The sequence below is a fragment of the Megascapheus bottae genome, chromosome 15 (assembly GCF_031878675.1).
Source record: "Megascapheus bottae isolate mThoBot1 chromosome 15, mThoBot2.hap1, whole genome shotgun sequence".
Taxonomy (NCBI): Eukaryota; Metazoa; Chordata; class Mammalia; order Rodentia; family Geomyidae; genus Megascapheus; species Megascapheus bottae.
The window spans coordinates 16079277-16223455 of NC_143523.1; the positions used below are offsets into that span (position 1 = coordinate 16079277).

General features: G+C 40.3%; 1 protein-coding gene across 5 annotated transcripts; it reads left to right on the forward strand.

Annotated features, from left to right (window-relative positions):
• Window positions 1-35746: 35746 nt before the first annotated feature.
• Xpnpep1 (X-prolyl aminopeptidase 1) lies at window positions 35747-82611 on the forward strand. Of its 5 annotated transcripts, none has more exons than XM_090345926.1 (21): window positions 35747-35910; window positions 42460-42536; window positions 49170-49294; window positions 59334-59397; window positions 60511-60615; window positions 61909-62001; window positions 62252-62395; window positions 63987-64082; window positions 65858-65939; window positions 67404-67614; window positions 68224-68313; window positions 68844-68894; window positions 70574-70632; window positions 70736-70813; window positions 73379-73450; window positions 73933-73993; window positions 75489-75558; window positions 76450-76623; window positions 77292-77368; window positions 78347-78445; window positions 82077-82611. In XM_090345926.1, exons 1-21 carry the CDS (start codon window positions 35879-35881, stop codon window positions 82203-82205), a joined length of 1989 nt encoding a protein of 662 aa, XP_090202052.1. In that variant the 5' UTR covers window positions 35747-35878; the 3' UTR covers window positions 82206-82611. The 5 variants fall into 5 exon arrangements, with proteins under 5 accessions (XP_090202052.1, XP_090202051.1, XP_090202055.1 ...); XM_090345925.1 differs by having other exon boundaries at window positions 35748-35910; window positions 42460-42548; XM_090345929.1 differs by lacking the exon at window positions 35747-35910 and adding an exon at window positions 35917-36008 and having other exon boundaries at window positions 42460-42548.
• The last annotated feature ends 61568 nt before the right edge of the window (window positions 82612-144179 follow it).

The window sequence follows — 144179 nt, forward strand, 5'->3', positions numbered from 1 at the left end:
GTCTTAGGTAACCTTTGTAGAATTTGTCTGTTGCCAATTCTACAGTGATAATCCTTCACTTTCAAAGTTCCAGGTACTTTCTACTCATAATTTAAATCCTTATTTATTTCTCACTTTTGCCAAGTAAGGAAACTGTCTCAGAGAAAGGAGAAATTTACCTAATTTCTTAGTGGCTAGAAAATAACAATTAGGAATTAAGCCCAGGATTATTTGATCCTGAATCCCTTTCATATTTGCTAGTAATTTTTATTGTATAAAATAAATTATTTTAAATGGGTAATTATTATTGTTATTATCACAGCAGTATCTTCTGCTTTCAGCTTTCATGGACTAGAAAAAAAATCTTTTGGGGGCTTTTGGGAGGACTGCTAAGTTTATATGATATTGTGTGTTTGTATGTGTGTATATATGTGTGTATGTGTATGTGTGTTTGTGTGTGTGTAGTCTTTAGGCCATTCAAAAAACGTCCAAATGCAATTTGTCATCACTATAATTTACTTTTGTTATAAAACTTCCCAGAAGTGCTAGAATGAGAAGTACCTTTATAATACTTTGTAAAGTAAGATGCTAGCTGCTGTATTAGAAATGAATTCCTGCAAGTCTATTTTCCTATACATGGAGAGGGCATTTAAAAATTATTTTGTTAAGGGCCGGGAGTTTGATCTAGTGATAGGGTGCTTACCTAGCATGCTTGAAGACCTGGCTTTATTCCTCAGCACCACATACACAGGAAAAAAAAAAAGCTGGAAGGGGTGCTGTGGCTCAAGTGGTAGAGCTCTAGCTTTGAGAAAGCCCAGGGACAGGCCCTGAGTTCAAGACCCAGGACTGGAAAAAAATTAATTTTTTAACTGGGTGCCAGTGGCTCACGCCTGTAATTCTAGCTACTCAGGAGACCGAGATTGAGGATTGTGGTTCAAAGCCAGCCTGGGCACTAAAGTCCGTGAGACTCTTATCTTCAATTAACCACCAGAAAACTGGAAGTGGCTCTGTGGCTCGAGAGGTAGAGCGCTAGCCTTGAGCTATAGAGTTCAGGGACAGTGCCTAGGCTCAGAGTTCAATTCTCATGACCAACAAAACAAAAAATTATTTTGTTTTGGAGTGTGTGTGTGTGTGTGTGTGTGTGTGTGTGTGTGTGTACATGTGAATTGTTTGGGTTTGGGAAGAGGAACTTTTGGATGAAAGGGCAACTTCCCACACACTCTGTGCAAGCTGCTTTGTATATTCTGAATTTTGTACAAGGAGTATTATGTATTCATCATTTCAAAACAAACCCAAAACTCCTCAGATATCTGAAACCTCCAGAAATGGATGACTAATAGAATTACAAAATAATTAGAATACGTTTGATCTCATCCTTCTTTTTTCCCCTTTGTGACCTGCGCGGGTGAGAACTTGGCCCAGGTTTGACAGTAGTCTTCAGGTTTACCCACCAGGAGCCTCCTTTTCACTGACCACCCCTGTGGATGCCTGGGGGTGGGGTCCTGCACTGTCCCCATGCCCCCTGCCTGGAGCAGCTCTTTCTTTCTTTTTTTTTTTTTTTGCCAGTTGTGGGGCTTGAGCTCAGGGCTTGAGCACTGTCCTCGGACTTTTCTCAAGGCTAGAGCTCTACCACTTGAGCCACAGCACCACTTCCAGCTTTTTTCTATGTATGTGGTATTGAGGAATCGAACCCCGGGCCTTTGTGCACGCTAGGCAAGCACTCTACCACTAGGCCAAACTCTGGGCCCTGGAGCATCTCTAGGTGCCCCAATTTAAAAGCAAAACTTTCCTAGCATTAGAGAAGACCTGGTTGGAGTAAGTGGTCTATGATTAGGACTCTGGATTCGTGTAGTTCTTATTCTAATGGAATTCTTAAGTTTGGCTTCAGTTCAGAATCACTTGGGTCGTGGGGGTGGTGGCTTAGATGAGCATCTTTCTGCAGAATATGTCAGAATCTGCATTTGAACAGATGTCCTGTGGATTCTGATGCGCCAGGAACCACTCTGAGAACGAACAATAGTTCAGACAGTGATCCTTTCTAGACAGAGGATGATGACTAACTTTTAGGCCTGAGCTTTTCCTGAAAAATGAAAGGAAAAAATAAAATAAAGAGCTCCTCAGATCAGTAATAGTCAAAACTCTCACAGAACACCTCCCTTCCCCCACCACATCAGAGGTCAAACAGGATGTGTCTCAGATGGAGTCTGCTAATGGAAACAGGATCTGGAGAGAAATAGTAATTTTTCCTTTTCACTCTGAACCTCTGTCCGACCAGTTCCGGAAACAGCCCTGATTAGAGCATAATTGATTTGGACTGGGCAAGCAGAGGAGCCAGGCCTGCACTCGCCTTGCCTTCCCACACCGAGCAAGCTGTGCAACATCATCCGCTTCTTTCCTGTATTAAAAACAATATGAGTTGCCATGGGCTGGTTTTCTAACAACATTTACAACTTAAGAAGGATTATAGAGTAATGGCGGTGCCAATCATATTGTAGGTGAACCACAGGGGGGCTTTTCCCTCCAGCCCACAAAGACTGCAAACATTTTCATTTCATAAGCACTGCTTCTTTACTCACAGAGGACGTGGGGTCTTTTGCTGGTCAGGAAATGATTATGTATTATTTTCAAAGCCAAATCAGTTATTCCAGTTTAAGCAGGATTTCTAAACATTGCTATTTTTCTGTTTTGTTTTCTTCCCATAGTATACATCATAAAGTGACTATAATTCAAATTTATCAGAGAGTAAAATGACAAATCAAATCAACAACAACAACAACAACAAACACCTTCATCCTACCAGAAAGCTGGGAGGAAATGAGCTTGGAGAAGGATTCCAATGTGTTACACTCCTTATTTTTTTGCAGTTCTTTGCTCTTTCTGCCCTAATTGCTGTCAAAACCTCTCTGAGCTTAAAACAAAAACAAACCCAAAAAACTGGTCACCAGCAAACCGAGTCATAACTACTACTTTGAAACATCTCTCAGATCGACAGCTCCAATCCTTATTCCCTGATTGTATTGTTTCCCAAAATTAGATCTCACAAGCTAGTTATTTGGAGAAGCCAGAGTGCGGTGCTAATTGTACTAGGCTCATATTATCTGCAAGTTTATAGGAAATCATAGATATCTTGTCATGAAGCCAAAGATCTTGTCATGAAACATTCAGATGTAGAAGATACTAATTTCTTCACTCCAAATGGCTTAGTTTCTCTTGTTTTCAACACAGACCTGGAACTGGTTTCATTCAGCTTTATAACTATAGTAAGTATTTGCCACATGAGTATTCACCTACAGTTCCCGCACTCAGAAGGTGTAGGTTGAGCCAGCTTTAGCTATGTAGCAAGCATGAGGACAGTGTGGTAGTTAGTTTCAGACCATCTTGGGCTATGCACAGCAAGATATTGTCTCCAAAACAAAATAAAACAAAGCACAAAAACTTCATGTTTTACAACTTTTATTTAAATTTTTATAGTATAGAAAAGCAGAGAATAATTCTTAAAATTTTAAACATATCCATATTGAAATACGGAGATCAGGTCTGGCCAGTGCCATCTTGGCCAAAGGTAGACGGGGTAGGGTCTTTATGGTGGGGGAAGGTGAAGTCCCCAACCTCCCAGGTGATGGGTGTGCCTGAATCCCTGGAGAAAGGGACAGGAGCTTGGATGATAGGTTACTAAACCTGTCAGTCCAGTGCCTGGGACTGGGAATTTCCTGTGACCCTCACACTATTTAGATCTGGACCAGCTCAGGTGCCATTACACCAGGCCACATGTCTCTGAATTTGTGTCCTGTCTCCTGTCTCCTGTCTCTTCTCCAGTCACCATGGCATCCCAATTCAGCTCTCCATTGAAGCAGAATTGGTTTGTTGGTATTGTTTTTGTTCTTTCTTTCCTCCCCAGCTTTCTTGGCTCAATTTCCCCACAGTATTAAGTGTATCTGCAGGCTGCTGGTCTTTGAGATGGGAGTCCACCATGCAGTAGCCGGCTCTTGAATAAAGACTCCAACATTCAACCTCTCAAAATGTGACTTTTTTGGTTTCTCACCTTATAACAATAAATAGCCTTTCCCAGCCCTTATTCCCAGATTATTTTGAAGTGAATCCACAATATCATCACTTCATCTGTAAATATCCCTTATATAACTACAAAAGACAAACATTAGAAAAAATCAACAAAATACCATTATCATGGCATTTAAAAATAAACCCAATCATGTATAGAATTTTAAGCAGAAGTCTTCTGTATAAGCCTGCTGACAAATATCTAACAATTCCTACAATGTTATGGAATTGTATGATTCTCTCCTCCCTCCCCTTCTCACTATCCCCTTCAAAGGAAGTGATGCCAAAACATCAAATGCATGTGGTTCTTTCAAGGACTTGGGACTGAACTCACGTGTCAAAACCTCCCTGGCCGTGGAGTCTGGGTTGGCTTCTCTAGCATTGTTGACTTTGGTCTGGATGTTTATCCATTCATTTTTCAGACCTCCAGTCGCTTGTTTATCTTGGCCATCCCTTTACAGCCTGAGACTTCCCACACCCTGCCATCTGGCTCCCTCTCTGGTTTCATTCCCACAGCCTCAGCTCTGAGCAGAAAACCTCAGCGGAAGTTCAGATCTAGCAAAAGGTCCTGAGGGCCAGGCCCATACTTCTGTACCCAAGTCCTCCTGTTGGAGAGGATGAACAAAAAGGAATTTGGGGGAGAATCTTCCACGTTTCATTACCCTAAGAAGACAGTTCTGTTTGCTGTCAATCAACACTCAGGTTGATAATCCATATTGCAGTGTCTTGGTGAATGTCATTCCAATGTTATAATCTCAGAAAGAAGATGCAACAGGAACAAGTGTCAGAACTATACCTGGAATTTCCTTTTCTTCCTCCCTCCTCCATTTTCCCTTCCCTTCTTCCCTTCTTTATTTTCTCTTCTCTTCTCTCCTCTCCCTCCTTTCTTTCTTTCTTTCTTTCTTTCTTTCTTTCTTTCTTTCTTTCTTTCTTTCTTTCTTTCTTTTTTCAAATCCTATCACTGAACTATCAGCATGTTTCCTTGGACCTGTAAATTGCCTTCATCAAAATGGCAAATGTTTGTTAGCTATGGAGATTTCAGGTCTGTTTAGATTTTGATAGTAAAGAAGATTTTAAGTTAATCCTAAAGCAAACTGAAGCAACTAGACAAGTTTGCTCATCATGGCCTAAACAGGCCTTCACTTTTTAGCTCTCTTGCTCCCTGACTTGTCAAACAAACTCATCTTTGAAAGCTGTACTTATCACTCAGGGCAGAGTTGCCTTCTGTAAGAACACCATCCTCTCCCTCTCCATTTCCACCATGGTATCTATTATTCCCTGAGATCCTACCATGAGCAGCACACTGTGACAAGCCCTTAGTGTAGCATGTCATTTACTCTTTACCCATAGTTGTAGGAGAATAATAAGAGATTTGGTAAAAACTCAAGGTCACAGGGACCTTGTAAATGATGGTGTTTAGCTGTATGGGCCTTAATGTCTCCCCCTCCAATCTCTAAACTATATGGCCTTAAAAATCATATTTTACCTTGTAATATAAATGACATATATGTGTATTTTAAAAAATCTTCTCCCTGAGATAGTTGATGGGAGGTAGTGAGCCTGGTATCTGGCATATAGAAATATTTGATAAGTGTTAACCATTTCTGTTGTTATCAGTAATCATTCATGATGTGACCCAGAACAGTTTCACCTCCATATTGGGTGAGATCCTAAACACAGAAGCACAAGAGTCTGCCTTGCTTGCTGAAGATTGAATTGAACAAAAATATGAGATACAGTTGCGAGTTGTTTGTTATACCTGGAATTCAGATTTGACTTGAGCATCCTTTCTTTTACCCAGCAGCACTAGCGGAGGGGCTTAGCAAACAAGAATGAGCACAGCTCGATGGAGCAAGCGCAAAGCCTCCTACAAAGGCATATGGTGCTCATTAGTGGTCATGCTGTATTCTGAGCAGGGAGGATCCAGGGTGCTGGGAAAACAGAGGGCTTTACAGAGAGGGTGGGGCTTCACAGAGAGGCAGAAATCCCCAATCTTACAGAACAGACATTTCAAAGGCCTCTAGATTGTAGAAAGGACCCATGCAACCAGCAAACTGAGCTACTAGCTTCTAAAAAGTATTTAGTATGGAAATAGTTTCACAGATAGATCTGGAAGAAAGAAGTGATAGCCCTTTAAGTTGGTTTTGAAAGTGCACAGAACAGTAAACTATCCACAACATTAAGCCAGACATGCCCAATCAGCACAGTTCCTGAAAGCCTAGTGGCTTTGGTACCCTTTGTGTCCTGTAGAGGGGAGATGAGTAAGGACAGGTCCAACTTGGGAGGCCCTCTAAATCCTAGAGAAAGATGAGGCGTGCTGGAGAGGAAGGGTAGTCTGAAATTTGTTGTGGAAAAGAAAACGCTGCAGTCTCAAGAAATGCCTGGTCATCAGAAAAGGTGCTGCTCTGATACACTCGTATTGCTATAAGAATGTGAAGTCACAGATGTCTGCAGGTTGTACTACATGGGACAGGGGTTTATACTGGCAGGTACTGTAAATATGGAAAATAACATCATTGCATCCCTTACTTTATATGACAATTCTTATTTTATAGAAGAGGATACAGAGGCGCAGGGGGTTCAACTCATTTCTGCCAGCAAATGTCAGAGCCTGGATTCAGATTTAGATTGACCAGGACTAGAGGTATAGTTAAACAAGCAGAATGCTGGGGGTATACGTTAGTAGTGTGTCCAAGGTTCTGTAGTCAATCCCCAGAAATGTAAAAACTATAATAAATAATAAATACAAATAGATTATAATAAATAACAAAATTGGTAGGATTCAAATCCTATTTTTCTCTTCTCTATTACTGATTAGAGTCAGTTTTCTGCTAGTCAGTTTTTAATAAAAAGACACTTCTCTTTGCCTCTGTTTAAGGGATGATGGTTACATTCTCATCCTGGTGATGAATTTCTTCTGGCATTTGGAGTCATACTGGGTACCCAGGCCCTCTTTACAGCATTGGGATATGTCGTTCAGCCTTCCATCCTGGTGTCTTGGTATTGTAATCTGCACCCCTCATCATCTTTTGCTGGAGTACTAGGTTCCAAGTCCCCTGAGAGGGTTACTTTTGATCTAGGTTAGTGGTTCTCAGGGCCTCCTCTATCTGTCTGTTTGGTGTCTCTATCAAAGAAAAGACAGGAACAAAATACATCTAGTTAAAAGAACTTTCCAGGTGCAGGGGACAAAATCTAGACATTTTATGGGGCAGGGCAAGAGGGTTACTAGCCTGTGCACAAGTCCAGAAGGAGCCCAGATAGGACAGAGAAGAGGGACAGACACTTCTAAACATAATGAGTCAAAGGTTGAAGTTGATAGGCTATAAAAACGATCTAATTCATCAGAACATGTTTTTCCAGCAGCAATGGGTTAGAGCTGTGAAGCCTCCTGCAGAGATTTGTGACCTCATCCTTCCTCCCCCACTCTCTCCAACTATAGCTGTAGGGTTTTCTCTTATGCCCTAACATATGGTTTGCAGCAGGAAGTGGGAAATCCCACGAACAGTCCTGGCTCAGGTTTCAGACTCCAGAGAGCCTCAGGTGAGCTACAAGGAATGGCCTTTGTTTCATATAAAAACAGAGTTGCAAAGAGACTTAGTGAACCCTTGGTTTGGAATGAGGTAATTAGTTCTCCAGAAACTCCCATCAGTTTCCTGGGCAACAAAATCAATGTGTTGTTGATAGAAAAAACAGGAATTATAAATTGGCTAAAACTGCAGAGTTTCTATTTTTTTTAAATGGAGACGTTTCTCCCTTACCAACCCAAAATATAAAACAAAACAAAACAAAAATTCCAAGCAACACATACACACACACACACACACACACACATTAAATTTAACTCTCCCTTTTTACACTTTGACTTGCTCTCACTCCTTTTAAACATTTTAAGTTTAGTGCTGTGTAAATATTATTATAATTGAGAAGATGAGAAAAAAAAGTAGATCAAATACATATAGCCAGGCCCCAATGGCTCACACCTGTAATCCTAGCTTCTTAGGAGGTTGAGATCTAAGGACTGTGATTCAAAGCCAGCCAGAGCAGGACAGTCCATGAGACCCAAATCTCCAGTTAACCACCAGAAAACCAGAAGTGGCACTGTGACTCCAAGTGGTAGAATGCTTCTGTTGAGCCAAAAAAGCTCAGCGATAGTGCCAGACCCTGAGTTCAAGCCACATGATGAATGAAAACAAACCAAACACACATGTCTGGTTGCGTATGGTGGTATGCCTGTACTCCTAGCACTTGTGAGGCTGAGGCAGGGGGAGCATGAGTTCTAGATCAGCTTGCGATGGATACACAGTGAGATGCTGTATCAAAAAGACTATGAAAAACTAAAGTCACCCTGCCTGATTATATTCAGAGTGAGAATGTTTGGATAATTTCAAGACAATACTTTTATTGAATGGGAAGGGACAGTGGGGCCTTATGGACTAGAATTCCTGGAGGGTGTCAGGGGAAGGAATCAGAATGGGAGTTTAGTTTATCAAAAGCATTTTGGATTAAAAAAAAGTCTGAGAAACTGCTTTAGATTGCTTTGGCTTTTTTCCATTTGTAAATTAAGTTTGGCTACAGATGTCTCATTATTTTAAGCATCACTGTGAAAGAAAACAAATCTGCCCATTAAATTATGATACAATGTCTTAAGACATCAGTTATAGGGTACAACCTAATTTCAATCACAAAGATAAATTAGAATTTATAGGCTATGGTATTTACCTAGGAAACTGAATCTGTCTCTAACTTAAAATGTGTTTTATATTTCCCTTTAAATGAAGAGAGTGGTGAGGATTGAGTTGGTTTGTGCAAAGTGCTCAGAAACATTCCTGAGCACACAATAAAGTCTCAATTAGCCATTGTGATTCACTGTATAATCCACAAATATTTGCTTGGTTGAAGTGTGAAGGTTTTCCTGCCGAGGTAACCAGCATGTTAACACCCACACATGGCAAACTATGATTTTTCGAGAAATAAAAAAGCAGGCTGAATTGAGAAGATAGTAGCAGATTATTTCTCTCTGCCCTAGTCTCTAGGTGATTTCTTCAAGTACAGCCTTCTCCAACAGAAAAACACCAGGCTGGCCTGAGATTGCTTGTGTGGTGGAAAGCATTTTTGCATTCATATGACGTTCTTAAGCATCATTTCTGCCAAGTTTTTTGTTGCTCTAAGCACTTTTTGGAGTCTCCCCAGCCATAGGAGGATTCTGACCTCAGGAAGATGCCAAGCAGGGCTTGATGCAAACAATCCATGCTGTGTAGGAGCCAGATGGCTCCCCACAGCAAACACTTCTTTCATTCACAAAAAGAAACAAGCTGATTTCACTATTTCAGGCCCAATGAACGGAAAAGTGAACAATCTCATCCTGATGGGCAGGCACATCTTGATGCAACTCAAAGTTGCCAGTAGACAAACATAGGTGCAAATGAGAATTCCTCAAGCAATTGCTGGTTAAATGAAGATTGCTCAGACACCCCCCGCCCCCCCCCCCACACACAAGGGCAAAGCTCCAAGTCCACATACGTTTTCCAGTCTCTTGGAAATCATTGCATTTTGCTGTTGTCTTTAGCCTTCTGCTATCTCTAGTTTTCTCCTGAGGTTATTCAAGAAAGAGACATTTGGATGATTAGAATATCATCTAGCTGGCATATATTTAAAGGTACATGACTTTTTACACTCCATCAAGCTTAATAAATAGTAATAATAATAATAATAACTGAGTGGGAGTTGGCAAACTGGGGCTTACAATGCGTGGATTTAGAATTGGTAAAAAGCTCTGGACAGAGGTGTGATCTAAGTTGTATTCTTCCTTTTTGGAATAACTCAGCATCATTTCTTACCACTGCCTGGCTCATAGATTTCCAATCAATAGACTCCTAGCTCTAAGTTTCCATGATTAAGGAACTTAGTTGATTCTTTTAGCATAAGTAAATGTCACATGAAGATTAATTTCAAATACATGAGCATTGTCCAGGCTCTGTTCAATGTTTGGTCATATACTAGTCCAGATATTCCTGTGATTATATTCTGTAGAAACAATAGTGTTAATTAGTTGACTTCAAAGGAGAACAGAATGTCTTGCATGAAATATGTGGGCCCTATCCAATTAGTTGAAGTCTCCAGAAGCAGAGATTTGTGTTAAGATTATAACATTTAGAGGGAGACTGGGGGGAGGGAAAGGAGAAAAACATGGGAGAAGTAACAATGTTTGACAAGAAATGTACCCATTACCTTATTATGTAACTGTATTCCCCCCATACATTACCCTGACAATAAAATCAAATTTAAAAGAAAAGATGATAACATTTTGCCTGAATTGAAATCTTGTTGGTGCAGTCCTGCAATACTGCAATACCCGCTCTTCTCTGAATTTCCAATCTGACTGCCCTATGGATTTCAGATCTAGCACCTTTCTTGGGCATATAGGACAATTAAAAATTAAATTCTCTCTCTCTCTCTCTCTCTCTCTCTCTCTCTCTCTCTCTCTCTCTCTCTCTCTCTCTCTCTCTCTTTTCTGAACCATTTTCACTGACTTACCTTGCACTTGACCTTTCTACTGGACCTTCTTGGCTTTTGTCTGAGTTTTCCATACTTGCCTCACCCCTCGACTAGACAGCTCTCTCATGTCAGCTTTGTGTTTTTCTCTTATTTGACCATGCTTTAAACTTTCATTTTGGCCCCAGCTGCTGTTTATTTACTGAATCAAACTTCTTTTGATCTGTCTCCAACACTGAGGACTCACAGGTTGACCCGGAGGGACCTGGACAGGTGTGGCGGGCAGAGCTCAGCTAAACCAAGAAGGACTGCCTACTCACATGCGCGTCGCCTCTAGGGCTTCTGCCTTTTGTGCTTCCACGGTTTGCAGAACTTTTGCCCTGTGTATTTGTACTCAGAAACTACATTCCTTACACAGTGTTCCCATAATTTAATGAAGGGTTAAAACCCAGCTGGATTCATTTCCATCTTCTGGGTGTTGTATTTCTTATCCATGTCTCAGGAGACATGTGGTTAGAGCAATGCATGTTTGTTAATTAAAAGGGAGTGTGTGTGTAATCATGCCTTTTCTTACTCACATAGTTGTGTGTGTGTGTGTGTGTGTGTGTGTGTGTGTACACAAATGTAAAGTTATTTCACAGTAATTGTTTGCAAAGCTCTTAGAGATCTCTGGAAGGAAGTTGCTTGGCCACTGCCAAGAATTATTAGAAATACAGGATTACTATATTGTTGGCCTATCCCTAAGACTCTTATCATATAATGAGTGTTTGTCTTTACAAGGGACACTTCATAGAAAGTCTACGGCATACTAGGACTTCAGTGCCTTGCATGTCTGGCAAAATCTGAAGTGTTCTATAGATAGTCTCCCAGTTTGTGGTGTGTTTAAACCATTTAGGTATTTCTCTCTGCCTTGTGCTCTAGTGGAATCAGGCTGAGCTCATGTTATACAATACCCCAGGCTCGTTTTGCAATGAGCAACTTCTAAGAAGGAGGCAGCAGGGGTACAAAGCCACCTGGCCTTTGCCAGCCCCTCTGTGCTCTGCCAGTGCACCTGCAGAGAGCTCCCAGCTCTTGGTCTGGAAAAGAGATTGCTTATTATGTTTCATTGTATGAGATGACATGGTGCCTTTCCAGGACAGACTGGACCAGGAAAAAAAAAAACAAAAACAAAAAAAACTCTGCTTTGTTTCTAGGCCAGGTTTCATGCAATTCCTCCTGGGCTTAAGGATCACCGAATTGCTGCCTCATTGAACCCCTCTCTCGTTTTCACTTAACCTGTTTTGAGAAATTTAATCAACTCAGACAGAGACATGAAATATTCATAGGAAGCATCTAGTGATCAACATCATAAGAGCTTGCGGGGTTAAATCAGGGAAGAATCATGTGTTGGTTTTATGCTTCTGTAGAGCTTGTCTTATTTTATGTTAAACTCATTGGGGGTGTTAAATCAGATTGAAGTTTTACCACTGTATCTTCACTGTAACAAAAACATTAAACCTTCTCTCATTGTCTGCTAGAGTAACATGGGTTATCAACGTCTTGCTGATAAGACTGAAAACTCACTTTAAATTGGTTTAGCTGGGCATGAAAATGTATTGAAGCAACTCTGTTAAAAAAAAGCCTTGCTGGTGGGTGGCTCACATCTGTAATCCTAGCTACTCAGGAAGCTGAGATCTGAGGATCAAGGTTCAAAGCCAGCCTGGGAACAAAAGGACCTGAAACTCTTAAATCCAATTAACCTCTAGAAAACAGGAAGTGGTGCTTGGTTCAAGGGTAGGATGGTATCCTTGAGCTGAAGAGCTCAGGGATAATGCCCAGGCCTAGTTCAAGCCCCACGACACACACACACACACACACACACACACACACACACACACACAGCCTAAGGCCAGACTGGCTTCAGGAGTGGCTGGCTTCATGGCTCAAATGAGATCCTCAAGACTTGGTTTCTTTCCATCTCCAGACTTTGCCTTCTGTTCGATTGGCTTCATTATAAACTTTCATGTCGTAGGCGCCAACAGTTCCAGACTCCCCCTTGTGGTGGCAAGGTGGCTGCAATAGTTTCTGGCTCCATTTGAATGAACTTTGATGCAATGAAAATCAAAGATACTTCAAGTTCAGGGAGGAAAAGTTTACGGTGGGTTCTGGTTTCAGATGCTTCAGTTCATGGTCCCTTGGTCCTGCTGCTTTGGGCTGCTGGCAACACAGTATAGTATGGTGGGAGTGTAGAGCGGAAGAGCTGTTCACCTCATGGCAGCCAGGAAGCAAAGCAGGAGACTGGGTCCTAATATCCCATTCAAAGGCCTGTCTCCAATGACCAAGCCTCTTCTCTTGAAGATTCTGTTATCTCCCAATAGTACCATAGTAGCAATGAAGCCTTTAACATGAGGACCTGTGGGACATTTTCAAGATCTAAACTATAGTAGCAAGTATTCCCCTCCTCTCCCAATAAAGGTGCCAGATAAGAGATAGTTTAAGATTGATGGAGCATGTAGTTTTTATTGCAACTACTCAACTCTGCTGTTATAGTGCAAAAGTAGCTAAAGATTAGACATAAATTAACAACACAGAAGCATTCTGATAAAACATTATTCATAAAAGCAGTAGGCTAGATTTGGTCTCTAGTTTTCTGACCTTTGGAAAGACTGCTTACCCAGAAACTAATCTTCTAGCTTTCCTTGCAATTGAGAGTAGCCATATGACTGGATTCTTGCCAATTGTGGAAGTTACAGAAAGACTTTTTCTGGGTCAAAATGATTAGATATATCCTTTCACACCTACTTTAACTTCTGAAGATGAGTGCATATAATGATCAAATTGTGCAGGTAAAAGAATATGATTCCCAAATCAATTCTGTGTAGACTGGAGCCATCCAATTACTATGTACAACTGCTTTTGATTGTTATGCAATTGGGAAACAAAATTTCTGTTGTGTCTGAGTCATTAAATATTTTGTACTTATTTTAGCAGCTTTTCTCCCTTAAATTAGTGCAGAAATTATGTATGTAGCTGTAAAATGCTTCTTAAAATTTTTGCCTGTCATAATTCGAAAGTCCAACCAAGTAGAGCCCCAAGCTCTTAAAAATGCCCTTATGAAGAGACAGAATTTTGTTGTGCATTTGAGTTGGGTCCCTTGTTTATAACAAGCGAAAAATATGACCTATGGCACCTTTAATCACATTATAGGAAAAAAGGAAACAAAAAGAGTACTTAAAATTAGAAAAGCCTGTTGATTCTGAACCCCAAACGGAGATTAAAGTGAACACACACACAGACACGCACGCACGCGCGCGCGCGCGCACACACACACACACACACACACACACGGAGAAAAGATCATTAACAATTCTAAGTTAGATATAAGAGTTCAACTCTCCAACAAAGATTAGAAAAACGGTGTAGATGTTCTGCTCAAATATGTTTTTCAGATGGCCTAAAGGGAGCTGCCATGAAGAAAGCCATGAAGACAAGAAGCAAATAACTGAGGCTCTTAGAACTCTCTGTAGGAGAGAACTTGGGTGTGGTTGCTGGCAATTAGAATTTACTGGAAGCTAGTAAATGAGATGGTTATTGTTTTTGAGGGACTTGCATTAGGCTCAGTGAAGTAGTTATTGATTGGCTAAGCCTTATCTTTCAGTCCTAAACTTATATGAGCAAGCCTTACCTATAAAGACTGTACAATCTTCAAGGAAGAGACTACAGAAATGGCTTAAATGGCAAGGGACAATGTACCCTAGGAGTGCAGTAAAAAGTCCTAAAGAAAAACAGATAAGGAATTCTTCCTGAAGATCAGAGGTTATTGAGGGACTAACACTTTTCCAGTGCCCACTTCAGAATAGTCTATCACGTTGTTAAGCAGACTGTGTTCTTCCTCTGTGTGTGTGTGTGTGTGTGTGTGTGTGTGTGTGCACAGTGACAGTGCTGGGGCACTCAAGACCTGAACAATGTCTTTGAGCTCTTTTTACTCAAGTCTAGTGCTCTATCACTTGAGCCATAGCTCTACTTCCAGGTTTACCTTTGCTGGTTAATTGGAGATAAGAGTCATAGGCTTTCCTGCTTGGACTGGCTTTGAACTGCTCTCTTCAGATCTCAGCCTCCTGAATAGCTAGGATTATAGGTGTGCCACCAGTGCCAAGCCTTTATTATCATTATTACTATTGTCAGTCGTGGGGCTTGAACTCTGGACCTGGGAACTGTCCCTGAACTCTTCAGTTCAAGGTTAGTGCTCTACTACTTTGAGCAACTGCACCACTCTGTTTTCTGGTGGTTAATTAGAGATAAGTCTCACCCACTTTTGTGCCTGGCTTTGAGTCATGATCCTCAGATCTCAGTCTACTGAGTAGCTAGGATTACAGGTATGAGCCACCAGAGCCCAGCTTTTATTAATTTTTTAATGAATGGGACTCTTATTGCTGTTATTAAGTTTTTATTCTACCATGGTACAAAGTGTGTTAAGAGGGGCAGATAACCGGTCTTTTAGCTAATTAACTCCTGGACCAATGAGGAATCATATTTAAACTGACAAGATGACATTGTGCTCTCAAGCATCCTGAACCTCAGAGCTGGGTGTAGTAACTAGAGCTTAGGGTTGTGTTTTTTTGAGTATAGTTTCTGTGTGTGTTGCAGGGTGGTAATGAAGTATTAGTGTCCAGAAGAGCTGACTGTACTAGCCTGGTATCTGTGTACTAAAAATTCATTCATTGAAGACTCATATTCTCTTCTGGAAACACAGTTTCTGGGAGTAGAGGAAGTTACTACCATGAGTGAGCTATGGCTTTAACATAGACCAACATGTTTACATTCTTCCACAATGTCAAGAGTTTTTTCAATATCAATAGAGGCACAAGATGCCTCATTTCATTGGTTTTATCTTGCTGAGTGTTGCTGGTAGTTGTAGCAATGGCAATCATAGTACATTCTTTATTCTATTTTACCCTTAATCACTATAGCACACAGCAAGTTCATGTTAATCATTGAAGTATTCTCTTATTCAGCTTTTTAAGATTCTCATGCCTAGCTACTCAGGAGCCTGAGATCTGAGGACTGTGGTTCAAAGCCAGCTGGGGCACTATGGAACTAAAGTCTGTGAGACTCTTATCTCCAATTAACCACTAGAAAACTGGGAGTGTCACTGTGGCTCAAGGGGTGGGGTGGAAGCCTTGAACTGAAGAGCTCAGGGAGAGGGCCCAGGCCCAGAATCCAAGCCCCACCACCACCACCACCGAAACAACAAAAAAAAGATTCTTACCCATATAAAGAAAATTCTTTTCCTATGATGTCCACTTTCAATCTATCCTTAGCATTTCTTCTAAAAAAATCAAGTGGCTAGGGCCAGGAGTTTGGCCTAGTGGTAGAGTGCTTGCCTAGCATGCACAAAGACCTGGGTTCAATTCCTCCGTGCCACATACATAGAAAAAAGCAGGAAGTGGTGCTGAGGCTCAAGTGGCAGAGCACTAGCCTTGAGAAAGTCCAAAGACAGTGCTCAGACCCTGAGCTCAAGCCCAGGACTGGCAAAAAAAATAAAAATCAAGTGGCTAAAGTTGCGGCTTTGCTTCTATGTTCTCTGGTTCACTGGTCTGTGTGTGCTGAAGTTGTTATGATAAAACCAGCACTAGCTGCTTTTACACAATCATGGCCTATGCGGCGTATTCTAATCTCATGCAGCTTGCCAAAGCATTTGTCACAAATATATTCCTTTTTTTTTCCCTGAGAAATTCTGGTGCCCTGCAATTTCCCCTTTCCTTCCCATTTCCAGTGACATTTTAAATTACCCTAATAAAATTTCACTACTGATTCTAGATTGCGATTCTAACTAAAACCTTTTTTTTTTTCACCTAATACAGCATTATTAAAATCTTTTTGGTTTTTTTTCTCCTTTTTTTTTAGGAGATAAACCAAGACTTTTCCTTTGCCTCAAACAGAGTAGCTTCTACCTACTTCTGATGTCACAACACCAAATTATGTCTGGAGAAATTCTTCCTCTAACATGAATTCTAGTCCTAACTAGTGATACCATTAAACGATTGAAAGTGCTTGTCTTTATAAGTACATGATAGAATAAATCTGCCATTTTAGTTTTAGGAACAAGCCCCAGTAAGGTCATGATATGTGGTTGTACATTAAGGAAGCCTATTTTACATTGTAGTCCATGTTATTGGTAATGTGGTATAGTCTATAATCTATACAACCATTTGTTTCAGACCTATCTCAAGGACCACCCCACTACCCAACTGCCATTTCCCTCACTGGCCTAATTCCTCTGGCCTGGGAGAAAAGCATTTGCTCATTTGTTTTGGGAGAGTTATGCATTACTATCCAATCTGATATATTCAAATTGGAAACATCATGCTGTAGACACGTGATCCAGAGACTTTGCTTCTTTTGGGGAGCTTATATGGGACAAGAAGTGGCAAACAATTCTCAGAAAGGGGACTTTTATGAGTAGAGTAAGTATCTCAAAATACGACATAGCCAAGGGCCAGGGACAGAAAAAATGCATTGCCAAAATGCATGTAGAAATAGAGTCTAAAATAATGTCAGTCAAATTATAGACGAACCATTGGTGGGCTGTGAACTCAGTATACTGGGTCATATTTTGGGAAGAAAAAAAATGAATCATAAGAGGCTCAATGGTTAGAGCACTTGCTTAGCAAGCTCAAGGACCAGAGTTCAAACCTCATATCCCCCCCCCCCCCAAATAGATACGTTTTTTTCCAATGTAACAGCAATACTCACAAAACACTATATTGGAAGTGAACTTTACAACTTTGGAGGGGAGGGAAGTTGGGGGGAAGAGATAGTGGGAGAAAATGAGGGAGTGGGTAACACTGTTCCACAAGAAATGTACTCGTTACCTTACTTACATAACTGTAACCCCTGTGTACATCACCTTTACAAGAAAAAAGGGAAACATAAAAATGAAGGCTGGTTTTGTAGCTCAGTCATATAGCACTTGCTTAGCATGTATGAAGGTCCAAGTTTGATCTCCAATTATAGCACTGCAAAAAAAAGAAAGAAAAGGGATTAGAAAATACAAATATGCATATCACTTATTAAAAGTAAATGCTTACTTGTGAAATTGTGTTTTAATTACCCATATGCTTTCCGGTTAGTATCTAAAAGGTGGATTGTAATACAAGTTTTAAGTCAAATCAAAGTCACCCTAAGCAGTGCCTGTCACTCCTATCCACCAGCCACAGGCTTGATGCAGGAACACTGGGGTTCCTGTGAGGACTCCTCAAGGCCTTCATGTCCAGCTGCTCCTGTAATCCTCCCTTTCTGTGTGGAAACTTTGTTTCCAGTTTGACTCTTGCTCAGGTCTCAGACATTCTCCCTCTCAGTTCCATGCCCACTTCTGTGAACTCCAGTCTTGCTCCATTCCCAGTGTGGCTAGCAAGAGAGAGTTGGGAAAATTAAGGCAATTTGAATTTTCTAGATCAGCCTTCTCTTGTTCCACTTCCTGGTGTGTGTAACCTCTCTTTGGTTCCTTAGCCTCCTTTGAGCCTTGTTAGGCCATTGGTTAGAGTCTCCAGTCTGTAGATGAAGAGCTCTACTTAGTATTGCTCATCTGAGTCCAGTATTCAAATGGCATAAGATCCCAGAGAATCTCTTCCTGAAGAGAAACCTTTGCCTAATTGAAATACTTGGGGCTTCTGCTTAAATTTTTGCTCTGTCTAAGGATATCCCTTAGATCTTGTAAACGCAATTGTCCTAGAGACTGGACAATGTCCCTCACATCTGCCTGTTCCATTACTTACATATTTCCCAAAGGCCATATACTAAAACTTTGGTTGCCAACTGATGACATTATTGGAAGGTGTTGGATGCTTTAGCTGATCAGGCCCTGTTGACCAAGTAGGTTACTCACAGCATGGCCTGGGTGTATTTTGTCCCTGGCCCCATCTTCCTTTTTCTCTTCTGCTTCCTGGCTGCCATGAGGTAAATAACTCTACTTGGCCACGCCATCCATACTGTGATATTCTGCTTTACTGCAGGCTCAGAAACAATGGAGCTAAATGACAACGGACCCAAACATACATGAAGGTTCTGATTCTCTTTCAGGTCGTGTGGTTGGTGTGATGTTGAAGAATTAGAAATCCTACAAGTTCATGGACAAGCGATCAAAATTTTTAAGTCTTTGTTTTCTCCTCTGTGAAATGAGGATGGTGTTATCTGTATGGGCACTTGTGAGGTTAAAAAAAAAGCAGATATGGGAACACATATACCTAACAAGCCCTTAAAAATACTAACACTATGTGGGTGTGACTTATTTTTCCTTCTGGGGTACTAGGTATTGAACTCAGGGCCTTGCACTTTCTAGGCAGGTGCTCTATTCTTTAAGCCATGCCTCTAGACTCTTCTTGCACTATTTTGAAGTAGAGTCTCTCTTTATGCTCAAGCTGGCCTGGACTTTGATTCTCATACTTCTGATTCCCCATATTGCTGGGATGACAGGTGCTGGCCACTGCACCCAGACATTGTACTTTCATGTTCTGGGATAAAAAAAAAGCAGGCAATACTGCAGCCAGCCACTGAGAGAGACTCCCAGGTGGGCTTGGAACCTCCATCCCAGGATCCTTGACTTCCAATTATCTAAGATAACTTGCTGGAGCCACCATGCCCAGCTAGGAAGCTGCATTTTATTGGAAGGTTGCATGTTATATCCTCATGTAAGTAGTCTTACAAGGTTCTTTCTGACAAGTAATGGCAGCCATGTGTATCAGCCAGCTGGAAAGAAAAGAAGCAGAATTTATAGTTTGTTGGCCTTTCAGGCTAAAAACGTTACAATTTTGGAAGCATCTACAAATCTAGATTTGTATTATTTTCAAAATAGAATATTATTTTTACATTAAACCCTTTAAAAATATATCCAAATTATATTTGCTTAAAATATCTTTGTATGATTTGAGAGAGATTTAGATTGGGAAAAACACCCTTTGTGGAGGGAGATGGATGGCTCTGGATGTCCTGAGCAGCTTCTTGTTCCTGTATTGACTTGGCCTCTGGATCTGCTCAGCATTCACTCTGGAATTTTTAAAATGTCATAACAGTGTGTTTTCGAAACCATATGCTCATGTATCTCTCCCCCTCCACCCCCAAGTGGGTCATATTGTCAAGATGTTTTATCTACTGCCATATATCTTGCACATGACGAATCCATTTCCCCAAACAAACCATAACACATGTGCATGCTGTCCAATTACATTTTTGAATTCTGACATCTCTTCAACAACCCTCTGGATTGGTAGGTGTCGGGCATAATTGAGGACAAATTTTTTGCAAGAATGAAGAGAATTTTCTTCCTGATGAGTCCCCTCTGGAGAAAGTGATATCAGAAACATGTAAAACTTAGCCCTGTTGGAGAAAGCCCCAGATATTCTCTAGGGTAGCAGAGATTCAGCAGGACTGCTCTGTAAGTATCCCTATCTTTAGTGGGGAGGGTGATAGGAAGGTTACTATGTAATTAGATTTGGCATTATCATAATACATCTGGCACCAACAGAGTTTCTTTTTTTCCAAAGTGCTTGCCTATTTATGATCTCATTTTGCCCTCACAGGAGCAGGAGGTAAGGGAGCTGGTTAGAGTAAGTCAACCTAAGTTTCTCCTGCTTTGTGGTAGGGAGCTCTCTTCCCTGTTCTCAAGTTCAGTTTCCCTATCTGTAAAGTGGTATTGCAATTACTGCTGGTTCTTCAGGGTTGTTTCAAGGCAAATGGGGACAAGAGATATTGTGGAAAATACAAAAACCAAAACCCAAACCAAACAAATAAATAAACTAGCCAGAAATGGGATGTAACGTTAACATTTACAAAACATCCTGAAAAGTTGTACAGATGAAAGGAACCTAAGAAATTACACAGTACACTTGGCACCGGTGGTCGTAATCCTATCTACTCTGGAAGTTGAGATCTAGAGAATCACAGTTTGAATCTAGCGTGGGTACAAAGATTTGAAAGACTCCATTTCCAAAACAACCAGCAAAAAGCCAGGCTTGCGATGTGGCTCAAGTGGCAGATTGCCAGCTGAGCAAGCCTAAGGACTTGAGTTCAAACTGCAGGGCTGCCAAAAAGGAAATAACAAATTAAAGATATTCTTGACCTTGATCTTTATTTTACAAAGACATACAGATGACTCACAGATATAAACAGTGTACATTACTTTTGTAGGCTCTGATTTTTGGTCTCTCATTTCTTTTCTTTTTTCTTTCTTTCTTTTTTTTAATGGGTTATGGGGCTTGAACTCTGGGCTTAGGCAGTGTCCCTGAGCTCTTCAGCTCAAGGCTACCTCCCTACCCCTTGAGCCACAGCCCCACTTCCTGTTTTCTAGTGATTAATTGGAGATAAGAGTATGACGGTCTTTAGTACCCATGCTGGCTTTGAACCACGATCCTCAGATCTCAGCCTTCTGAGTAGCTAGAATTACAGGCATGAGCCACCGTGCCTGGCTTGGTCTCTCATTTCTAGAGATACTTAACCACAGATCAACTGCCATTGCTGGCACTGATACATTCTGCCCCAGTCAAGAAATTATATCAGAATACAAGTAAGAAAGAAGTTCTTATCAGAACAATCTTGATTATATTAAAAGATGAAAACACAATTTACAATTTTTGTTTTCTCTTTTATTGGTACTAGCTTTTATTGTTTGCTAGCTGAGACATGCCCTTTTTCGTTTTAGCTGTTTTTCAAATAGGGTCTCATTCTTTATGTCCTGGCTGGCCTGGACTAAAGTTTTCTTAACTTGTTTGGTGAGATGACATTGTGCTAGTTTTATTGCTTGAGCTTACTTTGAATTATGATACTTCTGTTCTGCCCACTGAGTAGCAGGGATTGCATGTTTGAGCCATCATACTTGGCCTTAAAATTCTTATATATATGTAAAAACTTATATGATCTCCACTGACTTAAAAATGAAACTTATTGACTTATGAAACACAAGACTATCCAGGAGTAGGTGTTTCAGGATTAGCTGCACCCAGAGACTCAGGCATTTTTTCTGGACTTAGACTATCTATCTGTTTCTAGGTTCTGCTTTTTTTTTTTTGTTATTGCCTTTGTTAGACTGCATCTCTTTATGAATGACAAATAGCATCTGGCGGTCTTAGGCTTGTATCCTCAAAGCTTAGCACCTTCTATGAAAACAAAGCCATCTTTTCCTAATGGTTTCAATGTTATTCCTGGGATTAAGACACCCTGAGCTGACTTGAAATCACTGCTTCCTGTCTATGGGTCAGCCATTGCTATTGAGGCAATGGAATGTGTATTCTCTGTCCTACCTTCTTTCCAGAGGCATGGAGAGATGGGGTCAGTCTTGTCTGAATTATGAGTGGGTATAGGGTACCCCCCAAGAAAACAAATCTATTTTCCCATCTAAATTGTTTTCATAACCATTATAACATAACTTGTTTCTGTGACATGAATCATTTTCATAATAGTTTAAATTGGCAAAATGAATAGATAGTCACTACAGCAAACATGATGCTTAGACAATTATTAATACATATGTACTTTGAACACACATTCCCAGTGGCTGTGGTTTACTCGTCTATTAGAACAGCATGGATGGAAACTTTTCGTCTAATTCAACTCTCTTACCTTAAAGGTTTTTATTGTTGCTTCATAAGTTTGTTTTGGGAAGTATGAATGGAAGTTAGACTTGTAATTTTGACACCTCATTAGCGGTTTTTCTGAATGGAAGGGCCAACATAAGGGCTCTTCTCACAAGTTTCCCAAGAGAGTGCCCTTCGGAAGGGGTGGAGACCGGCGCTACCCAGACAGCATCTGAACTCTTGCAGTGGAAAATAAAACCTTCCAAATTGTAATACCTTTACTTTCCCTATGTTCTCATGACCCAGAGGTGATAGAAGGAAGTGTCTTTTATCACCTGGATTTAGAGAAAAGAAAACTGAAATAGAATGAGGATCATGTGTCGGTGGCAGATTTAGCTACCACCTCCATGGTGGCATGATTGATAAGCAGGCCCTCACCAGGCTTGGGAGCGTGAACCACACAAGGCACCCTATATTTCTAGTCAGGGCTTAAGGGAAAGCCTGGTGATGTGACCCACATGAAGGGTGTCTTCCAGACCAGCTTCTTCTCTTTTAACCTCTGCATGTCAGACATTGCATCAGAGAAAATCCCAGGGAAAGTGTTTCTAAGCCTTGGCAGAGGGAGGGTTCTCAGGAAATTTACAGTTACTGCCTGGGGTAACCTATCCCTACCACCTTCCAGCATTCTTGCTCCCTGTGGCCTGTTGCACTGAAATCATCTTCTTACCCTTGACCTCAGACCTGCACTGTGGTTCCATGAGCCTCTTCTGAGGTACGAGAGGATTATAACAGGAAGGCCCTCAGGGGAACGTCATTACTTGGCCTGGTTAAAATCTGCTCCCTGCTAGACTCTAAGTACTGATTTCTGCAGCTGGGGAGCAATTAACTTCTTCCTGGAATCTACACTCCACCCTACACCTTGAAAATGGAGTACAATGATTCTAAGGGCTTCAGGCCTTGTTTTCTACCTCTGTATCCATTGAGCCCCCAAGTGATATTTGCAGTTCATTTTCATATGCTTTTCTCAGCTAGCTGAACTTTTCAAAGAGACAGCTGTTTCTTCAACTTTGTACATAGCTTGGGGAATCTAAACTGTATGGAGGAGAAAGTCTTGAGCATTATGGACTGTGTGTGTTATATGAACATTCATTCCTCTGTTGAATGTACTGGAGACTGCGCTAAATCCTGAGAATGGAGAAAAGAAGTGGCATACAGCCTGCTATGGAGGAGCTTGTGGTTGTGGAAGGCTGACACAGACAGCGCTTAGCATGTTTGGGAAGGCGGGGAAGGCTTCTTTAGGGAAAAAAACATTGCACTAAAACTCTATAGCTGAGCAGAAATTAGTCAAATGAAGTTAGGGCAAAAGTGGCTCATTCTAAGAGATTAGGCTGTGGAAAGGTCCCAAGGCACAAAGGAAGGTGAAATCAGAGTCCAGAGAGGGAACATAGAGTAGGTGGAGGGTTGAAGTGACTCTTGCCTAACATAGCAGCTCCAGGTTTGCCATAGTTTCAATGAGTGTTCCCTCAAAGATCCAAGTGCAATCAGTTCCCAGGCTGGCAGAATTTGGGAGATTCTGTGGACCTTTAACCTAGGGTGCCTAGTGGGAAGGTCTTATGGCACTGAAGATGTGTTCTAATAGGGACTATGGGGTGACATCTGTCCTGAAGTGCTGCCCTCACCAGAGGCCCAAAGCCATATGGCCTCTCAGTCTTGGACTTGAACCTCCAAATCCCAGCCCCCTTTTATTTGCTAGTCTGTTCCAGGTATTTTGTCACAGTAATGGAAAGCTGACTAGTACAAATTTCAGACTTTACATTTTCTTCCTAGTTTTATTTAATCTTACATATTTAAGGTATACAAAGTATAAATGTCATATTTTATATTAGATCATTAGATTTTAGATTTATTCCTTCTTCATATTGGTAACCAACGTTTTTTGACCTATATCTCTTCATTTCCTCCTCACCTCACACCCCAGTAACCACTAATTTATCCAGTTTCTATATACTTGACATCTTTTTAGGTACCACATAGAAGAAAGATTATACTCTTTCTTTCTTTCTTTCTTTCTTTCTTTCTTTCTTTCTTTCTTTCTTTCTTTCTTTCTTTCTTTTTTGCCAGCCCTGGGGCTTGAACTCAGAGCAGTATTTTTTTTTCTGTGCTTGGCTTATTTCACTTAGCATAGTAGCCTCCAAGTTCATTCATATTGCTGAAAATGAAAAAATCTCCCTTTTAAAGGCTACAATCCTTTTAGGTTGTTTGTGCTTGACAGGGTCCTCTGAACTGATGATCGCAGTGTAAGACAAAAATTTTCTATAGAGATTTAAAAATCTATTATTCTCTCTTACTTCTTTATATCATATGATTCCAATCCTACCTAACTTCAAAGAAAGGAAGGAAGACCTGGTTGGTGATAGGTCACACAACAGCAGCTTTCTGTTTTGCTTTCTCTGTGTAAGAGAAGCCTCTCTGCCTATAGCTGCTGGAAGCCCTCTTTGTGCCAAAGAGCTGGGAGAAGCCATGGGGACAGGTTGTTTTTACAGCTGCGCTGCACTATAACCCCAGAGCTGTCCATTCCACATCTCACACACTCAGCTCTCTGGCAAAGAGGGAAAGGATGTAAATCCTGCCCTCCCACATGTGTGAGAGAGAGCTTACAGGACTCCAGGCCTCACCCAGGGGCCTCAGAGGCTCTATGAAGTAGGGAACCAAAACTGCAGGAAAGGTGACTCTTTAGCATAACAGCAAGGCCTGCAGTTGGGGCAAAGCTGGCTGATGTCTGCAGGTGTGCCTTGCTTTCTACAATGGGAGCATTGACAGAACCTTAGACGGATGGGACTACGGGTTGGTCAGGACCATCCCCTTCTTTAATGAGGAGGAAACTGCTCTTCTAAAGTCAGTGGACAAGATACTCTCTAAAGAATAGTTTTGACAGGATATGATTTTCTGAAGATGCATAGATGTCAGATTTTTTTCCCCCAGTGCATGTAGGAACATCATTGTTTCTGAGCTTCAGACCGTGCGAAGCCCTTGGTGCTCTTTCCTTAGATTTTAGAAGTGCCTTCAGAGTCAGGTATCCTTTCCACTTTACATGTGGGGAAAAGTTGGCAAAGCTCTCGGGGCTGGTAAGGAGTAAAACAGGTATTCTAACTTCAGGTATGTGGGGTTACAGTGAAATGCCTTTCAATGTTTGTTTCAACGGATCACCCACAAGGACAAAGACAAAACCCCGAATGGGCAGCTGGTTTGGCATATCTCATGAGTGTAGAGGACGGGCTGGCAGCGAACCTGCTTTTGAGTAGTGTTTTGTTCCATAGAGCCTGTTGCTCTGGGATCTACTATAGCCTATAGGTTCCCAAGGCTCAGACCATTGATTAGCAGCTGATGTTCCTCTACTGATAGCAGTAGCTGCCACAGCTGGGGGGGGGGAAGAAGGGGGGAGAGAGAGTGAAAGAGAGAGAGGGGGGGAGAGAGGGAGAGGGAGAGAAGGAGAGAAGGAGAGAAGGCACTTTGTGGAGACAAGGCCCTCCTCACTTTTCTGCTTCCCTGAGAAGACTAACAAGCCTGGGAAAATCTGTTAACCAGCACACACACACACACACACACACACACACACACACACACACACACACACCTCTTTTAACAAGGCCATGAAAAGTGGAAGTATTTCTGCAGAGAATAAAGGCTCCAGATGAACGTGAACCAAGCAATGTGTGGGCAGAGATAAGAAGGAGGGAATGAGACAGAATGAGGGAACAGATGATGCTAAACCAAAGGAAAGACATATACTTACAACCTGACATACTTAAAAGTAACTCTGCTGTAATTCCACTACTTGTCATTTACCCAATTGTCCAGAAACAAGGGCATACTAAATCCACTAGCACAATGATATTCATTGCAGCACTATTTACCATAGCAAAGATATGGAACCAACGTAGATGTCCCTCAGTTGATGAGATCAACAAGTTGTGGTATTTGTACACAATGGAATTCTATGCTGCTGTCAGAAAGAATGACATTGCCCCCATTTGTTAGGAAATGGAAGGACTTAGAAAAAAATCATATTAAGTGAAGTAAGCCAGACTCAAAGGAACACAGGCTCAATGGTTTCCCTCATTTGTCATAACCAGTAGAAACCTTGGGCTCTCCTAGCAGAGATTTACAATAGAACAAAAATCTAGAGACATAAGGCCAAATAGTATGACACTAAATATAAGGATCTCCAGGATAAAGAAACAAAAGCCATATAATGAGCGTTTGTTGTCCTTAATGTACTGTGTTATCTCTTATCTCTTTTGCTATTCCTTGGTTATATCATATTTTTACAATATTTCACCTTGTTATCTGATATATTTTATATGTGCTTAATTGGTTATTTGAAATTGGATAGGGAAGGGGGGAAAATAAAAGAGCGGGGGGAGGGGGGAGGGAAATTGGGAACCATGTCATGAAAAAGGGTATCAATGTATGTGAAGTAATGCACCTTCTATCTGGTGAATATAATGTAACCTTTCTATTAATTACAAAAATAAATAAATAAAAAGGAAAAAAAAAGTAACTCTGCTGTACAGTACCTCTAAAACAATAAAGTAATGTGAAAAAAAAAAGAAGTCACCAATCCTTCACATATGTCCCACTTACCTGGATTAGGGATCCCAAATTCATATATTTTCAGGAACTAGGCAGGCAACTGGCTCTTATGAGAGCAAACTTCAGGGTCCCACAAGAATTTCTTTAATCCTTTGAATGACTAGTGCCTAATGGCCTAGCAACTCTTAATAACTTCCACTGGGCTCCATCTCTTAAAGGTCCTACCAACTCTTAACACCACCAAATCCCAACACGTGAATCTTTGGCAAGCCAAACACATTCAAATCATAATGGGAACTTTAAAAATCATCTTAAAATTCCCTGTGAAAAAAGTACACGTACGGGCTGATATCGTACTCAACTACCCTGGAATCGCCTAATTCTACATGTCACTTTTTATGACCATGGATGCAGCCTCTGCTCTTGAAATGACCATCACTCTGGTGCTCATTAAGCCCAGCTGGCTGAGAGACTTAGCGAGAGCTAATAAGAAGATTCACGTTTCAGTCTTCTTTTGTAATCAACTTGTAGCCTGGGTTGCATGAATCTCTTGGTTTGATTGGTGTATCCATGTCTATAAAATGAGTTAATTCGTGCAAAAGACCTTGGGAATCCTTCTGGCTCTAAAATTCCCTATTGATGATTGCTTTAATGTACATGGTCGAATCACCTGATTTTGTTTGTAGCTCAGATGTTTAGAGTGGACACTTGGTGTCATAGGCTTAACCTGCCCTTGGAAACCAATCTTATTTAAAAGAGTGAAGAGATCTTTGAAGAGTAGTTTTTCCAGTAGATTCTCTAAAAGGAGAGGCTAAATAAAGGTTCACTGTAAAATTGAAGCCCACCACACTTCCCCAATGGGAAAAAAAATTCAGAATTTCACTTATGATTGGAGTAGAGTTGATAGAGGAATCTAGGATGAACACATTAGTGACTGAATGTAAGAATGGGTGATACTATGCTCATTAACAAAATAATTATGTCTCGTAATGTTATTAACATTTTCGTTAGTAACTATAAGGGTGCAGAGGAACTCCTGCCTCTTGTAGATGGAATGGACAATCACATTAAAAACTTTTTTTTTTTTAGCCAAGAGCTGATAGTTCACACCTGTAACCCTAGCTACTTAGGAGGTCCTTATTAGGAGGTCAGCTTGAGGCCAGCCAATGCAAAAAGCTTGTGAGGCCCCATTTCAATCAATAGCTGGATTCAGTGATGTTTCTCTATCATCCCAGATAGACAGGAAGTTATAGAAAGATCCATAAGACAAGCCTGAGGGAAATCCCATTTCAGTTAGAAAATGCTGAGTAAGGTGGGGGTGAGCATGTCATCCCCACTGCAGGAACCCAAGTGTAAGCCCAGCCAAAATGTAAGAATCTTATTTCCAAAGAAAACAACAACAACAGTAAAAAGAGTTGGAGGCATGGCGCAAATGGAGGAGACATCAAATATTAACAAAAAGAAAAACAAAGCAAAACAAAACAAAAAACCCAAATAAAATCACTTGATCCATTTTTCAAAATATTAAACATATATGACCCAGTAATGCCACCTCCAGGTATAGATAAAAAAAAAACACCTGCCTACAAAAAGCTTTACCTACAATGCTCATAGCAGCATTGTTCACAATAGCCAAAAGGTAGGAACAACTTAACCAGTTGAGTAGATAAATAAAAGGGAGCACGTCTATTTTAAGTGTTTTCTACAACAAAGGCAATGAAGTTGTGTTACACATTATGTGGCTACAAATGGCTCCTGAAAATCCCATGCTAAGTGAAAGATGCCAGTCCTAGAGGCTGGCATATTGTAGAATTTCACTCTCATGAAACAGAGGCAACTGCATAGAAGCAGGGAGCAGATTCATGGTTGCTGAAGGATGGGAAGGATGGGGAAAATGAGGAATTATGTTAAAGGATATGAGTTTTCTCTCAGGGGTGACAAAATTGTCTGAAAATTGACTGTGGTGATGGTTATGCAACTCTGTGAATAGACTAAAAACCACCGAGGGAAAGTTTTGGTTAACAATAAGAAAGTGATTTTCCTTCTTGGATGTGGTGCTAAGCACGAAATTGTGTTTCTGAGCTCTTTTTTTTTTAAATTTTTATGCAGTGTTTTGAAGCTTGGATCGCCTGTTAGTCTGTTTTTCAGCTTTGTTTATTTGTTGGCTCGTTTGAGTTGGTAATGAGGAGGCCCTGTGGCCAGCAACACTCTTGATGTCAGGACAGACAGCACTGCCCAAGGTCTGCCAAGCCCCAGTGACCTGCCCTAGGTCTTGAAAAATCCAAATTGCAAAATAGGAAGAGTAGAGGATTTACTAGTTGGTGCTAAGTTTGGGGGAATTCTATGTTTTAAAGGTCAAAGGTGACAGCATTCTGGCAAGCAGTAGTTTAATTCAATTGCAAGGGCAATTTCAGTGCAGTTGAAATCCAGGCCATGCTTTGTCAGATTCTCAGGAAGGAGCGGGGTCACAAATCAGATGTTGACAGGAATCTGGCAGGTAACACATAAGAGTCTGCTTGTTAAATGGAACAGCTCTGGCTCTTTATAAGTTGTTTGTAGCCACATGGAAGCAGGAACCAGTGGGGCCAAATAAACCTTCTGATTTTTCAAAGGAGGATAAAATTTATTTATTTTGATGTTGGTACTGGGATTTGAACTCAGGACCTGGGCACTATCCCTTAGTTTTGTAGGTTTTTTTTTTCTTCTTCTTTTGGCTGAAGTTTGGCATTCTATCACTTGAGCCACTGGTTCACGTGAACTTGTTAGAAGTTGATTGGAGATAAAAGTTTCGCAGAATTTTCTGCCCAGCTTGATTTTCAACCATGATTCTTAGATCTCAGCCTCCTGAGGCGCTAGGGTTACAGGCCTGAGCCACCAGGTGCTTAGCTGAAGATAAGGACTTTTAAATAGTTAGGTCTTCCTTTTAAAATGTTGACAAAAATTGAAGTGGAAAAAAAAGTGGAGTGATTATGAGAAATCATATATCTGATCTGTGCCTACAATATATAAGGAATGTTTATGACTCAATAATAGTAATCCAATTTAAGATGGGGAAAGGATCTGAAAGGACATATTTTCCTATGGAGAAATACAATCCATTAACCAACACATGAAATGTTATTCAATATTATTAATGTCTGGGAAATGGAAATCAGATTCATAATAAGAGACTACTTGCTACCCAGGAAGATGGGTGGAATCAAAAGGAGAGGTAGTAACAAGTGTTGATGAGGAGAGAAGAAATCAACTCACACGGAGAGCTGGTGAGACTATTATTTTGCAAAACAGTGCAGCAGCACCTCAAGGGTTAAATATGGATTGAGCCTGTGGCTCCATGTTTTGCCTTCTAGGTATCAGCTTCAGATAAGTGAAACCACATGTTCCCATAAAAATGTGTACATGAAGGTTCGCTATCGGAGTCATTCATTGTATCCAAAAATGTGAGTCCATTCCACGTGTCCATTGAATGATGCAAGATAATTAGTTAGCATAGTTGGAAGTAAAATGGAATTAAAAAAAGAATACTTGCTACCACACAGCAAAGCTTTGAAAATGCTATATTAAGTGAGAGAAGCCAATGGAAAACACCATAGGTTATATGATACCATTTATATGAAATGCCCAGAAGAGGCCGATCTGTCTAGGCCAAGTAGATTAGCAGTTGGCCTACAGTAGGGAGGGTGGTGGAGGGGGAATAAAGTGATTATAAAGGGTATGGATTTCTTTTTGAGGTGAAGAAAATGGTCTAAAATTGATTGTGATGGTTGCACATATCTGAGAAAAATAATAAAACCATTGAGTTACATGCTGTCAATTGGCCAATTGTATGGTATGTGAATTATTTCTCCCTAAAACAGTTACAAAAGAATACAATGGGGACCACACAGAACATGTCATCCACTGCCAAGTTCAAGTTCTCTGCATAGAAGGTCTGGAAAGGCTTCTTCAAGATGCCTCCCCACCCACCCAGAGGACATAAGAGACAGAGTACATTGCTTGTTCTGAAGTTCACTTGATGTCAGAAGCAAGGCCAGAACTTGTCTCTTGACCTTGACCTCAAGGCCTTGCAAACTTGATTCAAAGCCTATTTTTCAAGACAGAACCAGGAAGGGATTGTGAGAAGCCAGCATAATGAACAGCTGGATACACTTTCTTTTCTTTCCCACAATTTGCAAAGGTCCCTAGAAACCTTCTTGAGGAGAACAATATGGTTCCAAAAAAAAAAAAAAAAGATTCTCCTTAAAGTAGGAAAGAGGCATAACACTTCCTGGAGTCTTTTTTTTTTTTTTGCTCCAATAGCATGGGAGGGACTGTGTGTTCCAGAGAACACTTACTCTATGTGTCTGTGAGTCCCTTACACTTAGATCATCAATATGTTGTTTGTGCAAGAATCATTTGATGTCCAAGAAACCCTGTGGGCCTCTTAAGGATTTAAAAAAAAATTCTTTTTTTTAAATGTGATCCAGAGGACTGAACTTTGCCAAGAGCAAATGGAACTTCGATATCAAAAGGTCTGAGTTCAGTTTTCACTGAATACAAAGGGTGAGTAGATCCTGAAGTGAGCCAAATGCATTCTCCCACCCTTAATTTACAGTACTTTTTGTTGGCAGGCTCCATGATTCTGAAAGTTGGCTTTCTTCTCTCATTCCTCTCAAGGGTGTAACCACAACCCTATCTTTTAGTTAACTTTACAAAAATTAAAGCCATATTAGAACAATTTATGAGAACTTCACTCATCACTGCTCTTATAACTATCAATATTATTAGAATAAATTGAAATGCTTGAGCAGGTTAAAACTCTCCTCTGTAGCTGTAATTTTGTTTGATCATATACAATAATTTATTTTATTTTCTTTTTTCATTCTTCTCATGTGGGAATCTACTGAAAGGATGTGGTACAGTCCCTTTCCCAATAAATGAACCACTAGTTACCAACTTGAATACTGGAGGATTGGTTACAGCACAGATTCTCTCATTCCCTTGGAAGGAGACAGGGTCAAAGAAATGGATAATGTCCTTTTTTCCTCCTTTCTTCCCTCCTTCCCTTCTGTTCCTCCTCTCTTCTTCCTCTTCCTCTCTCTCATCTTTCCTTTCTTTCAACAAGTCTTTCAATATAGCTGGCTTTGGTCTCATGATTCATGATTCACCTGCCTCCATCTCTTGAGTGCTGTGATTACTGGCATAGCCTGCTATAATTGGCCATTTTTTTCTTTTCTTATGGTTTTGTATAATAAGTTTTCTGGGTTTAGTCTCTAGCACAGGAGGAAGGGAAAAAGGAAAGAGAGAAGAAAGAAGGAAGGAAGGAAGGAAAGAAGGAAGGAAGGAATCCAATTTCACCCATTCACCTCAAGACAAACACTGCTAAGATATTTTTTTGGATCACTTTCCTTTCATTCTTAACCTACATATATCAGTATATGTGTAAATCTGTATGTACATTATTATAATAATTTACCTTTTCCATTCATTAGTTCATAATTATCTACATTAATGAAGTTATAATTACTCACATATAACATTCAATTGTACAGATGATTACTCAAATAACTCAGTAAGGAGGTTTTTGTTTGCAAGTGACAGAAAACCCATATCAAACTGACTTAAACACAAAGGGAGGTTGTTGTTGTTGTTTTGGCAGACATTTGAAAAGTCCAGGGAGAGATTTGGGTGACGGCATAGCAAGGCTCGGGTATTGGATAATGTTGTGAGGCCTGCCTCTTACCTCTTGCTTTGCTCTGCTTCTGATGTCTCCGGACCATTCTAGGGCATCTGTGTGCCCTAGAATAAGGCCCTGCTCCAGTGCTTGAAAACATCTCTGCATTGCGCTGGTCCACAGCAGTCTCTAAGCCTCTCACTGTGGCTTTTCCCTGGCTACAGTATTCCCTGGGATCCAAATTTTATCTTGTTACTATAGACTGACAAAGAGGAAAAGAAGAAAAGTTGAGCTCCAAAGAAATAGAATGAGTAAATAATAGTGGTCAAAAAAACCGGATGGCTTAAAAAAACAAGAAACTTAATGTCTCCCGTCCAAGGTCAGTGTCAACTGGGTTAGGAGGGAGAGGGAGAATCTCTTCCATGAGTTGTTTTTTTTTTTTTTTGGTCAGTCATGGAACTTGAACTCAGGGCCTGGGTGTTGTCTCTCAGTTCTTCAGCTCAAGACTACTTTCCTACACCTTGGGCCACAGCACCACTTCTGGTTTTCTGGTGGTTAACTGGACATAAGAGTCTCATGGACTTTATTCTTAGTGCCTGGGCTGGCTGTGAGCCACAAACCTCAGCTCTCAGCTTCCTGAGTAGCTAGGATTACAGGAGTGAGCAACCACGCCTGGCTCTGTGGTTTCTTTTTCTTTTTTTTTCTTCCTTTTTTTGGGGGGGTGGTGGTGGTCATGGGGCTTGAACTTGGCCTGGGCACTGTCACTGAGCTAATCAGTTCAAAGTTACCACCCCACCCCTGGGCCTGGGAGTTGATCCTGAGCTCCTCAGCTCAAGGCTACTGCCCTACCCCTGAGCCAAGCCCCGCTTTCCATTTTCTAGAGGTTAATTGGAGATAATCTCAAGTCCTTGTGTTCTCAGGCTGGCTACAGACCTTGATCTTCAGATTTCAGCCACCTGGCCTGACTTCCATGCTTTGTTTCTATCTTATGCTTTTGTTTTTGTTTTGTTATCGCTCAGATTGCTGCCTTCATGTTCCTATGGCATTTTTCCTGGGTTCAGGGTGTGTCCAAATCTCTTTTTGTCAAAATAAAGGCATTAGTCATATTGGAATAAGAACCTAGCTTGCTTCAATGTGATGTCATTTTAATTAATGACATATGCAAACACCTTGTTTCCAAGTGAGATCACATTCTGAGGCACTAGAGCTTAGGGCTTCAATATATGGATTTGTGGGGATCATAACTCAGCCTAGCATGTTTCCACACATTTAATGTTTCTGCTTACATTAAAAAAAAAAACCCATCCCATCTGAGTGCAAATGCTAAAATCAGCCACCTCCCTCTTTCATCCAGGAAGGTAGAGGGTTGGATGAGGCCACATCAAGGGGCTCTTGTATAATTTCATGTTTTATTTTGTGGGATCAAGGATCCATCCCACTACCTGAATATAGGTCTCAGTTTCACTCCTGAGGAGCTCAAGGACTTGGGCAAAAGACTTGATTTTTGCAAACATCAAAACCAGCAAAAAAAAAAGATAATAGTCCTTTACTAGTTTGTTTTGGGCTATTGTGACTATTTTACATCTTCTAAGATGGGAGGATTTCAGAGTGAGGCGAACCAGTCAGGAGCCCATAATTCAGCTCAACTTCTCTGTGAGGTTCACTCTCAAGAACTTCAAGAGCAGGAATGGGACTTGGTTATCCTGCAAACAGGAATTCACGTCCAGTTCTGGGAACACCAACTGCCTTTCTCTCTCCTAAAGCCAATGACATCGATTCTGAGCCAATTCTTCCTAGGCAACATGATTATGAAATACTTGTTCCCTTTGTCTTTTGGGTACCCCTTTTTTTTTTCTAATCACTTGATCTTTCCCACCATCTTTCACATGTGGGTGGGAACCAGTCATTTTATTTAATCTTTCTCTTTGTGTCACCATCAAGTTGGGGAAATGGAACAGATGTTTTTGCTGTACCACATGATTTCATGGTTTGTTAAAGTGCTTATTGAATATTAACTAGACCTTTGAATTCTTGCAGGTAGAACTCATTTGATACAGGTATATTAGGCCTTTGTTAAGGTCAATGCAGAAGGAGGTGCAGATCACCCTTGAAAACTGCTGCCATTTTCATTTAGTATCAGATTTTGTTCTAAGCATCAGAGGCATAACATTGAACAACAGAGTCACTGTCCCTGATCTGGAGGAGTGTAATTTCTGGTGGTACTCAGTCTGACAGAAAATATAAGAGAACTTACTAAATGTCAGATATTGTTCATCAAACAGAAACAATTTGTGCACTGATGGCTATAGTGTGTGTGTGTGTGTGTGTGTGTGTGTGTGTGTGTGTGCGCGCGCGCACGTTATGGTGGAAAGAAAGGGAACAAAATATAATACACATACTTAAAAAACATCTTGTTAAAGGACGATAAGTGCTTTTGAAAGAGTTAGGAGATTAAGAGTGTCAGAGGGGTTTATAGGAGTGGTTAGGGTCAAGTTTATGGGAAGGTGAGGCCTGAAGGAAAATGATAAAAGGAGGCTGGGTGTTGGGGGGAAGAACAAACTCGGAGGCCCTGGGGCACAGCTTTTTTCTGTACTAGGATCTGAACTCGGGGGAATCTCACTTGCTAGGATAATGGTCTACTCCACCAAGCCTCCTAGCCTTTCTAAGGATAGCAAAGAGCCTAGTTTAGCTGGAGCAGAGCGAGCAAGGTTTTGAGAACAGTGGAAAATGAGGTTAAGGGAGATGAAATAGAACTTGTACGTTTTGTGAAATGAGAAACGGTTTGAAAGGACTGAGTGGAAAAGTGGTAACTTGATCTTAGGCTTCAAAGGGTTGATCTGGCTGCTGGCTTTAGGCTAGGTTGTTCAGGTGAGGCTGTGGCGATGTTCATTAGGCGGGGTGGTTGAATTGGAAAGCTATTCCAGCAGGAATTTGGGGGATAGGAGGTGTGTGTGTGTAGGGGGCGGGGAAATTACTTTTGGTCAAGATCTTCGGTTTTGGAGATGGAGCAGCCATTGATTGAGATGGTGAAGACCTTCCGAGTGCATCTTGGTGGATGGGTGAGGAGCTCAGTCTGGCCATGGCGTCTATTAGCTATCCCAGGACAGTGGGCCGCTGGGCAAATCATTTGGGGACCATCTCAAAGGCCTCCGGGAAAGTATCAAAGACCCCAGTTAGGTTCTTCCAGAAGTGGCCTGTCCCACTCCTCTCAGCCCTCCCGAAGGGACACAGCAGCGAGGAACCGACAGCCTTCCAGAAATGCAGGTGACGCTCCGCACGCACAGCGTCCCCAGCCCGCGCAGGAAGAGTGTGGGCGGGGCCTCATGACTCCGAGGACTGCCCGGAGCCCGTGACCACGCCCCCGAAGGGCGTAGCGTGGCCAGGAGATGGGCGTGGCCGTTGCGTAAACACGCCACAGAAGGGGGCGTGGCCGATCCAGAGCGCACGGCGGCCGGTCTGCTGGTGCACAGCCCTCCTTCCTGCCTTTTTTTTTTTTTCCGGGGCTGATCAGCTGATCTGCGCTTCCCTGACGTGGGCCGGCGCACGTCACCTCCGAATGGCAGCCTCCAGAAAGCCGCCGCGAGTGAGGTGAGGGGACTGATTCTGCCGGGAAGCAGGTGTCCGAGCCAGGCGAGGACGCCAGCTCCAGACGCCCGGGTGGTTCCTGGAGGGCACACACGGAGCGGGTGAGGAGCCGAGGGCCTGCCGCCGTGGGGCGAGGGCCGGAGGTGACCGAGCCAGCCCCCGCTGGCGAGTCAGGGACCCCGCCGTGCAGCCCGGCCAGGATCCGGTTCGTTTTCGGCCAGGCCGGCGCGTCCCCTGGGCCGCCGGAGCCGGTCCAGGCACACGTGTCCAGGGAGGAACCGCAGCGCTCGGCCCGAGGTGCGGTCACCGACCCCGACCCAGACCCCGGCCCCGCTCTCGGCAGCAAGTTGCCCTCTGTTGGACCCTCCCCACGGGTACCGGGACGGCGGGGTGGGGGTGGGTGTGGACTGCTGCCCTCGCCGGCCTTTCTTGACAATCCAATCTGCTAACTTACCACCCCGGAGATTCCTGTCCCTGTAGTTTGCCTTCATGGTTTGCCACCACCACAAAGACAGACAGCTCAGGGCCCTCCCTACCCACATGGAAAGATTTATTGGCGTACCCTTCAGGAACATCCCAGCCAGTAGCTGGCCCTGGCCGGGTCAGGCGAAGGATAACCCCACTGCCTTATGAGTTTATTTTGAGTTGATACACTTACCAGTGGAGAGACCGAGAGAAATGGTCCAAGTTCACAAAGGCTAGAGTTAAAACTGGTGAAGCTTGCAAGCGACACATTTAAGGAGCATGGCAAGGCTTACTTGCTGAATTCAGACCGTGGCGTGTGCTTGTGTCTCCTGAGTGGCTAGATCTCAGGCCTTCCTTTACCTGGACTTGCCCTTGTATACCACAGGTTAGAGGTGAGCAGAGATCTAGACCTACACTGTGGAAGGAGATTTCTCTAAGTTAGATGTTAGGAAGGGAGTCCGGCAAGTGGATAATGATGAGGATGTCTTAGGCTCCAGTCTGGGGGGAAATCTTTAAGGACCACGGTGCCCTTTGCTAGATTTATAGGATCACATTATCTGTGGCAAAAGGGTCTTTGATCATAGATGGTGGGCTGAGGGGACTCCTTTGCCTCAGCTGGCTTCCTGATGTAGAACTTCAGTGCCATAGAAATGAGGGTTTTTTTTTTTTCAAGTTAGGGTCTGGAAACAACTCAAATGGACTTAGGTAAAATGAGATTGGAATAGTTTCCAGTGAAGCTAAAGCACCAGACTTTCTATTTTGTATTCTGACTGATTTTTTTTATTCTTGGCTTTTTACCCAGACAGACATTCTTGTGACATGTAATGAGATTTGTAGGCAGACAGCCCCAGCAAAAATGGTTGGAGTGGTTGGAGAAGTCCTAGATCTGGTTGTCATTGGACTGACTGACTTGATTCTTATTTCTATCCTTGAAGCATCATTATGGCCAGAGGAGTGGATTGATCAAGCCTAGGTCTCAGAACTTGGTGGGTGAGTGACTGATACTCATTCCAACCCCTTGGGACTGAAATGCAGAAAAGATCATCCTCAAAAAGAAAATCAGAGTGCTCAGGAAGAGAGATGGATTTCTTGCCCCCAAAACTATTCTAGGTTACCTTTTTCTTATTGCCTTAAGACAGAATCTCACTCTCCACCGAGGCTGGCCTTCAACTTGCATTTCCAAGTGCTGGTATTATAGACCTGTACCACCAAATTCAGCTTGGTCCTTACTTTGGCCCATCTTGAACACTAGACATATATAATTCTTCTCATGGATTAGGGATATTGGTGTGTGTGTGTGTGGGGGCTGGATACCTAGAATCTTACTGGAGTTCTTTTCAGAGAGGGAGACAAATGTATAATTTTCAGTATCTCATCCACCAGCAAGCAGTATAAAGATTGGTCAGGAAGTAGTTCTTTTACTTTCCTCGTAAGTTGTGGCCATTTTGATTTGGAGAAAGTGTAGGCTGGGAAAGGGAAGAAATTGGAAGACCTGGACTCTAGTCCTAGCATGATCACTAAGTAACAGTGAGCCTTTAAGCAAGGCATTTGATCTTTCTTAGTTTCTTTGCCTAGAGTAGGGAGTTATGTGGTCCCTAAGGTATATTCTCTTAGCTCTCATATTTAATGATAGTTCTCTTTTTACAGATAGCTTGTGATTATTTTTGTCAAAGTAAGTGAAGAGTTCACTGAGAATATGTCTGTCAAAAAACTAAGGGCTGGATGTGTATTGAACTCTACAGAGACCAACGTACAACAAGAACAGGGCGTCTATACTATTAAGTGCTTATGAGTCCTAGGATCTTGGTAGAGAGGTGGAGGTGGTGATGTTCACCTAAAGAGCTTGAGCTCACCTGTCCGATCTGGTTTCGGGTCTGGGGTTTTGCAGGTACCCATATCTGGTCTATAGGAGTTGTTCTTGTTTTCTTCTATAGATGAGTGAACAGGACTGCCTCTGAATAGCTTGCCCCTCAAGTCCTGTACCAGTGCCAGTCATTTGTACACATTACTCAGAGGCAGAGGGGGGCATTGACTTCCTTCATTCACTATTTTATAAACTTACATATGAAGCTATGGGAAACAGAATTGTTTTGTATCCTTATCCAAGAGAGAGAGAGGTATCTTAGTTGAGGTCGTTCATACATGATACAATTCCTTGTTATACAGGGTATTCATTGAGATGTACAACTATTACCACAGACAATTTAGAGCAGTTTCATTACCATCCAAATTTTAGCTTTTTAAAAATTAATTTTTTATTGTGTTTTATTGTTGGGGTGATATTTAGAGGGGTTGCAGTTATATTCATCAGTTAGTGGGTACGTTACTTCTTGAACATTGATACTTACACCTTTTTTTTTTTTGTGGGTCATGGGGCTTGAACTCTGGGCCTGGGCACTGCCCCTGAACTCTTCAGCTCAAGGTTACTGCCCTACCCCTGGAGCCGCAGTGCCACTTCCACTTTTCTAGTGGTTAATTGGAGATAAGAGTCTCAGGGTCTTTAGTGCCAGGGCTGGCTTTGAACTTTATCCTCAGATCTCAGCCTCCTGAGTAGTTGGTATTACAGGCGTGAGCCACTGCGTGCTGGGCCTGGCCTCCCCTTCCCATGTTTTTCTCCCACTTTCCCTTCCTGCCCAATCTTCTTGTTTTTCCCATTCCCTTCCCTATTTCAACTGAACAAATAAACATATATACAGTATACCAGGCACAAAAGTCAGATGCAATAACAATATGAGATAAACCATAAGGGGAAAAAAAGAGAAAAGAAATAACTTTACATCGTACATTAAGAACAACAATCACTAAGGTAAACCTCTTGTTCCATATCCCAGAATTCATTTTGCTTAGCCTCATCCTATATGGCCATATGGCCTTAGCTTTATTTTATATTTTATTTTTTGTTGGTTGTGGGGCTTGAATTCAGGGTCTGGGCACTGTCGCCGATCTCTTTTTGCTCTACCACCTTGAGCCACAGCTCTACTTCCAGCTTTTTTTTTTCTTCTTGTGACAGTATTGGCGTTTTAACTGAGGGCCTTAGGCTTGAGCAACACCTCCATATCATTCCGTTTTTTCCAAATAAATCTTTTACCCATTGGTATGTCTTGTTTTCTATAACCCCCTCTCAGCCCTTAACAGCTACCAATCTTCATCTTATAGATTTACCTATTCTATATATTTCATGCAAATGGAATCATATACATCTAGTCTTCTGGCTTTTGTCTATGTATGTGGTACTGAGGAACTGAATCCCAGGTTTTCAGGCATGCTAGGAAAGCACTCTACCACTAGGCCAAACTCCTGGCCCAGCTTTTTTCTTTTTTAACCTTGGCATAATGTTTTCAAGGTTTACCTATGTTTATATGAATTTTTATTGTCAAATAATATTATAGTGTATGGGTAAACTTTTAATTTATCCATTCAGCAGTTGGATGTTTGGTTTCTTTCTACCTTTTGGCTATTACAGATAATACAGGTATGAACATTTGCATAACCTTTCTTTTTGTGGTGTTGAGTCCCATGAATGTAGTGAAGTGTTCCTTAATTGACTTAACCTCCTTATCCCTATGTATGAATTTTTATGAGGATATATGCTTTTAGTTTTCCTGAGTATATATCTAGGAGTGGAAATGCATGGATTGGAACTAACCTTTTACTCATTTCAGCAACTGTCAGACTGTTTTCTAGAGCCACACACAGCCTCTTGAGTAGCTAGTATTACAGGCATGAGCCACTAGTGCCTGGCTATATCTTGTGTTTTTGTTGAACTCATTTTTCCTGTGTGTGCATGTGTGTGTGTGTGTGTATGTATGTGTGTAGCCTTTAGGATTTTTTGTGTTCAAGACAATATTATTTGCAAATAGTTTCACTTCTTACCAATCCATTTACATGTTGTTACAGTTTCTTCCCTGCTTATCCTAGATAGTATAATGTTCAATAGGAGTGGAAAGATAAGTTATCCCTACCTTGGTCCTGACCATAGGAGAAAGCTGTTAGTCTGTTAACATGAAGGCCTTATATTTGCCAGGCAGTTGCACTTTTCACTTGAACCATGTCCCCAGGTCTTTTTGCTTTCGTTCTTTTTCAGGTGGGGTCTTGCATATTTGTCTGGGACTGGTTTCAGACAGCTGTTTAGTTGGGGTCACTGGCAGGCACTGCTGCCTGGCTACTGACATGGGATATTGAGAACTCTTTTACTTAGACTAGCCTGTGTGCTGTCTGCTGAGTGTGGTGGTGGTAAATACTTTTTTTCTTTTTCCTTGTCTGATGAGAGAATGGTTTTGGTTCTTTCTTCCGTGTATATAATGGCTTTCGTTAATTCTTTCCATAGGTTGAACTAACTTTGCATTGCTGGATACTTTGTAGTCCTGTATGATCCTTTTTATATTATCACTGGTTTCAGTTTGCTTGTATTTTGTTGAAGGGGTTCAGATAGTGGGATATCTGGACTTTTTTTTCCCTTCAGTCCTGGGGATCAAATAGAGGGCCTTATTTTCTACAACAGCCCAGTGTCTTTCCTTTTTTTTTTTTTAATGAAAGAATATGTGTTTTTCCCAGGTAGTTAAATCTTAGTCGGATGAAATTAAAGTAGCAGCCAGACAAGAGCAGGCTTGCAGTGATTGGTAAAATCCAGTCTTCTGGTTCTGGTCCTGTGGTATATTGAGCTAATGTGAACTTCTTTGAACCTACCAACATGTGCAAATGTGGTTAAGATGATTACTTAGTTAAGTGTAAGTCATGGCTGGGTAACATGTAAAACCTATGGTGTAATCTGATCTAATCTACCCTGTTACACAAACATACTTTATTGGCCTCCTTGCTTTTCCTGCACTGCAGGCACACTTCTGCCTTGTACCCTTTGTGCTTACTGGCACATTCTTCTAGAAATGAGGATGCCCCTCTCACTGTTGTTTTGAAGTATGTGTTAAAATGCCAAGTGTTATCTTTTCTATTCTCTAGCCACCCTCTTTCCCTGGCCCTGCTTTCCTTTTTCTCATAGAAAAAGTCGCCTCTAGTCTTCTTCCCTATCCAGTCTCCCTCTCCTGTTTCATCCTATCTACATGTTTTGAAGCCATGTATATTATTAGCTTTGTTCATTGTTATTTCTAGACTAGAGCCTAGGTTATAGAAGATTCTCAATAAATATTTGAGTAAACTTGAAAGAGAATCTTTGGGTCCCTGAAATTGAGGAACTTAGAGCCTGAGTGGTATGCTGGTAAACTGAGCCTTGGAAATTTATCTGATTCAAACAGAGACCTTCATGACTGTGGTCCAGGGTATCAGACTGTCCCAAAATGAGGATAAGGGACTTGTGTGCAGATCTTCTGGCTAAGAAATTAATTAATTATTGAGCAGTGACAGTCATGGTTGTATGTTTCAGGGACACATTTATTCAGATAGGCAGTGTTTACTGAAAACTGACTTCCCTCCTTCCTTCCCTCCTTCCCTCCCTTCCTTCTCTTTCTTCCCTTTTCCCTCTCGCATTCCATCCCTCTCTCTCCTCTTTCTTTTTTCTTTTCCTCTATTATCTCCTCTCCCACCAGTCTCCTTTCTTCTTTGATACAAGGTTTCATTTATCTAGTACAGGCTGGCCCTGTACTCTCACAGTCCTCCTTGTCTCAGGCCCTGGAGTACTAGAACTTCAGATACAGCATACAAAAAGTACATAGAATGAGTTACTCCAGGGAGAGGTGGCAAACATGAGAATTGCTATCACATATGGAAAATATGAAAGAAATTAGGAGGACCTACAATGATACAGTTGATTAGAGAAGAAATAGAAATGAGAATGAAAGAACAGGACACTACAGACTGAAAATAGGTACTTGTGAAACATACAATCACTGAAAAGAAAATCTTTTTAGTCTACCTACAAGGAGATTAGACACAATTGAACACCATTCATAAAGGAGAAACGGGCTGCGGCTCACCTGCCATGCAAGTTGTCTTTAGCCCATCACTGATAATGGGGTGAGAGTTCCTCTGACTCATGGACAAAACTGCTAAGACAAGTTGATGCCTTCTTTGTCTGAGTCTTGCCACGTTTACTGTGGTCAAAGTCTTCAACTTCCTGTTCTTTCTCTTTGTAAGGGCGAATCATCAGGATTTTCAACTGCGGAATTTAAGAATAATTGAACCTAACGAGGTGACGTCCTCAGGAGACACAGGTGTGGAATCAGGTAACAATAATTTTACCTAGAAATGAGACCTGTAAGTAATTTTACCTATAAATCTTGAGATGACAGTCTCAAGATTTTTGACCATCCAGCCCATGAATAAGAAGAAATGGTAAAGGGTTAGCAATTACTAGATAGGGAAATGAACCTTGTCCTTTGGCTCTCTGGATACTTATCTGCTGTTTACGTATGTTCCTTACTTGTCAGAAAATAACATACTTTGTTTTCTTTTTGCAATTTCTGTTTGTATGGAGACAGGTAGTGGTGGTAGGGTAGAGATAGATTAGTTTTTGAAATATGTGATTCTAGTACTTCTAATCTGTCTTTTCTTGGTCCTTATTGGTCATATTGGAAATTAGCATTCGATCTTTCATCAGATTCTGAAATGAGAAAATACATGTTCATGCTTTATAAACTGAATGTTTATTTAGGAAAACCATCTTGCAGTCATCTTTCCTTCCTAGAACTTGTTAGTTTTGTGATTAATTGCTAGAAACCTGAATTCTGAAAAGTGATATATTACCCTCTTTCTGTCCCAGGTAAGTTAGTGCTTTTCTATGGATTATATAAGAGAGCCATCATGTTAACTTCTTGTGGAATGAAAAGTATATAAGAAACCTTTAAAGTGTATAAGAAACCATTAGTAGTCTCTCTTTGGAATAGCAGTGCTATTACTGTATGCAATTTTAGATAATATTCTTTTCTTTAAAAATGTTTATGTCACTGGGCATGGTGGCTTACACCTGTAATCCTAGCTACTCAGGAGGCTGGGATCTGAGGATCTCAGTTCAAAGCCAGCCAGGCACTAAAGACTGTTAGACTCTTATCTCCAATTAACCACTAGAAAACGGGAAGTGGAGCTGTGGCTGAAGGGCAGTAGCCTTAAGCTGATGAGCTCAGGGACAATGCCCAGGCCCAGAGTCTAAGCCCCAAGACCCATCCCCACCCCGGAAGAAAAAAAGTTTATGTGGCTAGCATATTTTGGGCTATAATAGGAAACAGGAGAGGAAAGAATAATAAGCAAGGAAAAAAGAGGAAGTAAGAAAGGGGAAAAAAGGATAGAGTCATTAAATTTAGAGCTCAAAAGAACTTCTCTTTTTCTTAGGGGAAATAGTGTTTCTGGGACTATCTGTTGTCTGAGGCTGTAGATGTCAGCTGGAAACTGGAGCCCATGTGCTTTGATTCTGTTGATCTGAGAATGCTCTAATCTTAAGTCTTCTATAATACATTGATAATGGTGCATAGACTTGAGAATTGGACAGACCTTGGGTCCTGGTTCCTGATAATCCAGCTTGGGCAACTGCTTCACTTCTTTAAATTCCTGTTCCTTTAAATGGGAATAGTAAAATCTCCCCAGGAGGATCATTGTGAGAATTAACCACTAATGTATGTAAAGCCCCCAGCCCCTCCCCCGAGCAATTGATGCTGGCAGAGCATCTGTCCATGTGTTAAGAAGCTGAAATTGGAGTAAATCAGCCCCTTCCATTATAATCAGATGGGTGGGAATTCCAGCTGGCACTTCAGATCTTGGTTCAAATATTTCTTGAGCTCCTAAATGTGTTAGTTGCTGCACACAGTACTTTCACACATATTATCATGTTTAACTGTAGCCACCCAATGAACCAAATAAGGTGTGATTTCATGTGCATGTGGCGGAAAAAGTGTTTGTGATACAGGCTGAGGTTTGGGAACCTATTTCTTAACAGCAGATCTGCATATGCAAAAGCATTTTCAGTGAGTCATTCCCTTTAAGTCACAGTTTAAAAATACCTGGCATAGGCTAATGTTACATCACGGCCTAGGCCTGTTGCTCTTGGCTTTCTAGTTCTCTGTGCACTTGGCTCAGATTTTGGCTGCTTCTAATGTTTCTGAAAAAAATAAGAGAATTTGGAATGAGCAGGTGTTATAATATGACATCATCTAAATTTCTTTCACTGCAGATTTGTTACTCTTTGTTATTTGGGTTTGAAAAGGTCATAAACCCAAAATTGTGACATTCCTTTAGCCCATCTCAATAATCATAGGTATGTGTCAGGTGGAAGTGCCTTTATCCTATCTGGTACAGATGACAAAGAAGAGGCTATATTTGGCCAAGGACACTGGCCAAATGTGATGAGTTTGAAGAGTGAGAAGGAAGGAAAAGGAGAGAGTATGATGGGACAGGTACATTGAGGAAAGATGTAAGTACACCACTACAGTGGACTGTAAAGGTTGATTGTAAGGCCTAGTGTATCAGTCAAGAGAAATATGTGATGAGGCCAGAGGTGGTGATGATGGTCAGAATGGCTGGTATGGAGGCAGGTTACAGTGCCCAGGAAGGCAAAAGATGTCTTTGACCAGGTCCACTTTGCCCTGGATGGTTTTCAGTTTGTAATTGAGGATTTTCCGCTTGCTGTGGGTTATGCTGTCTTTACTGGTGAGATGAATGACTGATAATGACTGACAAGTAATCACTAAAAACACCAAGTTGGTGCCATCAAAATCTTGAAGTCATGTGTGCTTTAGTTAGAGCTACACTCTATAAAGAAATTAATGAACTTGCAATAAAGTATTTTGGCCTCTGTCAGTTGGTGTGTATATTTGCTTTATAACGTTCTGCATGCTTGGTTTGCACTCCAGAGCAATTAAAACAGAAATTCTCTAAGAGTTCTAATGCATTGCCAAGGTTGAACTACTGCTCCAAGGGAAGTCTTCAGTTTTTGCCTGTCTTTTTCTAAAAATATGAACATTGTCTGATTTGGTAGTTTATGTCTGTAAGTCATAAGTCATACCTACTCCATAGGCTGAGGAAGGGCTATCATTTGAACCCAGGAGACAGAGAGTAGCTTGGGCAAAGCTACTCTCAAAAAATACTAAGACGCTGGCTTGCCAGGGGGAAATTAACTTTCTTAGAAATATAATAAAAAAAATAGTCAATCTATTTTGAAGCTTCTTAAAGGTATCAGATATTGACAATATTATGTCAAATAGACTTCATGTTGGATCAAAGGGAGATACTGACATATAAACTAGACTAAACGGAATATAGTTGACTTTTCTTTCTCTAATTGTAAAATTATAGGCTTAGTAGATCAAACAAAAGCAAAAGAATAGTAGATTAAATAATAGTTTTCAGAGGCAGTTGCTATAATGCAAGAAATGTGGACATGATTGAATCATAAGTAGGAGTACAGTCCTGGGCTTGAGCTCAGGGCCTGAGCACTGTCCTTGGACTTTCTCCAGGCTAGAGCTCTATCACTTGAGCCTCAGTACCACTTCCAGCTTTTTCTTACGTATGTGGTACCAAGGACTCGAACCCAGGTCTTTGTGCATGCTAGGCAAGCACTCTACCACTAGGCCAAACTCCCAGCCCATAAGTAGGAGTTTTTAGCACCTCTTTTAGTAGTTCTGTGTTTTTGAAACTCCTTACATAGAGCCCTGAGGTCTGCTCCTGAAGTTGTTCTTGCTGGCAATAATGAAAGAGTCCTACCATCAATATGGTACTTGTTGGGGAATCTATTAGAAATAATCATATAACTGAGATGGAAAAGCCCAGGGTTCTGGAGGTGATAGAGAGGAAGAAACACTAAAACTGTTATAGAACAAATACAGAATCCATATCCAGCCGAGTGTAAGCCTTATCTAGTCAAGATGTCAGTCCTTGAAGATGATCTAACTGTCTCACTGTACCATTATGTATAACATTGTGTATTAGGACATTTTGGTTAAGTGAAATCTTTTTTTAGTCACTAAAAAAAATGAGTTGACAAAATTCAGAACAGTTGGCAAGGATATAGAGCAAAAGGAACTCTTTATTCATTGCTGGAGGAAATGTAATCGTACAGCAACTTTGGAAGAGAGTTTAGCAGTTCTTTACAAAACTAAATAAACTTAACATCAGATCTCACCATAACACTCCTTTGTATTTACTCAAATGCTTTTTTTTCTTTTTTTCTTTCTTTCTTTTTTTTTTTTTTTTTTTTGCCAGTCCTGGGCCTTGAACTCAGGGCCTGAGCACTGTCCTTGGGCTTTCTCAAGGCTAGCACTCTACCACTTGAGTCACAGTTCTACTTCCAGCTTTTTTAAATATATGTGGTACTGAGGAATTGAACCCCGGTCTTTGTGTATGCTAGGCAAATACTCTACCACTAGGCCAAACTCCTGGCCTACTCAAATGCTTTGAAATCTCATATCTACATAAAAACCTTCACATGAATGATAATAACAACTTTATTCATAATTACTCAAACTTGGAGACAACATAGATGTCTTTCACTGGTGAAGGAGTGAGCAAGTCATGGTGCATCTACACATTGGAATATTTTCAGTACTAAAGAGAACTGAGTTATTAAACAAACCATGGAAAGATATGGAGGAATCCTGAATACATATTATCAAGTAAAAGAAAAGTCTTAAATGCATATTACATTCTGAAAAGGCAGCAACTGACCTTTCTTACTGGGTCCTTATTTTAGTCTTTTCAGGATTTTATATAGTAAGTAGCTTATGGGATTTTTAGGGCAGCTAAAATATTCTACATACTACAGTGGTGGATACATGATACATTCATTAAAACTCATATCATAAACAACACTAAGAGTAAGCTATGGACTTTGGATAGCAGTGTAGGTTTATCAGTTGTAACAAATGCACTGCCCTGGTGACAGGGGTTGATGTTGGGAAAAGGTGTGTGTGTGTGTGTGTGCGCGCGCGTGCGCACATGTGTGTGTGTGTGTGTGTGTGTGTGTGTGTGTGTGTATGTGTGCTTTGTGGTAGGGGCTGTGTGGGAACTCTATACTATATGTTCAGTTTTGCTGTGAATCTTTACCCTTAAAGCTATTCATAAATAAGTTGGGAAGCCGGATGTGGTGACATACATATGTAATTCTACTAGTTGGGAGGCCATAATAACAGGACCACTGATTTTAGGCCAGCCTGGGGTGCATAGCAAGACAAACCCAAACCCCAAGAATAAGCAAACAAATTGGAAAACCCCATTATTTTTTATAAGAGTTTTATTCAGTGCATGGGAAATATTAAAATACATGTAATCATCAGTCTGCATTGCTTTTTGTGAAGATATTTTGTTATGTGACCATTGGGCTGCAGATGTTTATTAGAACTGTTAATAGTTACTTTGTTGAATAAAAATCTTTCTGAAGAACCAACTGAAGCGGTTAAACAGTTTGTACCATCAGAAGTAGTTTGCCTGCATCACAGAAATAGTTTCTGGTTCTCACTGGCATGTAGTGCTCTTTTGATTTGGACTACTTAAATGTTTGTAAAAGTTCAAGAATTTCTACTGGGACCACATTTAATGTCTGTAACATTTCTTTTTCATGACTTTTGATTTTTCTGTTCCTGTTTTGTATTTTGTGGAGCTGGTAACTCCAGCTCTGGTTTTATGGCTCTGGTTGGATCTGCTGGGTCCTTTGGACTTCTTGGGACTCAGTTTAAAACCTTGGGTTTAGTCTAACACTTTCCATCCCATATTTTAAGAGAGGAGAACCCAGTGTTGAAGCTCTGGTTCCCCTCTCCTTGAGGGTCACAGCTAGTTTTGCTGTAGTACTATTTATTATAGCAAAAGATAGGACTTTTTTGTCTTTTAGTAGATTGAAATTTCTACCCCAAATTTCTGATTGGTTGCCTAAGAAAACCATTTGTGAGACATGCTTTAATGTGGATATAAGCAGACTTCCACAGAAAAGCACCAGAAGAAAAATACTCTAAATTACCCTAAAGCAGTTCTTCTAGCAACTCCACTTTTACATAAGCATATACAGTCTCTCTGTATCCCCAACCCTCACTTCAGTCAGTCCTGGCTTGAACTCAGGGCCTGAGCACTGCTTCCGGCTTTTTCTATGTATGTGATACCGAGGAATTGAACCTGGGTTGTTGTGCATTCTAGGCAAGCACTGTACCACTAGGCCAAACTCCTGGCCTCTCTGTGTGTTCTTTTGTAATCTTTTGATCACTCATGAGTATTGTCTCAATATCCTTCCCAGTTAGAGACCTATAAAACATTTTTTCTTGTGTTGTAGTAGTGTATGTATTACAGTATATGTATATGTACAGTATATGTAACCAATCATATGTTTTCCTTCAGTTTAAAAAATATAAACAAAGATCAACACTTGTATTCTGGGTATTTATCTCCTCAGAAAAAAGTCTTATAGATGAAATGAGTAACCTTAAGTGAATTTGTGGAAATGAGTCTTAGCTCAGATATTCTTTCCATATGATAGATATTTGGAAGTAGTTTTTTGTTTTTGTTATTTATTTATTTATTTATTTTGGTATCAGGGCTGGAGGCTGTGCCTGAGCTTTTCTCAAGACTAGTGCTTTACCATTTAAGCTATAGCCTCCCAGATTTTTCTGTTTGGGCTGCCTTTGAACCGTGACCCTCAGATCTCAACCTCCTTAGTAGCTAGTATTATAGACATGAGCCATCAGCACCTAGCTGGAAGCAGTATTTCAGAACTCCAATCATGAGTGTTTCTAGAAGCTTTGTGCTTGGTCTGGTGCATTGGTTTGTGACATACCTGGGATGAAGCAGAATGCACTTGTCTCTGTGTCTGGCTTTGAACTTTTTCATTGAATTTCTGGGGTTCGGCTAATTTAGAACAAACTCTTCTGTTGTTGCAGAGAGCAGAATGGCCCCCAAGGTGACTTCGGAGCTGCTTCAGCAGCTGAGACAAGTCATGAGGAACTGCGAGTACGTGGCAGAACCGATCCAGGCCTATATCATCCCTTCAGGAGATGCCCACCAGGTACAGAGGAGAGAGGGGCTGGGGTTCGAACTCACCAGCCTTTCTTCCTTTTCAGTCTTCCTCTGAGCCACCTGTATCCATAGAATTCTAGTTGTTTACTCAGAATTCTAGCTGTCTCTGAGAGATCTGTCTCACTGAATGCCTGTTGCTTTGTTGCCAGCGAATCTGGCCAGTGTTCAGTAAGTTGGGAGAGAATTACTAGACAAATTTAGGGACAAAAGTCTGGGGTGTTTCTGATAGTGATACGCTCCATGCCATTTCCCCTGCCTCCCCCAGTCCTTCCCTCCCTCTCTCCCTCATCTGGATGGTCCCTTCCCTCTGATGTACCTGGGTAGGTCCTCCTGGAGCTCCACCAGCAGTAATTAGGGATGATACGATTGCCACTCTTTATTTAGAACCAACTCAGCAATTTCCCTTTCCTTCTGAAAGCAGCAGTTATCTTAGAAGGGGAGTTACATTTGCAGAGGAAGACTTCTTGCGGTAAGGCTGAAGGGCAGGAGGATAAGCAGGCCTTGTACCCTCTTGTGGGTTCGTCCAGTTGACTTGAGGGCCTATACTGTGTTTATGGCACTGCAGGATTACAAAGGTGAATTTGAGATTGGATTCCTGCTCTCACCGCAGCTAAGGTTTACTGAGAGTCAAAATAATATACAAGGTACTATTCTTCTGTAAAGGCATATATATATGTATGTTTGTTCCAGTACAGATTGCTTATGTGTAGATTACTACCTTAGGTGTTGTAGATGATACAAAGATGAGAATTGTTCCTGGTGGGAGAAAAAAAAAACACTCAGTAGTGGAACTAAGATGTGCAAACATGTATCTGTATTTCTAGGATAACTGCCATTGAGAAGATTTGGGTAGGGGCTGTGGAAGTTTGAGGGCTGGATGGGAGGATACTGGAGAGTGTGGGGGTTGTGTGTGTGTGTGTGAGGGTGTGCTTTGAGCTAAACCTTGAGGGGTATGTAGAGTTTGGATAAACAGTGGTGAGGGGTTGGAGGAGGAGAGAAGGAAGTGGAGGAAGGGGTTCCAGGTAGGAGGCTTGGGAGGAAAGGCAGAGAAACAGGAAGCTTGGAGAGTTTTAAGAAACAGTATGCTGAGTTCCCCCAAACCTGAGCTAAATCCCACTAAAAATAAAATTCAAGCATTAGGCCGTTGTTGAGGCTGATTTGACTGTGCCTGTCTTCTCTCAGTATTGAGCTAGGAGGGTGGTGTCTGCTCCTGGAGCACGTTGTGTGGCTTGCACTTTGTCTGTGGTTGAAGCGTTTTGAAGGTGCTCTTGATCCCAGTGTAAAGACTCTTCAAGGCCTTACTTCACTTACGAACCTTACCATCAGGAGAGTCCTGAAGGTGCAAAAAGATGTAATCTGCCATGTTATTTGAACTAGCCTCTGATATAAGCAGCACAGTTCCTCTGGGAAGGGGAAGAGGCTGGCAAAGCCTCAGGGACATACCAGCCTCTCAGTTATTCTTGCTAAGGATTCTAGACTATCAGAAGTATATGGCTTCCCTCTTGATGAGGAGCACAAAGCCATAGTCCCAGATTTTTCTTGAAAACACAGAAAACATCAAGCATGCCCTGTATAAGTTGTCATTTACTGCAGAAGGCACAATTGTGTCATAGATGTCACAGACCTATATTTGTGTATTCTTGACATCCTTCTGTCTTCACTCTGCTGTTTTCTTTGTAAACTTTAAACTGGCATATCTGTGGTTTTAGCTGTGTCCTTACGTATATGATATTAGTTGTGTTTTCCATACTTGGTGCATCTTTTCTGACTGCTTAGGGCCAGGTACTAGGCAAATGCAGAGGAAGGTGGTTAGCATATAGATAAACTTTGTTGCTTGACATTGAGCCCTCAATCCTCCTACTTTTATTATTATGGGATTATAAGCATGTGCCACCACTCCTAGCTCCTGTTAATTCCAATTTTTAGACATCAGTTCAACTCTCTGGGTTTCACCCTCTCTTCAAAAAGGGATAGTGACATTATTTACCCATAATACTTTTCACAATAATAGCTGCTATTTTTGTCATTACTATTGTGGAAATTAATAACATTGTAGTGATTAAAGAGTAAATAAATCAGTCACAAGTGCTAGCGGAAGTGGAAACTGGTAAATGTTATAGGAAAGTGTTCAACACTGTTCAGTAAAAACATGTGAGGTGTAAGTATAAATTAAATTAATTTTGATAGTATATTTTACTTACCCCAATATATACACAATATTTTAACGTGTCATCAATATTAAAACTACAATAATACTTTGTTATTTTTGCTTTTTTATATTAAGTCTTTAAATATGGTATATATGTATTATGCATTTGTATATAGTAGCACCCATATTTCATTGGAAATATTTTTCCTGTGTTTGTATTTCAATTACGTTTACTGTTGAAAAAGTGGACTCCTACTCCAATTTTCTAAACATATGTAAAAGTTTCCAGTAATGAAATCTTGAGTGTCTGTTTTAAAATTAAAGTGAAATGGTTAATTAGATATATTTCAAGTACTCAGTGGCCTCCCTGGCTGCTGGTGGTGTGCTGGACAGCAGAGGTTTTGCAAGTCATGTACAGAGCATCTGCAGTTGAGGGGATAGTTAAGCTGACAGGCTCAAGGGAGGAAGTAGCATTTAAGGATGTGGGCAGTTAGAATTTGGACTTGAGAGATACAATCCTTTACTAATAAACAGTAAGCCTCCTACTTGTATTACGAAATCTTTCAAATGATGCATTAGAGGTTTCTTTTTTTGTAGATTAGCAAAAATGGATCCCTATTTTCACTTTATTCAGAGCTTTTCTGAGTTTTTATAGGTTCTTAGTTTTTATACATGCTTTTCTTAGTTTTCTAATAAAGTATAAAAATCATATATTGCAGTTTTAGTTTTAAAAATATCCAATATATTTTTAAACTATGAACCATACCATCACTGTCTTACCAGACTGCCAGCACTGTCACATAACTAACCTCAAGCCTCTGCCGCCCCCATGGACAATTCTTGTGTGACTCTGCCTTCTATGCTCCCTGCAGTGTCTTGAAAGCTAGTTAGTACCAGTGATGTTCTCTACATCTTAACTCCCTGCCAGGAATATAATGTGGGACCTGTCAACCATTAGAACAAAGAGTTGCAGACTTGTGCTGTTTTTACATGGATCTTTGGTGAACAAAGTTATTATGTTTTGTATGTATAACTTAATAATGAATCATTAAAAAATGCGAACAGGTGGAATTTGGATGCATGGAGAGAGGCTGGCAGATGGTAGAAGTCCTGGCCAGGCCACTCTGAGTTACTCATGCCTGGCCTGGGGTAGCCATGATCCCCAGAGCAGAAGAGAGTCTTTAACAGGAGAGGGACATAACCTGTAAGAGGGATGTTTAGTATGGATTGAGAAACCTGTTCATAGGCCAGTGCAGGATCCCCAAGTAGGTAAAGAGTACCTTGACTTGGGTACTGGTAATATGATCCAAAAAAGGGAGCTCTAAAAGGAGATGCAGAAGAGCCTGAATTGAGTGTGGACCCTGCAGTTTTGGGGGTATAGGTATTTGTGGTACCATCAACAGAAAGAGATGGGTTTTTGGTGGCAGTCTCTGCTCTGTGGATAGAAGGGGCTTTGATGGGTGACTGTTCAGTGAGATTTGGGGTAATTCTCAGGCTTGTGTGTACGCCTTGTGTGTGACTTTCCTAACACCCTCCTCAGTAATAGAGAGGTTCTGATCTCTGTGGTTTTTAATTTATTTCATTTCAGGCTTGATTCAAGGTTAGTGGATTTTCTTCTAGGGATGGAGAAGGGAGAGTGTTGGAAGTGAAAGGGAATCTTGAGTTCTGTCCTTTGTATACTTTCTAAAGTACAAATACACCCACACACTGTTCCCTGTTAGAGAGAAAATGTACCCCAAATGCGTGATTACACAAGGACTTGGTATTCTCTTGGTGTGCTTCTCTCAGTCATCTGCCACTTTAAGGTTTTCTTCTTTTTAAGCTCAGAATAAGGGTGGTGGTATTAATGAATTTGGCCCCAAGGGGACTTTTAAGTGAGGAATTGCCCCTTCTCTCCTGTAGTAGAGATGGTTTCTTTCATTTACTCCTTTTAGTCAAACACTGTGGGCACTGCTGGCTCCAAACCAGGAGAGTTATTGGTTGGAACCAGAGCTTTGCTCTAGCACTTGCTTTTAGAGATCCAGGTTCTCTTTTTCTCCATTTGAAAGGTCCATGCTCTGTTGCTGGGCTTGGTTTAGTCAAAGGGTCAGTTTTTTTTTCAGACTGACTCTGCCACTGTGACTCTTTGGTGGTGTTTTTGGTTCCTCCTTTTGGAAGACATGAATCAGATGTTTCTAAGCTCTCTGGACCCTTTATCCATTCCTCTTGGAGTCATCTTCCTGTTGTTTTGTTTGATATTTCCTAGAGGCTTTTCAAATCAGTGCTGGGGTAGGGTTTTTGTCCAATTTAGTTATCATAATGCCTGAGGTAGTTAACAGTTAACTTTCAGTGGCATAATTATAAATTACAGAGTTTGTGTGTCTGGGTTTTGGGGGGGATTCCTTTATCAGGAGGAAAAGTGATCCAGGCTGTTTTTGGTGATGACACCATTGTAGCTGGCAGAAAAAAGTATGGCGAGGACATATCCATATTTAACTGCCCTGATCTAGAAATCGCTTCCTATCCACATTCCATTGGTATGAATTAGTCACAGGACCACACCTCGTTGAAGTAAAGAATCCTGGGAAATGAAGTCCTGGTTGGGCAGATACTCTCTAGACTCTTTATAGTAAGTAAGATGCCTGTCTGTGGGCAGTTATATGTTTTCTCTGCATACTTTGACTCAAGTCCAGTTTAGGAGAAAATAAAATACCAAAGGATTACCTTATTTATTGGGACATGAGGAGCTTGTATCTTCATTTATACCCCACTCTTACATGTCCTGTGGATGGTCAGCCCTTGGTTTTGTTTCATTTTTGTGGAGAACTTAGTATGTCTGAAATATGTGCCAGATTTATGGAAGAAGAGGGTAAGGAGGAGGAAAGTCAGCCAGCGTGAGATCTCACTGGCTGCCCTCCTTTTCTGCTCTTCCATCTTCTGGTAGCCATGTTGACCACTCTTTTAAAAACAAACCTAGCTCTGGTCACATTACCATTCTTTCTGACCTGTAGTGTCTCTCAAGAGCTGTGTAGTTTGCTGCCTGCCTTCCCTCTTATTTCTGTATTTCTTCCATCTTTTCCTTCCTTATTTTTCCTTATCTGTCCATGGTATCCTTGCTCAAACCTCTGAGCTTGGCTTGATGGATTTAAGGTCAATCTGAACACCCTTGAATCTACAGCAAATTTGACAGCATGTAACTAGCATAGTTTTGTGCTGTATCATGGGATGACTGTGCTGTTTTGATGGTCAGATTGTCTACTTGGAGAAGATAGGTTTCCTCAAAGTCTAGTTCATTGCCTGATGCTTAGTAATAAATGCAGGTGTCTGTTAGGGTTGGGTAGATGCTCATTGCTTTGTTTCACATCTTAATCCTCCACTGTGGTATCATTATTACCTGGCTACTAAGTAATCTGGGAGCCAGGCTTGACTGTAGGAATGACTCTTGGTTGTGCATGTCACTTGTGTGGTTGATGAGGGTGGAGGTTAATGTGAGACATACTTCATATTCCTTTTCCCTTAGAGTTTATTCCCTTAGAGTACAGATTCCATACACTCAGTATCGCTTCAAAATTAGAAGAGGTTGCTTGGCAGCATAGAAAGAATGGCAGCTTTGAAGTGTTGGGCCTGAGTTCAGATCTTGCCTCTTGCTTTCTCCACAAGAATCGGTTGTAATTTTCCATCTATTCTTGGGAGGTTATTTCCTCTCATATCTGCTCTGGGATTGGGATGGGAGGATATTAATCAGTTATTCATTTCAGGTTACTTGTTACTATCACCCAAGGCCTAGTCAAATGCAGAGGACAGACTTCTGAGAGTTGGAGTGGATCAGAAAGCTGTGAGGGTGAAGGTGTATTTGAGCCAGATGTTGAGGAATGACTAAGGCTTTTTTCTTTTAGTTTATAATATGCTTTATCTGGCTATGCTTTATTTATATTGTTTGAATTAGATGCCAGCCCTAAAATAATAGGTAATTTCTTGCTTCTCCTGAAATACCGAAGCCTGGTAACCCGGGGACTGCTCCCGACATGGCAGGGGTTAGAGTGCAGTTAAGAGCATTCTCTAGTTAGGGGGCTGGTATTCCCACTCTCCCTCCTTCTGCTCTCTGTGGTGTGTTGAGGCATTTGAGATTGAAATCCATATTGTAATCCTTTCATATTTTTTTCCATATTGCTAGTTCCATGTTCCTGCTGAAACAAACTACTATAAATATGGTGCTTCATGCAACACAGAACTATTCCTGTTCTGTTCTGGAGGTTTGAGGCCTATAGTAGGTCAGCAAGGTTCTGTGGCTTCTGGAGGCTCTGGGGAGGATCCATTTTCTTGCCTTTTCCAGCCCCTAGGATGGCCTATATTCATTGTGTTCCGGTTTCTTCTTCCACATTCATAGTGATGGCTAAGATGTTAACAGAGCATAAGGTTAAAAGGTTGATCTCCTCTGCTTGAACGTTCTTTCTGCAGATGTTGGTTCAAGATCAGCTGCTCATCACTTGCATGGTGTACAGTGACAGTGACAACCGCCCTGACTAGGGTGAGGGGTGGAGGGATATGGGAAAGGGAGAAATGTTCACTAAGAAAAAAATCTTTAAAATGTTATACACAGAGTTTCAGAATGCACAAGTGGTTGTCTGTTATCTAGGCATTGCAAGCAGTCTTCTGTGGAGGTAACATTTGATCTGAAATATAATGAAGAACAGGAGATAGCCTGCTATGATGGGAGGGGTGAGCGAGGCAGAAAAGTAAGTACTTGCAAAAGGCTTTGAGGCAGCAATGAAGTCTGGATACCTGAAGAGCAGATGGGAGGGAGTTAAGTGTGTTTGGAATATTGTAACTAAGTGAGCTTTGGAGATTTAATTTGGATTTTATCTCAGGTTTAATAAGAAGCTGTAATAGTTAGCTTTCTTGTCACTGAGACTAAAATCCCTGGGAAACAATTAGGGCGGAAGTATTTATTTTGGTCCATGGTTTTAGAAGGTTCAGTCCGTGTTGCTTGGTGCCCATGCTTTGTTCAGAATATGGTAGTAGAATCATGGGGTAGAGGAGCTTCTTTACCTCATGGCAGACTGGAGTGGGGGGCGGAAAGGGAGAGAGAGAGATATGCAGAGACAGAAAGAGGTACAAAGAGATGCAGAGACAGAAAGAGACAGGGAGATGGATAAAGAAATAGAGAGCTAGAGAGCCAAGAGGGGGAAGAGACCAGTGATCAGTAGAATCATGAACATGAACTACTTCCTCCAACCAGGCCCCACTTCCTCTCCAAATACACCAGGTCCCCATTGGGCAAAGTGTGTGTGTGTGTGTGTGTGTGTGTGTGTGTGTGTGTGTGTGTGTGTGTGTGTTTGTTTGAAATACCTCCACTGTATGTGAGTAGATGGGGCAGTGCACTAGGTAGGAATGATGGAGGCTTGGACTGAATGCTGTTACTAAAGATGGAGAAAAATGGGAGATTATAGAGCAAACACCAACACTTGTATCTCATTGTGCCTCTTTCCTAGCATGCTTATTTTAGGCCTTGTTCTAGCTTTGTGGGTAGAAAAGAGCATGAGCTGCACTCACCGCTTGTCTGGCCTCTGGTTAGTCTGACGGTGTGGAGCTGAGGCTGCTGCCAGCCACGCTCAGTAATGTCTGCTGGCATGTTCCCACTTAGGTCATGTCTGGTTCTTGCCCCAGACCCTGTCTGGAACGTTAAACTACACATTCTGTTAATTCCACCTTCCTTTGGACAAATTCTTCCCTTGCCTTCTGATGAGGAACTTTAGGAAACCTGTGGGTTGCCTGATCCTCCTTCTCGGTCATCCTGGAAGAGAGGAGCTGGGCTTCCTGGAGAGCCCGTGACCCTGAACTGGAGACCCACAGATCAGCGCTTCCTGTCAGATTGTGGGCAGGGGCATGAGTCCAGGGAACCCCGTTATCCTCACCGTGTGTTCTTCATGGAGCACCCTGACGAGTTATTTTTGCTAACGTGGTTGTCCCAGGCCCCAGGGTGCATTCTCACTGTTGAGGAAGAAGAGATGAGTAATCTGTCTTCCATTGTGTGCTGGTACCACTTTCAGATTTCTGGTGAAGTCTTCAAAGATTAACTGCCTCTCACTCCCAATAGTTCTGGAAATGGATGAGACTCCTTTCTTCCCACGGTGGCTTTTTTTCTTTTCTTTCTCTCTCTCTCTGTCTCTCTTTTTTTTTTTTTTTTTTTTTCAAGTTGCACCCTCTGATCATTGGGTTAATCACCAAGCATTCTGCAGTCCATAAACAATGCTGATGGCTGTTTCTTTGTTTCCTTGGAGCCCTGGGTTAACCATTCTTCGTTTTGGGGCTGTGGAGTAGATGACTCACTTTGGAGAGGAGGAAAGGAGGCTGAAGGAGTGCTGGGCTTTGCCTCTGGTAAGGCCAGGACTGGAGTGTGGTCCTCCACAGCTCCCTGGCACGATCTGAGGCTGATTGCAGCTGCCTTGCTGAAAGAAGTGGCCCTGACTCAGCACCCAGCCAGGCTGGAGCATGGGGGCATTTTTCCCCTTTGCACATAGACTGTCCCTAGCATAACCTGGCCTCCAGCCAGAAGCTCTGTTTCCCATGTTAAATGAGCATTTCGTTGTTGTTGTTGTTGTTGTTGACTGTTGTTGTTGAGATGCAGTCTTGTATGGCACTCCAGATCCAAACTCTTGATCCTCCCATGTCAGCCTGCTGAGATGGGATCACAGATGCCTACCACTATGAGCAGACTAACATTCTTAACCCTTCTGGGCCTTTTGACAAGGGCAAAACTGGCTGACCCTGGAAGGAGGGAGGAAGCGCTCAGATGCAGTCAGAGGGAGCCTTGAATCCTGGCTACTGGGCCTGTCAGTGGGCAAGTTACTTAAGATTGTTTGAATCTCAGTTTTCTCACTGTTAGTCGTGAGGATATGTGTACCCGTGTGTCTTCAAATCCTGCTTCCGCTGTTTGCTGTAGGTTAGTTAAACTCTCCATGCTTCTCTGGCTATAACTAGAAGTTGCACAGCTTGGTTTCATGGTGGGCAGGAGAGGCCCTCAGTTTCTCCACTGCTTAAACACCTTCTACTCAGAAGCAAGGAGAGTCTCATTGGATAGGACCTGGTTTTGGATGTTTTCTTTCCATTTTTAAAAAAATGATATTTTTATTATCTTCAAGTAGTTGTGCAAAGGAGTTACTATTGGAGGAATCAGTTTGTGAATACATTGTGTCTTTATGTCATTCCTTTCTTTTGCTGAAGCCCCCTGGGCTGGAGGAAGTGTTTCCTGGGTTCTGCAATGGGAAGGGGCAGGACCTGTGTGGGAGAGACAGGAGGGGGCACCAACAGGCTATTCAGAGACATGCCAATGTCTCTGAAAGAGACTGAAGTTAGAGAATTTTTGGCACGTCCAACAGAATTACAGCTTCACTTTTCAGAAAAATAACAGATGCCTAAATGTCAGAGGCAAGGGAAGGAGAAGGCTATTGGCTGGTTCTGAGTAAGCGTATCTCTGAGCCATTTTTATCTGTTTTTCTTGGTTTGTTCTTCAGATGAGGAAATTGAGGTTAGAGAGGATGCCTCTTTGAAACTTAGTCTTTTGCAGTATATGTTTGTTTGTTGATTTTTTTTTTTAAATTCAAGACAGGGTCTTATGTAGCCCAGACTGGTCTCAGACTTACTATGTAGCCTAGACTGGCTTTGAATTTACAGTTTACTTGCCACTGGCCTCCTCCGTACTGGGATTCTAGGCACACACCACTAATTATTATTTTTATTGTTTTTAATGTTGAGCCTGCTTTTTCAGCTAGCTTCTTAGCTACTAAAGAAGTGTAAACAAATTCCCAGCTTTTATAGTTCCCATTGAGCCTAGCATAGGCTTAGCTAGTGAAGCAGTCCAAGCGTGGTGGTCAGAGGCCTTGTGAACTTTCTTTTCCAGAGTGAGTACATTGCTCCATGTGACTGTCGGCGGGCCTTTGTTTCTGGATTCGATGGCTCTGCTGGTAAGTCACTGAATTCTCTCCGTGTGATTGCCGTGTCTTTGCCTCCCCCAAAATAACCAAGTTTCTTCCAGCCTATGTTATGGAACCAAAAGAAATTGCAAGCCAGGTACAGTACTCCCCATTGTACTCCTACAGGAAGGTAGGGGGTTCTCAAGCTTTTCCAAATTCACCCATTACCACTAGGCTTTCATTTTCCAAGCTTACAAACTTTTATATAACAACCTCTTTTTTTTTTTTTTTTGGTCAGTTGTGGGACTTGAACTCTGGCCTGGGCACCACAGCACCACTATAAAAACATCATTTTTTGACCTCTTTATCAAATATGACATACACAGAGAATATACAGTATCAGTTAAGCTGAATATGCCTGTGTAGCTAGCACCCGCAAAAGGAATGGGACTTTAATAGCAGAGTCTAAATAGCCTTAGAAGTAAAATAACTCTCCAAGTGCTTGACTTTCAGTTTTTCTGTTTTCCTTGTTAAATTTAAATAACAAAGGATAAAGTTGAGCTCCATTAGTATCCTGCCCTAACTTTTCCACAGTTCCACCACCCCTGAGTTTTCCAGTGGTTTCCCCTTCAAGTTCCCGTCTCTGAAACCAGCTGAATGAAGTGGGAGCGCCTTTCCCCCATGTACACTGCTTCCTTTGGCATACATGCTTATGTTGGTTGGCACATTTGGGTTGGTTTTGGCAGACACCTCTGCGGAAAGCCCTGAGACCTGCCAGGCCTGTGGGAACTGAGAGCAGGTACAGGTGGGAGGCCCAGGCTCCCAGCTGGTGTTGGAGAACAGTCACAGCATCTGGGAAAGGTGGAATAGCTCCACTGGGATGTGGCATAGACCTACAATCCTTTGTTCTCCTGGCCTTGACTCCTACTGCTTACATGTCTTTTCTGTGGAGACCAGCATCTAGAAGCCTGAGCCTCATGACTGCTTTCTTCTGACCTTGACACACAGCTGGTTCTTAGTGGCATGTTTCTCTAACCAGGGGATTCCCTCTAGTCATCCATCTTCCCTGCTGGGAGCTGGTACCTCTAGTCTGCCTGGTGCTGTTTTAGGGAAGTTTCAGGGCAGTGGTCAGAAACCTTTCTCTTCTCTTCTCCTGTGCTCCAGGAACGGCCATCATTACAGAAGAGCATGCAGCCATGTGGACTGATGGGCGCTACTTTCTCCAGGCTGCCAAGCAGATGGACAGCAACTGGACACTGATGAAGATGGGTGGGTAGAGGACAGCCTGACAATTCTGGAGCTCCTCCAGGCTGTTAACCTTTTTATGACATCCTCGACCATGGCACTGCATATTACACAAGGAGGTTCCTGGCTCAGAATACTCATTTTGCTCACAGAGAACAGGGCTTTTCAGAACCCACAGACTGAAGTTGTGAAGTCTATTAGTACTGTGGGGGCAGAGTGGCCAATACAAGCTGTCTGTTCAAATTGGAATCTGGTTGCTCTGGGGTGGGGGTTGGACAGGTAGTTCTCTCTTCCAAGCTCCTCTCTGGTTTGCTGTCTGTGACTGCCTACCTTTCCTAGGCATGCTCTCTGTATGGTGAGAATTCTAGATGGTGAGTTTCTCTAGCCAGTGAGTGATCCACCCTTGGGTTTTTTTCCAAATAGCTTTCTGCTGAGAAACAGCATGATTTCATTCTGCAGAAGTTACATTAGAGACCCCAAGAAGAATTTTATTAATAAAGTGGTTTGCTTAAGTAGTTTGAAAAAGACATAGGGAAAAAAAATCAGATAGCAAAACAGACTTGCAGGGAATCATGTGCTCATTTCTTTATAAACCTTTGAACTTTCCTTCTGTGGCTTTGTGGTGGTAGTCACTAGAGAACTGTTGTAGAGTATGTGAACTTTTCCTCTCAACTTACATTTGACCAGTTTAGCAAAAATGTCTGGTTAAAAGAAGTGTGCATCCTAAAGATATTGGCCAGATAGTCAGTCATTGGCTTGATTAAAGAAAAACTGCACTGTAAAAAGTATTCCTATTCGAAGCCTATTTAGTGTCCTGCAACTAGTTTTACAGAAAGAAGAATGAATGGTCTTCTCTCTGTTAGGAAGCCCAGGAGGCCATGTGATAGACTCATATGTACCCCTCCTTCCTTTGGAAAGATTTCTTTGGGACCAAGACCTGTGCTCAGCCTCGTAGTGGGAAGAGGCCTTCTTGGCACTTGGTGGCACACTATTTCCCTGGTTTGTTACATGAGGGACGCCCCCAGTCTTCACCAAATCACCATCTGTGTTCTCTTCAGGGGACCAGTGGTGGGGAGGTGGCAGAATGTTGGTGAAACAATACCATGTACCCGGCACATCTGAGGTGTTTTTTATCAGGAGTCAAAAGACAAATGTTTTTTCTGCTTCTGTGTATCTCAGGCTTTTCTTGCATAGCATTTCGTACTAATTTCGTAGAGGCTAATCTACCTTGAAGAAGGTCTTTAATAATGGCCCTGCTGTCAGGGAGCCCATGAATTGCACTGTTCTGGGAGTTGTTTATTGGCTCTTGTCTCATAGGTCTGAAGGACACACCAACTCAGGAGGACTGGCTGGTGAGTGTGCTTCCTGAAGGATCCAGGGTGGGTGTCGACCCGTTGATCATCCCCACAGGTGAGTGAGTGTGGTCCCTGCAGCTTGGGTAAGGGAGTGGTTTCTAGACTCCTCTCCATTTCCCCCTGTTGGATTGTGGGACGTGGAGCTATTAAAGCTCAGCACAACTTGCTGTCAGTATAGAGAGCAAGGGGAGCTTGTGGGAGAAGTGCCTTTCAGAAGGGGTTGGAAAGGTTACCTACCCTCTGCTTCAGATGAAACAGGAGTTGAGTTAATGGCTGGCCATCCACATGTGTGTGTCTCTCTTCAGATTACTGGAAGAAGATGGCCAAAGTGCTGCGAAGTGCTGGCCACCACCTGGTTCCTGTGAAGGAGAATCTTGTTGACAAAATCTGGATGGACCGTCCTGAGCGGCCCTGCAGGCCCCTCCTCACGCTGGGCTTGGATTACACAGGTGGGAGCTAGGGCTGTGCCACAAGGTTCAGGCTTGCCTCCTGTGCTCTTACCATCCAGATCCTTGGAAGCAGGGTTGAGTCTGAGCCCACAGGGCTCTGCCCCTCCTTGGCCCAGTAGGACATTTGACTAACAGTGGGGCCTTTTGTGCTCTTCTGTTGTCACTGACTTGCTGCTTACTTTGGCTTAGTTTATTGTTGCAAAGCTCTTCTGGGTGGCTTTGGGTGCAAAGCTCTTCTAGGTGGCTTTTGGGTGCTGTTGAGTAGACTGAGCTTTTTACCCCTCAACTACTAACTGCCCCCTACTGTGTCTCCTTATGAAAATGAAAATGGAGAGCCTAAAATTTCTAGAATCCATTTTCTTTTCTATGGCAGCGTTTGTAGGTTTACCTTCCATCTTAGACCTCTGTAGAGGTTTGAGCGTGGATGCTTCCTTGGTCTATATGACAGTGTTGTGAGAGCAGTGTGTTTTGTCAGCATTGGTGAGAGACAAAAGTGTGGGTTTATGCAAACAGTGAAGGTCAGAGGGAGGGAAGTGGGGGCTTCAGGGGAGGGAGACTTGTTAGAGAAATGGAGAGGTGGATGAGGGATGTCTGGAATGTAGGCAGATTGCCCAGAGGGGTCCTGGGAAGAAAGCATTACAGCCTAGACTCTGGGCCAAGTTTTAAATGGCATTCCCGAGTGATCTTCAAAGCTTCATACTTGTGGGGCAGCCCCAGCCTGCTTTCCTGTGTGACTCCCTCACTGGAGGGTGCTGTATGTGGGATGGGGGAAGGGGCCTGTGAGTGCCCAGGCCAGCTAAATGTTTTCCATCAGCGTGGTTTCACTTGTTTCTGACTGAAGCAGAGGCTCTCCCCTGATGCTATAGAAAGGGGAGAGCACATGTTGCTGGTGAACTTTTATTCTGTCAACTGTTGCATTCCTGCTCTGGGCAGGATACTGTTCTGGGTACTGTGCCTACCCTATTTACAAGTGGCCGGAAGCCATCATGGTGTCAGGGGCAGTGGAATGAGTTCCAGTGGGGCTGAAGTGCCATCTTGGGGAGTGGCAGGAAAGCCTGGGCTGTGTTTGAGAGGGCAGGTAAGATCAGGAAGTAGTATTCACAGTGACTCAGGCTTCAGACAATTCCTAGGTCTTAGTACTGAAAGCAAATTTGGGGCTAATGTAAATGTAACGTGATATTCTCCTGACATGCTGGGAGCTTTCTGTGCTGGGTGTGTGTTCACATAGCTCTCTGTGCTTCCCTGATTTTATAAAGCCATGTAATTAATACCTGCTTGAGCCATCCGTCTTCTCTTGTAGATGGTAATCCTCCATGAGGGCAGGGCCTGGTCTAGTCCAGAATTATAACTGTATGGACTAGCATGATCCCTGGCAGATGTCTATGTCTGGTAAGTCTAAGATGCATAAATGAGTAACTTGTGCTTGTGAGGCAGTTAGAACTCACCACATTCAAGTGGCTTGTTAGAGTCCTACCTCTTCTGTAGGGCTTAGATCATGGCCTCCTGCCTGTGCAGGCAGCTGGGTAAAAATATATGGGAGTAGCCTAGGACCAGAGCTGGAGTCAAAGCAAGCACGTTTGCATTTCTGCAGGTATCTCCTGGAAGGAGAAGGTGGCAGACCTTCGGTTGAAAATGGCGGAGAGGAGCATTGTGTGGTTTGTCGTCACTGCCCTGGATGAGATTGCATGTGAGTGCTCTGGAGTTACTGGAGTTACCGATCTTCCCTTTGTGTGTTTATAACATTCAGCTTTCTCAGTGGACAGAGATTGTCTCCAAATGGTAATGGGAGATGCCAGTTAGAATAAAGAAGAAAATTACATGGAGTTAGGGTGGTGACTTGGCCTTGCCCAGGGTAGTGATACAGCTGGGGTTCATGATGCATCCACAGTGGTAGCCATCTCCAGCCTGTTTTTCTAGACTTTGCAAAGCAGAGAGTTTGGCTTTGATGAAGGCATTTTCTTCAAACCATTTTCTATCTGTCAGCCTTTCAATAGGTATAGAAGTAGGATCACAGGAGGTGCCTTTTCCTTTATAATTTTTGTGTACGTTTCCAAAGTCTCCAACAATGAGAATGTTCTAGAAACATTTCTGCCTCAGAAAACTCAGAAACTGACAGTGTCCTATCCCTTCAATTCCTTTCTTCTTCATTCCTTCAAAATTTGTCAAATATATTAGGATTGATACCCACAGTTAACTTAGTAACTTCCAGAATCACAGAAAAACCATGAAAAAAAAAATTCTCTCCTTGAGAATAGCAGAAACACATTCTTATTGTGTGTGGAAAACATGAAAAGTACAGAGGAAGTAGAAGGAAGAAAAAATCCACCCATAGTCCTGTTAACAGGGAAGGTCATGTGACTATTTCTATGCATCTATCAGTTTATTAGCCTGTGTGTTGATATAGGTAAGCATAACTTTTAAGTATTAGGTATCCTGTCAAATAGGCATACTTAATCATTTCTCTGTGGACTTTTGGGTTATTTCTAGTTTTCCCATGGCTTGCTAATATGCTTGTAGCATAATTTTGCTTCCTTGTCTTAGTTTCTTATAATCTTGTACCTATTTTTGCTTGGCTTTTAAAGGGGTCATTTTATGGATGAGGATGTGTGTATGCTAGGGCTTTTAACCTATTCCATCACATATCTCCAGCTCTGGTGATAGCATTTTTTTTCCCCCAAAGAAAGCACTGGTAAGAGAGGTTAAAAATGCTGCCTCTCTGCTTTGTTAGAGAAACAATTATGTAAAAATAGAGGCAGTACCTTTTGTGCTAGCGCCTTTTTGCCCCCTGCTGTTTCTGAGAAGAAAAAAAAAATCCCACTTGTGAGCTAGAAGCACTGGGACCAGAGCTGCCCTGCTCAGCTGTGGCCCTGCCATCTCCTCCAACATTCAGTGCCCTCACCAGACCCTGGACCCTGATGAAGGCAGGTCTTACACCCAGCCTGGTAACAGAACAGACTGTGGGTGAGCCCAAAGGCTCTGGTTTCATTTAAGAGCTATAGTCTCATGACTCACTGCTTTTCTCAATTCTGTTTCCCTGGGAAGTCAGAAGGATCCCTCTTTGGCCTCTCTTGTGGGTGGGGCACCGTTTTTCTACCCTAGGTCATGTGCCTAGGAAGGGAGAAAGTACTTGTTCCCTTCCCCTCCATTTTAGGATACTGGGGGGTCAGCAGGATGAGGGGGGGCCTTTTCAGCTCTTTGTTTGGGGGCATTTCTCATATTTCTCCACCAGAAACTCCTATCCTCTTGCTGCAATGATACAGCGGCATAAGAAACAGTTTTGGTGCCACCATGTGGTGGGCAGCAGCAGTTGCAGCTCAGAGGTGGAACCTGGAACAAGATGCCATTGAGTCCATTGATGTAGCAGCTGGATTCCAAGCTGAAGCCTGCTCTCCCCAACAGGTTTACCTCTTATACTTGACTCCAGAGCCAGTCCGGTGACGGGGGCTTTGCTTTCTTTTTTAGGGTTGTTCAATCTCCGAGGATCAGATGTGGAGCACAACCCAGTGTTTTTCTCCTATGCCATCATAGGACTAGAGATGATCATGTGAGTGCTTTCTTCCCACCCAGATGTCCCGGGCAGCTCTCCAAGTCCCACACTCTCATTTGTGACTCCACCCAGCAGTCACTGCTGTTGGTGTGCTTCCTTGTTCCTACCTTCCTCCTTCCCCCTTCTTGTCTTGATTAGTATAGCCCGCCTCTCCTTTAACTCTCCAAATGTGTTGGAATCTATGAAAGCTCTAATAGTACTTCAGACATAAGAAGGCAAGGATGATGGGACAAAGCTGGTGTGAAGTTAGTTCACCAAGTTCCTGCTCCATGGTCTTGTGCATGGCACACGTTTGATTCTAGGTTTTCTGTCAGCCACCCTGAAGGGGTATACATAGACTCAGTTATGCAGTTCTGGGCACAGTAAATGAGCCAGTCATTTTGAAAGCCAGAAATGATACAGGGAAGACTCTCTGACTTGTACCTTATTGAGTTTTTGGTTTATCATTTCAGAGCATTTTTAAAATATCCTTCCTGTCATTGTTCTTCTATTGTATGGCTTTCTTTTTGCAGATGGCACATTGAGTGCATATGTCTGTAATATGTAATAGGGTCCTCTGTTACGTGCTAGGGTGAGTAGTCCTATAGTAGAGTTGGGGAGTGAATGTAGCCGTTCCTTGAGGGATTCTGGCTTGTAGTGAGTACCAGCCCATCTGGGGTGTACAGTATATACAGATGCTGAGGGAAGGTCCTAGCCTGGACATGGGGGCCAGAGGAGATGAGTAGTAAAGCAGAAAAGATAAATATGAGTTAGATAGATGAGTGGTAGGGCAAAGACCCAACCAGAGGGAACAGCATTTTCAGAAGCTCTGAGCCAGGAGAGAGCGGTGTGTGGAGGACCTGAAGGGTTGTTTGGCATAGTCCATGTGTAAAGTGTGAAAACAGAAGGGGAGCAAGGAAACCCCAGAAAGAAAGCCTCGAGCCAAGCAACAGAACTTGGGCTTTTGTTCTTAGGACAATGAAGAGCTACTGAAGAAGGGCTGAGAATTTGGGAGAATACTTGCTTATCAGGTGTGAGGCTCTTGAGTTCAAATACCAGCAAGCACTAAGACAAAACCAAATGAAAAAGCAAAGCAGAGGGAATGCCATGTGGTCAGGTTTAACAATTATGAGGAATGTTTCCACTGTGAAAAGTAGGGGCAAGACTTAGAGACTGACAGGTGGTGGTGGCCCAACCCAAATCTTGGTGGTGACTGGGTAGGACTTTTAACAGCTGGACAAATTTGAATGGTAGATTCCAAAATCTTAGTGGAGGAGGAAGAGAAGGGCATAGGAAGAAACTCTGTAGGCTTTTGGCTTGAATTGGTGAATGATGACAACAGACACAGGGACAAGAAACACACGTCAGTCAAGAGGAGAGTGGGGAGGGAGGAAAAGCTGCTTAGTTTTGGTTGCTAGATGGTAGAGCCTGATCTGTGTGTCCCACTCATCCTCCTTCTGTCACCACCTCTGCCCCGTACAGGCTCTTCATTGATGGGGACCGCATCGATGCCCCTGGTGTGAAGGAGCACTTGCTTCTTGACTTGGGCCTGGAGGCTGAATACAGAATCCAGGTGCTTCCTTACAAGTCCATCCTGAGTCAGCTCAAGACCCTATGTTCTGACCTGTCCCCGAGGGAGAAGGTCTGGGTCAGCGACAAGGCCAGCTATGCTGTGAGTGAGGCCATCCCCAAGGTTCGTGTTCTCACTTTGATCCATCTCATCCCTGCCTGTCACTTCCTAGTTCTGTTTTTGGAACAGAAACTGTGGGATTCAAGCTGTCATTTCTCTGGGTGAGCCCTACAGCTTGGGGAGTCTAAGGCCCTTCCAGCTCACGGAGGCTTATGTCTTCCTAAGTGTGGCATTATGGCATATATGAGTCTTAATTTCAAACAGGGGTACACTCCTTCATCCCAGCTTTTTAAGAACATGCCTTAGCCATAGCCGATGGTGATCACTGGACATGTCCCTTGTCAGGTCATCCACATCTCCAGACCGAGGAGAAAAGCTCCTTTGTGCAGCAAGAAGGGAGATTTCTGAGAGCTTAATGAACTCCAAGCACTGCCACTGGGCTTGGAAGGCATGCCTTGCCGATGGCAGGCAGCCAGCATTCTCAGAGGCCGGAGCAGGCGGGGTCTGGAGGAGGATGCTTTACTTGATGTACTTGCTTTTTGGAGTGTAAGCCCCCTTTGTCATGCTAAGGGGCATCCACTGGAAGGGGCAGGTCTTCAGCTCCTAGGGACTGCTGCTGGGTCCTGAGTGGGAGCTCTTCAGATGACTCCCACTCTCCTGTCCTTGCCGTAGGATCATCGCTGCTGTATGCCTTACACCCCCATCTGCATTGCCAAAGCCGTGAAGAACGCAGCCGAGGCAGAGGGCATGAGGCGGGCTCACGTGAGTGGAACCCCTGGTGCTGAAGACAGGGTGGAAGAGGGAGTGGAAGGGGTTAGAAGGCCTAGCTCAGTCACCTGCTGAACAAGAAAAACAAAACTTCATGGGTTAGAGCTTTACACAGCATGACATGCAACACAAGACTGCCGGTGGTAGTGTAGAAGAGCATGGTAAGGATGTGATAATAATGAAAACAGAGAAAGGCTAGGTTAGGTTTTAAGGCAGAAGTGGGGTCTAGAAAAATCCGGGGTCAGGAAACAGCCAGCTTTTGATAAAAGCCTGTCCTTCCTCACCCCTGTGACGCAGGAGTCCAGTCCTTTGCCCGTGCTGTAGAGTTGGGCCCTTCCTACCTGTGCCTCTGTTACTGAATTTCCTGACGGAGTTGCTTCCAGGAAATGTCTGCAGCCCTGAGTGCTGATGGTCTGTGGCTTCATAGCCGCCAGCCTATCAAGGGTCACTGTAGGGCAGGCCTCTGAATCTGACCATTTCTATTTCAGTAATAACTTTAAAAAGGTCTCTGTTTTCCCACACAGATTAAAGATGCTGTTGCCCTTTGTGAACTCTTTAACTGGTTGGAGAAAGAGGTTGGTTGACTCTTAATTTTTACTGAACATGTGGCTGTAGATGATTCTACAATAACTATTGTGTTATGACTGTGGCTTCCTCTGGGCTGTCCTGATCAAGAAATCTAAGATGTTGATGGTATTTTAATCCTTCTTTTGGTAACCTTGTACTTCATGTGTGTACATATATTTAAAAACACCTCAGTAGAAAATATTAACAAGGAGGAAGAAAGAAATTCTATGATAGAGTAGATGTGAGCTAGGAAGTAATAATTAAATGGAATTTCACTGTAAGGAAAAGGGGAAAATGACCCTTATAATATTATTATAAGCAAGCTAATTGTATTAGGAAAAAAAGATCTTTGTGCACATTTTGAACTTTAAGCAATCTTTTTATATTAAATTGACTCTTGGCAATTAATTTCTTGCCTGTCCATTTCTGGAGCCAACAACAGGGTATCTCTTTGTGCTGTTATTAAACAAAATCTTCCCTTTGAATATAATATAAAAAAACTCTTAAATTGGAAAAAGAGTTCACATCAGTGTGAATTATTTTTTAAAATCTGTATTTCCTTCTGGCTCTCATGTATCTGTTTAAATTATTTTGTGTGTATTGGTATACAGACATGAATTGTGTAATTGAATTATACACTTAGGATCATAGTGTGCGGTAATGTGACTGCATTGAATACCTTATTTATTTACTTATTTCCCCATCCCTTCTATTTTTATTTCACTTGTTTTTTATTTTTCCATGATGACTAAACCTACAATAATATCTTTGTATCCTGTTTTGTTTTCCAAAGATAATTTTCCTCAGATGATTGCTCTTATAAGTTTAAAAACTTAGATGCATCCATTTAGTTTGGGGAGGTTTGGGGATATAAAATAGTTGAGTGAAAAATTCAGAGTAGTTAATTAGAACACTTCTACTTTAGTGTTGGTGAGAGCCTCTAGGCAGTCTGTCCCTGTTAAAAAGGAGACTCAGACCATATTCAATAGATTAGATAGTTGTCATACGGGCATTGAGGATAAAAGAAAGCTTTTTTTTTTTTTAAATAGTTGGATTCCCTTTCATTATAAACACATGTATGCATACATATATGTCTCATTCATATTAAAATGTTTTGACAAAAATTGTACATGAACTAAAGTTTTTGTTCACACATTTAAAAGGAATTTCTATGGTACCAGTCTAGGATTACAAAATACTGCTTGTGTTCAGCTTTGTGTTTTACCATAAGATTGACTGAACATTATGTATTGTGTGTGAGGCAGGTAGGCAGATCTTAGTTGCAGGATTAAAAAAATATTCTTTTGGAACTGGGAGCATGACCTAGTGGTAGAGTGCTTGCCTTGCATGCCCGAAGCCCTGGGTTCCATTCCTTGGTATGACATACACAGAAAAAAGATGCAAATGGTGCTGTGGCTCAAGTGGTAGGGTGCTAGCCTCGTGAAAGCTCAAGGACAGTGCCCAGGCCTGAGTTCTAGTCCGGGACTGGCAAAAATAATATTCTTTTAAAAACTGATAATATTAGGAAATTCTACAAAGGGCTTACAGTGTGTACAATGAGTACTTTGTTTCTTGGACAATGATGTACCTTCCTTGGAAAAGTAAGTTTTTATAGTACTTCTTCTGACATGTATGAAGCACACATGGCTTGATCTTATCAGGTGATTTGTAAACTCTTTTCTTGTAGGTTCCAAAAGGTGGTGTGACAGAGATCTCAGCTGCTGACAAAGCTGAGGAATTTCGCAGGTATAGGAACCTTATAGTCATTTCCTTGGTAAGATGAATGAGGCTGGAAGGGCCCTGATTCTTGGTGTTGTAAAAACTTTCAGGCCTCCGCTCTCTGTTCCAGGCAACAGGCTGACTTTGTGGATCTGAGTTTCCCAACCATTTCCAGTACAGGACCCAATGGAGCCATCATTCACTACGCGTAAGGCTTGAGGACGGAGGAGCATGGGCCTGGCTTTGCTGCTGCTTCTGCAAAGGAGCCTGAGCAGGGGAGAGACATTATTTCACCAGAGGCTTAGTGCCTACATGTGTGTGTGTGTGTTGAGATTCTAAAGCTACAGGAGGATGAAACTTTGGAAGTCTCACTTCTTCCTAAATCCTAAAGCCTCTGACTTTTGGACACTTTTGGAAGTTTCCTCTTAGGTTCAGAATGTTATTGGCCTTCTGCACAGTTTAAGTCAACTGCATGTCCCTGTCCCCATTCCCATTTTGGCACTCAGGTACCGTATTGATCCTAGTAACAGTAATAATAGTAATGCTAATAGTAATGGCAGTTAATAGTAATACTGAAGTGTTATTCCATCCATCTTGTGAGCTCCATCGCCAATATATCCAAATAATATTGACAAGTGATAGGTGACAAAGCCCTGTCTCCCTGCTCACTGTGCTTGAAGCCTGGCCATTTGGTTTAGGAGAGTTTTTCTGACATGATCTGGGAACCCAGGGACCCACACAGCTGAGCCTCTGTGAACTGTGAGACGAGGGACGCTGCTGTGACCTATGCGGGACCTGTAGATCTGCCTGTGGGGAGGAAGGAAATGTCAATCTCTTGGCTTTACATTGACCATTTAGAGTTCTGTGTTTTCGTGTCTGTCATGTGCACAGTCAAGGAAAGATTGGGTTGTACTTGGGCATAACTTTCCCCCTTTTGAATAATTGCTTTTAGAGCCTTTAGTCTTGGGGCAGCTTTTGGAGCTGTGTGGGAGATAGTCACAGATGTGTAAATAGTTCCCTCACACTAATGCTTTTGATCTAACATGAAAATATCAAAGGGATTTCAATTTAACTCAGATGATGAATTTCCTGGCTGGATACTACACTGGAATCTTTCATGTGTTTATTGCATTAGAAGTTTCAAACCAAAGGGGAGAATTTTGCTACTCATTGTGGGCTGTTGGAAGCCAGTTTGGAGGCAGGGCCCTGCAGGCTGGCTTAGGCCCACGTCTGATTGTCCTGTTAGTTATCCAGCTCTCATGCCCTATGGTGCCCTTATTGCTGGAGAATGGCGTTTGGAATTCTCTCATGCCTTTGGGCATTTCTCAGCACAGTGATCAAGTCTAGAAAGTGGAACGGGGAAACTGAATCACTTTAAAAGTGAGTTCTTTCCATTTGAAAAAATAAAAGAGCTTCCATATAAGAGAGGCATGAGGCCCCCTCCCCCCTTTTTTGGCAGGTTCTGGGGTTTGAAGTCAGTGCACCACTTCTGACTTTTTTCTGAGTAGTTTATTGGAGATAAGAGTCTCACAGACTTTTCTGCCCAGGCTGGCTTTGAACTGTGACTCTCAGATCTCAGCCTTCTGAGTAGCTAGTATTTCAGGCATGAGCCACCAGTGCCTGGCAAAAATGAACCACCCTGTTTAAAGAGGCATTTACTCTGTGTGTCTGGTGGTTTCAGAAGCATCTGAGGGGTCACAGCTAGAAGATAGTTGGAGTGCCCAGAGGTTGTGGTGGCTGCAGTGACTCGGCTGCTCCTGTCTCTGTTTCCATGACTCAAGCTTGGACTTACTGTTTCTTTTCATCCCTTCCAATCATTTGTTGTTGTTTTTTTCTGGTGAATTGTGGGACTTGAACTCTGGGCCTGGACGTTGTCCCTGAGCTCTTCAGCTTAAGGGTATTATCCTACTCCTTGAGCCACAGTGCCACTTTGTTATTGTTTTTTTTTTGTATATTTTTATTGTAATTATTGGAAGGGTTACATTATATTCACCAGATAGAAGGTGCATTACTTCACATACATTGATACCCTTTCTCATGTCTTGGTCCCCATTTCCCTCCCCCTACCCCCACCCCTTATCTTGTTTTCCCCCCTTCCCTATCCTATTTCAAATAACCAAATAAGCATATATACAGTGTATCAGATAACAAGGTAAAATACTGCAACAATATGAGATAACCAAGGGACAGCAAAAGAGATGAGATATTACATAGTACATTAAGGACAACAATCACTCATTATATGGCTTTTGTTTCTATATCCTGGAGGTCCTTTCATTTAGCATCATACTATATGGCCTTATGTATTTAGGTTTTGCTCTACTGTAAATCTCTGCTAGAGAGCCCCAGGTTATTGGTTTTTTTTTGTTTTGTTTTGTTTTTGTTTTTTTTTGAGACCACTGAGGCTGGCTGCAACCTGTTATCCTCTTGCCTTAGCCTCCTGAGTGCTGTTGATGCACTAGCAGTCCAGCTTTGTGAATTCTTTTGTAGCTTTCCAATTATCTCTTGAACATTCTGTTTTGTCCCAGACAAAAAAGAAATGTATTTTCCTCCTTCTTTTGAGCTCTTTATCTAGTCAGTGAGATAAGTTGTTAGTCTTCAAATAGTGGAAGTTTAGTACCTGTTGGAGAATTCATTTACTGGGTGATTTTTAAAAATTAGATTTTTTTCAGAGGGTTTAAGATTAGCACAAGAAATTTTTGTGTGCACTCCTCTTGAGGTCTGCCAAGTGTTTACAGTGATGAAATAACTGATTTTTAATTCACTTTGTTAGGCCAGTTCCTGAGACGAATAGGAATTTGTCCCTGGATGAGGTGTACCTCATCGACTCGGGTGCTCAGTACAAGTAAGTGGACCAGAACTGCTATAGAATCTGACCGTGGATTCAAGGCAGTTGAGTTGGGTGGACAGTTGAGAGGATCCAGCTGCTAAGCTTATTCTCTGACAGCATGGACAGAATCCTCAGTTGTGTGGATTTTCTACATTCTATTTTTTCACTTGTCAGTGGACTGGACGGACCTTTAGGTTGTTTCTAAGAATTCCACTTCTTGGAAATAACAAGCATTATGGTTCATACTTCTGTGAACCTTCATGTATGAGTTTTTGTGCAGACCTATGTTTTCAAGTCACTTGTGGCTCATATGCTTACCACATTGAGTCCTCTAAGGTAAATGGTTCATGCAAACTGTTTTCCAAAGTGTCTGTTCTTTTCTCTATCCCCACCAGCAGTGCAGGAAGGTTCTAGCTTTTCTGTGTCCTCTTCATATTTGAGAAAAAGCTTAATTCAACTGAAAACCAATGCTTCTTTTTCTGTTCTACTTCTGAAAGGGATGGAACCACAGATGTGACCCGGACCATGCATTTTGGGACACCTACAGCCTACGAGAAGGTGAGGCAGTAGCAAAAACTCAGGAGCCCTATTTCCGTTCTTACCAAGCACGTTGCTTTTATGAAAAGGGATTGCACAAACAAGTAAGATTATATAGTGGATAGTAATTGTCTCCTTTTTGTGGAGTCAGGCTTATTTGCTTTGTGAGATCTACTTAATTATTGGAGGGTAAGATGTTTGGAGCAAAGGTAAAAGTGTTCTGTGAAGGTCAAGGTAGCTGGGGTTCAACTTGAAACAGCTTTGGCTTTCTTTTGGGTAAGGAGATTTCTTTGGGGCTGGGGGAGTAGTGAAATGTATGCTTTATGAGCAGTGTTATGGATTCATCAGCTACCCTTTTTTTTTTCAAGGAGAGCAGGCTCACCTCTCAGAGAACTTGTTGCTCATTTCTTGGGATGACTTTCATAGAAGGAGCCACAGACCTGAGGCCAGAGACTGTGCTGGGTGTCTAGAGACCTACTTTCAAATCTATTCTATTGTTTACTAGCTTTCAACCTTGAATCAGATCACTTTTTCTGTTCATAAAAATGGAGGTAGCTGGGCCCTCCTCTTCCAGTTCCATGAGCCAGTGAATTTCTGGGTCATGGTTTCTGCCCAGTGAGTATTGGTTGAATCTTGAGTGAATGTGCCTATTGAGGGAGCATCTTCAGGAAGAAGTTACATGATGCAGTAGGTAGCTTTTTGTAGTCTTGGAGCCTTGCTTTGTCTATTTGTAGGCACTGATACCAGAGAAGAGTTTGGGCCTCAAGTACTGGGCCCTTTTGTGATGACCACACTGTGAAAACAGCCTCAAACAAGATTGAGAAGTGTGGAATCTGGTTTTGCATCTGCCTCTTACTGGCAAGTTATGAGCTTTCAAAGCAATATTTTGCTGTTTTTTTGGTTTTGGCCATACCAGGGTTTGAACCCAGGGCCCGGCACTTGCTTAGTATTCCACCACTTGAACCACACCCAGAGACCTTTTTGTTTTAGTTTGTTTTCAAAAAAAGCCTTGTGCTTTTGCCTGGACCAGCCTAGACAGAGATCCTACTACCTATGCCTTTCATATTGTTGGAATGGCAACTTATGGCAGCTTATTGGTTGCACTGGGGTCTCATTAACTGGCCTTGAACTTTGAACTGGCCTTGAACTTTGATCCTCCAGATCTCTGCCTATCCAGTAGCTTGGATAAAGAGCTTGATAGGTGCTATTTATGTATGTACTTTAGATGTACTTTATGTATGTACTTTAGATGTTCCTTTCATGATAAAGCCCTGTGGCATCATTTTTCTGATAATGCTTTTTTCCCAAATTTAACTGCAAGATTTTCTGGAAAATTGGTCTATAACTAGACTTTTTATTCAGATATATTCTTTCCACATCAGTTTTCTCTGTGGTATTGGTAAAGATTTTTAACAGGTAAGGTTTTTTTTTTTTTTTTTTTTTTTTTTTGTACTACCAGCAAGCTGTGAGATTAAAATGTGTCTTCTGTATCATGCCTCTTGATTTTCTTTGGCAGGAATGCTTCACATATGTTCTCAAGGGCCACATAGCTGTAAGCGCAGCCATTTTCCCGACTGGTACCAAAGGTAGGTGGTTCCTTCTGTCATGTGGTGGGCTCTTTTTTTGTTCAGGAATCAAACATGTCTGAGTAGAAAGACAAGTTCTTCTTTTTGCTGTGTTCAGTCCTTGTACAGTTTGGGCTCAGCCAGGACAAGTGGAGATTCTATATAGAGAGTCTCTGGGTTCCATTGACTTAACTCAGAGGACCTTCTAGAGAGCCAGGTGTAGAATTGGGTATGGTGTCAGCGGTGACACTTCTGACCACCTGTGGAATTAAATGGCGAGGAGGCAGAGAGGGCTCCCCATAGAGGGATGACTGGACACAAAGGCCTTATGACCTGAGTGGAGGTTGGAGCAGACTCTTGTCTGCCCTTTCGTAGGCTGGTGCCTACTAAACCATCTTTGGATGGTCCCTGTAGTTAGTTACTTTGCTGGATCCTGACTTGAGAGATCTCTTCCTTTGCCTAAGGCTGGTGCCTGAACATTGGGAATTGGACATACCTGTGCCTTGACTCTTGTTAGATAGGCACGTGCTCATCTTCCTGAGTTTCAGTTTCCTCATCCTTTGTGCCTGCCTGACTGCTTACAGTCTGGCTAGAATCTCACCTTTGTATTTCTGAACCTTAGGGTTCCAGAGTGGGGGGAAAGAAAGTCTTACGTGACCTAACACAGCTGTAATCCACAATGGGTGTCTGTCCTCTTACCAGCTTTCTGGACAAATGATGCTCTAGCTTTAGACTGAGCTCTGACTGACTCCTCAGGTAGCTCTGATGGTTAGAAAGTTCTTCCTTGTGCTGGGCTGAAATCTGAACTCACCAGTAATTTTTACCCATGAGTTTCTATTTCACCTTGTAGAGCCAAATACACTAATCTCTGAAGTGCTGTATGAACATCAGGCGGTTCTTATGTCTTTTCAGGCCATCTCCTAGACTCCTTTGCCCGTTCAGCCTTGTGGGATTCTGGCCTGGATTACCTGCATGGGACAGGACATGGTGTCGGGTCTTTTCTGAATGTTCATGAGGGTCCTTGTGGCATCAGTTATAAGACCTTCTCCGATGAGCCCTTGGAGGCAGGCATGATTGTCACTGATGGTAGGTGAACTCGTTCAAGGAACCTGACAGGTCTTTGTGGTATTTTTTTTTTTAAATTTTAAGGAAATTTATAGTAATTCCCATTTACCGACACACTGAATCAACCAAAAAAAAAAAAACAAACTCTTTGGACTGTGAAAATGATTTGCATTCATGTTAGAAAGAGTGAGATAGAAGAAGGTAAAAAGAAAAGGAAAATCATTTGTAATCCCACCATTCAGGAAAAGCATGACAATATTTTGCCATGCTAGCTTTGGCTTTTTACTTATATGCTGATACTTTGTTTTAAAGAGTAATTGAGATCACACTGACATATCGCATCCTGTTTCATTATTTTAATATATTGCCATTTCCCATGTTATCACCAGGTCTTTGTAAACAGACTTTGATGCCTACATCCTTGTATCCTGTGATTATGTAACATGATATATTTAGCAGTCCCCTTGGCATTGTATGACCTGCCCTGTAGCCAGATTTCAAAGCTTGTGCTTCAGGTAGCTATAAAAATGTGGTCACCTGGGTGCAGGTGGCATCTCTAAGCTTATGCACACAGATAGGGTGGGTGCTCACCTCCTGTTTCTGGGCAGGGCAGTCAACTTATGAGTGAAAATACCTCTCTGTACCCTTTTCCTTGTGGGCTACTTCTCATTTGGGTTTGTTTGTTTTAGAACCAGGATATTATGAAGATGGGGCTTTTGGAATCCGCATCGAGAACGTTGTTCTGGTGGTTCCTATTAAGACCAAGGTGAGTATTTATTTGTGTTAAAAATAACCAAGAATGTGCCATTCTGGGCCCCAATGGCATTTCTTTCCCTGTGATATTACTGGAAGTTGCTTTGCCACCCTGCAAGCTAGAGTGAAATTTTTTTTTTGTGAACTGGGACTGTTACTCATGGGATCACAAGCTGGCTCCTGCCTGATGAGATTTGAGGCTCTGAGTTTGCTGAAGGCAGCTTATTTTTTTGCACCACAATCCCCAGTGCAAGGGCCTGGAGTCAGTGTTCTCATTACATGATTTTACCAGGTAACAGTGAGGAAGCTTGAGTTATGCTCTGTCTGTGTTCCCAGGATAGATAAGAGTTTAGGTGTAAGAGCTTACCTTTCACTATGGAAATGACCAGCTGACGAGTAGCTGCCTATGTCCTCAGGGGGCTGACGGTAGTGATCTGCTCTCTGCTGTGGAAATCATTGTTCCTGGAAGTAGCCCATCCCCTTCCTCCCAAAGGCAACCAAGGCCTTGCTTTCTCACTTTCCCCCCAGTGCTGGGATTGAATCCAGGGCCTTACACATGTTAGACGAGTGTTCTACCACAGTCCTACACCCCACCACCCCGCTTGCTCTTGAATCTCCATGCTGTCAACGGATGGGCCTAGCTGGGTTAATGCAGGCCATGTAACTGATTGATTTGGGAGACTTAAACACCTATCAAGTCTTAGAAACCCAAACCAGATACGGTTTTGAGTCCAGACACTTCCAGACCTGGCTTCTGCCTCCTTCATCATAGCAGTTATGATCTTATAGACCTGCTAACTGGCATAGGCTGTTGTTTCTTAGAGCAGTTGTTAGAAAGTAGCTCCAGCTGTATTTGTGCCCCTCTAGTAAAAATGGTGACTAGAGAACTTTGCCAGTGATTATACATGGCTTTGCAGGCTTGGTAGAGAGATGTTATGGTAGGTAATTGTGATACAGACACATCAAAGCTGCTGATTTCTTCCTTTTACAGTATAACTTCAATAACCGGGGAAGTCTGACCTTTGAACCTCTAACTTTGGTTCCGATCCAGACCAAAATGATAGATGTGGATTCTCTTACGGACAAAGAGGTAATTGCAAAGTCTTGAGAGGCAGAAGTGTTTTCATGGAGATGGACAGCTTCCCTCAATTCCCTGTTCGTCACTTTTTAAATTTAGAGGTCCAGGATACCTGAGGCTGCATGTCAGGTCTCCCGAGGACCTCGTCATTTTCTGTGTATTATTGGGGCTTCCGCCAGCTATGGTAGGATTCTAGGGTGTGTGGGTAGGAACAAAATAAACCATTGCTTTGCCAGGTGCGATGGTTCTGCAACGATGGAGGCATTTAATCCATGGTTGCACTGAGGCATTCAGCACACATAGGCCGCCGGGGTGTCTTCTCTACAAAGAGCTGCTGGATGGTTAGGACCTCGAGGCCACTATACATGCCAGATTGCTTCCTGGTGTTATAGGAAACATTAAGGAAGTGGAAAGAAAAATATGTGTGATGCTCAGTTTTCACCTAGATGAGCGAAAGAGGTTACCAACTCCTTACTTCATGGTTCCCTCACGAAGTCTCGGCACGATAGTGCTTACTTACCAAGCTTCAAGAATCATAGGTCCTCCGATCACTTCAGATCTTAGAGTAGGTATCTAGGGTATATGGCCAAATGCAGTGACAGGCGGGAGTTAGGCTTCGGAATCAGGTGAGTACTGAAGGTCAGAAATGCAACAACAATTGGTTATTTCTGTACAGATAATCCAGTCCTCTAGCCAGGAACTGGAAAGCCAGGATACAAATTCCAGAGCAAGGCAGGGTCAGAAGATCAGTGAAAAGTAGATGACTGGTGGGTGCGGCAGGCAGGATAAGCATGGCAGGACACTCTAGAATAAGAAGTCTTTGTTACCAAGGCAGCCACTGGCCTCATTCCAGGGGCCTTTGAGTGCTTGCTTTAAAAAAAAAAAAATGACCACAGGTCTTGAGCTCAGGGCCTGGGTGCTATCTCTGATCATGTTTGCTCAAGGTTAGTGCTCTACCATGTTGAGCCACAGTGCCACTTCCAGTTTTCTGGTGGTTAGTCTGATATAAGGGTCTCACAGACCTTCCTGCCTGGGCTGGCTTTGAATTGCAACCCTCAGACCTCTACCTCCTGAGTAGCTAGGATTATAGGGGTGAAGCCACCAGTGCTTAGCTCTTCGAGTTTTTCTTAAGGCAGGACTACTTCTCAGCGAAGCCTGCTTGGACCTTGTTTTTGGCTCTAAAAAGAAGAGCACTCAGGACTCATGCTAATGCTGTCAAGTGGATTCATCCAGCTAGAAGCTTGTTGTCCTTTCCAGCTTACAGAGGAAGGTCATCTGCTTCCTGCTTCCTCTTTGCGTGGCCACCTCTGTCTGATGATCTGTGCTTTTGGTTGAGCTCAGCATCCTCACTCACAGAATCCTAAAGGTGTCTGGTCATCATGGTGTATTCAGCTTGTAGACAGGAAGCATCAGGAGATGGCCTGTCAGCAGTCCTGGAGTCATGTGTGTGTCTGTTTACTGGGAAGAGTCCTGCCAGCTATTCAAAGGCTGTTAAGCAGCTTCCCAAAGCGATGCTTCACATGAAAGGGATCAAAAACACCATTGTGAAAGCCACCCTACTTAGAAACTCTGTGCCCCATGTGAGCCTACGACTCTTGAAAAGACACAGGTGCAGCTCCCAGGATCTTAGCAAGGATGGTCTAATAATAAATCACTCATTTTTGGAAGCCCAAGGCTATTGCTTCCTACCATGGACTTCCTTCACTTAGCAGTGCACTAATCAGGAGGATTTGCCCATGTGGTCCTCTACTTTCTACCAGGCAATAGTGCAGGAGGAAGGTAAAGCCAAGCTATTTGGTCTTTTCTTTGAAGGAAAGATGTTAGACATAGACCAGTGTGATCTAGCTCATTCAATAGTTTGTTACTGTATGCTATGTAGCCAAATCATAGCCAAGTATTATTTTGGACGATTTTACTCTATTGGGCCATAAGCAAATTTTCGCAAATAGAGCAGTTTTTGCCTGCAAGCAGAGTATTGTATCAGTTCTCATCGCTTTTCAGTCCCAGGTCTGGGGTTTCATTCTCTATGAAGGCATAGTAGTTCCTACAAGAAGGGGAATTCTGTTCCCTTCCCTTTACTGTTTCCTGGCTGTTCCTTAGCAGTCACTGTAAGGTGTTTTTGGTTTGGAGCAGCATTCTATGACTGCTCACTAGATGGCAGCAGAGGACTTTGGAGAGATGTGAATTTGGCAACTGCAGAAGGTAGGCTTTGGATGTTGCTCAGTTCCCGCCGAGGCTATGTGCACCCCCCTTCCTCCTCTCCCCTCAACCAGAAGGACTCGCCAGTGTCCCTGTGTCACAGGGTCATACTAGGTTGCTGCAGCCTTCACCATGGAGCTGTTTGGATGGCAGGCAGCTTTTGGCCATGTCTGGCCTGGCATCACAGAAATTCACTTGGCTTTGACATCCCTTCACCACTTACCTAATTCCCCATGGGGTTGGTAGACTCTAGGCTGTGTCAGAGTCAGTTGGCAATGACACTGCCTCTGCCTGCCCATAATTCTTTATGGCTTTATACATCCTTCTTGACTCTTTCACCAGGCTTTGGTACCCACTTGCTCCAGACTTTGTTTCCTGAAGCCTCCATGAGTGCATGCATATGGCTGGCTCATTGATTACTACAGGATAATGGCAGTGTCATTATCCTCAGCTTTGCCTCAGCTAGGTCTCCTGGATGATGAGGAGAGGGCCTTGTCGGGTAGAGGACAACTGCCTTCTCCTCACAGCATGCGAAGATTTTACCCTGTGCCTGCCAGAGAGCCTCCAGGTTTGATGGCTCACGAACCATCCAGGCGTCAGCTTCATCAGCACTTACTTTATTTTCTTGGATGGCTCTGGTGTTTGAAATTGGGGCCGTACTTGCCTAGCTTGCTTGCTGTGCTGGTGCTCTACCACCTGAGCCATGTGTCTAGCCTCACGTTTTGCTGGTTAAAATGGAGATGAAGACTCGAGGGGTTTTCTTCTTGGGCTGACTTTGAACCATGATTCTCTGCACCTCAATAGCTAGGATTTGTTAGCACTTCCTTTCCTACAAGTTGCTTATTCTCAGTCCTGCTCTGCAGTACTGCAGTTATTGGCCTCCAGAGGTTTGGGGTCAGCTAAACATCAGTGGGAATAGCAAAGGAAATATAGTATGTTTCAGGAGAGCTTCAGATGTGTCTCCTTAGCAGGACTCTTTATAGCTGATGAAGCTATTCCAGTTTCCCACCAGGAAAACCGGCTCAGGAGTCAGGATTGGGTCCATGTGGACAGGTGTAGGAGCAGGTGGCTTGGCGATCCTGGCCCCATCTCTCTTGTTGTGGCCTGTGGATGTGGCTGGCAGGTGTCCTGTCATGGGGGCGGGCCTGGTTACAAGCACTACACTCAGGGGAACTCAAATCTGTGGTTTGACAGACTTTTGACTTCCTCACAGTCATTACCAGTCCACTGGAAGCATGTACACCATAGGCAATGTAGACTGGTTCCATCCTGTTCAGGGGAATTGCACATGAAAATTGCCTATTTAAGCAGAGAGAAAGGAAAGGGTTTGTGCACCTCATCTCTCAGTTGTGACCTCAGCATGTGCATCCCTTTCTGTCAGGTCTGTTGCTTAATGGTAATGATGTGATGGTGGAGTCAGTGCCCTCCATTCTTTCCTTTGCAGCTCGACTGGCTCAACAATTACCACCAGACCTGTAGGGATGTGATCGGGAAGGAATTGCAGAAACAGGACCGCCAGGAAGCCCTTGAGTGGCTCATTAGAGAGACACAACCCATCTCCAAACAGCACTGATCCTCCCTGGCCTGGCTTTTGTAAAATGCTCTGCAGAAAGGAAGAAACATGGAGGAGCTCCACCATCTTTCTCCTTTCCTCTCCTCCCCTAACTCCCCTTTTTACTTTTAGACTCTTAAGAAGAATGGAAAATCTTCTTTATTCTCTTTGATATTTTCTTGCAAACACTCAGTCTTTTATGATTTTTTAATTGTTGAGAATGAGCCAGGAACTCAATTGCTACACCAGGAGGGTTCCCACCAAACTGAAGACTTGAGGAAGAGACACCCCAAACTCTCTGGCCAGTGATGGTGAATCAGTGAGTGCTCCACGACAGTGACGTTCCAGGTGCTAGTACATCATTCATGATCACCTCAATGTTCACGAGACTATATTTATGATCAATGAATAAAATGTTGCAACTCTGCCCCGTCTCCGCTGTCTGTTTCCTCAGGATACTCTCTTGTTCACTCAAGCTGATCCTCAAGGACACTTGTCCTCTTGAACATGTCTTTCCTGACAGGGGCCCCTTCAAATGGAGAGACCTCTGACTTCCCTGCTCGCTTTCTGGCTTACTTGCAAACATGTTTTTCTTTTTACTAGAAAACCTTGTATTTTTATTCACTCTGTTTTGTTTTTCAAATTTAAAATGAGTCACTGATCATAAAAATTATGCATAAATTGACAAGTGGGTACATGATGCACCTGATAGGAGTTGCTGTGTCTTGCTCGTTGCCACAGCTCTCAGTATACATACCATGGTAACTTTCTCAATAATAAACTCTGTATTTTGTTACTTTCTGTATTTTGTTTCCCTTCTTTCTGATCAGAAAACTAGTCTACATCCAAATCCTTTTGTCAGGACCTGCCTCTTTAGGAACTCAAACTAAGTCTTGCTCCTTAGATATAACCACCTCCCATACCTTTGTAATTTTTTAGTATTTAGTTTTGGTAAAATACAGTAAAATTCAATAAAATACTGATTTAGTATATTTGTTTATATGTTTATATAAAATACATATGTACATACACACATGTATGCTATGCAAATAATTGGATCACTCTATACATAAATTGTACTTTTCCTTTTTTGTTTTTTTTCTATGCCAGCGTCTCATGCATGAAAATCAAAGCAATTTATCACTGTGCTGTACCCTAGTCCTAATTTGACAGTATAATTTTCATATATAGATGTAAATTAGCAATACTGGAGTTTGGATTCAGGGCCATGTGTTCGCTAGGCAGACACTACTGTGCCTTCAGCTTTTTTTTTTTTTTGCCAGTCCTGGGGCTTGAACTGAGGACCTAAGTACTGTCCTTGGGCTTTCCTCAAGGCTAGCATTCTACTACTTGAGCTGCTTTTTTCTGACTTTTTCTGTGATATGGTATAGTCGAATCAAACCCATGGCTTCATGCATGCTAGGCAAACACTCCTCCATTACCAGATTATACTCCTAGCCCCTTCAGCCCTTTTCTGCACTGAACACTGGACACTTGAGATAGGGTTTTGCTTCCTGCCCAGGGATATACATTCCTGGACTATATTCTTTTTACATCTCACTCTGCCTTTGCTTGAATGACAAGCACACACCACCATACCCAGCTTTATCTATTGAGATGGGACCTTGTGGGTTTTCCTACCTCGGCTCACCTGGATTTGTGATCTTGATGTTAGTCTTTCGTGGAGCTAGGATGATGGGGATGCGCTATTGCACCCAGCTTTCTGGTTGAGATGAGATCTCACACATACGCCTAGGCCAGCCCCACACAGACCTCCTAACCTTGGTCTGCATGGTAAAGATTACAGGCATGAACCAATAGCACCTCACACAGATCTCATAGATTATTTTTAAACAATACTATTAACATTTTTTTTTTTGTGGGTCGTGGGACTTGTACTCTGCCTGGATACTGGCCCTGAGCTCTTCAGCTCAAGGCTACCACCCTACCCTTGAGCCAAGCCCCACTTCCCATTTTCTAGAGGTTAATTGGAGATAAGAGTCTCAGATTCTTTGGTGCTCGGGCTGGCTTTGAACCTGGATCCTCAGATCTCAGCCTCCTGAGTAGGATGATAGGCATGAGCCACCATACCTGGCATATTATTAACTTTTATACATTAAAAAAACTGTTAGTATAAAAGGAAAAGTAAAGCCAGAAACCATTGTTAAAATAATACTAGCCGATTTATAATTGGCCCTCTTTATTGAGATTTTTAATTTATGGCGTGTGGTGCCAGTTCACTGTAAGTACTGTGTCACTCTCAGCTTTCAGGAGAGTTTGGTTTTGGCTTTGAAAGCTTCCTGCTTCTCAGTGAGTGTTCAGCTGACCTTACCAGAGATGGTTGAGTGTCTTATGTTTATGTTCATGTTTTTCATCAGATATGACATTCCAGCCTTTACTTTTTTCTCCCTTCTCCTGAGCTCATGTTTTGTATGTTGGTTCTCTCTCTAGTGTCCCAAATAGGGGATACCAAATTGGGCTCTGTTCAGTCTTTTCTTCTTTCCATTTATCAGACATGTTAGTTTCTATTGACCTAACTTCACGTTTATGAATTTTCTCTTGTCTGTTCAAATATGCCTTTAAATCCTATCAGACATTAAAAAACATTCAGTCATTTATCTACACAATTTATTTTTGGTTTTCTTTTTAGGATTTCTTGTATTTTTTCCATTTCCCTCAAACATTGTTTTCTTGATTTTATACATGTTTTTTAAAAAAGACTTTTTGAGTGTCATGCAGTGTGTGTGTGTGTGTGTGTGTGTGTGTGTGTGTGTGTGTGTGTGTGTATGCGTGCGTGCGTGCGTGCAGGTCTTCGGGGTCTCAAACTCAGAGCCTGAGTACTGTCTCTTAGCTTTTTCTGCTCAAGGTTGGTACCACTTGAACATAACTTCACTTCCAGCCTTTTGATAGTTAATTGGAGAGAAGTCTCAGAGACATTCCTGTCCAGTTGGCTTTAAACTGTGATTTTCAGAGCTCAGCCTCCCGAGTAGCTAGTATAGGTGTGAGCAATACATTTTTTTTTTTAAAGAATTATATGGCCAGGGGAGTGAATGGAGATGAATGAATGCAGCTTATCACAATCCTGTGAAACAGCTTTGCAGAGCATCTTGTAAGGAAGAAGGATTATACCTGGTTTTAAAAACAGCAAAGCAGGGGCCAGGAGTTTGGCCTAGTGGTAGAATGCTTGCCTAGCATGCATGAAGACCCAGGGTTGATTCCTCTGTATCACATACATAGAAAAAAGCCAGAAATGGTGCTGAGGCTCATGTGGTAGAACTCTAGCCTTGAGAAAGCTCAGGGACAGTGCTCAGGCTTTGAGCTCAAGCCCAGGACTGGCAAAACAACAACAAAACAGCAAAACAAAACAAGAACTATTAGGATCACTTGAATTTACAGAGAATACCATAAAGGCTGACAGGTTTCCACTAAGACCATACATTGAGGGCAGAACAGTAGGAAATGTATTTTCTTGAACATCTAAGTGCTAGGAGAAACATATGTTGTTTCTTTTAATCCTCTTAAAACCCCTATGAAGCAAATGCTATTCATAGTCCAACTTACTTAAATAAAGGAGTTAGAGCCAAGAAAGATGAAATGACTTAAGGCTACATAGCCAGGAGATGATAGAATGAGGAATTTCGGTTGGCAGTTTGAGTCTGGAGACTGCACTGGTATCTGAGAGGCTATGTGGTGCCCATCCTCCCACACACTGTATGTGCCGGGCTGAGGCAAGCTGCTCACATCTGCAGATTGGGTGGGAAGGCCTGGAGAGCACGGATGGGACTCTTGGTGATCCTGCTATGAAGGATATTTATTTTTTACAATGATTGTTAAGAAATAGCATCTACAAATGTAGGCATGGATTCTATAGTTGTCTTTTGATAGAAAAAAAATCTTTTCAGTGGGAAAAGATCATATGCATAAACTATATATATATGAGACACAGACCTGACAATCAGTGCCTTGGGAAATCTGGTTCATTAATTAAAACATGTTCACTCTGACATTAAAATTATTTTTTAAAAAATATTTATTATGATTGTTGTCCTTAAGGTACTATGTTATCTCTCAGCTCTTTAGCTGTCCCTTGGTTATCTCATATTATTACAGTATCTCACTGATATATTGGATATATTTGTATTTGGTTATTTGAAATTGGATAGGGAAGGGGAGAAAACAAGATGGGGGGTGAGGGGGAGGGTAATGGGGACCAAGACATGTGAAAGGGTATCAATGTATGTGAATTAATGCACCTATCTGTAACCCTTTTATTAATTACAATAAAAAATATCAAAAAAACCAAAAAAACTTATTCATTATCTTTAGTTTTTAAGTGCAGTGCATTGTGGTCAATGTCACCCTGACTTGAAATATTTAGCCATCCTATCTCATGAAGCAGACATAAAAAATGGTTATTTGGGATTTTTGGACTTTAGTATGTAAGCTCGTGGTATTATTTAAAATGAAAACCTCTCCAGGTAAGTCTAGGATGCTTATATTCACTCACTTCTCAGTGAATTTCATACTTTGATGTAGGAAGTTTTCTAATCCTGTGGATTAGTGTTATCCAGCTCTTGTTGAACATCTATTTCACTGGTGCAGTGGGGAGAGATAGCAGAAAATGTGTGTGTGTGTGTGTGTGTGTGTGTGTGTGTGTGTGTGTGTGTGTATGTGTAGCCTTTTCTTTTTTTTTCCATTAAAGAACCTTGTAGTATATTGGAGGAAGAGTTTTTGGGCAGGTAAATGGCTTCATTCAACCTGTGATAGAAATCATACTGCTGTGTTCTCACCAGTAAGGATCCGAAAGCTATGCCAGTCCATGTTTAGGTAGAAAATTGGTGACATAGATAATGAGACACACAAAAGGTTGATGTTAAAAGGCTACTGTTTTACTGAATTTGCTCTTCAAACTATCCCTCTGATCTGACATCACTTGGCCAAGGCTCAAACTTTCAGTAATGAATATCTCCTCATTAACGTCACCTGTCTGTCTAGGTGGTAGAAAAATGCAGTCAGGAATCTAGTGTATCTCCTACAAAATTAAGAAGCCAGGTACTGGTGGCTTTTACCTGCAATCTTAGCAACTCAGGAAGCTGAGATCTGAGCAGCATGGTTCATAGCCACCCCCGGTAGGAAAGTCTGAGACTTTTCTTCGATCACACACAGAAAAGCTGGAAGTGGAGCTATGACTCCAGTGGTAGACAACTTTGAGCAAACAGATCAGGAATAGCACTCAGGCCCCGAGGTCAAGCCCTGGGATCTGCATACACACAGGACTGAGGGAACGGATGGGTAGAGAAGGATGGGTGAGAAGGTTGAAAGTGGTGACACTGATCAAGATATATTGTATATATAAACTGCTTTAAGTTATAACTCTTGTTAAGTTATAACTCCTAAACAAAAAAATAATCTGGCTTCCCTCACTTCTGCTAGTAGAGGAGGGACCACAAGGGGGCAGAGCTGGACCTACATTCTGCCAAGATGTAAGTTGGAGACTGCCTAAGTGAAGATGGAGGTTCGAGCAAAGTAGAGTGTTGGATGCTAGACAGTCCCATACAAAACTAAATTAAACTGCTCTGTATGGTGGTCTCTTTATCTTGCTTTTTGCTATCTGTAACATTGAAAAAAAGGTACTGTTTATAAGGATGGATCAAGACATAACATATTAAAAGATACATGAAAACTACTGAAAGAGCGAACTATGCAAAAGAGCCTCAGGTTGATTTTGTTTTTGATGAAATCATCCTTTCATGGGTTGTTCTGAAGGAGATTGAGGTACATATATAACCATATGCTTAGGGGGAAAATAAATCTGAGTTATCCCCCAGAAGTACCTCTACTAGAATAGATCTTGATGGGAGATTCATTCTGTCATACATGCTATAATATTACCAGGCAATTATTCCTTAAGAATTGGGGGCCAGGACTTTGGCATAGTGGTAAGAGTGCTTGCCTAGCTTGCATGAAGACCTGGGTTCAAGTCCATGGTACCACATACATAGAAAAGGCTGTGTCTCAAGTGGTAGAGCACTAACTAGCCTTGAGAAAGCCCAAGGAAATGCCCAGTGTATTTATGTTCTTTTCTCCTTGGCTCCTTGGGACAGGAACTAAATCCTGTGGTAGTCAGGGAGGGCTTGTGTGGAAAGAAATAACCCACGTGCTCAACCGAGGGTTTATTGTCCTCAACACAGGTACCCAGTTCAGTCCTAGGAAGAAAACGATGTGCATAGCGGCCTTAGGAAGTCCTCAGAACCAGAAGCAGAGCCTCATGACATGCATTTGGTTAAGAGAAAAATGAAAAGGGGAAAAGCTTACTTCCCTGACTTCTGCAGGGGACAGAGGTAAGGACAGCCTATCTGTGCTATTTGAAACACTTCTAGTTGCCATGAGGGGTTTGAATCTATCTGCCATAGCATCTCCCCAACATAAAAATTCCATGGAGTTTACCATTGGTTGAGTACATGGGTTGATTGTTTCTTTTCACATAAGCCCTCCCTGACTTCCACACTGCTTTGCTGCTTGACAACCTATCCAGTTTTCTTTAACCACCAGCCAGAATGACTATTTATAGTCACTGTAGATAGTGACCACTGTGGGGGCTATAAGTTTCCACTCTTTTCCCCTTCTCTCCAGAAAAGTCTTTTATTTCTATGACCTGTATAGGCAGGGCTATGGGCTTTTCTTCTTTCTCACTTACTGTCAGAGCAGATTCGAGTCTCAAGCTCAGTCTGGCCGAACCCCAGAGCTTGAGAGCCCACTGAGACCATATCACTGACTACACCTGGGGATTGTGTGACTCAGAGATACTGCAAGGCAATATAGTTTAGAGATCGATTTTACTAAACAGCTTAAAACATTCATCACAGACAAAACAAAAACACTGAGGTTCTACTAGGGTAGGAAGATGAATAAAAACAGGTAAGAGAATATCTCACAACAAAGGACAATCATTTAACTAATTAATCACAATTGTCTCTCCTGTTTGGGGGATGCATAGCTGTAAACTTCATTGTTACACACAGCATGATAGATGGCATTGAGTGGATATACAAGGGGTGTCTAGGATGAACAAGTGAGGTAAATAGATGTGGTCAGTAGTAAAGGAATGGTTGTTCCCTGGGGTGAGGGGGCATGTCATTGGTTGCAGAGCAGCAAAAGAGGAGTTGTTGCTTTTTTTTTTTTTAACTGTATGCTCAGTTGGTAAAAATAGAGGACTATATACTTAAGAAATAGGCACTTTTTCCCCATATATTTTTATTGTAACTAATAGAAGGGTTACATTATATTCACTAGATAGAAGGTGCATTACTTCACATACATTGATACCCTTTCTCATGTCTTGGTCCCCACTTCTCTTCCCCCACCCTCGCCCTTCATCTTGTTTTCCCTCCCTTCCCTATCCAACTTCAAAATAACCAAATACACATATATACAAAATATCAGAGAACAAGGTGAAATACTGTTAACAATATGAGATAACCAAGGGACAGCAAAAGAGATGAGAGATAACATAGTACACTAAGGACAACAATCACTTATTATATGGCTTCTGTTTCAATATCCTGGAGGTCCTTTCATTTAACGTCATTCTATATGGCCTTACGTATCTAGGTTTTGTTCTATTGTAAATGTCTGCTAGGAGAGCCCAAAGTTTCTACTGATTATGACAAATGAGGGAAACCATTGAGCCAAATAGGCACTTTTCTGTCTGAATTACATTTGAATTGAGCGAACCTGGGCAGTTAACCTTTGGTGTCCCTTGGTCAGGTTCTACCTTCTATTGAGGAGGGGAAGTGCCCCTTCTAAGTCACAGAATATGTCAGTAGCAGGACTAGAAATAGTTCCTGTGGTTAGCCTAAGGAATCTTTGATGCTTGGGACCTCGGAGTCCTTGGGTAACCCTATGGCTGGAGATTTCTCTGGCAGAAAGGAGTTCCTGCTGGCTGGCTGCTTTGGGAGACTGTTCCTGAGGAAGATGCTTGATACAAATTTGTAGGGTGAAGTGTAGAGTGAATTTTACTATCTTTGGTATTAGGCTCCTCATTCCCTCTCATGAAGACCTGTCTCACCCCTACCTGTAAGCCCTTTTCTTGCTGCTTTTGGAGAGAAGGCTCATTTTCTAAGGCAACTCTTCTCCTTTTCTTGCCTTATTTAAATTCCTCTTGCATTTATATCTTCCATCTTTCCCAAGGGTCCTTCCGATTACAAATACATTCCATCTTCTTTCTCTTCTATTAGATTTCTGTTCCTTTCATTTTCTGCTCTGATTAATGAATGCATCAGCAGATGTTTGTGAAGTATCTAGGTGCTTGCACATGGGTGCAAGGTGCTTACATCCTGCTTACAGGATGGATTCTTTCCTCCACCTTTGTATTACATGAAATCTGCAGATATTTATATATCTCTCAAGGCCCAAAGGCAAGTACAGGAGGTTGGTTGCCAAGGATCCCCTGGGAGATGATTTCAGTTATACTATTCCCTTAGAAACAGATGTGCCAAGTTCAATAGTGAATTCACATTGCTTATTGTTAACCTTCTGGCTATTTTCCCTTTTGGCCAGGCTTTCCTGCAGCTGCCTTTCTTTCTTTGTAGTGATATTTCTTTTTTTAAAATTGTAATTAATAGAAGGGTTACATTATATTCATCAGATAGAAGGTGCATTACTTCACAAACATTTGATACCCTTTCTCATGACATGGTCCCCATTTCCCTCCCCCACCCCCTGGTAGTGATATTTTTTTCACGTTGGTTTTGGAACTCAAATCCAATTATATGAGTCTTCAAGTTCAGTTATGCCAATCTTCCAGCATTTCTGTGACTTTCAAGTTAAAGTTCAAGTGAAAAGGGTCCTGTATAGGGAAGGGGGGAAAACAAGATGAGGGGTGGGGGTGGGGGGAGGGAAATGGGGACCAAGACATGAGAAAGGATATCAATGTATGTGAACTAATGCACCTTCTATCTGGCAAATATCATGTAACCCTTCTATTAATTACAATAAAAATATATGGAAAAAAGAAAAGCATCCTGTATGACTTGATATTGGCCTTCTCCAGACTTCTGTCTTTCCACTTTCCCCCTGATTGTCTTCATTTGAGTTCAATACCCTTCTTCAGGCTTATGCTACCTTCTGGGTTCCTCCCCTGGGTCCTGTACTTACTGCTTGTTTTACCTGACATGTTCATTTCTATCTCTAGTCACCCCCTACTTCACTTTCTTAGGGAAACACTTCCCAACCTTCCCAACTAGCCTGGGGCTCTGTCCATAAACCTTTCAACTCTCATAGTCTGCTTTACTTAGAATTTAATGCATTGATAAGTCAGCTTTTGCCTTCTAATGATGACCTGTCTTTCCCACTGTACTTTTAATGTCAGAGTGGAAGAAGCCATATTTGTTCATCCCACACCTTCATCACTAGCATAATACCTGGCACGTGGTAGTAAAATTTTATAAATGATATTCTTTTTATTCAACAAATACTGATGGAGTAGCCACTAAATGACTTTGGTGGTTATTGTACAAAGCTAGAAAGAAATTCAAATGAAACATAATGGTAGAATCAATGGAGGAAAAGAACTCAGAGGCAATGTGATTTAAAGAATCAAATAATAGAAGCTAGAAAAACAGTGCTAGTCTCTGACAATGAATGGCTCTCATTATGTCCTACTTTCATTTGCTTCTACTACCAAGTACTTGTGCTTGCCCAAGGATTACAAAGTTGCTAGTGTAGCCCATGCTTTCATGAGATGTCAAACCAGTAGTGGGGAACTGTTCAGAAGCCTGGGGAATCCAACTGAGAATTTTCATTTCATTTAGCCAATATGTACCTTAATGCAGCCTTTTACAGGGTAACTGGAAAGTGTTAGGTGCAACAGAAACATTATCATCTCTTCAGATGTGATTCAACCACAAGACAGACTGTGCTGTGATGGCTCTGGAGAGAGTTGCAGTCTTGATTTATTAATATCATCTTTTGATCTATGTAGAGAACATCGTCTTTCAGAATGAAATCAAATTCTGGCTAGAAAGAACTCTTTTTTAAAGGAACATTTGTTTGCACTGACATAATTTGAGAATATTTGAGTTTTTGTACCCCGGATTTATTGAGCTGTGGAATCAATACATAATACATCATCTCTCAGGCATTGTATTATAAGTATTTCATAACTTTAAATATGTGCCATGATTAGGCCTGTGTTTTAGAAGCCAGCTGAGTAAGGGTTTAAGGCAATCAAATGGAAATACATACTTTCAGTTTGGTATGTTTTCAGCAGGGACCTCTAAACATATATCACAATGGTAATTGTATATATCACAGAGAGAACTCCATCTCTAAGATCAATGTGGTTCTGGTGATTTCAGAATTGAGCAGTGGGATCTCACATCTCCATCTTTACTACTCCCATTGTTACAAGAAAATCTCCTAAAAAGGCTCGTACGAGTGCTCAGCTTCTGCACAAATGTGTTTTGGTATTTAGGACTATTACTCCAAAAATGAATAAAGAATGATTTGGGGGTAGGAATGGCCCAGAATCAAATGGATAAATGTTCAACAAGTATCACTGTATACAATATGATGAGCTGTTCAGTATCCAATTTGAAATGCCAAACAGGAGTTCTGGGCACCCTTAGTGGTCTAGATCCAGGTGGGTCAAATCTTTAAACCCACATCCTGTAGCTGTAAAGGAAAGTTCCACTTAAGATGGGGCATATGACAAATGTCAACAATAATGATAACAGAGAAACAAGAGCAATGTGTTTGGAGGAAAAAAACAGATAAAAATTTCAAGATGAAATGTTTAGCCACCCTAGAGGGCCACACAGAGACTGTCACACAGGAGAAGGAGGTTTGTAAGGAGGTTTATTGAGGGGGGCCATCTTCTCCATGGGAGAGGGAGAGAAATGTGGTGCCCATGTCCGTGCAGGTGGATCCTTGTAACACTGGATCTAGTGGTGGGAGGTACTCTGCCAGGTCTGGGCTGAGAGTGGGAATGCCCATCTATCCTGGAAGGAGTAGGGCAGGGTGGAATTCAGGTGATTGGGATGGGGGGAGTGCTTCCTTTGGTGCAGCTGGGCACTGCAAGCTACCCTGGGAAATGTAGTGGGAGGGGCTGAGGACCTGAGGTGGGGAGAACGCTGACAGATCAGAGTTTGTTTCTTGGAACTCTGGAGATATATGGACTGAGAATAATGGTTAAGGACTGTGGGAAAAACAATTGATCAGTGAAATGGCAGAAAAGACTGGGGTAGGCCCAGGGAAGAGCTATCCTTGGTCTATCTGGAGCACCTGCAGTGGGTGTGGTGGGCATTGGGCTAAAGACAAGAGTATCACTGGGGATCTGGGAAGTTAAGGCTTCCCCCTTTCTTGTGTAGTGCATGGAGAAAAGGACCAGATGGAAAACAACATAGAGACTTGTTATCCCTGACACTACAGGCATTCATGTACAAGTGGTTTGTTCCAGGACTTTTTTTTTTTCCTTTTCGCTTTACCCCTCCTCTTATTTGGGGCATAACCTATACCTGTTTGCACAAGCAAACTTCATCCTGGACTTAAGGACAAGCCCATTCTATGTTTACAGTTAAGTCCCAAATCCAATCCTTACCAAAGGATTGGATTTTCTGGAATGCGTCCTTTAAATAGTTCTCATATTCTTTTGGTTGAAAGGCACTGTAGGATGGGCTAAAGGACATGGCATTAGAAGACAAAAGATATGATGTCTATGACAAGATCTATTATTTGGCTAGGTAATTGTATCCTTCAGTTTAGATGAGCCTCAGTTTGCTAGGCTGTTGCCCCTTTTCTCTCTAGGTTGTAATTAGCATCAAGACAATTGGTGCTTTGTAAATCATTTCTCAATTACTGGCAATTGCTACTGATCAGAATGTACTCAAGCCATACAATTTTAAGGCAGTTGTAACTTTCAGAGCTGAACTATTGCAAAATGCTGTCTTCTCACAGATCAGAGATCTCTGACTTTGAGGTCTGGATCCATTTAGCCTCACTACAGCCAGACCACAGCTTGAAGCTCAATCAACTCCTTTGTCCTTTCTTCTAATGGGAGACTGAGGACAATAAAAACTATGTCATGGAGCCATTCCTTGAGTCAGCTGAACTCAGAAGTATCTCCACGTCTGGCTACTTTGTGACCTTTCCTGTGTCCTCCCTCCTAGGCAGAGAAGGGACGCCAGCCCCTTCTCCAGTTCCAATGGATAGTGTCACTGGAATTTCTATTATTTGTATTCCTGTCAGTGCCACATTTAATACACCAAAGCTTGTGTTTAAAGCAATAACCAGCCTGCAGTTTATGAAATAAAAGATTGATATCAGCTTCATGAAACTCAGGCAAAAGCAATATCTTTTCTATATCTTGCTCTGCCTTTACTCTGTGGCTACTAAAAAGTGAAATAGCAATAATCATAATGACAGTAATAAAAAGGGAGATACTTTCCAAGGACCATAGTGTTAAGTAATGTTGTCTTTAATTTCTTTATTGATTTAATGATAACAGAAGATCATACTTAACTACTTTCTTCAGTTTCTAAGTACATTTTCACGTATAAAAGAAAGACTGGCAGAACATAACTTAAAGGTTAATGTTTTGTTTGCCACCTGGGTTTTTTATGCAATAGAAGTCTGAGCAGCCAAAATTTCATAGTTACCCCGTTATTCATAAGGAAAAAAAAGATTAGAGAATAGGAGAAAGATTTGCTTTTCTTATGACATGAAACAGTGTGGAAAGTAAGTCTTCTTGCCTAGAGCGCACACCTTTTCACAGACTACACTATTTATTTTGTGAACAGAAGATGCAAGTGCCATGCTAAGGATAGGATTCGACATCTACAACCTCACATAATTCCACTCCAGTCAGACCTTTCAGTCTATCTCCCAAAGCATAACTTCCAAATGATGAATTCATTAAGCAGATACTTTATATTTCCCATGTGATTCTTTACAATTAAGCTTTTATCCAATCAGACAACTTCTACCCTTTAATTGGTTTTGAGCCTACCTCTTGATATTTGCCTTCTGTTTGGGCAATCTGTTCTTTGTTTCATTTTTAAACTTATTTTTTGTTATGATAAAGGTGATATTCAGAGGAGTTACTGTCAGGTAGTGTGTACATTTCTGTTTGGACTATGTCATCCCTTCCTTCTGTCCCAGTTTTCCCTCCCATCCCCATCCACAAGTTGTATTTTTCAACGTTTATTTTTCAACATAGCTGAATACCATTGCTGTATTTGCTCATCCTGAGTATTTTTCGTTTGTTTCTTTTCTCCTCCCCTGTATTCTTCCTAGTAAATGGAGATGTTTTTAGTATATAATTTAATAACTGATAATAGCTGTTCAGAATCCATTATCCTTTTCATCGCTATGTTTGTTTCTACTGTCTGATTATTTTTTGAGGTTGGTCAGATTTTCAGTTTTTTCTTCACATACTTAATATATCTTGATTCTACAGTAGGCATTGATTATCTGAATTTCACTGACTTTCTTAGCAGATCTTAGCATAGCAGGAGGGTTAAACAGCTTACATTGCAATAGGAAGGGGAAAATTCATAACCCTAGACTGTCTCCCTAAATTGCTCAGGGAAATCTGGAAAATGGCTGTGTCACTAGACCAAGAAGCAAAGAAAGATCAAATGTAATTATTTATTAACCACCCATCATGACTTTAGCCCTAGCTTGGTAGATTCAGGTTGCAACAAGTTTCCCTCCTTTCCAAAGCTGAGGATAGAGGAAAGAGGAGATAAATTTCTAAACAAAACTAGATTGTAGAGGGCAGTCTATCATAGCTTCCAGAGAATCCTAAAGGGCATAAACTTTGTCATAAATCACAAATGTGCATAAACTCAAATGCACATGCGAGCAGCTGAAGCCTAGCCTGAATTGGTGTGTTTTTGATTCAATAGTTTTTGATTATTATTATGATCATAACTAGCACAATCTGCCATTGTATAGAAATGACTTGCCCAAAGAGATGTAGTATGAAATCATGAATAACAGAGATAATTTGCTGTAAGCATCCGTTTGGTGGGTCATTTGGTCAGGCAGGATTTCATTCAGGAAGCTCAGTCAGTGTGAGCTTGACCACTTCCAACAGGGGAGAAAGACTGTGGAAGGAGCCATCCTTGATTTAGCACATTGCTGCTGAATAGCTGCAGGATCTTGGACTTGTTATATCATGCAAATTATCCACTAAGAAGTTCCACAAACCCAAGAGATTGCAACTCAACATGCCAGAATTTGCATACTATGTTGTTCTTTGTGGAAATTGCCATTCTGTGTTTCCTTAAAGGTTCACTTGGTAAATTGTCTTCTTTCAACTTTCTGGTAGAGCATTTTATTGGATCTTCTCCTGGCGTCTCTGTAGAAAGCAGATGGCACAATTATCTCAGTAAGGCTAAGAATAACCATAAAAGATTGCTTATGCCATGTATATAAGATAGGGGTAATTTGTCATTTGGCATTATCATTTATGTACTCACTGCCTTCCCTTCTCTTAGGCCAAAAATGTCATAAAGACACAAAGTTCAACTGTCTATCCCAGCAAAGATACTATGCTTAGTAGAGACTGAATTAACTATTGGAATAAATCTCTTCTTCAATATAAGAAGAAAAATCACAGAATTGTGGCAAGGAGCTAGAGAAATGATGAATATGAAATTATTTGATAATAAACTGTACACATAGCAAACTTTTTTTTAGTAATCTACTGATGGACAGAAATAATATGGGGAAGGGATCACATAAATTCTCTTAAATGCAGTTGGTGTTTGTCCATCCAGATCTCAAAATTACAGCTCATATTTCCATCAGCATGTGTAGAATAGGGGTGAATGAATGAAGAATTAAATCAAGGAATGAGTTCTCTTTAAAAGCAAGACCATGCCCTGAAAATATTCAATGCAAAAAATGCTGGAGGCAAAGCTCAAGTGGTAGAGTACCTGCTTAGCAAGCACAATGACCTGTATGCAATCCCCAGTACTTTCTTCCAAGACACAGAAGACACATACACACACACACACACACACACACACACACACACACACACACACACACACACAAAGGTGACAGTGCTATCTCAGACAGATGTTTCATATACAGGTTCTGAGAATGTTTCATACAAATTCTGAGAATCTTCTTATGAAACTTTAGACTTTTAAAATAAATAAAGCAAGTCATTAATAAAGAAAAAGGGGACCAACTTTCTAGTCATTACTGAAATTTAACAGTGAACCTAAGTGATCTGACAGTCTTCCTTGGATACTCAACTGTGTCAAGACTTTTATACTAAGAGTCTTCCAGTAAATTTAATTTTGAGGAAAAAAAATTGTAGGTTGTGGATCTTGAACTCCAGTACTTGGTGCTGTCCCTGAGCTCTTTTGCTTAAGGCTAGTGCTCTACCACTTTGAGGTGCAGCACTACTTCCTTAAAATTAAAATGTTATGTACACAAATATATACAGTAAAGCACACATTTATGATATATGTATGGTTTCAGATCAGTGCATCTTTGTGCACTGGAACACATGTCAATACACTAAGGAGTCCTCCTGCATCATTGTCACCTTTCCCCCTTCCTTTATGGAGAACCTACTGTACTGATGTCTACTAGCACTCAGGATAACAATCTCTTTCTATAATTTAAGAGAAGTGAGTTTGTGCTCTTTTGTATTGGCTTCTACATTAATATTTTTATTTTGGAGAATTTATCCACAGAGTATGTGTTTTTGGCTATTTCATTTTTATTGTTGATACCATCATTCATCATATGCATATAACAAATAAATGCATCTATTCTTTGAGTAATGGTTATTTGGGTAGCTTGAAGAATTCTTAAAACCATGTTTTATACAGATGCTGGTGGGGATGTGGCTAGGAGGGAGCACTACTACACTGTTGGTGGGAGTGTAAACTCAATCAACCACTGTGGAAAACAGTATGGTGATTCCTCAAAAGACTAAACATGGAGCTCCCATATGGCCCAGCAATTCCATTCCTTGGCATTTACCCAAATGTTCAGAAACAAGGCCATACTAAAGCTACTAGCACAACAATGTTCATTGCAGCACTATTTTCTACAGCGAAGATATGGAGCCAATCTAGATGCCCCTCAGTAGATGATTGTAGCAAGTACTTATACACAATGGAATTCTATACTGCCATCAGAAGGAATGATATTGTCCCATTCATCAGGAAACAGAAAGATTTGTAAAAAATCATTTTAAGTGAAGTAAGCCAGACCCAAAGGAACATAGGTGCCATGGTTTCTCTCATTTGTAATAATTAGGACACAACTAGGACTCTCCTAACAGAGGATTTACAATAGCTCAAAACCTAGGTATATAAGGTCATGCAGGATAAGATTAAATGAAAGGATCTCTAGGATTTGGAAACAAGAGCTTTATAGTGTATGATTTTTTTCTTAATGTACTATGTTATTTATGTTCTCTTTTGTTGCCCTTTGGTTAATCTCATATTGTTACTGTATTAGACTTTGTTACCCACTGTATTGTATGTATGTTTATTTGTTTGAAAGGGAAAGGGGAAAACAACATGATTGGTATGGGGTGAGGGGAGGGAAAGGGTGACAAAACGTGAGAAGGGGTATCAATGTATGAGAAGTAATGTACCTACTACCTGATGAATGTAACTGTAACCCCTCTGTACATTACCCCAAGAATTAAAAAATAAAAGACACATGCATAATGAGCAATATCCAAAAATATGTTCTATACAACACTTCATGATAGGGTTAAAATTATTGTTAAGAAGAAAGAGTTTTTTTTCAAATTAAAAATATCTACATATGTATATGTCTACATCTCTCCTACATATATATGTTTCATGTTTTGTGGGAGTTTGTAGGAAATATATTAAAATATTAGATCTTGCTACCCTTGACTTTAGAAATTGCTTTTCTTCATGTATACTTCCCAATTTTTCCTACCTAATATCTATTCATTAAGTACTGAAAACCAAAAACATCCTGTCTCATAAAAAGAAAAAAATAAGCTTTGCCTAATTATTACAGCAATAAATTATTGGCACTAATCAATACTTGATGACTTGCCGAGGCAGCCCATGGCAGAGTAGAATTCTTAGTAACATAAGCTAGGAGACAAATGGCATATGCTGCCTCGTGTGACTCAAAGTTTACTGATCAATCTAAGCTGAATTTTGCCAAAGAAAGTGGACCATTGGCTTTCAGATTCTCTCCTCTGTTTATTATAAACAGGAAAATCTTGTTTTTTACTTGTCATCATGTAGCATATGGAGAAAGAGCAAAGGCATACTAAACAAACAAGAGATTAAAGCTGAGAAGATACTATTTCAGTGTTGGCAGCAACTCTTGCTTTTCCAGGACATCATTATCATGTACTTGTTTTCTTTCAAGAAGCAGAAGGAAAGGTTTAGTTGACTTAAAAAAATTTAAATTATTTATTTTTGCATATATTTTTATTGTAATTAATAGAAGGGTTACATTATATTTGCCAGATAGATGGTGCATTACTTCACATACATTGATACCCTTTCTTGTGTCTTGGTCCCCATTTCCCTCCCCCCACCCCTGCGGTTAAGTATTTTTTTTATGTGAGATCAACATACATTGTTTGGTCATAAATCTGTTATATATACCTTTCCCACATTAGCTCCTCACTCTCAGATTTTCTATTAAATTTACTTTGAAGCCCTTGTTTAAAGAATGTGTTCAAACATTGTGTCTTTTCTTGTTACGAACATATGGATTTTTAAAAATATGTTCCCACAATTCCAAATACTTTACAAAAAACACCCACTAGTGTGAATAGTGGTACCAGATTTTCTTTGGGAGAAAGTTTTGTATAGTCATATTTGATAGTGAAACAACACACTTAAAACAGTCTAAAAAGGACTCTTTCTTGCAGTAATTCTAGAACAATAAGTAAATTTTGATGTTCTAGATATCTGAGAATTTATTACAAAGTATTTTACACTGCACATGATTCAGAAAACACTGTGTGTGTGCGTGTGCGTGCATGCGTGTGTGTGTGTGTGAAATGTGTTACATGGAGCAAAAGTGGAAATTCTAAGAGTATCTTTGCTAAATCTTGATTTGAGTTCCAAAACTCTGAAGCTAACAAGGGTTAGACAAAAATCCAGACTGGGAAAGGGTGGCATGTCCTTGTGAACACTACTCAGGTCCAGTGAAGCACTGCCATGCTGAAATGTTGAACTGCCTGATCCTCAGCTTTGTCAGGAAGAGAGTAAAATGTAGATTTTGATGTAAAATGTCATCACTTTGGGCTGTTGGAAAATAATTTGAGTGTTTTCAGAAACACTATGTGGATCACACAAAACATGCTTGCCAACTGGATTTAGCCCAAAGGCTGGCAAGTTGCAGACTCTAAAGGCAACACATCCATCATTTACCATTCAGTGCTTTGTGCTTTCTGATATATTCAAGGGTGCCATGTATAATATTTAAACCATGTGTTACGTAGCTTGTTGTGTACATAATGAAGAAATATTATTTCGCTGAATAACAGAATAGGCAGTAAACCCAGGTTTTAATTATGGGGCTGCAAGACTATATGGTTTATCACAAATCCTATGTTCATTTTTCTTGTCTTTCAGCTGTGCTGAAGAATACAATAAACAAGGTAGATAGTAATTATGACACTGAATGCAAACTCTAAGAATGAGAACGATACCTTCTACCTCCATCTTATCGTTTCTTCCACACAGGAAGTTCTTAGCAATGTTGTGAGGCAAATGGGTAATTTAATAGATGACTATTCATTTAGAGGAAAGAATTCACAAAGCTGAGCATAGACTTGGATTTAAAAAATATTGCTAAATAGTCAGTATAACATTGAAGAAGTATAGAATAGTGGATAAATCACTTGAACTTCAAGTCAGGAAATGTGATCTTGTCATATAGCATCTCATTAACTAAAGGACCCTTTTCCAAACCACTGCAGACCTTAAGACATCAGTAAAATAAGGATTGTGAACCAGAAATTCAGTAATGTTTCCCCAAATATCTATAACTGACGCATCGTCATAGCTATGGAGATCCACCTAGAAAACTGGACGATTGACTTGAATTTATTATTGGCAGTGTATTAGGACAACTTGTATTGTAAGTAACACAAAACAAGATACTTCAGCCATCCCCAACCCCACCCCCCAAATGTACTGTTCATAGAACTCAAACTCTAGGCTTAGTGTTGGCTTTGGTATAATTTAGAACCATGTCATCAGGACCTAAAAGACTGTCCTCAAGACGCATCCTTTCCCTCTATCTTTTCAGTACCGACTTCTCCATATATTGGCTTTATTCTCATGCTTCTCACTGTCATTGGGTCCCCAGCTTTATATGATTTCAATGTCATCTCCAGCCACAGAAAGCATTGTCTCCTTTATTTCCTCTTCCACACAGACAAATATTTAAAGTCATAGTTTCAATTTCATCATGCCAAGTTCCTATTTTTTTCTTTTTCCAGTCCTGGGCTGGAGCTCAGGGCTGACCACTGTCCTTGGACTTTCTCAAGGCTAGAGCTCTACCACCTGAGCCACAGCACCACTTCAAGTTTTTTTCTATGTATGTGATACCGAGCAATCGAACCCCGGTCTTTGTGATTGCTAGGCGAGCACTCTACCATTAGGCCCAACTCCCGGCCCCCAAGCCCCTATTTTCAAAGCTATAGCCACAGGACTAGGATAAGCTGACGAGCTCAACCAGCAATTCTTAATTCTGGCTTTACAGTACAATCACATAGAGTTGTTAAAAATTATTTCTGTTGTGCCTGTACCTAGAATTATGACAAAATTTCCAAACTCTGCCCAGATGATTCTACTATGAATTCATGTTTGAAAACCGACTGGGTTTGAAGCAGGCAGTCACATCTCTCTCTTTTATTTATTTATTTTTTGCTTCAAGAGGTGCCTACTCTGTCTACACAAGCTGTCAGAGGATGAACTACATCTGATCTTCCTGGTGGAGGCATGGGTCACTGGGATTTTACCTTTGCCCTCAGACATCCCTGTCTATGATACATTCTAGCCCAAGAATTCATGGCATTTCAATTTCTTTTGAAATATAATATTTTTGTGGCCAGCCAGTCTGTAAATGTATTTCCATCTTTATGAAAATAAGAACATGAACTCCTAGGTTCATAAGCTGTCTTTCTCTTAAGCAGTAAAGCATATGAAAGAAACATAAAGCACCAAGAAAAACGAGGTGACTTAACCTCCAGATCCCTGATTGCATTTTCTAGCAGGCAAGGACCCCCCAAAAGTCACATTGATTTCATTCATGATTTCAGAAATCAGATATCTCTGCTGATGATTCGTCTTAAATATCTTTCAGTAAGGCCTATGGGGTCGAATTTAATGGCCCTTAGTTCACTTCTCAATGCTCCAGCTAAATAACTTCTTACACTCTGAAACTGTGCCCAACTTCTAGTAACTTACTATCTCTAATTATACCCGTCCCACATTCTGTTCTATCATTGCTCTACTCTCCATATAAATCAAATACTGACCAATTTTAGATGCTTTCTATTAGAAAGATGGGAAATGATAACTTGTGTGAGATTCAAATGAAAAATGAGGAAAGAATCTTGGGAAGATCTGATCCTCTGACCCCACAACTACTGACTGACTAGAAATGAAAAAGTCTCACAAGGCAGACTGTGGGAAAAGCATAATCAAATCATGGCATAATCACAGCAGTGTGGCCTACAATAGGGAAGTTCATGTCATTCTTAGGCAACCATGGTTGCAGATGTTAAGATTTGCCTCATGCAATAGTAGAGAACACTAAAATGCTTTGAAATGTAGCAGCCAGGGTATTGTAAGTTCCTTTTGCAGTCTGTGTATTTAAACAAGGATGGAAATCAGTCTGTGACCAAATGTAACCTAATTAGGATGCTGTCATGGAGTAGAGAATTACCTGGCAATAGATAGGAGATACAGATTCTTGTCATAAAGATAATAAAAATTGGTAAAGTAATAATGGCTAAATGAAAGTACTTAAAGTTAATGAAAATTGATAAAACAATATGTTTAAATGAAAGTACAGTACTTATCAACATTGATCAGAAGTCGGGATTGCATCGTGCCTGTATTGAAAACATACCGATGTGAACCCAACATTTCTCCTCTTTTCTTATGTGTGTGTAGGAAGATCTGGAACTTGTTTCTAGCCATTATAATACGGCCAAAAAAGGGACGGAAGGAATTTTTGAAAATGTAATTAGCATTTTATTTGAGCTAGGGGTGGGTATACTGTTAGTGCTTTCTAGTGTTTTCTCATCCTGGATGTGATTTTTTCCCCCCACTTTGGGGATGTGTTACTTTTCTCAATGCTGTGACCAAAACACAACTACTTAGAGAAAGGAAGATTTATTTTGGCTCATGATTTCAGAGTTGTCAGTCCGTTGTTGTAGGAGGGTGTTGTGAAGCAAAACATTTCTCATCATGGTATCCAGGAAGCAGAGAATAGCACGAGAAGAAGGGGCAAAGGCAAAATATAGCCAAGAACATGCATCCAGTGACTTATTTTTCCAACTGAATGTGTTACCTCTTATCTTTCACCATCTTCCAATGAAGCCATCATTTTATGAATCCACTGAGGGACAAATCTATCACTAAGTCAGAGTCCTTATGATCTATTGCCTCTAGAGATGTCTCTGAAGTGCGGTTAAGTGTCTTAACCCCATTTAGGGGTACAGTACCCATGATGTAGAGGGGCAAAGTCACTTATCCAGTCATTTAGTTGTTAAGAAAAAAAATGAAAACCTTATGGTATGTTCTTTTAATGTCCAATTGAACCATTCAAACATTATTTAATTTTTAGGTGAATGTACCATTATATGATGTAGTTTTCTTTTGCTGGATTAGAGTCCATCTTCCTGTGCTTTTGGACTGAGGGCAACAGCTTCTGTTGCTCCGCGTTGGAGATTGCTTTCAGTTGCCAGAGACTTCTTGGAGTTTCGGAAGGCCACTCATCATTTTGAGAGGCTGCTTGCAGTTTCTTGTCATGCGGTGATCTGCTGGAGAGACAAAGTCTGCTATGATGTAACCCGATCATGGAGAGATGTGTCATACTCTATTGGTTAAGAGCAAGTGCCCCAAAAGTGTCACAAAAAACTGGCTCGTGTTTATTTGCTCTGTCTTGCTAGAAATCACAGATAGGCAAAAAGGCAGCTCTCACAATGTGCTGGAGATAAGGGGTGAGATGAGAAAGGCAGAGAAGGGAATTCTCTTTAGAAAGCAGTAAGAACGTACCCATTTCTTAATGATCAGATGGCAGTTTAATTGCTCCAGAGATACAAAGTTCATATTAATTTGTCTGATTACTTCCCACTGAGTAAAATATGTTTGTAAGTAGACAGGTAGCTGTTTCATCTGAACCTCTGGTTAAATGTTGTTTCTATGAGTGCATTGTATGTATTTTTTGACCTATGCATATGTATTCATATATAAAATTCATAATCAGGGTATATATAAAACCGTTATATGTTTTGTGAGCACACAAAAAGCTCTGAGAAAGGAAAGGTGATAGAATGAAAAGAATTCACAGTTTTGGAGACAGATCTGAGATTATATTTTAGCCTGTCCCTATATCAATTCTGCACCATTGAGAGAGTTTTCTTCCATCTTCATCTTGGACCTTCAGATGCTTCATTTGTAAAATGGACTTAATAATACCCAAACTGAAGGTCAAAAGAGTGGGTTCTTATGAAAGAGCTTGTAAAGCACACATGCTATGTGAATGAGGTGCTACTGGGCTCTAAAACCATGGTTGATTTTCTTTTCATTGACATTTTGGGTAAAGTCAAAATATACTTCTGTCTGATAATGTCAATATAGAACACCATAGGCTTTTTCACATATTTTAAGTCTGATAAGATTCTGGGGAGGGAAATGGGGACCAAAAACAAAAAAGATTCTGAAATGCCTTTGCAAGGCTGTACCTAGAAAGTTAAAAAGCAGCCCTAAGAAAAGTTGTAATAATCATAAGTACTGTTTAAGGGATAAAAATTTACTAGTTTTTAGTAAAAAATCATATGTATAACAAGAGAAAATTTTTTATTTTAAAAGGAAAATATTTTAAACTATGAAATGTTTTTTTCCCATTTCCAGAGTGAAGAGCAGTACAGAATAAAAGCTGGGAGCCCACATTAATGTTCTTCCTTGGGATTAGACTGTTTCTTGTATTTGAAGGAGCAATTTTTTTAATATCCTTCCACTTGCATTTGTTCTACTTCCTTATGAATTTGGCCACAGGAAAGCAGTGAATCTGCTGTCTATGTATAGCTGATTCTAGCACAAGTTAAAAAACTCAGCCTAAAGAAAATGGGAAGCAAGGAAAGTCATATTAGAATCATTAAAAAAATCCCAAAATGCTTGAATCTGAAGCTTTCCTTCCAGCTCTTCCTTGGTGACTTTTTGAGTTGATTTTTAAATAACTTGAGCAATTGTCCTCTTCTTATTTCTCTCGGGAATTAATTCTACGATGTAATACAGCTTATTCTTTGAATGTTCTTCTTGAGATAATAATATTATAGCATACAAGTTCTTCATAGATTTCCCTTTACTCAATTTTATTGCCATAAAGAAATCAATAAGAAAAGAGAAAGTAGCTAGGAGATAAACTGGGAGGGCAGTAGTAGGGGTTGGCTGGTAGGAGGAGGGGAAAGAAGCAGGCTACAGTAGGATATACTAAAAGCAATGGCTAGGTGGCAAAGAAATGTCCCTTAGCATGGATCTGAGGAAGCAGCAGAATACCAAGTCAACAACAAATTTTCTACCTGGTGCCTGCAAGCTGAAGTTGGACTCATGATTCTGACTTCAGGAATCTTTGTGAATTTGGTCAGTGCTCTTGCTTATTTACTTCAAAATGGTGCTTTACTTCCATTTCACATCTCTAGAGCTATCCATGTTGGCTTATACAGAACCCAAGTTGAACATTAGCTCTGAGGAATTTGGTGAGAGATTATAAGGAAGATACAACTCACGTCTTTCATGTTGTGGCTTTGATTTTTCCCATAGACCCAATTAGTCTTTCCATCCTAGTTCAAACTGTAGTATTGAGCTTCAGCTTGTAAAACCAGGGATTTCTGGAGAAAACACAAGAGGGCAGACATGTAGCACACAAGAGGGCTGTATTGTCTTTAATCCCAAACAGAATCAGATTCGTTCCCGCTTTCATTCCTGTCAAGGGCAGTCAAGTGCGAAGATTCCAGATGGACATTGGAGGGTTCCCTTGAAAAAGGCACCTACAACTTGAAAAGATACCCAAAGAACAATTTATTCATTATCAGGCTACGTGGAACATGTTTTAAACATTGGAGTCTTACTTTACTTTTCATTGTGGCTGAATTCCAAAGCTAACTGTTTAATACTCTCTCTGGGATTTGCTAATGCTCTTGGGATGAAATAAAAATTGTTTATGAATCATAAGATCCTTCCTGATCATCTTGTTTAGATCCTGGCCATATGGTTCATTTCATTAAGTGCCTCTCCATGCATTGGGACCTCTATGTGTGATCACTCTCTTGCCTTTCTATAAACCCTACTTACCTTTCAGACCATTGCTTAATTGTTGCATCTAAGATGACTCACTACCTTTGCTCCTAGACTAACCCTGATATGGCAGGTTTACCTCTAAAGCTGGCATAAATGTATAATCAAAGCACACATGTAAGTGTCTCTACTTCACTGGATTGTAAACTCCCTAAGAACAGAGACTCTATTGTGTTTGTCCCTGTGGCCCAGTTTCTACTGGTGCCTTTTGTACATTGGAAACTCACTCTTTTCTGAAGGGAAGAAGATTTTGAAGGTTATAATTCATGCTTAAAGCAGAGCTTGTTCCAGATCTATTTTGGCAAAGTGTCACCTCTTTAGGAACAGCCAGAAAATGACCCCAGGATGTAGAGGCCTGTGATGGTTGTTTGAAGGGATTAAAATAAGTAATAACTACTTTTCCAGCTATAAGATAGTTTGCTGCCCACTTAAGCCATTGAGAAACCACTCCAAAGGCCTCACTAGTATCTTCTGATGCCTTCCTGAGTTGACTAAGCACATGATCCAAATACCCTTTCTCTATGCAGTGAAAACATCCTCACAAAGACATCACCTACATATCAAATGATAACACTGAGGGTGGAAAATATGTTTATGGAAGCCATCTTCCCTTATTTGAACTATTAAACTCACTAAATAGTGAGCACATCTTTGTTTCTTTACAACAGCCGGTGTGCTGTTAAATAATGCTTATAGCACTACCTAACGAGAACAACCACTACATATGTCTTGGGAAAATTAAGAGGCTTTTAAAGAACCTTTGTGTTTTTCTTATATAACGCGGATATTTAAGCCCTCATTAAACATGAGGGAGAAGAGTGAAGAGCCTGGTGGTGTTCCACAGATAAACATAAATCACCAATTATCCAGAAGTTAAATCATCCAAGGACACAGAGGGAATTGGTATGTAAGAAATCCAGGTTTGCTAGAACCACCTAGGGTAAAGATAACTTAGTAAATTCAGAAGAAAAAAAGCACTGTTCCAAAGGCCTTATCAAATAAAGGGGTCATGATGATACAGAGAAATGGGAGCAAAGGATGCTCAGGAGCCTTAGAAAAAGATGTGGGACCTGAAGAATACCTAAGCAGGACTGTGATACTGTCATTCTTGTTGGTTCATTGGTGTGACTCTTCTCACACAGCTTTGCTTATGCTGGGGACATAAGAAGGTGGCGGGGAAGTTGAGGCTCATGTATCCAACTATTTTTTTAGTAGGCCCTGAGAAGTCACATGGAGGAACATAATGCACCAGCAGTGGCCAATGCTGCAAAAGCCTGAAGTAAATCAATAAAGACAGGTTCCTAGGCCCAATAGGAGATAATCAAGAAAGCTGAGAGATCTAGAACTTCACTTTTGAAGTGATGTCCTCGAAGGGCTCATGGAGGAATGGAACACAGATAACACAGTTATCACTAGAAACTGCTATTCCAGTCATTCACAGTTTTTCATAGTTATTCCTATAAATGTATGCCCTTCATTTCCCAATGAGAAAAACAATTCCCATAGATGCAGATCTTGTGTGCAAAATCCCTAGAAAACCTGCTAAAACAAATGATTTGGCTCCACTCCAAGAATTTTTTATTTTATTTTATTGTTGAGGTAATGTGTAGAGGGGTTGCAGTTACATTTATCAGGGAGTGAGCGCATTACTTCTCAAACATTGATACCCCTTCTCATGTTTTTGTCCTTTATCCCTCTCCCAACCCCCTCCCAGTTGTCTTGTTTTCCCTCCTTCCCTTCTCTATTTCAAATAAAGAAACAAAAGTATATGCTGTACACCAGGTATCAAAGTCAGATATGGTAACAACATGAGATTAACCATAGTGGAAAAAAGAGAAAAGAAATAACTGCACCTAGTACATTGAGAATAACAAAAAGATAAACCTCTTGTTTCCATATCCTAGAGTTCTTTTTGTTTAGTCTCATCCTATATGACCATATGCACATAGGTTTAAGGCTATTGTGATCCTAAATGTGTACAAATTGTTACAAATGAGGGAAACCATTGAGCCTTTGTTTCTTTGGGTTTGGCTTACTCCACTTAATATGGTTTTTTTTCCAAGTCTTTCCATTTCTTTACAAATGGGGTGATGTCATTCTTTCTGATGGCAGCATAAAATTCCATTGTGTATAAACACCACATCTTCTTGATCTGTTCATCTACTGAGGGGCTTCTGGGTTGGTTTCATATTTTAGCTCTGGTGAATAATGCTGCAATGAACATTGTTGTGCTAGTGGCTTTAGTATGGCCTTGTTTCTGGACGTTTGGGTAAATGCCAAGTAGTGGAATTGCTGGGTCATAGGGGAGCTCTATGTTTAGTCTTCTGAGGAATCGCCATACTGCTTTCCAGAGTGGTTGAACGAGTTTACACTTCCACCAACAGTGTAGTAGTGTTCCCTTCTGGCCGTATCCTCACCAGCATCTGTTGTTACTTGATCATGGCCATTCTAACTGGAGTGAAGTAGAATCTCAAAGTTATTTTGATTTGTATTTCTTTTATGGCCAGAGATGTTGAGCATTTCTTCATGTGTCTATAGACCATTCTTATTTCCTCTTTAAGTCTTTGGCCCACCTTTCAATGGGATGGTTGTTTCTTTGAGTATTTATTTTATTCTCAATATCTCTAAATTGAATTAGTCAGTTATACAATCATTTAAGCTTCTCAATGATTACACATATTAAAACACATTGAAGGCTCAATAGATTCAGTTGGGTCTTTCAGACATAGCTGAGAATTAAAAAACATTTATTGTCATGGTGATATATTGAGGGGTTATAGTTAACATTTGTAAGGTAGTGAGTACATTACTTCTTGGAAACAACAGGTTCATCATTTTTGATTGTTGTTCTTAATGAACTATGTGAAGTTACTTCTTTTCTTTTTTTTTTCCCCCGTATGGTTAATCTCATGTGGTTACTGTATCTGACTTTGTTACCTGGTGTATTGTATATATGTTTATTTGTTTATTTGAAATAGGGAAGGGAAGGGGGAAAACAAGTTGATTTGGAGGGGTTGGAGGGAGGGAAAGAAGGACAAATACATGAGAAGGGATATCAGTGTTCGAGAAGTAATGTACCCATTACCTGACAAATGTAACGGTAACCCCTCTATACATTTTCCCGACAATAAAATATAATAAAAAATTTAAAAATGACATTCACATATAAAAAAAGAAAGTTTTTCTCCTACTTTTTCTTCCCCCACCCCCTCCCAAGTAGTAAAGTTCATTTCCAACATATTGTTTTGTGACTATTGCTGTTACATTGGTTTACCCTTTGTCTCATCATCTTGTTTTTTCCCTTTCTTTCCATAATTTGAATAAACAAATAACTGCATATACAATACACCAGGTATCAAAGTCAGATGCAGTAACAACAGGGGATAAACAATAAGTGAAAAACAAAAATAAAAGAAATAACTTCACATAGTATATAAAAACCAATAACCACAAAGATAAACCTCTTGTTTCCATATCCTAGAGTTTATTTTGCTTTACATCATCCTATATGATCCTATGCACATATAGCTGTGAATTTTGATAACTGCTTTTCTTGAAGCAGGAGAACTTTCACTGTCAAGTTGGTATTATTAGTACTTGCCTTGTGCTTTAGTCAATGATATTTTCTTAAGTCCCTCATTTACTTTTTAAAAAATTGTTTATTAAAGAATTTATTATCATTGATTTTTACATCATATTTCAAATGATGTGTTAAATAAGTATTCAAGAAGGGAATCTCTATATACTTTTGAGGATTTGTTTGGAGATAAGAGTCTCTTGTTCTGTAGTGCCGAGGCTGGTTTTGAACCATGGTCCTCAACTCTCAGATTCTTGAGTAGCTAGGATTACAGGCCTGAGCCACCATGCCTGGCAAAAGCTCTATAGTTTAATGTGGTCCCATTTGTCCAAACTTTCTTTAATTTGTTGTGTTTCTGGGTCTTCATTAAGAAAGTTTTGACCTATGCCAAGGAGCCCTAGAGTATCTCCTAATCTTTCTTGTAAAAATTTTAGGGTATCTGCGTTTACCTCAAGGTCTTTGATCCATTTGGAATTAATTCTGGTGCAGGGTGAGATATAAAGATCTAAGTTTAGTTTTCTACAGATGCTTAACCAATTCTGCCAGCACCACTTGTTGAGGAGGCTGTCTTTCTACCATCCTATTTTTTGGCTACCTTATCAAAGATTAGGTGGCCATAGGTCTATGCATTTATTTCTGCATCTTCAGTTCTATTCCATTGGCCCTCAGGTCTGTTCTTGTGCCAGTACCAAGTTGTATTGATTACTATAGCTTTATAATAGAGTCTGAAGCTTGGTATTGATATTCCTCCAGTGCTGTTCTTTCTGCTAAGGATTGTTTTTGTTATACAGAGTCTTTTATTATTACATATGAATTTTTGGATTTCTTCCTCTGTTTCATTGAAGAATGGACATGGGATACTGATGGGTATTGCATTGGGTTTTCATCATAAAGGTCCTTTAGATCCTTAGTTAAGTTAATTCCTAAGTATTTTATTTTTCTTTCAGGCTATTGCAAAAGTAGTTACTTTCCTTATTTCTGCTTCACTCTTCTCATTGTTGGCATACAGGAAAGTCACTGATTTTTCAGGATTAAATTTATACCCTGCTAGTTTGCCGAAGAGCTATCTTTTTAAGTTTCCATTTATTTATTTATTTTGCCAGTCCTGGAGCTTGAACTTAGGGCCCGAACACTGTCCGTGAGCTACCTTCAAGGCCAGCATTCTACCACTTGAGCCACAGAATAATTTCTGTTTTTTCTACTGTGTGGTACCAAGGAATTGAACCCGGATCTTTGTGCATGCTAGGCGAGCACTTTACCACTAGGCAAAACTCCTGGACCCAAGATTTTTTTTAAATTCAGCAGTTTTGGGGTACAGCCCATACTTTACTTTTTCTATAAATCCCCAGATAATGTTGAAAAGCATTCACGTGCTAAGTAAAGGGCTTCTTAGCTATTCTGGAGTAAACGTGACTATCTGCACTTTCACATATGACAAGAACTGGAGGCACCTTTTTTATCCACAGAGTAGTTGTGGCTGAGTAGGAAAAATATGCTTATGTCAGGCATTAAGTCACATGATGTCATCATAGCTCATTGCTTTCAAAATGAGAGTAAGACAGCAGAGTTTTACACGGAAACCCAAAGCAGTTCCTAATGTTCAATGGCCAGTGAGGTGTGAAAATGTGATCTGCTTTATTGCATGTATATCAACTATATGAAACCCCTGAAAGACAGTTTCCTGGGCTTTAAGCATCTAAGCAACCTTACTCTCTGGGATGCATATAAAAATAATACCCAAGTTGCAGGCATCATACTTTCTCCCATTTTCTCTGATATTTTTGCTGAAGTTTGAATGAGAATAGGAAAAGTGCCGAATATTACATTATACAGAAGACTTTAACAAAGCCAGCTCACAAAGCCTTGGTGACTATAACAAAAGGGAATTGATAAGAATAGCAGAAAGGGGAGTTATTACTGCCCAAAATATCTTGACAGGTGAGTATGGCTGACCTTCTGAGGGAGAATTCTGAAAATCGTGAAAGAGGACACAGCCTTCTGAACAAATGTACAGCCCTATTCAATCTAACACAGTGTCTCTTTTTAGTTTCAATTGTGCTATTGGCTCCATGGCTCTGACACTACTTTTCTCTTGGTAGCAGATGGCGTGAAGAAAGCTCATTGCTCTCAGGAGCTACCTGAACAAGGACTGTTCAGGACCCCAGTTAACACAGCCCTCTGGCCTTCTGTGTCATGAAATTGCTTTTGTCTTCCTGCACCCAGCTATCATCTTCAGGCCTGCCTTGGTTACTTTCTTAGCTAATGGGCAGAAAATGTACACACTAAGCCATCCTTGTAGTTGACTCACTCTTCAGTTCCAAAAATGTCCAGTTTGGTTCTTTAAGTGAAACAAAAGTGATTTGACCTCTCTTGGAATATTGCATATACATCACTGATTTGTTTGATGGGCTTTGTATTGTATGAAGGATAAAGCTCCCATATCCCTTTCACAGCTTGCAAAGTTCTGAATCATCTACTTTGACTTTCTTTTCATGCATCATTTCATTATTTCTTCCTATACCTCATAGGTCTGTAGCCCTATCGGCCTCTTTCTATTTGTCTATGAAAACACTAGGGCCTTGGTTTAGTCTATTCTCTCACCCTAAAGCAAGTTTCTATTCTTTTTTGCTTAATTTTTACTGATCCTTCCAGTGGATTAACAAGACATAGATGCAAAGAACCTAGATTTGTATGGATGTGTGTCATTGACAGTGTTTGACCTTGGGAAATTGGCTGATTCTCTCTTGGCTTTAGTTTATTCATATATTTGATGGAAATGATATAGGCAAGTATTTAAGATTGTTGTTTTAATTCAGTGGGTGGGTGTCTGGTAAAACCGTGATATGCCATAAATTTAAATTTCTTGAAACATTCCTAAAAAATTAAATAGTGCCATTAGATAGAAAAAATACCCTAGTCCTTCCCCAATCAATGGTTACTATTTCCAATAAAACTAATTGACAAGACATTTTCATGAACTCTAAGAAGGTGGGGACCAACTCTCAATATTCCAGGCCTTTCAACAGAGTACTTCTCTATGCAGGAGAAAGCAAAGGAAAGCTGTGAGTGATGATGTATGTCTCAGCACCCAGACAAGCAGGCAGGTGTTCATTTAAACCCTAGAGGCTAACCGAGAGCAGTTACTCACCTGGGAGGAGTTTCTCAGACTTCACTAGAAGTGAGTGCAAATGGAGAGATCTGAAAAGTCTTGAAAGTCTGGGCCCCACAAGTGTTCAAAACTCACCAGACAAGTTGTCTTTCTAAGACAAGAGAGCACGGCGAAGAGGAACTGCTAGGAATAGGTTCCAAAGAGAGCAGTGTGAGGTCAATGGAGACAAAGAAAAAAAAAGAAACTTGGATGAAAGGAGGGGAGGAGACAAAAGTCAGAAGACCTTCAGAAGAAAATCCAATGTCCTGTAAACACTCCACAGAACCAGCAGAAGAGGGAGCTCTAGAGACATGAAGAATCACTAAATTACAAATTCCATATTAAAAAAAAATGAACACAAAGGTACAGATCAGATTCCACAAAGATGCTAAAAAGAATGAAAAGGAATAAGGCACACAGTAGCATTTCTGCAAACAATTAAAATATGCCAATATGAGCATACTTGCAAAGCTGATGTTCTTCAGAAGGAAAAACAAGGAGGAACTGGTGAGTGTGGAGAGGTGTACATGGAGGAGATCCTCAGAGAAGCTGCTGGAATTTCTTAGTTCTCTTACCAATGAAAAGCAGGAAAAGTCAGAGAAGAGCATGCCATGAAGAGCAGGACCCACCCTCTTGTGTAGGTAATGAAAGTAAGAACCTAGATCACCATAGAGTCCAAGAAATCAAGAAGAAAAAAGCACGAGGAAAAATGTCTGGGTGCTGAGACACAAGTTGGTCACCCTCTGCTTTCCTGTGCTCTCTACTGCATAGAAAAGTACTCTGTTGAAGGGCCTGGGATATTGGTAGTTTGTCCCCACCTTCTTAGAGTTTATGGGAATGTCTTGTCAATTAGTTTTACTGGAAATACTGACCATAGATTGGGGGAAGGCTGGGGTATTCTCTCCATCTAATGGCACTGTTTAATTTTATAGGAGTGTTTCAAGAAGTTTAAAACTTACGGCATATCATGGTTCTACCAGACACCCACCCACTGAATTGCAACGTTTAATAACATTCTGAGCCTTTTAGAGCACTACATAATGGCTAACGTATGGGCAGCTCACAGGCATATTAAGCTAGTTTAAAGTCACAGAGTGATAATATCTATGGATGAATTGGTGTCTAAAACCAGGGAAGATATTTTAGAGCACAGCAACAGCATGGCCATAGCAAGGGCAAGGGATATGGAAGGTGTTAGCTAGCCTGATGAGGTGAATCTGCCTGCCTGGCCTCCTCAAGTCCACCTTGTGTACCATCTCCCAACCCCCCAGCATACTCCAGATCTCACACTTCAGCAACTCCACAGTCTTGTAGTGTCTTTCAATTCTTTATCCTCAGATATCCTCTGCTCACAGATCCTTCTTCCTTTGCTTGTCTGGTTAGGCTCCATGATTATGTCACTTGCAAATATTACTGATGTCACTCCCTCCCTCTATTTGTACTCAAGTAGCATCCCAGACTCTGGTAAACCTATTTATGGGTCACAAATTGCTCAATGTATTTTTCCCAACTCTGACCTTTTCTAGCAGTTCCATCTTCTGTCTGACATTTCCACTTGTATCTAAAATATGCCTCAAATTTGACTTATCAAAACAACATTGACTTCTTCCCCTTTCTTACTCTTTCCAATCTTCCTTGAGTCAATAAATATGTTACACTCATGAGTGATTCAAGTTCTTCGTGAGCTCTTTTCCTCAAATAGCACATGCAATCTCAATGTATTTTGGGGCATTGTCTTTCTGAACAGACACTGAGTCCGTTCTCTTTTCTGAACCTTCACTATGTACTCTAAGTAGTCCTACTAAACATTCCCATGCAACGAACAGCTACCAACTACTTCTAAAGTTGTCCTCTACCTTGATCTATTTCCGCATGGTAATCATTTATAGCATAGATCAGTACAAAGACTCCTTCAAAGCCTTCAGTACTTTCTTTTTTTCATATATTTTTTATTGTGATTAATAGAAGGGTTACATGATATTTGCCAGATAGAAGGTGCATTAATTCATATACATTGATACCCTTTCACATGCCTTGGTCCCCATTTCCCTCCCCCCCACCCCTCCCCCTCATCTTGTTTTCCCCCCTTCCCTATCCAATTTCAAGGCCGGGAGTTTGGCCTAGTGGTAGAGTGCTTGCCTTCAGTACTTTCTGATTGTACTCTGGATAAAATCTTGAACTATGTTTTGGTAGCATGGTCTCTTTATCTTTTGGTCCCAATATCCTCCTATCCCCTTGTAGCTCAGCCATTCTGGTTTTACTATTTTGGTAGTTGGAAACTGTAAAATATTTTTTTTTCAGACAAAATAGGAATGATTCTTAGGTGCTGCGGAGGTGTGGGGAGCTTTGCCCTGCAAACCTCTTATAGGACCACGTGATCTTGTCCGGGAAGCAGAGTGGCTGAGATGAGAAGGCTACTTTGGATTGTTAAGTATGGATAAAGTCACAGAAGAGAATCTTAAGTAAAAAGAAAAGCATGAAGCTTTGTGGCTGAGGAGAGGGTGTATGTTTGAGAAAGCAGATGAATGCCAGAAGTAATAGGGCACAAGTCAGAGTCAACAGTCCATATCAAGGGTGATTCTACTGGGTCTGTCCATAAAGTTGGCCATTATATAACTCCACTCTTAACAATGGATCATTTTAGATTTGGGCTTGATCATGATTCAAATGTGATCAAGGAAGGAAAAGTCTGGCAGTATCTTGGTGTAAATGATATAAACAGATTATACTATTGGAGAGATGGATGCTCCTCAAGTTAATGAGAGGTCCCTACAGCAAAGCCTGTGGAAAGGCAGGCTAGACAAATGTATCTTGGTTGCTCCTGTTGGCCAAAGCCTTTTTGTTTTCAGAGGCCAAAGCTAGGGCCTGTGACTCAGGAAGCAGAAGCCCCAATACTGCTTGTGTATGTTCAGAAGACCCAGTGGAAGTTCAGGCTAGTGAAATGTGGAAATGTGAGTTGCTTTCATAACTTACACAGAACAGAGGCCAGGATACAGATATATCTTAGAGTTCTTGAGCTTTTGAAAATAAGAATAACATTAACTTTTTGCTTAAGTAACCAAAATGAATATTTTTGTCTCCACTTCTGTCTCTTTTTGGTTCTTAGACTAGTAAATACTTTCCTTTATCTTCTCTGTTTGCTCCTGTCCCTCACTAGTCTTGCATTTCCCCTCAACCTGACTTCTGTTCTTTCCTCTTATTCTGCAGGTAGATCAGCTAAGCAATAGTTGGTCTCAACTTGCAGACTGACCATCATCATCCCAACTCCAGATCTTATTTCTGGACTGGCACTTGTTGATTCATTCATGCTTTACTCCACTTGAAGGAATAGCTGGAAGCTTCTACCTTGTGGACAGACCCAATACAGTATAGAGTTCTTGCTCCTTCCTATTTTTCTCCATATGAGCCTATTTGCCACACCCAGGTCCTTACAGGTTAGAGTTTCAGACAAAATGATGAAAGCCTTGCAATACCTGGAAATGCTTCATTATAGTGACAGTACAATAGTAGACACAGGTTGTCCTAGATGTGCTTGGTCTAAACATTTCGTTTATTGGGATGGCTGAAAGGCAGCCAATGGCTTACTTAATACACAGAATTTATTTTCCAGTGATTTATCACTTCCTCTGTAAATTATGGGTATGCATCTCTGCTGAGGCCAATGAATTATGGAGAAACCATTTAAGTAGTAAATCCCTTCGCTCATCATTTTCTGGTGATACTGACATTGCTCAAGTACCAGAGAAACAACTCTACTGCTCTTTGCAGGAAAAACATTGTCTCACTTGTTAGATCCTCTGCAGGTAAGGCTTTTGGGGAGGAGGTGCAATTTTAGTCTGGGCAGTTTGTTTCTCTTATCTGTCATTTAGCCTGGACACTGAGCACTGAACAAGCTTAAATTTGAACAACATGAACTGAAACTCATGACTTTGAGTTTATGGTTATTATTATTGTTGCTAAAAGAGTTATTTAGTTGTGGTGTTATCTAAGACAAATGATCCAGGAGAAAAATGACCTTGATTGTCATAATTTAAATTTGTCTCAGTAGCAAACAATGTTTTTAAATTGTGTATGGAGGCTACCAGTAGTATGACATGAATAGCAAACATGACTCTATTAGCATATTGCTCTCATTTGATGGCAGGCTGTTCAGGTATACTTTCACCTTAGTTTTTCATCAACATTTTGAGTTAATTAATGGCAACTTAATACACAGTTTAAGATTAATATTCTTCCAGGCTTGTGTGAACTAAAATAGATATAGGCCAACGTCAAACTGTGTATTTTTTTAACTGTGTATTTTTATAATAGGAAAGGAAAGGGGAATTGTTTTATTTTTATTTTTTTAATATTGTGGAAAGTTTATTTGCTTATTCACATGAACTCCTTTTGCCCATCGTCATGAGATACTGATATTTGTTTGTGATCAGAGAAAAGACATTTTGGAATGGAAAGTTTGATTCTACTATTTTATAAAGAAAAAAGATTAAGTCTTAAAAACAAAATCCAAGTGCAAAATGTCCAGTATATCCCAGCAAAATAGTCACAGCTGTTAAAAAACTGATAACTTCGAAGCTGCAATTTACCAAGGGTTTTCCCCCTAAGTTGTCTATAGTGGTCAATGCCTTTCAGAGTCTTAAACTTTACATAACCACTGACTGGACAATTCAATCCCTTGAGCAGTTGATCTCTCACCATTTCCTAAATTCTAAGATCAACTCTTTTTTTTTTTTGCCAGTCCTGGGCTTGTGCTCAGGGCCTAAGCACTGTCCTTGGGCTTTCTCAAGGCTAGAGCTCTACTACTTGAACCTCAGCATCACTTCCAGCTTTTTTTCTATGTGTGTGGTACTGAGGAATCGAACCCCGGTCTTCGTGTATGCTAGGCAAGCACTCTATCACTAGGCCAAACTTCTGGCTCCTAAGATCAACTCTTAATCAAAAACATTACCTATGAGCTGGCAGTTCAAAGCCAGCCAAGGCACAAAAGGGGAATTGTTTTAATAGTAAGGAGTCTGATATGCTTTGTTCAGTGAGAACAGTTTCCTTTACTAAGATGAATTTCAAGTCTCAAATGGCAAACTGCTTGGTGATTTAATATTTATAGAGAACCAGATGGATGCACAGATATGTAAGCTTATGTTGATTGCTTATTTTGAGATAATAAAAGTATGTAAAGCAAGTAGGTACCTTTATTTCAGCTTAACAATAAGATGTGTTTCTCAAACACATTAAAATTCTCATTTTACTGAATTACTGGAAGGAATAATAACTTTTCACAGAATGCATGGACGGATCAATGTCTCCCTCTGAAACTAATAAATTGTATCTTTATGTTTATGAGGTAACACACTGAGTCATGATTGAATTTATTTTGCTTTGCTTTTTTTGGACATATCAATTATGCCACTGTTGGCATTCCATGTAAAGGGCATGTATACTTAAGCTGCCAATTTGATAGAGGGTGGTGAGTGGCATTTTATAATTTTTCAATATATTAGTACTGGATGCTCATTGTATTTTATAGTCAAAGTTCTTTGCTTATGTCCATAATTATTTGACTTTTGTGTATGAATTAGCTTTGCCATTTTGGTTCATTTGTAAATTCCCACATAGCCACATAAGTGAGGTAGGTGATTCCAGGTTTTAGAGATGGTCAGATTTTCAAAAGTCTTGGCTGTCTTGATACCTTCATTCTACAGGTTGAAGAAAACTATTTTGGAATTGTCCAAGCAGAGACAGGCAAACAGTTGTTCTCAGGCCAAATTCAGCCTATCACCTGTTATCAGAAATAAAGTTAATGGCACATGGTCATTATTCATTTATATGTTGCCTATACTTTCTTTTACATTACTACAAGAGAGCTGAGTAGCTGTGTAGTTTTATAGTGATGACAGAAATGATGTGGTCTACAATGGTGATGCCCTTGGGATAGATTATAGAATAACTTTCAGTAATACATGTGCTGAACTAGCATTTGAAGTAGGTGCCAGATGCAAGTAGCATTGAGGTATGAAGTACTCAGACTGTATTGGTTATACAATCATTTTACAAACATAGTATTTGAAGTGACTGTTCTCCATTTTTTCCCTACTCAAGCATTCGAAGATGAGAAAGTAGAGTGCCTCACAGAATGAATGTTTTTTCCAAGAAGAGTAAAACACTCACCTAAGCTTGTTTCTGGAGAAAGCTTCTTGTTTACTTTATAGACAATAGGAGAACCACCTCAAGTGCCACTTGAATCCAGCTGTGTAGACTTGTGACTGAGTAAAAGGCTCCATTACTCAATGTTGCCACCATCCCTGCCTTCTTGCTTCCTGTTTCTGTTCTATGTGGGCTTTGGAGACAAGACTGGGTGCCAATAAGTTGTCACATGTATTTTTTTTCAAGCAAATTCAGTATAACTGGATTCATTTTTGATATATCCAGTGTGATCTGTGAAGTTAATATTTTCTCATCAGGAAGGAAGAAAAATAACTAAGGGTCTAAATAATTGATTCCATATTCTAGGTGTTATTCATTTCAAGACCATTGGATTGGCGAGAGATACGACACATGGTGCCACATTTCTACAGGGTTAGTAGCCCAGTGAGAAAAATAGAACATTATCAGGAAAAGTAGAAAACAATAGAATTTTGGGAGGCCACAGAAATTCAACAAGTGACTAAAGAACTCTAAAAATTTGATTGGTACCTGTATGGATTTTTTTTTTGATGCTGGCAGTCTAAGTGTTGTGGGCTCCACATTTTCCCCCCATAGACTATATTTTCACTCATGCCAGTCTTGTCATCTTGAATGTTTTTATTTATCCATTCACATTTGGCTATAGCCCATATAGCCCATCTCCCCGCTGAAATCTTGTCTAATTTTTCTTGTACAGTGCTGGTCTGTCAGAACTTCTGCTCTGTACCCATATTTCCTACTAGGCTTTCAAGTACTCAACCATCTGCAGTAAGCTTCATGAGGACAGGCTACAACTTTAAAATTTCCTGTTTTTTTTTTAAATAAATAGTCTGGTGTTTTGAGCAGAGGAGAAGCAGGAAATTGGTGTTCAATGTATAAGTCAATCAAAATGCAGAACAAGAAACCCATTGCCAAGGCTCTAGTGTTAACTAAGTCTGGAAAGAAGAGAGGACCATGGAAAAGAAAGACCAAAAAGGCTGCTCTAAGATGTATACTTATTTTCCTTCGAAAATTTATAGAAATAATCCCATTCATTTTTTTTTATCAAATACATCTTTGAACTCTGGTCCTGCCAGGATTTCAGATAACAGGATGTATGACTGTCAAAACCTAGTTGTTCTGTTTCAAATCTCTCAGGAATGGATGACCAGACCTTATACTTGCGCATGCTCCTTTTATACTTGTTGAACTTATACTCTTTAGAATTCACAGGTCCCTCTCCCATTTCAGTTTACTTTCTTTATGCAGGTGACTTACTCTATTGTTCTACTGTTGGTCTTCTCTATGTTTTTTCCATGCCTCATGCCTCATCTTCTTTATTCAGGTTTACAAACCTAAAAGTGGAGCCATTCTGCATGGGCTTATTTTTCCCCTTTTATTTTTAATCTCTTCTCATTTACATCGATTGTTTATCAGTTTTAGTCTGTAGACAAGCAGTTTTTTTACATGAGTTATGTAGGCACCATTCCAAATAAAACCAGGATGGTAATAAGGATGTATTCCTAAGGATAAGTCACCACAGACTCTATCTAGATAAATAGGATTCTTTTCTAGGAGAGAGATCAATCAGAATCTTGAAGGAAATGTTCTCAGAATTTATTATACAAAGAAAATGAATTTCATTAGCTCTAAAAGGTAGATTGTAGTGAGTGCTGTGGTTGCATTCATTTCTTCTCTCTTCACCTTTTGGATCTGAGATATTTATTCATTTCCCCTGTAGTCAGATTGTGAGTAGTTGATAGGTATCAGCCTCTCCATCATTGTGAATTTTCCTTAGGTAAAGAGAGCTCCTTTATTCAAGCTCATACTTTCATCCTATGGCAATCGTCTGAGAACCTTATGACCTAATCCCAGTTCATTTCTTCAATCTCCATAACTCCATGTTTTCCCTTAAAAGTATTGATTATGGAAACCTGCAATAACTTTTCTGCTTGCCAATCTCCATCTCAGAATCTGTTTCCTGGAGAAAATCAACCTGTGATACATTCTACTCAGTTTTCATGACATTTCTTGGTCACACTTAGGTATTTTCTTGCTTTTTAATAAGAATTGTTTACTGATCCAACAATATTTTCTTTTACTTTCAAAAGAAAATGTTCTGTGAGGGTTCAACTGTTTTTTTTTTAAATTCAGCTTTTTGTTAAGCTGATTTTCAAAAAATTCTTGCTGATGGTATCTTGTACATGAATAAATTTTTATGATTGCACATTCCAATGGCTAATAGTCATCTCCCCAATATTGTTGAAAGAATAGATTTTGCACATTGATCATATCTTGGTTGTCATCTGTGAAGGAAACACACTAGTATAGCTCAGTATCCTTGGTACAATAGCTGGCAACTACAGTGGACTGTACTCTGGTAATGCATGTACTGGGCTTATTGTTACTGGCATGTTAAAGCAGAGAAAGAAAAAAAGAGGAAGGGGAAAATAATGAATATTTATTGGACATGCACTTTATTTATGCTTATTTTTATTTATTTTATTTATGTGATCTCATTTTATCCCCCAACAACTTTGTTCACAATCATTAGGCTCATTTTATTTATTTATTTTTTAAATATATTTTTAATTAATACAAGGGTTACATTATATTCACCAGATAGAAGGTGCATTACTTCACAAACATTGCTACTCCTTCTCATGTTTTTGTCCCCATTTTCCTACTCCCACCCCCTCCCCTCAACTTGTTTTTCCCCCTTGCCTATCCTATTTCAAATAAACAAACATATATACAATATATCAGGTAACAAGGTAAGCTACTGTAACAATATGAGATAACCAAGCGACAACAAAAGAGATGAGAACTAACATAGTACAGGTCTTGTTTCTATATCCTGGAAGTCCTTTCATTTAGCCTCATCCTATATGGACTTAGGTTTTGCCCTATTGTAAACCTCTGCTAGGATAGTCGAAGGTTTCTACTGATTATGACAAATGAGGGCAACCATTGAGCCTATGTTCCTTTGAGTCTGGCTTATTTCACTTAATATAATTTTTCCTAAGTTTCTCCATTTCCTTACAAATGGGGTGATGCCATTCTTTCTGATGGTAGTATAAAATTCCATTGTGTATAAATACAACATCTTGTTGATCCAATCATCAACTGAGGGGCATCTGGGTTGGTTCCATATCTTTGCTATGGTAAATAGTGCTGCAGTGAACATCGTTGTGCCAGTACTTGTTTCTGGACGATTGGGTAAATTAGGATCATTTTATAAGGATCAGAAGATTAAGAGATTTCTAGGTAAACTACTGAGAAAAATGAATGATTTAAAATCCAACCAGAATTTAAGTGAATCTAAGTTCTATGTTTTCTCTTAAAACATAATTTATCCCAAAGTAATAGATGAATCAGTATGTGATGTGTTTATAAAAATTATGCCTCAATGGTTGATTAATTCATAAAGGCAGTTTTATTTCTGTGTGTACTAATGATTAGAAATGATGATTCTGGCTTCAGATTACTTAAACACTCTTGCATTAGCAGGGGAATCCCTTAATTCTTTCATATCTATTTTTCCCATCTGTAGAAATGAGAAAATACGAGTATCTAGTCAATAGGGTTAGCGTGAAAAATCCATGAGATGTGGAACTAGGATAATGCCTACCACATAATTCACATTCAACAGGCATAGGTTGATTTAAAAGTTTTTAGTATGTAAAGATTAGAACTGACAAATAGTTCAAAACACAGTGTGTGCACTCAAAGAACTTGTCATCAAAAAAATTACCTAGATCTCAGGTACAGATTTAATAGCTTTACAATAAACAAGAGTAACTCTTGAGTATAGCCTCAGTGTTTGCATGTGGGAAAAAGAATATTTCCAAATAAGCTGATTGTAAACCTACAAGTGAGAACAATTTAATGAGTAGAATTCTGATTATATTTCTGAGATTGTGTTATTCTAAAGGCCAATGATAAAGTACTGTGGATTATTCATTCTCAATAGAGGCAATATTGAAAATTTGTTCTTTAGGGGCTTTTGTAAAAAGAACAATGTGTATATAGATAAGTAGACTATCTGAGGCATTACAATTTCATTGGAGAGTGCAATTAGGAAAGAAGTATAAGAAGGATATTTTTTATGGAACAATAATGAAAAACCAGGTAAGAAACACTATTGTGAAGGAGTGGATTTGATCTTAACCTTAATCATGCACATTTCCCACCTGTCTTTCTGCTTGACTAACTCATACTAATGAGTGCTTGTGCTGTAAGTAGGAAAATGGAATTAATTGGGAGCCTAGAGATATGAGAAAAGTACCCTTTGGTTTCAGAATAGCCGTGGACTATAATTTAAAGTAGATGTGTCATATCTGAGAGCCATTTGTCTTGTCTTGTTTGGTTAAGTCTGATAACTAAGTTTTTTCTTTTGACCTAAGTGGCTGTCAGCTTAAGAAAAAAACAATGGACACGGGAAGTATGGGGATCTCACCGTCAGATAAGTACCCACATGTTTGGAACCCATATATCAGTGTTTTCCAAAGGAAGTGAAGAGAGGTTGGGCATAAAGGAAGTGGGAAATGCTCATAATCAAGACTCATTGCTTATTTCTCAAACAGCTTAGTGACAATAAAGTTGGAGTTTTCTATTTCCACTCAAGTCTCTCACACTAAGCATCTTCAGTAAGATTTTACAGACATCTCTCCTGCAGATTTATTACATTAACTTTAAGAACATCCACTTCCTGAAATGCTCTGCAGAAGGAACTTGGGCTGTGAAGCAGGTGTGTCTGCTTGTTAGGGATCACGACAAGGACAAATAATCAAGTGTCATTCTCTGGAAATCCTTTCTGAGAGGTTATGCTTTGTGCCAGAATATGAACTTAAAAATTTCACAATGTAAATATTTATATTATGAAGAATTATTCCATCCCCTTCTTTTCACTCCCCCAAATAAATGCATATGAAATAGACACATAACTTTAACTGAAGCAGTATTTGCATTTTAAAGCAAACAATCTAATGTTTCCAAAATTGGTTAAGTAAATAATGATGCATATCTTCATTAGGGGATACTAAGTGAACATTAATATTATATATGTGACTATCTAAAGGTGTAATAGGAAAAACTTGCTGAGACATAAATTAGTAAAAAAAGTCTTTATACATTATGGAATTATAATAGAGCCTATATATTTTGTTAAAAAGCAGCTGGCTAGCTAGCTGGAAAAACATTGCAGTGTATCATTATACATCATTATCTATTGCTTATACATAATAAAGAACAGAAAGTATTTAGAAGAAAATATATTCTTAAGGAAAGATTATGGTTTATTTTAATTTCCATCCAAGTGTTTCATTCTCCATGTAGTTTCTGATGATTTTGCTCTATGTATTGACTTACTAATCATAATCAAGTAATAAAGTTATTAAAAATAAAGCATAGTTCCTCAGGCAATTCTCCTACTTCACATTTTCCAATCTCAGTTTCTTAAAGTCCAGCAGCATAAAAAGCCTCTTAGCTTTTATTAAACTTTAAAAATAAAATCCACTCCAGACTTAACACCCAGAGATAGTGATATTCTGTTATATATTCCTTGAAGCTATGTCATCCACATACATGTTTCTTTTGTTAAAAGGAGACAAATTTCCTGTCCACTGTTATAGAATCACATTTATTTAACCTCTCTCTCTCTCTCTCTTTCTCTCTCTCTCTCTCTCTCACAAAAGTATGGGTTTATTATGACATTTTAATTTTTGTATACAATGTACTTTGAACAAATTTATACCATTATTCTCTCTTCTCTTCCTTATCCTCTCTCCTTCTGTTGGCTTTTACTATTATGCCAGAATAAACAAATCACTATATGACATTTACCTCAAATAAAAATATATTTTAGGAAGTGGAGTATATTTTAGAACACTTTAATTATTTTTACTTCTTAAATTTCTGCCAGTACTAGGGCTTGAACTCAGGGTTTGGGCTCTGTCCCTGAGGTTTTTTTTTTTTTTTTTTTTTTGCTCAAGTTTCTATTACCACTTGAGCTACAGCTCCACTTCTGACCTTTTGGTGGTTAACTGGAGATAGGAATTTCCTGGCAAGTCTGGCCTCAAACTGTGATCCTCAGATCTCAACCTCCTTGAGTAGGTAGGATTATAGGCATGAGCCATTGGTGCCTGTGTTAAAACACTTCAATTATTATGCAATTATATAAATTGGGCATGTGGGAATATATTGTTTCCTTTGTTTCTACACTGGGGAGAGAAACTAATTTTAAAGAATGAATCATTATGTCCATGAGGAAAAGTCCCTGACATATATAAACTTAGCACTGTCTGAGTACATCGTACATGTTATCTTATTTAGCTCTCAACATTCTATTGATGAGTTTTTAATGTCTTAAAAGCTCAGAGTGACTGAATGATTTACTCAAAATTACAAAACTATCAACTTGATAAAATAGAGTCTGATTTTACAACCTTTTTTGTCACAGATGGATTAAGGAAACTTGTGGAGATGCTATGTCTTCCTGAGAATCAATGTAATTAAATGTTTCTCCAGCTCTTTGTTTGTGCAAGGCATAAAACCAAAGTTTTGATAGTCCAAAGAGTGGAAAGGCTAACAGTATTATTTTCTTTCTATTTATTTGGTTCCACTTGCCCTTGATTTTCCTTCTCTGCTTAGTTAATAGAGATACTTACGATTATATTCCATTTTTTTAAAATATATTTTTATTGTAATTAATAGAAGGGTTACATGATATTTGCCAGATAAATGGTGCATTAATTCTCACACATTGATACCCTTTCACATGTCATCGTCCCCATTTCCATTCCCCCCTCCCCCACCCCTCATCTTGTTTTCCCCGTTCCCTATCCAATTCCAGATAACCAAATACAATTATATCCGATATTATATTCCAATTTTTGAGGAAGATTTGAATGGCACAACTAGTGGTAAATGGTAAGAAATGTGATGGGAAAAAAAGTAAAGATTTTGAACAAACTCTTGCCTTGATCTTTCCTATTATCAAAAACATTTATAGATCTCACACTGAAATTCATCTCATGTTGAATTTCACTCCAACAGAGGAGAGAGGAAGCAATGATATAAAAGTCAAGAACAGGATTCAAATAGAAGTAGAATTGGCAATTTGGTAAGAGATGAAACTGGTTTATCTACCAGTTTCTAATTCTTGGTTATGGAGGCTAACAGTAGCCAGACTTTGACAATCCTCAAGGAGGCTGCCAAACTTAGAAAGAAACTGAAGGTCTCTATGGCCTACTACATAGGAAAGCTTAAAAATGTGCATAGGAGGGGCCGGGAGTTTGGCCTAATGGTAGAGTGCTTGCCTAGCATGCACGAAGACCTGGGTTCGATTCCTCGGTACCCCATGTACATAGCCAAAAGCTGGAAATGGTGCTGAGGCTCAAGTGGTAGAGTGCTAGCCTTGAGAAAGTCCAAGGACAGTGCTCAAGCCCTGAGCCCAAGCCCAGGACTGGCAAAAAAAAATGTGCACAGGAAGAAAATGGTGATACTATGGGTGAACCAATTCAGCATTGAAACCCACAAGAAATTATGTCAGAAATGAACTGTACAACCTGGGGGCAGGGGGAAGGGGAAGGCAGCAGGTAGGGGAAAAATAGGGAGAGGGTGACTCTGTTCAAAAGGAAATATACTCCATTACCTTACTTATGTAATTGTAACACCTCTGTATAGCACCCTTATAATAACATCTTTAAAAATGTGCATAGGCCAATGGAAGCATAGTGTACCATCACAGTAGTCTTGCAGCTGTTTATGGGGATGTTATTGTAGTAGTGTTTTTGTACTCCTAGAAATACCTTCACTCCTAGAAATATCCCACAAGCCATGAATTCCCAGTTAGGCACAGTAGGGTGTATCAAGGAATGCTGGCTTAGTTATCAGTCCTAAGAATGACTTGTGCTTAAAAGCTCAGTCTCCAGTACTGTGTTTCTCTAACATATATCATTCTGTTCTAGTGAGACAACTAGATAGAACTCTTTTCAAAGTTGTTTTCCCAAGCAATGATGCTATATGGCTTAAAATTATACTGACAGAAAAACAACTGCAGTAACTTATAAAGTAACGATACAATCCCATGGATAATTTCCTTTAAATAGTTCAGAGGTGTGAATGAATGAATCATATATCATTGCAGGAAGCAATTTCCTCAATGGATTCTACCTGATGGAATCTTGATGCATTTCAGTTTGGGTAAAGGCTTTCAATTGAAATAAGATTCTGAAATTGCTCTGGTGCAAATCCTATGGCCTGAGGGGAGTTGGCTCTGAGTATATTTAGAACTTTACACTTCAGTCCTCTCTATTTGGTTAGCTTTCTCTCACATGTAAACATCATGCAGATGCAGTGTCTCATCCATATTCCCCCAGAGGGCTATTGCTTTTTGATTTACATGACGTTTCAAATGTAAATGCTCATTAGGAAATTAAGGAATTGAACAAATCAAATGAAAGTTCCTGCCAAATACCAGTAGTAGTAATAGGAAGTAAAAATTTGCCCTCCAAGGTTAGATAGATTAAAAAATATGTGATTTGCCTTTTGTTTTTAGCTGTTATGTCTTTTGTAGTGCATGAATATACATGTCTGAATGTGTGTGTGTGTGTGTGTGTGTGTGTGTGTGTGTGTGTGTGTGTGTAATAGAGATCCCTTTCTTCTAACTTGAAGCAAATTTTAAGTGAGCAATTCTATTATCCTTGTTTTTACAAATGTTCCATTGATTAGCCTGTATCTAGGTCTTTTTTTTAAGGGAAAATTATAAGCAAAATAAACTTTTTATGAGTAACTTGAAACTTAGGGAAGACACACAAATTAAACAAAATAGGACACTCAATTCAAATGGACTCAGATTCAAATACTTCTAGCGTCCTTTGTTCTATAGTTCTTGAGTGAATATATCTATTTTTGTGCTGTTTTTTTCCTTAAATATGGTAACAGTTATATTTGTCTCTCAAAGGACACCATAGACACTTTTTAAATAGAAATGTACACCAGAGTCACCACTGTCCTCTATATTAAGTATAGTACCCTAATAATAATATGTTGGATGCCGTGCACAAGAGCATTGTTCAGTGCAGACTAATAACAGATGAAAGATGTTAAAGTAACATAGTTGCTGTTGACTATCATATTCACAGGTTTTATTTCTATTTTAGAGCATGAAAAGCCATCTTTTTATATGGAACCAGAGCTCATTGTGAGAAATATACAGGAGACATAATTTTCATGTATATGAAAGAATATAGTTACAGTAAGACTAAGAACATGTGAAAATATTGATAGCATCTGCTTTTCTGTGCATCCGTAAGGGACAAGATTTAAAATACACATCACTCTTCCATAAATACTTGTTCAGCAACTACTCTTTTCCAGAAGGTATAGTCCTAATAATAATAGTAGTAAGAGACTTAATTTACTAAAGGCCTGTTATGTGTGACAGCAGGCAATGTATTAAATATGATAAAATTTGATAGCAATACATGCTGGTAGAGATGTGGCCAAAAGGGAATGATACTATACTATTGATGGGAGTGTAAACTTGTTCAACCATTCTGGAAAGCAGTATGTAAAGCAGTAAAACTAAACATAGAGCTTTCCCAAGACCCGGAAATCACACTTCTGGGCATTTGCCCAAATGACCACAAATAAGATCATACTAAAGCTACCAGCACAAACATGTTCATCACAGCATTACTTACCGTAGATAAGATATGGAACCAACCCAGATGACCCTCAGTAGATGAATGGATTAAGAAAATGTGGTATATACACACAAGATTATTCTATGCTTCCATCAGAAAGAATGGCATTGCCACATTTGTAAGGAAATGGAAAAGACTTGGAAAAATCATTTTAAGTGAACAAACTGATATTTCCTTTGTCTCTACAGTTAAAAATAAACCTTGAATATACCCACTGATTCGTCTTACTGTGTATTTCAAAAGAACTTAAAACCCTTGCTTTAAAAACCTAGATACATAAGGCCATATAGGATGATGCTAAATGAAAGGACCTCCAGGATATAGAAACAAAGACCATACAATGAGTGATTGTTGTCCTTAATCTCTCATCTCTTTTGCTGTCCCTTGGTTATCTTATATTGTCATAGCATTTTACTTTGTTATCCGATATATTGTATATATGTTTATCTGGTTATTTGAAATAGGATAGGGAAGGGGGAAAACAAAATGAGGGGTGGGAGTGGGGGAGGGAAATGGGGACCAAGACATGAGAAAGGATATCAATGTATGTGAAGTAATGCACCTTCTATCTGGTGAATATAATGTAACCCTTCTATTAATTACAATAAAATTATATTAAAAACCCTTGCTTTATTTTAAAATTTTGACTTTAATAAGATTCATGGGAATTGGAGAAAAAGATGATTGCTGATGGTCACCATTCCTGGTCTCTGTGGACCAACTGAAAGACCATGGCTTAAGGGCAAGCCTAACTATTGAATCTAACTCCCCTAAAAGAAAGGTGAGGGGAAAAATAAAGAACCCTAAAACAGTATTGATGAGAGTGTAAATGACTGAAAACCTTATGAATGTCTGTATGGGATATGTGAGTTTCTTTAAAAACTACAAATACAATCATACTATGATCCCATGCAATACCACTCTTGGACATTTTTTCGAAGGATTATGAGAATATATACATATATATATTTGTAATAGTCAAGTTATGGAAACAGCCCAGAAATGTACATGCATGTTTATGTGTGTGTATATGTGTGCATGTGTATGTGTGTATATAAGTATGTCTGTGTACAATGGTCTAGTATTGGGCCATAAAGAAGAATGAAATTATGTTGTTTTCAGGGAAACAGAAGGATCTGGAAATTATCATATTAAATGAAGTAAGCCATTCTCAGAAAGACAAAGGTCAAATGATTTTCTCATATGGAGATGTTAAAGCTAAAATATAAACTTATACATAAATACATACAAGATCTGAGTAAAAAAGTATGGTATGTAGCTTGTCTGAGATACCACAGTGAAGCCTCTTTGAACATTAACATGCACTCTAACCAAAAAAGAATATTAGTAACTTTAAACATGTCTGTGGTGAAGGAGAGTGGAAGGAGGGGGCATTCACAATCAAAAGTAAAAAGAAACCTCTCTGTACAGCTAATTAATTCTAATAAAACAATAAAATAAAAAATAAGCTTTATATGAGTACAATCACTGCCAATGTTTGTTGAACCACTGATGATACTATTTGCAGAGGACAAGGATGATAAAATATGCCTAATACCTTACCATGAATCTTGGGATTCATGCATTAAGAACATTGCACAGTCCACACAGCTTATCCTACCCAGGGGAAATGTAGCTGTTCTCATGTTTTCAGGAATCACTGAATGGAGCAGTCTTGGCTACCCAGGAGTGAAAAATCCATTTATTTGAGAATCAACCCTAAAGTTCAACACAAAATTCAGGGTGGGGAAGGTCAAAGGAGGAGCCACTGGTCCTTTGAGTTGCTGTCAAAAGTCAGCATGGATATCTGCACTCATGGAAGACTGTAGGCTTGATGAACAGAGAGCTGGGTTCTTGTCACAGCTCTTGTACAAATGGTTAAAATGTTTCTATTTAACCCATCTTGGGTTTCAGTGTATTCATTTTGCATAATGTTGCAATATATGGGTTATATTAGTCTTCTTGGACAGATTGTAAAGCTGTAACAAAAACTAATACACATGTCTATGTTATTAAAGTATTCCAAGTTATGAATGTGGATAATATTAGTAATGATTTTTTTGTTACAGATATCTAAACTAGGAGTAATATTGTTTAAACCATAAACTACTTATGGCATTTCTGAATGTCATTTCATGATAATGGACATCTTTGGAATGATTACTCAAACAAGAATGCATCTTATTCCATATTTACTTATTGCTTGTTTTTTTTTGGCTTCATCTTTTATTTATTTATTTATTTTAGCAGTGAACATTCTTTTTTCATTGTCGGGATAATGTATAGAGGGGATACAGTTGCATTCGTCAGGTAGTAGGTGCATTACTTCTCACACACTGATATTCCTCATGTTTTCGTCCCCACTTCCCTCTCCCCACCCCCTCCCAATCATCTTGTTTTCCCCGTCCCTTTCCTATTTCAAATAAACATATATACAATATACCAGGTAACAAAGTCAGATACGGTAACAATATGAGATTAACCATAAGGGCAAAAAAAGAGAAGAGAAATAACATAGTACATTAAGAACAATAATAACACAAGATAAAGCTCTTGTTTCCATATCCTTTCATTTAGTCTCATCCTATATGACCTTATGTGCCTAGGTTTTGAGCTATTGTAATCCTCTGGTAGAAAAGTCCTAGATGTGTACCTTGATACATAAGGCCTTATAGTATGAAGCTAATTGAAAGGACCTCCAGGATATTGAAACAAAAGCCATATAATGAATGATTGTTGTCCTTAATATACTATGTTATCTCTCATCTCTTTTGCTGTCCCTTGGTTATATCATATTGTTACAGTATCTCACTTTGTTATCTGATATATTGGATATATTTGTATTTGGTTATTTGAAATTGGATAGGGAAGGGGGGAAAACAAGATGAGGGGTGGGGGTGGGGGGGGAGGGTAATGGGGACCAAGACATGTGAATGGGTATCAATGTATGTCAATTAATGCACCTTCTATCTGGCAAATATCATGTAACCCTTTTATTAATTACAATAAAAATATTAAAAAAGAAAAAGAAATATGGTATATATACACAATGGAATTCTACATAGTGAACAGATAAGATAAAATAATGGCATTCACAGGGAAGTGGATGAATCTAGAGTGAATCATGTTGAGTGAGACAAGTCAAGACCAAAGGAACAAAAGGCACATGGTATCCTTAATATGTGGCTATGACATACAAGCCCTCAGCCTAATTTTAATTATGTTCTAAAATCTAAGTGCCAGTGATTGTATATAAAGATTCCCTTCTTGAATATTTGTTTGTTAAATATGTCATTTGAAATATGATGGAAAAATCAAATGTTGATAAATTCTTTAATAAAAAAGTTGATATGTAACAAATAAAATTTAAATATACTGCTAAAAAAAAGGAAGATGGGCCAAAGACTTAAAGAGAGACTTTTCTGAAGAAGAAATAAGAATGGCCTATAGACACATGCTGGACATCTCTGGCCATAAAAGAAATGCAAATCAAAACAACTCTAAGGCTCCACCTCACTCCAGTTAGAATGGCCATGATCATGAAATCTAATAACAATAGATGTGGCCAGGAGGGATAGCTACTACATTGTTGGTGGGAGTGTGAACTCGTTCAACCACTGTGCAAGGAAGTGTGGCGGTTCCTCAAAAGACTAAACATAGAGCTCCCCTATGACCCAGAAATTCCACTACTAGACATTTACCCAAATTTTCAGAAACAAGGACTTACTAAAGCCACTAGCACAATGATGTTCTTTGCAGCACTATTTACCATAGTAAAGATATGGAACCAACCCAGATGCCCCTCAATAGATGATTGGATCAAGAAGATACGGTACTTATACCCAATGAAATTCTATGCTGCCATCAGAAAGAATGATATTGCTCCATTCATAAGGAAATGAAAAGACTTGGAAAATATTATACTAAAATAAGCCAGACCCAGTGTCCTCCCTCATTTGTAATAATTAGTATACTTATTGCTTGTTGCTGCAAATGTAACAAAGTGTAGTACAATGGTTATATTCATTTTTTCATATTTTTTATCATAATTAATAGGATTACATTATATTCACCAGATAGAAGGTACATTACTTCACAAATATTGATACCCTTTCTCATGTGATGGTCCCCATTTCCTTCCCCCCATATTCATTTTTTTTAACAATGGATATACTCTTGTTATTTTTTTCCCTTGAGTATAGTAGAGAACTTGCCTAGTTCTCTTTTGATATCATGAAGTGGCCAATAGCATCCCCAAAATGGTTGTCAAGATGAATTGACAACTCCTACAACGCCCCTCACTTCTGTGAGGAAGGACACAGGCTTTCAGCCTGAAGCAATAACTTCTTACAGCAAGTACTATGGGGGGAAATAGCTGCTAAGTGCTCTTCAAACACAAGGCATTAGAATGACTGATGAATACAGCTCATCACTGTTATACCTCCATGAGAAGAATTGTGACACTTATATTGAAAAAGAAGCACAACACAGTGTGAAATCACCCTTTGTGCAGAATTTCAGCTATTGTAAGACATGAAACAGCCCAGGACTGAGTGGAAGCACTTGCCAAGTAAACAGATTGCCAAACAACACTGTTGGTTAGAAAGAAGTTCCAGGAATCCAACACAGGATTTATGCTGTCTGTTTTGAGGAGTTGGTGCTGCCTTTGTGGTGTCCCAAAGATTCTAGTGATTGTATTTCCATTTTCATTTGCTTCTAGGATTTTCTTTTTAAATTAAATTGCCACTTTACCTTTTCAATGCCTATTCATTGTTCCAAAGTGAACTGTTTACTATCCATGTGTTAAATATTTCTGAAGTTTATCTTGTTGAATTCTAGTTTTATTTCATTTTTTTATCGTCAGGATAATGTATAGAGAGGTTACAGTTATATTTGTCAGGTAGTAGTGCATTACTTCTTGCACATTGATATCCCTTCTCATGTTTCATTTCATTTTGATCTGATAAAAATACAAAAGTTATTTCCATTTTGTATATTTGTTAAGAGATGCTCTGTGTCCTAAAATGCAGTCTCTTTTTGAGAATGTTCTGTAAGCTGTTGAGAGGAATATGTATCATGTACGCTTCACTTGGAAAATTAGATACCTATGAGTTCCACTTGATCTATTGAGTCACTTTATTCTGAAATGTTGATGTTGTTATTTTGTCTGGATGACCTGTTGGTGAGCATGAGGTGTTAAAGTTATCCATTGTTATTCACATTGGGATTTATCTGAAGTTTTAAAATTTGATTTTATTATCAGGATAATGTATAGAGGGGTTGCATTACATTTGTCAGGTAGTGGGTGCATTACTTCTCACACATTGATACCCCTTTGTTGCTGCCCACCGCAATGGCACGTCACTTCGGAGGCGTACTGGGAATGATCAGACTCAAATCGCTGCAAGCAGAGGGCGTTTATTTCTCTCTCCTTTCTTCTCTGCCTCTCTCCTCTCTCCTCTCCCTTCTCCATCTTTTCTCCCTTCTTCTCCCTTCCCCGGAAACCCCACACTATCTATAACCTTAAGCAGCCAATCACAGTAAAGGTCATCTGCAAAGCAGCAAACAAACCTGGAAGAAATCTAGCGATCCACTCTATCCACAAGCACGGAAAAAACAAATCAACAAATGCAAAGAAACTTCCTGGTCAGCAAGTACTGACTCATTAGTGAGCTACCAGGTGCCATCTTATAATCTTACTTCCTCAGGAGGCTGAAAGCAATGGTCTCCAACACCCCTTCTCATGTTTTTGTCCCTTTTTCTCTCCCCCCAGCCCTTCCCAATCATCTTTTATTCTCCCTCCCATCCCTATTTCAAATAAACATATATACAATATACCAGGTAGCCAAGTCTGAGGCTTTAAGCCTAGCAGTGTTTCCTTTATAAGCTGGCTGTACCAACATTCTGTGCCATTTGTTGACTAGTCGGAGTCTCCTGATAGACTCTTTGCCTTATCAAGATGAAGTGATTTTCTTCCTCTCTTCTGATTAATGTTGGTTTAGCGTCTACTTTGTCAGGTATAAGTGTAGTTACTCTTGCTTTGGTGCTGCATTTGCTTACAAAATCTTTTTCTATTCTTTAACTTTAAGCTTCTGTTTGCCTTTGTCAGGGAGATTCATTTTGTGTAGACATCACGCTTTTGGATCTTGTTTGTTAAACCAGTCTACCAGCCTGTTCCCTTTGATTCTCATATAGAGGGTATTAATGTTCAAAGTTATTGAAAAAGTCAGTAGCAATTCCTACCTTTTGTTCAGTGTTTGATTTATCTCATTTGCTTATCTACTTATGTAGATATTATTCCCCCACCCCCATATTATTCATGATTGTATTTATCTTCCTTTTCTGTAGAATTCTTTGAATATTTTTTCGTAGAATTTCTTTGAATATTTTCTGTAGTGGTGGTTTAATTGTTATAAGTTCTTTTAGTTTTTCTTTATCATGGGACGCTCTTATTTTTTCTTCAAATATGAATAATATCTTTCCTGGGTAGTGCATGTTGGAACTTAATTTCTTCCAGAGTTTTACGCTTGTCATTCCATGATATCCTTACCGCTAAGGATTTTGTTGATTAGAGACTGTTGTTTAGATAGGAGACCTGGTGGTTCTCCCTTGAAGCTTTCTATATTCTTTTCTCTATGCATAATATTTTACCTACAATATGATATGAAACAGATCTATTCTGATTTTGTCTGTTTGGCATCCTAAAGGCATCCTGTATATGTATTGGCATCCCTTTTCTCAAGATTTCCTATCACTAGTTTTGAATATATACAGCTTTTTCTTCTGCTATGTCAATGATTTGTAGATTTGGTCTTTCAATGCTTTAAAACCTCTCTCCTCTCTCTCTCTCTCTCTCTCTCTCTCTCTCTCTCTCTCTCTCTCTCTCTCTCTCTCTCTCTCTCTCTCTCCCTCCCTCCCTCTCCCGCGGGGGCGGGGAATCAGTTGAGGGGCTTGAACTCAGGGCCTAACTTCAAAATGGGATTTGGTTTGGAGTCAGTTGGTCTCTGCAAGATTGTAAAATTGAAAGTTGTTGGTTGTCATTTCTTTAGCTAAGATCCTAGTTTTCTAGATATTTCCCTGGTGGTGTTTGTTAAGTCTCCAAATTGTGATTTTAATGTACCTGTTATCTATGCTCCTTGTTTCCAATGCTTTACTTCTCAGCTATTAGGACAAAACAAAATCTGATATGTATGTTCATATGGCATCATTTATAGCTGACCAAAGGTTTCTATTTTACCTCTCTGGGGGATATTTACCTTGAACTTCTAGGGGGTTTAGGTTCTTTTCTGACCTATTTTAGATGAGTGCTTTGGTGTTGGGTAATAGGAGAAGATTCATGTTTTGTAGACATTTCTCTTCCAGATATATACAGTCATGCACACATTGACATAAGTATGCACATACAAGTACAGGCAGAGGAAATAGGAATGCTACCTACCCAGAGAGCCAAATGAATTCCATCTCTTAATCATAATAATTAATTCAATGTTATTTGTGTCAAAAAGAGCAGGTTTATCAGCCTAAGTCCTATAAGTAAGTTCATTGCATTCTCAAACTTTAAGTATCTTGAAGCTGATAATATAAAATAAAATATTTAATTAGGAATGCATTTGTCAGTAACAAACAATTATATAGTTAGAACATGTAAAAATTAGTTCTTAAAGGAATTAACGACATCTTAATGTCGTTAAGAATTTTATTGGACCTAATGAAAAATTTAAAATTTCATTGGAGAAGAATAGAGGGTCTTAATTAGTTTTTTATGGGGTTCTGGGGTTCTAAGTCCTTTTTTTTAAAAAGAAGTATAGGCAATGAATTTGAAGGAAAGGGTAATCTAGCTGAATTCTGGCTAATTGCCACAGTTGTATTGTCAGGTAGGGGTTAGACTAAGCCTGTTCCTGTCCTCTTTCCTATCTCTATTTCACCTCAGCTTCAGTCTTTCATTGATGCTTTTCTTACTCCATTCTTCACACTTATCCTGGTCGAAGTTATCCTTGGTTCTTTTATGAATTAGTCCAGCAGCCTTCTAATTACGTCCCTCATTTGGTCTAACATCACGACTCCATCCTCCAGATGGTGGTGTAGGAGAAGGGACTTCCAGTAGTTGCCTCTATTTCATAGGATAAAATCTCAGGTCACTGCTAGGGCCCACAACAGGGCATGGGCTTGTGCCTGCCTTCACCTGACTGCTCACCTCACAGAGATAATGCTCATTTCACCAACTGGTGATTTTAGTATCTGGAAGATATCTGCTGCCTCAGGGCATTTGCTGGTATCTTTTTCCCCCTCTCCTTGGAATGCATTTTTCCCCCATTTGACCCATCCAACAGATTTCAGTTCAGTGACTTCCCTTCATGAAGTCTGCAACTTCTGCCCAGATTATCTCTTTCTCTATCTTCTTAGTACCATCTTTATAGAGCACAACCCTTTGTGTTTTTATGCTTATTTCTCTGCTGTGCCTTTGTAATGACCATTAAAAGAACTATTGAGAATATACTTCAATAAGAGTACAGAGGGAGAAACTATTAGGAATATATAAACTGGAAATTACACAGATAAATCTAATTAAGTATTGACAGTAACTATAATATCCACTACAGATATTATTGCCACATATAGAGGACTCTAGGAAAAATAGATTTAGAATATTAGGCACCAATAAAATAAGAGATGCCTGGCTATGATATATATATTGCTAGTCCTGGAGCTTGAACTCGGCCAGAGTGCTGTCCTTAAGCTTTCTCAAGGCTAAGCTCTACCACTTGAGCCACATCACTATTTATAGCTTTTTCTATGTATATGGTACTAAGGAACCAAACCCAGGTTTTTGTGTATGCTAAGCAGGCACTCTACCACTAGGCCAAACTGCCTGGCAATGATTTTAATCAAAGACTTTTAAAGTCTTCGTTTTGTTAGGAGCTAGTGATTAACTTTTAACTTCAACAAGATAGACATTCTAATATTAAAAACTAACTTCTGAAAAAACAGAATATCAGTGATACAGCTTTGCAACTGATAGCAGTTAAAAAGGATAAGTAAAAATAATCCCACCTATATAGTAGAGAATAAGAAAGAAGAAATGAAACCATTGTAGCAAATCCCATTGGAATTATCTCAAATCTTTGATTAAATTTTCTTTTGAAAAGGGAATTAATTGAAGATATTTGGGGGGGACAATGGGGAAATTGGAATATTAACTCACTAAGCAATATTCAAGAATCATGATATTTCTTAAGTGATACAATCACCCTTCAATTATGTAGAAAAAAGCCCTCTGATTTAAAAGGTAATTTTAGGTGATGAATTCTGAAGTATTATGTGATATAGTACCTATGATTTACCTTGAAAAGATAAATGTCCACAAAGATGATGAGAGTATATAAGGGCAGAGAACTCTCAATGGGAGGAATAAGGAACTCTTTCTATGATTTGTTCCAAGATGAGTTGCTTATACCATTTGTGATAGTTGCAGGTAGCTGCGAGCCATCCTTTTTTAAATCTTTGGTACTGGGGGTTGAATTCAAGTCCTTGTACTTCCTAGCACTCTTACCACTTGAGCCACATTTCCAGCTCTTTTTACTTCCAGTTCTCTCTTCTCTCTCTCTCTCTCTCTCTCTCTCTCTCTCTCTCTCTCTCTCTCTCTCTCTCTCTCTCTCTCTCTCTCTTTCTCTCTCTTTCTTTCCCCTCCCTCCCTTCTTTCTTTCTTTCTCTTTCTTTCTTTCTTTTTTTCTTTCTCTTTTTCTTTGTGGGTCATGGAGCTTGAACTTTGGGCCTGGGTGTTGTCCCTGAGCTCTTCAGCTCAAGGCTATAGCCCTACCCATGAGCCTAAGCCCCACTTTCCATTTTCCAGTGATTAACTGGGGATAAGACTCCCACATTCTTTAGTGCCAGGACTGAACCACAATCCTCATATCTCAGCCTCCTGAGTAGCTAGGGTTACAGGTGTGAGCCTCTCCTCTCCTCTCCTCTCCTCTCCTCTCCTCTCCTCTCCTCTCCTCTCCTCTCCCCTCCCCTCCCTTCCCCTCCCCCCTTCCCCTCCCCCCTCCCCTCCCCCTCCCCTCCCCTCCCCTTCCTTCCCTCTCTCTAGCTTCAGCCTTTATCTGGGGCTAGCCTTAGACTCTGCTTCTCTGCTTCCCTTGAAGCTAGGATTACATGTGTGTCAGAAACACTGAGTTTTTTAGCTAGGCAGTTCTACTTGCTAATACAACAAGAAAAATAGAAAATTCCTCCTCAATGAAAGATTTGATAAGTTATCTTCCCTTGAAGCATATTATTTGTGAACTATTTGACACCCATGAATCAAACAAAGTAGCCTTGGCTCTAGCTGTCACATCCCATCCACAAGATTAGTGGTAAAGTGTAACAGTACCCTGAGCAAGAGCAGATGGCTAGGATTTGAATTCCAGCACGTCCACTTACTAGTCAATGATTTCCAGGAAGTTATTTGAATTTTCTACATCCTAATCCTATGAAAAGCAGTAATGAGAATGAATAGTAGGGTCAACTTTATGGGCTGTTAAGATTTAGTCAGCAATGCAGATAAAGGACTTACAACAGTGCTTCACACTGCCCTCCCCCCCACTTTTTTGAGTGAAGTTATTTAGAATACTGTCTTGAATAGGAAACCATTAAATGTTCTCACTTTTCTGAGGATCATTTGATTTAACACTTCAATGATCAAAGCATTTCTAGTACATTCCTGGAATCTAGTAAAGGAATTGTGTGGCTCTGCAAAAATGTATTCCTGTGAACAATTGGGAAATCATCACAAGTCAAGCAATACCACTATTTGGATGCCATGTACTAAAAAAGCAAAAGTTAATTGCCTTGTTACAATAATTTTTCATGCTTCACTATTGTTATTACTCTTGTTATGACTAGCAGGTAGACATGGGTACAGCATATTGACCAAGATGCATTGTCCTTAGAAACGGACATGTTGAATTTAATCCCTAGGAACAACTATTTAAAGATAATAAAAATTAAAACAAATATTTGCCTAAACTATGGCACTATATTTAATAGGTGTACAAACATATGACATATAGATTAGATCAGATGACAACATTTTTCTCTGTGAAGAACCCAGTAGTAAAGATTTTGGTTTTGTTAGTTATATGGCTCCTATATGAATACTTCCTTTGCTCTGCCTTTTTGGTTTCAAAAGAGCCATACATCTTTACTAAATATGTCAATAAAACTTTATTTATAAAAATAGGTGTATGCTGTATTTTGCTTATGAGATGCAGTTTGTCAAATTCTGAGACACATTGTATGAACTTTATCACCTCTCCCTTTGCAGCTGTGGACTCTTAGGCCAAAGGGTTAAATGATTTTCTCAACATATCCCAGTGATTTATTTGACCCCATGACATCTAATTCCCTGTGTAGTGTTTCCTCTGTTGAACTGTAATGGTCAAATCACAAATAGAGTGTAGCCCTGAGGCATCATGCAATGTATCAGCAAAGGTACCTCCTTTCTTAGTCCCAAACTGGCTTTCCTTAAAACCAGTTCAACCTCCTTCATTCAGTTCATCTAGAGGATGAGGAAGTTCAATGAGGAATCTCCAAGGTCACTGATCCTAGCCCAGCTTCAGGCTTAGGGATGGAAACCAGGTGACCCTGAAGTGGTGGTTCTGCCAGCCCACACTGAATAAGAGCGGAAGGCGCAGATCTGGGCAGTGCAGTCAGGATGAGGAGTGCTCGGATTTAACAAATTGTGATTCTTTCTTTATTCTTTTACTTTATTCCCTCCTTCTTTCTTTTCTTTACTTTTTTTCCCCAGTTTGCTCTAGGAATAAATTGAATGCCAAAGATCTGATTAGCCTTTCTTCAGAGAACATGATGACAGTACGAGTCAAATCTCCAGAAAAGTCATGGTATTAGTGACACTGGCATTGTGGCTAATTCATTATTACAGATGTTGCAAACCAATTAAAAAGTAGCTATTAACCATTAACCAAGAAATATTTTTGGAGCCTATTATGCTGTGAAATTATGGAAGAAATATATCTTTAATGTATAGGGAGAAAGAATTTTCTAGCACAGATAGAAAATGAGAAACCAATAGAGACTGTTTTCCTTTACCCAAGTGCTTGGGGTTTTTGAAGACATACTTCAGTGAGAACAGAGCCATGAGAAAAGATAGTCCCAGGGGATGGTTTGGTGTTGAGCCCTGTCACGGGTTTAGAGACTGGATACTGGGCTGGAATGGGAGAAAGCATCCTAAGGTGGATAGGGACAAGTGCGGGGACCTGTGTGCAGACACTGCAGATGTGTGTCCAGCAGGTCAGTCTATCACTTTATGGTTAGAAGGAATATAACACTATTTAAAAACTTCAGCTTTGTCATCTTACTCCCAGCACTGCACATCCATGAAGTTTGCCTGAATTTTTATCCCATTTGAAGCCTCATAAAGAATCACCTCTCATGAAGCAGCTGAACACTCGTGGTCATTCATTCAGTTCTCTAATTTCAAATCCTTCTGAAAATAAAAAACAAAAACTGGGCAGCTCTTCCTCCAGAATTGTGGTGCACAAGGACTTCATTAATTCCATTAGGAAAATCTAGAGGTAGGAAAGAAGTTCTTTGTTTCTTTTTCTCTTTTGGCAGTCCTCTTAGCTCATTTTTTTTTCTTCTGAGAGGCAACTTAAAAAGGGAGTACTTTAGCTGGGCACTTATGGCTCACGCCTGCAATCCTAGCTACTCAGGAGTTCGATATCTGAGAATGCAGTACAAAGCCAGCAGGAAAGTCTGTGAAACTCTTGTCTCCAATTAACCACCATAAATTTAGAGGTGCCTCTGTGGCTCAAAGTGGTAGAGCACTAGCCTTGAGCAAAGGAACTCAGAGACAGGTCCTGAGTTCAAGCCCCATGGCAGATTTAAAAAAAAGAGGGGAGATGCTTTTGCAATTAAAGCCAGTTCTTTACAGTGATGAATAGTACCTGGCTTGTAGCATACAGGGTTGGCTGGTTTTTGTGTTATATTGAGAAGTTATACAATCTGGCGTTCCCTAATTATTCCAATCAAAACTCTCAAATGATACTCAATCAGTTGGAAGACATAATTAGTGCACTGTGGAAGGTTCTGTCAGTATCCCTGAAGGAAGAATTTGGGACTACAAGACAAGGGCACATGCTATTTAACCAGTGCCTTAAACTACCAAAGTGTTGCCAAGTGACAAATACTCTCTAGTGGTGACGCCAATATTTGTTGGGCATTTTCTGAAGGCCGGTCATTGTCATAGATACTTTTTCCTTTGGTAGGGAAACTAAATTAAACAGATTTTCTTCAACATTTAAGAAGAAGAAAACAAATGATCTAAAGTAAGTCATAAGAAAGGTTCTCTTACATGACTATTTCAAACATTTTGAATGTTCTATAAAATGCTCACCATTGTCATAAATTACATTTTCGGCATGTCATCTTAATCTTGCTAATGTTCTGATAGTTCTCTCTTTATTGTGTATCACTGAACTTACCTTGCAATACTCACATGCAGGTGGTAAGCTGTACAGCAACGACTTGAAAGAGTCTAGAGTTATTCCTGGGGTTTTATGATGCCTAAAGTGAGCTCAGATTTGTGGGTAACCATCATGTTCTGACAAAGAAGGGTGTTAATGATTTTAATTGAAGACAGGTAGAAATATGGAGCAATGTGTCCTCATGGATGCACTCTCTGGTTGCCATGGAGATACTACTGAGGTTGCATTATGTTGGAGGAGAGAGGGATGGCTTGTGCCATGTGCTAATTATTCTGAGGCTCAGAAAACAAAGGCTGTAATGACAGTGTCTGGCACACCTTGGGTTTTGTCCTTTCTTCTACTTCACAAATATAATTTGGTGACTACAGGCAGCACAAAAAAGCCAGAGGCTCTGTGAAATGTTCCCCAATGCTAGTCTCACTTAGCCCTGGCATTTTCCAGTGGAATTTCTTAGAACAGAGACACAGATTCTTCCCTCCAGAGAAGTGTGGTTGCCAGACCATAAGTGGTTGGAGTTCTGAGATTAGACAATTTTTTCGTAAGTCCAACTAAGTTCTTATATCTTTTAAGGCCATCTATGTTAAGATGAATTGAGAATGAAGTGCTATTAGAAGAAACGAGAAAAATGAAACCTACAGAAGATGACAGAATTAAATACCTTTTACTTTTGTGGTGTGGGGTTTTAGTTCAGAGTCTCACCCTTGCGGTGTAGGTGCTTTACTACTTGAATCACTTCAGTCCATTTGTATTGGTATTTTTTGTGTCTAGTATAAGAAAAACATTTAATATATTGAATATTTACAATAATGAGAAGATATTGATCTCTTCTATGTTGCATCTTACATAAAGTGAAATGACAAAAATACAGCTATTTTTCTTGGTTGAGGATCAAATGGGAAAACAGTTCCTTTGAGCTGGGTACTTGTGGCTAGCATCAGCATTCCTAGCTATGGAGAAGGCTGAGATCGGAGGAACATGGATTGAAGCCAGCCTGGGAAGGAGACTCCTATCTCCACTAAACTACAAAAAAACAAAAACAAAAACAAAACAAACAAAAAACAACTGGAAGTGGAGCTGTGGCTCAAATGATTGAGTGCTAGCCTTACACAAAAGAAGCTCAGGGATAATGCCAGGACTGGCATCTCGCTGGTCCTATGCTAGCTATATGTTCTTAGGTACTGTAGTTGTTCAGTTACTCCATGCCTCAGTTTTTACGTCTGTAAAGTGAGGGATAGTATTCCCTATCCTGTGAATAAGGGAATTAACTAGGTCGAAAGTGTCAAGCAGGGGGAGCGGTTCCCTATTTATTGTGAATGCTCTCAACTCAGTTATCATCAGCAAT

What these genes read in the sequence shown, in the direction of transcription:
- Xpnpep1 (XM_090345925.1), top strand. Translation starts at nt 35,879, where the DNA reads ATGGCAGCCTCCAGAAAGCCGCCGCGAGTGAG. An exon ending in TTAACTGGTTGGAGAAAGAG is followed by an intron (nt 68,895 to 70,573) that starts GTTGGTTGACTC and finishes CTTTTCTTGTAG; the next exon opens with GTTCCAAAAGGTGGTGTGAC. An exon ending in TGGTTCCTATTAAGACCAAG is followed by an intron (nt 77,369 to 78,346) that starts GTGAGTATTTAT and finishes TTCCTTTTACAG; the next exon opens with TATAACTTCAATAACCGGGG.